The sequence below is a fragment of the Pseudophryne corroboree genome, chromosome 1, assembly GCF_028390025.1.
Source record: "Pseudophryne corroboree isolate aPseCor3 chromosome 1, aPseCor3.hap2, whole genome shotgun sequence".
NCBI lineage: Eukaryota > Metazoa > Chordata > Amphibia > Anura > Myobatrachidae > Pseudophryne > Pseudophryne corroboree.
The window spans coordinates 653,539,167-653,683,345 of NC_086444.1; the positions used below are offsets into that span (position 1 = coordinate 653,539,167).

At 47.3% G+C, this 144,179-nt stretch overlaps 1 protein-coding gene across 4 annotated transcripts; it reads right to left on the reverse strand.

The window, feature by feature from the left end:
* Positions 1–7,458: 7,458 nt before the first annotated feature.
* On the reverse strand, positions 7,459–95,891 carry ZBTB5 (zinc finger and BTB domain containing 5). 4 transcript variants are annotated; one of them, XM_063914660.1, is made up of 4 exons: positions 95,672–95,891; positions 88,732–88,890; positions 12,227–12,352; positions 7,459–9,921 (listed from the first exon to the last, which is right to left on the reverse strand). In XM_063914660.1, exons 3-4 carry the CDS (start codon positions 12,268–12,270, stop codon positions 7,812–7,814), a joined length of 2,154 nt encoding a protein of 717 aa, XP_063770730.1. In that variant the 5' UTR covers positions 12,271–12,352; positions 88,732–88,890; positions 95,672–95,891; the 3' UTR covers positions 7,459–7,811. The 4 variants fall into 4 exon arrangements, with proteins under 4 accessions (XP_063770730.1, XP_063770729.1, XP_063770727.1 ...); XM_063914659.1 differs by having other exon boundaries at positions 95,665–95,891; XM_063914657.1 differs by lacking the exons at positions 88,732–88,890; positions 95,672–95,891 and adding an exon at positions 17,401–17,640.
* Between the last annotated feature and the right edge of the window lie 48,288 nt (positions 95,892–144,179).

A 144,179-nucleotide genomic window follows, 5' to 3' on the forward strand; every position in this document is an offset into this window, starting at 1 on the left:
AATTCCTACTTTTACCTTTGTGCTCTATGTACAGAAGTACTGTTAAAAAAAATAAGATTTTACTCACTGGTAAATCTATTTCTCGTAGTCCGTAGTGGATGCTGGGACTCCGTAAGGACCATGGGGATTAGCGGCTCCGCAGGAGACTGGGCACAACTAAAGAAAGCGTTAGGACTACCTGGTGTGCACTGGCTCCTCCCACTGAGACCCTCCTCCAGACCTCAGTTAGGATACTGTGCCCGGAAGAGCTGACACAATAAGGAAGGATTTTGAATCCCGGGTAAGACTCATACCAGCCACACCGTATAACTCGTGATACTATACCCAGTTAACAGTATGAAATATAACTGAGCCTCTCAACAGATGGCTCAACAATAACCCTTTAGTTAGGCAATAACTATATACAAGTATTGCAGACAATCCGCACTTGGGATGGGCGCCCAGCATCCACTACGGACTACGAGAAATAGATTTACCGGTGAGTAAAATTTAATTTTCTCTGACGTCCTAAGTGGATGCTGGGACTCCGTAAGGACCATGGGGATTATACCAAAGCTCCCAAACGGGCGGGAGAGTGCGGATGACTCTGCAGCACCGAATGAGCAAACTCTAGGTCCTCCTCAGCCAGGGTATCAAACTTGTAGACTCTTGCAAAAGTGTTTGAACCCGACCAAGTAACAGCTCTGCAAAATTGTAAAGCCGAGACCCCTCGGGCAGCCGCCCAAGAAGAGCCCCTTTCCTCGTGGAATGGGCTTTTACAGATTTAGGGTGCGGCAGTCCAGCCGCAGAATGTGCAAGTTGAATCGTGCTACAGATCCAGCGAGCAACCGTCTGCTTAGAAGCAGGAGCACCCAGCTTGTTGGGTGCATACAGGAGAAATAGCGAGTCAGTTTTCCTGACTCCAGCTGTCCTGGAAACATATACTTTTCAGGGCCCTGACTACATCCAGTAACTTGGAATCCTCCAAGTCCCAAGTAGCCGCAGGCACCACAATAGGTTGGTTCACATTAAAATTTTTTACCACCTTAGGAAGGAATTGGGAACGAGTCCTCAATTCCGCCTTATCCATATAAAAAAACAGATAAGGGCTTTTGTATGACAAAGCTGCCAATTCTGATACACGCCTGGCCGACGCCAAGGCCCACAGAATGACCATTTTCCACATGAGGTATTATAGCTCCACGGATTTAAGTGGCTCAACCCAATGCGACTTCAGGAAATCCAACACCACGTTGAGATCCCATGGTGCCACTGGAGGCACAAACGGGGGCTGACTATGCAGCACTCCCTTAACAAAAGTCTGAACTTCAGGCAGTGAAGCCAGTTCAATTTTGGAAGAAAATCGATAAGAGACGAAATCTGGACCTTAATGGAACCCAATTTTAGGCCCATAGTCACCTCTGACTGTAGGAAGTGCAGAAATCGACCTAGCTGAAATTTCTCCTTTGGGGCCTTCCTGGCCTCACAGTACGCAACATATTTTCGCCATATGCGGTGATAATGGTTTGCGTTCACTTCTTTCCTAGCTTTAAATAGCGTAGGGATAACTTCCTCCGGAATTCCCTTTTCCTTCAGGATCCGGCGTTCAACCGCCATGCCGTCAACGCAGCCGCGGTACGTCTTGGAACAGACAGGCCCCCTGCTGCAGCAGGTCCTGTCTGAGCGGCAGAGGCCATGGGTCCTCTGAGATCATTTCTTGGAGTTCTGGTTACCAAGCTCTTCTTGGCCAACCCGGAACGAGTATAGTTCTTACTCCTCTCCTTCTTATTATTCTCATTACCCTGGGTAAGAGAGGCAGAGAAGGGAACACATACACCGACTGGTACACCCACGGTGTTACCAGAGCGTCCACAGCTATCGCCTGAGGGTCCTTGACCTGGCGCAATATCTTTGTAACTTTTAGTTGAGGCGGGACGCCATCATGTCCACCTGTGGCCTTTCCCAACGGTGTACAATCATTTGGAAGACTCCTGGATGAAGTCCCCACTCTCCCGGGTGGAGGTCGTGTCTTCTGAGAAAGTCTGCTTCTCAGTTGTCCACTCCGGGAATGAACACTGCTGACAGTGCTAACACATGATTTTCCGCCCATCGGAGAATCCTTGTGGCTTCTGCCATCACCATCCTGCTTCTTGTGCCGCCCTGTCGGTTTACATGAGCGACCACCGTGATGTTGTCTGACTGGATCAGCACCGGCCGGTGTTGAAGCAGGGGTCTAGCCTGACTTAGGGCATTGTAAATGGCCCTTAGTTCCAGAATATTTATGTGTAGGGAAGTCTCCTGACTTTTCCATAGCCTTGGAAGTTTCTTCCCTGTGTGACTGCCCCCCAGCCTCGAAGGCTGGCATCCGTGGTCACCAGGACCCAGTCCTGTATGCCGAATCTGCGGCCCCCTAGAAGATGAGCACTCTGCAGCCACCACAACAGCGACACCCAGACCCTTGGAGACAGGGTTATCCGCCGATGCATCTGAAGATGCGACCTGGACCACTTGTCCAACAGATCCCACTGGAAAATCCTTGCATGGGACTTGGCGAATGGAATTTCTTCGTAAGAAGCTACCATCTTTCCCAGGGCTCGCGTGCATTGATGCACCAACACCTGTATACGTATTAGGAGGTCTCTGTCTAGAAACAACAACTCCTTGGACTTCTCCTCCGGGAGAAACCCTTTTTATCCTGTTCTGTGTCCAGAACCATACCCAGGAACAGTAGACGCGTCGTAGGAACCAGCTGCGACTTTGGAATATTCAGAAACCAGCCGTGCTGTTATAGCACTTCCCGAGATAGTGCTACTCCGACGAACAACTGCTCCCTGGACCTCGCCTTTATAAGGAGATCGTCCAAATACGGGATAATTATTTCGGCCATTACCTTGGCAAATACCTCGGTGCCGGGGACAGACCAACAGCAACGTCTGGATTGATAATGACAATCCCGTACCACAATATTGAGGTACTCCTGGTGAAGAGGGTAAATAGGGACATGCAGGTAATCATCCTTGATGTCCAGTGATACCATGAAATTCTCCAGGCTTGCAATAATCGCCCTGAGCGATTCCATTTTGAACTTGAACCTTCGTATATAAGTGTTCAAGGCTTTCCATTTTAGAATGGGTCTCACCGAACCGTCTGGTTTCGGTACCACAACATTTTGGAATAGTAACCCCGGCCTTGTTGAAGGAGGGGTACCTTGATTTCACCTGCTGGAAGTACAGCTTGTGAATTGCCGCCAGTACTATCTATCACCGAGGGCAGCAGGTAAGGCTGATGTGAGGTAACGGCGAGGGGGAGTCGCCTCGAACTCCAGCCTGTATCCCTGTGATACTATTTGCAGAACCTAGAGAGGCAAGCCCACTGGGTCCCTGAAGTTCCCGAGACGCGCCCCTACCGCACCTGTCTCCACCTGTGGAGCCCCAGCGTCATGCGGTGGACTCAGAGGAAGCGGGGGAAGATTTTTGATCCTGGGAACTGGCTGCTGGTGCAGCTTTTTTCCTTCTTCCCTTGTCTCTGTGCAGAAAAGAAGCGCCTTTGACCCGCTTGCTTTTCTGAAGCCGAAAGGACTGTACCTGAAAAAACGGTGCTTTCTTAGGCTGTGAGGAAACCTGAGGTAAAAAATTTTTATTCCCAGCTGTTGCTGTGGATACGAGGTCCCAGAGACCATCCCCAAACAATTCCTCACCCTTATAAAGGCAGAAACTCCATGTGCCTTTTATAGGCAGCATCACCTGTCCACTGCCGGGTTTCTAATACCCTCCTGGCAGAATGGACATTGCATTAATTCTGGATGCCAGCCGGCAAATATCCCTCTGTGCATCCTTTATATATAAGACAACGTATTAAATATGCTCAATGTTAGCAAAATATTATCCCTGTCTTAGCGTATTAATATTATCGGACAGGGTATCAGACCACGCTGCAGCAGCACTATTTATGCTGAGGCAATTGCAGGTTTCAGTATATAACCTGAGTGTGTAAATACAGACTTCAGGATCGCCTCCTGCTATTTATCAGCAGGTTCCTTCAAGGTGGCCGTATCCTAAGACGGCAGTGCCACCTTTTGACAAACGTGTGAGCGCCTTATCCACCCTAAGGGATATCTCCCAACGTGACCTATCCTCTGGCGGGAAAGGGTACGCCATCAGTAACTTTTTAGAAATTACCAGTTTCTTATCGGGGGAAACCACGCTTCTTTACACACTTCATTCATTCATCTGATGGGGGAACAAAATACTGGCTGCTTTTTCTCCCCAAAAATAAAACCCCTTTTATGTGGTACTTGGGTTCATGTCAGAAAATGCGTAACACATTTTTCATTGCCGAGATCATGTAACGGATGTTCCTAGTGGATTGTGTATATGTCTCAACCTCGTCGACACTGGAGTCAGACTCCGTGTCGACATCTGTGTCTGCCATCTGAGGTAACGGGCATTTTTTGAGCCCCTGATGGCCTTTGAGACGCTTGGGCAGGCGCGGGCTGAGAAGCCGGCTGTCCCACAGCTGTTACGTCATCCAGCCTTTTATGTAAGGAGTTGACACTGTCGGTTAATACCTTCCACCTATCCATCCACTCTGGTGTCGGCCCCACAGGGGGCGACATCCCATTTATCGGCCTCTGCTCCGCCTCCACGTAACCTTCCTCATCCAACATGTCGACACAGCCGTACCGACACACCGCACACACAGGGAATGCTCCGACTGAGGACAGGACCCCACAAAGTCCTTTGGGGAGACCGAGAGAGAGAGTATGCCAGCACACACCAGAGCGCTATATAATGCAGGGATTAACACTATAACTGAGTGATTTTTCCCCAAATAGCTGCTTGTATACATATATTGCGCCTAAATTTAGTGCCCCCCCTCTCTTTTTAACCCTTTGAGCCTGAAAACTACAGGGGAGAGCCTGGGGAGCTGTCTTCCAGCTGCACTGAAGAGAAAATGGCGCCAGTGTGCTGAGGGAGAAGCCCCGCCCCTTTTTCGACAGACTTTCTCCCGCTTTTTCTGGAATACTGGCAGGGGTAATTTTACATCTATATAGCCTCTAGGACTATATATGATGTAGAGTTGCCAGCCAAGGTGTCATATATTGCCCTCAGGGCGCCCCCCCCAGCGCCCTGCACCCATCAGTGACCGGAGTGTGAGGTGTACATGAGGAGCAATGGCGCACAGCTGCAGTGCTGTGCGCTACCTTGGTGAAGACCGAAATCTTCTGCCGCCGATTTTCCGGACTCTTCATGCTTCTGGCTCTGTAAGGGGGACGGCGGCGCGGCTCCGGGAACGAACACCAAGGTCGGGTCCTGCGGTCGATCCCTCTGGAGCTAATGGTGTCCAGTAGCCTAAGAAGCCCAAACTACCACCTGTTAAGTAGGTTCGCTTCTTCTCCCCTTAGTCCCTCGCTGCAGTGAGCCTGTTGCCAGCAGATCTCACTGTAAAATAAAAAACCTAAATATACTTTCTTTCTAGGAGCTCAGGACAGCCCCTAGTGTGCATCCAGCTCAGCCGGGCACAAGAATCTAACTGAGGTCTGGAGGAGGGTCTTAGTGGGAGGAGCCAGTGCACACCAGGTAGTCCTAAAGCTTTCTTTAGTTGTGCCCAGTCTCCTGCGGAGCCGCTAATCCCCATGGTCCTTACGGAGTCCCAGCATCCACTTAGTGCAATTTATTAACACATTTTCTCGTCCTAAGTAATGCTTGTTGTGTTGGTGAACAGTCCTCTGCACATGTTCAGTCTTTAGAAACAAACACCTGATCATAGCTGAGGGCAAAGCAAATGCTCACTGTGAAGCTGGGTACACACGGGACAATCTAGCCAACTATTTTGGCTAGATAGGTTGTTGAACGATATCGTTCCGTGTGTACAGGCTAGACCGTTCACTAGGCGCGCTCCCGCAGGTAAACGACAAAATCATTGATAGACTGTGCAGCAAGGTCAATTTTGGCCAGGTCGTTCACTGTCTACACAGTGTGTATGAGCGATGAACGATTTTGGCTAGATGATGTCATGTACCCACTAAGAAAATATTTAAATTTGGGACAAAAGCCATCTAGGCAAGATCTTTGAAAGGCTGAAAGATTTGGCAAGATCTTTCCATGTGTACACTGTAGATCGTCGAGTCAGGAGCAGGGAGCTGAAAGTGAAGGATTTTATCTTTCGGTCTTTCCACGTGTACCCAGCTTAAGGCTTATAGGGGGTCATTCAGAGTTGATCGCTAGCTGCTTTCGGTCGCTGCGCAGCGCTCAGCCAAAAAATCGGCACTCCTGCGTATGCGGCGCAATGCACACGCGCGTCGTACAATTACAACGAACGATGTAGTTTCACACAAGGTCTAGCGAAGCATTTCAGTCGCACTGCTGGCCGCAGTGATTGACATGAAGTGGGCATTTTTGGGTGTCAACGGAGCGTTTTCAGGGAGTGTTTGAAAAAACACAGGCGTGGCTGGGTGAACGTAGGGCGTGTTCGTGACGTCAAAACAGGAACTGAATAGTCTGAAGCTACTCTGAAACTGCACAAAAACAAATTGTAGCTGCTCTGCGATCCTTTCGTTCGCACTTTACTAAGCTAAAATACACTCCCAGTGGGAGGTGGCATTGCGTTTGCACGGCTGCTAAAAACTGCTAGCGAGCGAACAACTCAGAATGACCACCATAGTGCCCACACACAGTGCTATCTGTGCTGTTTGCGATTTGAGCTATACTATGTGCGCTATGCAATTTGTACTTTAGTGGTATGCTATTTGAACTACGGGGGTCATTCCGACCCGATCGATCGCTGCAGTTTGTCGCAGCGATCGGGTCAGAACTGCGCGGCGCCGCATGGCAGTCGTCGTTACCTAGCGATCGCCTCTGAGACAGAGGCGGTCGCTGGGCGGGAGGGGGCTGAACGGCGTGGCCGGACCGCTGAGGGGGGGGGGGGGCGTGCCGCGGTGGCTGCGTGACATCTCACGCAGCCGCTGCGGCCCAGCGGCAGCGACACACAACTCCTGGCCAACCGCAGGAGCTGCACTGGCCGGGAGTTACTCCACAAATACAAGAGCATCGACGCTGTGCGATGCTTTTGTATTTGTGCAGGGGGCGTCACTGACATGCGGGGCGGACTAGCCCTGTGCTGGGCACCCCCCCGCATGTCTACCTTAATGATCGTAACGATGCTAAATTTAGCACAGCTACGATCAACTCGGAGTGACCCCCTGCATGCGATTTGAACTACACCCGAATTTGACTACACTACAATATGTAATGTATGCGATGTAGTTCAGAAATACCTGCCCGCACATACTATTTTGCCTTGCGATGTTGTCTATACGGGAGCGCGCATCGCAAGGACAATACACACCATGCGATTGAACTAAAAAGGATCAAATAGCATGCGAGAATCACACTGTGTTTGGGCACCATTAGTGATAAAAATTGTTGTTGAACAAAAGTAAAAATACAAAACAAAACAAAAAACACAGCAACACTCATAGGCTGTACAACAGTAACCAAGAGCACTGGCAATGGAGATCCTTTATTGGCAAGATTTAAATATTGGTTAATTGAAAAACTTTGTTTTCAATAATTTACTTTAAGGAAGGGAACAATACTTACCAAAAATGGATAGAAACGCATTCAATGTTTACACAATTGTACAGAAATGCCTGGCTAAATTCAGCATGTTAGTATTCAGTTTTCATTTGACATTAACATACATAAACAAATTAAGTACTTGCACCTCAAAACAGAGAGGTTAAATATTTACTTAAAAGTAGTTTTTATTTCCAAGACAGTATTTTATCCACAAGTCATTTGCATGTTCATTCACATACAGTCCGAGTCTTCCTACTTTAATAAAGTACAAGGAGATGCTGCTACATCACACGACATATTATTTGGTCTTGGAGAGGTCTTTTTGTGAGGTGGTGTTAAAGTTAAAGAAACGTAGTTAGGAAGATTGCCAGTTTGCCACCTAAGGCAAGTAGTTTTGGAATGTTTATATAAGTGGCTGGATTGGCTAAATCGCTTTCCACAATTCAAGCAGGCATATGGTTTTTCACCTGTATGTACCCGGATGTGCTTCTTACAGTCTGTTAAAGTGAGAAAAGTTTTACAGCATATTTTACAGGCATATTTGCGGGCACCTTCCACCACCAACACATTATGTTCAGATAAAGCTTTCTTGCACTTTGAAAGTACATCTGCAGATGCCCTTGTCAACTGTGGTGGACCCTGCTGAGAATTGTTCCCATTTTCATAAGATGAATTTGCACCATTCATTATAAATTGGGAACTGGAGTTATCCTGTAGCTTAGTGCTGCAGACAGATGTTACAATGGGCATTTTGGGGGCAATACGACGATAATTTGGAAAGTTAAAAGCTCGGCCCCTTGTGTTCCCCATGATGGATCTCGACATAGAGTAAAACCCTGACCCAGATCTGGAGAAATCCATTCCAAATGGATCATTTCCACGATAATTTGGAGATTGACCACAGGGTATACCCATGTCCTGCATAGGACGAGCAAATTGAGAATCTGGACCATCACCAAAAGAATTGTCCATGTGAGACATAACATTAGACAAATGACTGCTGGAGCCCGACTCAGGGCTCACTAGGTAGGACAGTTCCCCATCCATTCTACAATCACTGGTTGTATTTGGAATGTTATCGTCACTGTTTTGACTTAGGTTGAGGTTACCATTTCTGTTCTTGTTAAGAAAATTAGAAATGCTAAAAGAGGATTTGTGCTCTAAGTTGGCAGACACGTCTAAAATGTGAATATCCCCTACCCTGTCTGTACTAGACTGGGGGTCTGAAAAACTACGATCACTACTTTCTGGGCTCAGTTCAATCTTTTCTGCATTCGCAACACCTTCTACTTCAACCGGCTCACTTCCTTCTGCTTGGGATGTGACGTCGCTTACCTCATCCTGAGGTTCAGGAGAGCTCAGAGGCTCAGCTTTAACCACAACTCTCATGTGGTCCTTATCATCAATTGTAATATCATGGGTCTCTGAGGGATACATTGTCTTACCACAACCAGACTCTTGACCATAACTCGATTCAACGGTGTTTGCCTGAGACGTCATTGAAATGATATTTTCCCCACTGTTGTCTGACTGGCTGGGTACTTGTGTGTCTTCTTGGGTGTTGTATGCCTGGTCAAACATGAGTGTGTTCTCCTCTTGGTTATCCGTAGCAGAATCAGATTTAATGTTGTCTGACATTTTGAGTGAATCAGGAGAAAAATATTCTTCACGAGAATTAACGATGGACTGCACACTTTCATTAGTAACATCTGTTATGAGACACTGTTCAATGGATGTTCTCATGCGCTGCCTAGCCCTTTCTTCACATGACTGCTTTCTTTTGTGGAGACGTCTTATTGGAAAGGTGGCCCTTTGCTCCACCATGTTATTTCTCACTGAGAAGTTTGAATTCTGCTGCTGTTCTTCATTACTCTGATTTGAATTCAAGGCAGAGCTCACTATGCTTAATCCAAGCTGCTGAAGCATGAACGACCTCTGCATTCGTGCATTCTGCTCCTGAGCTCTGTCGTTGGGTGACGACATGGGCAATGTCCTTGTAGTCAGGTAGTGCTTACATGCTTTCACTACAGAATTCAGGTGGAGGTGGGATGCTGCCAACAGCACATCCATCACATTGCTCTCTCCAAGCATAAGAGTGGAAGTATACATCATATCGATAAGAGCAGCAAAGGCTTCTGATGTTACCACCTCACTGTCCAGCTGGATCATGTTCATGCTCTGGTCGCTGTCTGCCCCAGTAAACAGAGCACGGAAGTGGGTACTGCACGCAGCTAGCACAGAGCGATGGGCTTTAAAATGCCGACTGCCGACTACTATTACACAATCACAGAGCTGGCCTTGGAGGCGCTGGTAATTTAACTGCTGAAAGGTCTGCTCAAAGTGTCCTGGAAAATCCATGGTCCTGAAAAGAAATAAATATGCAGTGAGTACAAAATGATAACAGTGTAAAAATTAAATTCCACTAATTTGTAATTCTAAAATACAGAGCGACAGTAACTGAAATCTATACAGTTCTTGCACACAGAGGCTCTTCATTTGTGGATGGCTAGAGACAACAAATCATGCCTCCCATAACCACATCATACATATGCAGCACCAAGGACTGACATTTCTTACAACATCTAAATGATTTGTTCTGTGCGGTCAGCCAAAACAGGATGGATAGAGGGGATCTTTATGAAACATGCATTTCTATGAATCGCAATGAGCAAGTTGTAAAAATATAACAAGCTCTAATCTTTGCACATAATAAGGTGACCACACATGCAATAACTAGGAATTAAAACAAGTCTTTTCATTGAATGATCATGTACAAACGCAGAACAAATCTCATTCTGACAAATCTGCAGTGAACATGCACAAAAAGAAATTGCTTAAATATAAACCTGCGGATTTTGTAAAGAAGAACCTTATTGGATTTTTACACTAAATGATTTTAATGCATTATTAGACAGCAGGTACTTCTGATGCTTTTACAGGTGAAACTCAGAAAATTAGAATATCGTGCAAAAGTTCATTTATTTCAGTAATTCAACTTAAAAGGTGAAACTAATATTATATAGACTCATTACATGCAAAGTGAGATATTTCACTCCTTTGTTATAATTTTGATGATTGTGGTTTACATCTTAAGAAAATCCAAAATCTCAGAAAATTACATAAAATCAATAAAAAAAGGATTTTAAATACAGAGATGTCGGCCCTCTGAAAAGTATAATCATGCAAATGTACTCAGTACTTGGTTTGGGCCCCTTTTGGATGAATTACTGCCTCAATGCGGCATGGCATGGATTCTATCAGCCTTGGCACTGACGAGGTGTTATGGAAGACCAGGATGCTTCAATAGTGACCTTCAGCTCTTCTGCATTGTTTGGTATCAAATGTCTCATCTTTCTCTTGGCAATGCCCCATAGATTCTCTATGGGGTTCAGGTCAAGTGAGATTGCTGGCCAATCCCACGGTCACTGAACCAGGTTTTGGTACTTTTGTCAGGTGCCAAGTCCTGCTGGAAAATGAAGTCAGCATCTCCATCTCTTGTCAAGCCGCTCCTGAACAACAAAACAATGTCAGAAGCATCTTACCTGGGCTAAAGAAAAAAATAACTGGTCGTTGCTCAGTAGTCCAAAGTCCTCTTTTCTGATGAGAGCAAATTTTGCATCTCATTTGGAAACCATGGTCCCAGAGTATGGAGGAAGAATGGAGAGGCACACAATCCACGATGCTTGAAGTCCAGTGTGAAGTTTCCACAGTCTGTGTTGATTTAGGGAGCCATGTCATCTGCTGGTGTTGGTCGACTGTGCTTTATTAAATCCAGAGTCAATGCAGCCATCTACCAGGACATTTTAGAGCACTTCATGCTTCCTTCAGCAGACAAGCTTTATGAAGATGCTGACTTCATTTTCCAGCAGGACTTGGCACCTGCCCACACTGCCAAAAGTATCAAAACCTGGTTCAATGACAGTGGGATTACTATGCTGGTTTGGCCATCAAACTCGCCTGACCTGAACCTCATAGAGAATCTATGGGGCACTGCCAAGAGAAAGATGAGACATGAGACCGAACAATACAGAAGAGCTAAAGGCCGCTACTGAAGTATCCTGGTCTTCCATAACACCTCAGCAGTGCCACAGGCTGATAGAAACCATGCCACACCGCATTGAGGCAGTAATTCATGCAAAAGGGACCGAAACCAAGTACTGAGTACATATGCATGATTATACTTTTCAGAGGGCCGACAATTCTGTATTTAAAATCATTTGTTGATTTTATGTAATGCTTTAATTTTCTGAGATTTGGGATTTTCTTAAGCTGTAAACCACAATCATCAAAATAACAAATAAAGTCTTGAAATATCTCACTTTGCATGTAATGAGTCTATATAATATATTAGTTTCACCTTTTAAGTTGAATTACTGAAATAAATGAACTTTTGCATGATATTCTAATTTTCTGAGTTTCACCTGTAAACTATAGCCCTGATTCAGAGTTGCATATACCATGACCTGAACAATAAGAGGCATATTTCCATCTTTATTCAGAGTCGTCCACATATATGCGGCCACACTGCCAAATATACATCTATGTGTAAGACAGATGTCATCACTATCAGCAAACAACAGAGCTATAATGTATATATACACTGCAGAAGGACCCAGTCTTCTGTAATATAGGAACTATTTTAGTACAGTATGTGTATGTTGATTTACCAATTCACAGATGGTCTGGCCAGGAAGCTTCTTCTGTAGCTCATGAATCCTGATACTCCTGTGTCTCTCTGCCTGCACTGTATGTTGTCCTGCTCACATTCTGGCTGCCTGGTTCTGCTGCTGCTGCTGCACAAGAGGGAGAGCTAGTGATGTCAGTGTGCTCTGGTTTGGGAGCCCCGAGTACTGTATCCCTTCCCTTTAATTTGGCTATGCCTACGACTGTCCATATGAAAATCAGATTTTTCAAGCTGATCTCACCCACTTTGAAAAAGACTTCTTTGTTCATGAGAGAGAGAAAAAATCCTGATCGGCGCAGGCAAAGTTATGGTAGCTGGGCTTGAGTAGTGTTCTTACACACAACCCTTGGCTAAATTTGTTAGTATGCTGGCACAATGGCCTAGGGCACAAGCTGTGGTTTTTGCACCTGGGTTCATCTAGTTCTGTGGGGGAATTGAGGTTCCACAGCAATATAACAGGAGCTCCAATCTTCAACAATAGTTTGTGAAGGAGAATCAGAGGAATACTCCTTTTAAACCAAGCCGAAAACCCGGATTATTGCTGGGTCAACCGTAGATGTAAACAGCTCCGCAAAAAATAACCTGGGTCAATTTACCCAGCAATCCTACCCAGGTTTTGACCAGGGTGGAATGTGGGTAGAACCGGTGTTCAGGGGCAGTGTAAACAGGTAACCCGGGTCATGCGACCTTGGACCCATTTACCTCAATGGGAGAGCCCATACCTCCCAACCGCAGCGTCCTGCGGGTGGTCAAGAGGTTGGGGTACAGGGAGCACGCAGTCTCTGCTGCTGTCTGTACTGCTAGGCAGACAGCAGCAGTGACGGGGTGAGGGTGAATGGATGCCACAGAAGGAGGCTGGGAGCAGACCAGCAGTAGCTTCCAGAGTGCTGGGCGTGCCCCCAGGTAGGTTTCCCAATGATCCCGATCTACTGATTTCCCGGCACTTGGAGATTATACCATTTGATGTGCAGCACACTAAACCAAGCGTCCGGAGCACACAATCCCCCATACACACTGAGCGATGTAGGAGTTACGGCGTTACAAAACAGCATATTGTGCCGACATCACTCCAGTATGTACCCACCTTTAGACTAAATATTGCTACAGCTACTGTAGCGATACATCACGTATAAACTTTTAACCTTCAGAAGTTAATATATGCCCTCCTCACTGATTAGGTGCAGGGTGCCAAACAGTAGTTGACCTGTCGTCATCATTCATTCACTGGCTCTCGTGTAGTCTCCTTGACCGAGAAACAGCAGAGCATGTACTTGTAAATGGCCACAGTGGGGTCATTATTTGGTATTACCTGCACAGTAGTTTATGGAGCTGTTCATATTTTATGATTAGGGAGTTTTACACCTTTAAAAGGTGGAGGTGTTATACTATAGTTTTATACATATCTCAATTGTGTAACTGATTTTGTTTTTCCTCTATCCCAGTTGGGAGATATCTGTATACTTGAATTGTTTATTTAGATTCATTATTTATATCATACAAACTCCATGCAGACTGAATCCACATTCCACAGCTTTTATCTAGTTAGACTAACCAAACAAACTTGGACGGTGAAATTATCTCTGTGTATGTTATGTTGTGTTGACACAGATTCCCATGTAACTTGTCTGCAAATCTGAGACTGCTTAATATGCAGTATCCATCTTCGGGAGATCATCCAGTGGCTGGCCACAACTACTGAGCATGTGCCAGCAGTAGTATTCCCCCATTGGTCCGAGAAGTCTTTACTTTGGCTTTTCCTGTAATACATTTCTCATGCCAGCTGCTCCTGCACTCTGGTAGTCACTCTGCTGGTCTGTACCTAGGCCTCATTCCTACACGCACCAGCCCTCTGCTGCACTTTGTTGTCACTTGCTGCTGCCCAGTTAATCCATTTTTGAAGCCCTCTGGAAAATTCTCTACGGTTACTGGTTGCAATATAAATACTGTATATAATTGAAGTTCCTTCATGACTTATGAGTTTGTTTCCATACATATTGTCAGTCTTCTAGATGCCAAATATTAATTTCTCTAGAAGATGTTGTCTTGCAAGTGTGTGGAAAGACTCCCCTCCTAATGAAGAATTATGCACTTGGAGATAAGTGAATAGCATCATCTGGCCAATAAGACATGTCAGTATTCAAGTGAATATCTCTACAAAACTAAATTATGTGGGACAGGTACCTGGAGGTGTATTGATGGGAGGCGGGTTCATGAACTTACTGGTGTAAACGTGTTTATTCCAACTTCTTACAAAATTGTATAAAAAACACTGACAAATTACTATACAGGCCTTTTTCTGTACCCCAAGATGCTGGAAAGGCTTTCAGTTGATGAAAACACTTGCTTACTGACATTTTTCCACCATTAAAATATTGTTGATTTGACACCTTTTATTAACCTCCAGTACTTTCCTTATGGCCACTAACAGCCTTCTATATGGTCCTGCTATCTCAGTGGTCACATTTTGGGGTCCAGGACGGGCCCCCCACTTTTTGTGCACTTCTTCCAGGTTGCAGTGACTCCTGGCATTTCTTATTGGGTCTTGCATTACTTGTCTGTGTGCATTTGTGCAATGTAGGGGAGTTTCATGAAATAAACTTGCCTTCACAAAGTCACATCTTATTAGACTGACACCTTTACGTCTGACTCATCTGCAGCAAAACGTCCTCGGATACAAATGTTACAAATGTAATTATCTACTCCAGTGGTTCCAAAACTGGGTGCCGGAGCTTGATGGTCCAGACCAAATCTAAATATTTATGGTCAATGTGATTAGGAAAAGCCAGTGCTTGGTGGCTGCCAATCATAAAATGGGTGGCCCCCACCACATAACAGACCCTAAGAATGACAGGTAAGCACTATTTACTTAATTTAATCATTTTCGCTGAATTTCTCAATAAGAAACTTTTGGCCTAGGGATCCTGTGAAAACAATGGCGAGTGCTGTGATTCTAGAAAGTTTGGAAACCACTGATCTACTGTACTATGTAGATACATTTTTTTTTGTGACAATACAGGAGTCAGAGCTCAGTTTCATGTAAGGCAATTATAAAGGTACAAGTGCAAAGTCACATCTATTTAGTACCTATTACACTTCCACTACACACTATATGATAGATTACTACGTGCTAATGAGATTACCAAGTGTATAGCAGTTTATATAATCTTTTTGTGATTCTGTTCTATATTTATATTGTGAAGATTATAACTTATATTTGACCCACAATCATATATTTCATTGCTTTGAGCAATGCAACAAAGCAATGAGAAAGGCAAGTCAGATGCTTGGTTGCATAGGGAGAGGAATCAGTAGCAGGAAAAAAGAAGTGATAATGCCACTGTATAGGTCATTGGTACGGCCCCATCTGGAATACTGTGTCCAGTTCTGGAGACCCTATCTCCAGAAGGATATAAATACATTAGAGAGTGTACAAAGAAGGGCAACTAAAATGGTGCATGGCCTACATCACAAAACTTACCCGGAAAGGCTAAAAGATCTTAACATGTATAGTTTGGAGGAGAGAAGGGAGAAGGAGGACATGATAGAAACTTTCAAATATATCAAGGGTCTTAAAGTTCAGGAGAGAAACATTCTTCAAAGGAAAAGAAGTATTAGAACTCGAGGGCATACATTGAGACTGGAGAGGGGGAGGTTCAGGGGAAATTTAAGGAAAAATTACTTCACAGAAAGGGTAGTGGATAAGTGGAATAGCCTCCCATCAGAGGTGGTAGAGGCTAAGACTGTAGGGCAATTTAAACATGCTTGGGACAGGCATATGAATATCCTTACAAAGAATTAAGGTTAAAAAAGGGTTGAGATTGCCTAAAGGATAAAATAAAAAAGGGGCAGACTAGATGGGCCAAGTGGTTCTTATCTGCCGTCAAATTCTATGTTTCTATATATGACAACACTTTCATTCCTTTCCATGGGATCAGTATGATTTACCGGCAGACGGGAAGCCAGCTGTCTGTATACCAACAGCGGCATCCCGGCAGAGAGTCTGCTAGCCCGTTATTCTATTCCCACTCGGTTGGTGGTGTGGACCCACAAACCGAGTGGGTGTACTGGGCAGCTGTTGGTATTTCACCGGCTGTCAGGATTCTGATGTCAATCTCCTGAACGCCAGGGATTTTGACTGACGGCATTTTAACTACATCCCCTTTCAACTAGTAGGTTTCGCAGTTCTGTTTCTGCTTTTGTCATAAATAATTAAGGGGTCTATTTACTAAGCCTCAGACAGAGATAAAGTATCAACCACTCAGCTCCTGTCATTTTTCAAACACAGCCTGTAACATGGCAGTTAGGAGCCGATTGGCTGGTACTTTATCTCCATCCACTTTATCTCTTTCTGAGGATTAGTAAATAGACCCTTATGTTTGTAACCAATTATTTTAAGCAGTCCAATGTTATTTTAACTATGTATGCTACAAGCGTGAAAAACAAATCTGTCCCTTCCCTTGTATACAAAGCCATGCATATAATTTTCTAAGAAAACCAAAATCATCACGTCCATCAATGCAAAATGTGGAACATAGAGGTGGATCTGGCAACACAGAAAGAAGAAGTGACCTTGTTTACTCTACCAAGGCCCAATACTGGCAAGTGCTCACATGTAACAGTAATATGTACATGGCTCTAGCACAGCTACGCATCAGGTGATTATATACAGAAGTCAATAATGACTATGCCTATAGGGTGCCCACCAAGTGCCCCATCTGCCCAGCCGCCCGGAAAGGGATGGGGGGGTCCCATATATACATGTCAGTGATCCGCAGCCAGCCCTGCACGCATGCCCTACTCCTTACTACGTGCAGCCATGCAGGAAAGACATAGGGAAAGATGTTGCCGCTATAAGGAGGATTTACGCTGTTTTAGCCTAAACACATGATGACATGTGATGTATATCACACACCAGCCGCCCCTGCCTGGAGTAACAGATCCTGTGTGTACACACGGCTTTGTGCTACGCTGTTACTCAGCTCATGGCCTGGGGGCTGCACAGTCAGGTGATTCGGGGGGCATGCGCTACATACATGTACATATGCGAGGAGGGATGTAAACACACCGGGGGGAGGGCGCCCGGGTGGGGGTGGCACCGGCTCCCCGGTGTGGGGGACCAGAGGGAGCTGTCACTCCCGCAGCCACGTCTCCCCTCACCTGTGACGCCGCCGGCCCAGGGCCTCGGTCACACAGCGGTCTCTTTGTGTCTGGCAGCTCCCCCGGGTGCTGGTGCTCCTGGCCTCAGTTTGGCCTCCTTCTCCGGCTGCCGGACGTGACGAGCAGATCTGGGACGTGCGGATCGAAGCAGACAGGGGGCGGCGCAGACGGAAGGAGGAGGAGGCGGCCGCTAGGCTCCGACCCCTGCAGCTTCTCAGCACTGGACAGGAGTACGGGGCAATGCTGCGCCCTGATTGGTCACTTTCCACCCAGTTCTGTTGTGATTGGGCGCTAGCTGCGGCTGTCGCGCGAGACATGATTAGATGGTTGATCCTATATCGGAGTGGGAGAAGGGACCTTCTGACGGAAAAGGTCCCTTAGGCCACTTGGATCTAGCATCAACCATGAGTAGATGCCCGACGAGTCAGAATAAAACAAGCAGCAGGCGCGGGAGATACATACGGCCGGTAGCAGCCAGCGGTGTCTGTCATATGTCACATAATGAATTGTCTGATTAGATACTGGGGGGCAGTTTTATAAAGCCTGGTGAAGTGATAAAGTGGAAGGTGATAAAGTACCAGCTAATCAGCTTCTAACTGCCATGTCACAGGCTGGGTTTGAAAAATGACAGTAGCTGACTGGCTGGTACTTTATCACCTTCCACTTTATCACTTCACAAGGCTTAATAAATCTGCCCCTGGGTGTGGGGGAGGGCAAACTGACAGACCACGCCTCCTCATAGCCACGCCCACGCTGTCACTGAGGTGCGGAGACTCCTTCCCTGTGCCGCAGCGGCTGCACAACGCAACGCTCACTGCCTGCAGCAGCTGCAGAACCAGGTTCCCTGACAAGGTTGAACAGTTACCTGCTGCTGCTGCTGCCCCCTTCCTTCTAAACCTTCCCTTGCAGCTCTAAATAGACTCAGAATGTTAAAATGACAGCTACAAAGAATAATTCTAGTTTGTTTTTTGTGGCATTATCAATTACCTATCCTAGGTGCCTGCTATCCCATGATGCATAATAAAAACGAGATTTATGGTAAGAACTTACCGTTGTTAAATCTCTTTCTGCGAGGTACACTGGGCTCCACAGGGAATAACATCGGGGTGTAGAGTAGGATCTTGATCCGAGGCACCAACAGGTTCAAAGCTTTGACTGTTCCCAAGATGCATAGCACCGCCTCCTCTATAACCCCGCCTCCGTGCACAGGAGCTCAATTTTTGTTAACCAGTCCAATGCAGTAGCAGGTAAAAGAGACGACATTCGTTAGTAGCCACATACACCACACACTCACGACAGGAGAAAGTGTCAGTGGCTAATGCCATACCAACCCAAAGAAGCTAAGTGCGTCAGGGTGGGCGCCCTGTGGAGCCCAGTGTACCTCGCAGAAAAAGATTTAACAACGGTAAGTTCTTACCATAAATATTGTTTTCTGCTGCGGGGTACACTGGGCTCCACAGGGAATAACATCGGGGATGTCCTAAAGCAGTTCCTTATGGGAGGGGACGCACTGTAGCGGGCACAAGAACCCGGCGTCCAAAGGAAGCATCCTGGGAGGCGAAAGTATCAAAGGCATAGAACCTAATGAACGTGTTCACTGAGGACCACATAGCCGCCTTTTATTATTATTATTATTTTCTCTAACGTCCTAGTGGATGCTGGGGACTCCGAAAGGACCATGGGGAATAGCGGCTCCGCAGGAGACTGGGCACAAAAGTAAAAGCTTTAGGACTACCTGGTGTGCACTGGCTCCTCCCCCTATGACCCTCCCCCAAGCCTCAGTTAGATTTTTGTGCCCGAACGAGAAGGGTGCATACTAAGGGGCTCTCCTGAGCTGCTTAGAGTAAAAGTTTAAAGTAGGTTTTTTATTTTCAGTGAGACCTGCTGGCAACAGGCTCACTGCACCGAGGGACTAAGGGGAGAAGAAGCGAACTCACCTGCGTGCAGAGTGGATTGGGCTTCTTAGGCTACTGGACATTAGCTCCAGAGGGACGATCACAGGCCCAGCCATGGATGGGTCCCAGAGCCGCGCCGCCGGCCCCCTTACAGAGCCAGAAGACTGAAGAGGTCCGGAAAATCGGCGGCAGAAGACGTCCTGTCTTCAATAAGGTAGCGCACAGCACCGCAGCTGTGCGCCATTGCTCTCAGCACACTTCACACTCCGGTCACTGAGGGTGCAGGGCGCTGGGGGGGGCGCCCTGAGACGCAATAAAAATACCTTTTTTGGCAAAAAATACATCACATATAGCTCCTGGGCTATATGGATGCATTTAACCCCTGCCAATTTTTCCATAAAAAAGCGGGAGAAAGGCCGCCGAGAAGGGGGCGGAGCCTATCTCCTCAGCACACTGGCACCATTTTTTCCTCACAGCTCCGTTGGAGGAAGGCTCCCTGACTCTCCCCTGCAGTCCTGCACTACAGAAACAGGGTAAAACAAGAGAGGGGGGGGCACTAATTTGGCAGATAAATATATACAGCAGCTATATCAGGGAAAAAATAAGAATTTACTCACCGGTAATTCTGTTTCTCGTAGTCCGTAGTGGATGCTGGGGACTCCGTCAGGACCATGGGGAATAGCGGCTCCGCAGGAGACAGGGCACAAAATTTAAAAGTTTGACCACTAGGTGGTGTGTACTGACTCCTCCCCCTATGACCCTCCGCCAAGCCTCAGTTAGGATACTGTGCCCGGACGAGCGTACACAATAAGGAAGGATTTTGAATCCCGGGTAAGACTCATACCAGCCACACCAATCACACCGTACAACTTGTGATCTGAACCCAGTTAACAGTATGATAACGTAGGAGCCTCTGAAAAGATGGCTCACAACAATAAACAACCCGATTTTTTTGTAACAATAACTATGTACAAGTATTGCAGACAATCCGCACTTGGGATGGGCGCCCAGCATCCACTACGGACTACGAGAAACAGAATTACCGGTGAGTAAATTCTTATTTTCTCTGACGTCCTAGTGGATGCTGGGGACTCCGTCAGGACCATGGGGATTATACCAAAGCTCCCAAACGGGCGGGAGAGTGCGGATTACTCTGCAGCACCGAATGAGAGAACTCCAGGTCCTCCTTAGCCAGGGTATCAAATTTGTAGAATTTTACAAACGTGTTCTCCCCTGACCACGTAGCTGCTCGGCAGAGTTGTAATGCCGAGACCCCTCGGGCAGCCGCCCAAGATGAGCCCACCTTCCTTGTGGAGTGGGCATTGACAGATTTAGGCTGTGGCAGGCCTGCCACAGAATGTGCCAGTTGAATTGTGCTACAAATCCAACGAGCAATCGTCTGCTTAGAAGCAGGAGCACCCAGCTTGTTGGGTGCATACAGTATAAACAGCGAGTCAGATTTTCTGACTCCAGCCGTCCTTGAAATATATATTTTCAATGCTCTGACAACGTCCAGCAACTTGGAATCCTCCAAATCGCTAGTAGCCGCAGGCACCACAATAGGCTGGTTCAGGTGAAACGCTGATACCACCTTAGGCAGAAAATGAGGACGCGTCCTCAATTCTGCCCTGTCCGAATGGAAAATCAGATATGGGCTTTTATACGATAAAGCCGCCAATTCCGACACTCTCCTGGCTGAAGCCAGGGCCAGTAGCATGGTTACTTTCCATGTAAGATATTTCAAATCTACCGATTTGAGTACTCCTTTTACAAAGTCTGGACTTCAGGAACTGAAGCCAATTCTTTCTGGAAGAAAATCGACAGGGCCGAAATTTGAACCTTAATGGACCCTAATTTGAGGCCCATAGATAATCCTGTTTGCAGGAAATGTAGGAATCGACCCAGTTGAAATTCCTCTGTCGAGGCCTTCCTGGCCTCACACCATGCAACATATTTTCTCCAAATGCGGTGATAATGTTGTGCAGTCACCTCCTTCCTGGCTTTGACCAGGGTAGGGATGACCTCTTCCGGAATGCCTTTTTCCCTTAGGATCCGGCGTTCAACCGCCATGCCGTCAAACGCAGCCGCGGTAAGTCTTGGAATAGACACGGTCTCTGCTGAAGCAGATCCCTTCTTAGAGGTAGAGGCCACGGATCTTCCGTGAGCATCTCCTGAAGTTCCGGGTACCAAGTCCTTCTTGGCCAGTCCGGAGCCACTAGTATCGTTCTTACTCCCCTTTGCCGTATAATTCTCAGTACCTTGGGTATGAGAGGCAGAGGAGGGAACACATACACTGACTGGTACACCCATGGTGTTACCAGAGCGTCCACAGCTATTGCCTGAGGGTCTCTTGACCTGGCGCAATACCTGTCCAGTTTTTTGTTGAGGCGGGACGCCATCATGTCTCCCATTGGTCTTTCCCAATGGACTACAATCATGTGGTGAACACTGCTGACAGTGCTATCACATGATTTTCCGCCCAGCGAAGAATCCTTGTAGCTTCTGCCATTGCCCTCCTGCTTCTTGTGCCGCCCTGTCTGTTTACGTGGGCGACTGCCGTGATGTTGTCCGACTGGATCAACACCGGCTGACCCTGAAGCAGAGGTTTTGCCAGGCTTAGAGCATTGTAGATTGCTCTTAGTTCCAGTATATTTATGTGAAGAGACGTTTCCAGGCTTGACCACAAGCCCTGGAAGTTTCTTCCTTGTGTGACCGCTCCCCAGCCTTTCAGGCTGGCATCCGTGGTCACTAGGACCCAGTTCTGTATGCCGAATCTGCGGCCCTCTAACAGATGAGCACTCTGCAACCACCATAGCAGAGAGACCCTTGTCCTTGTCGACAATTTTATCCGCTGATGCATCTGCAGATGCGATCCGGACCATTTGTCTAGCAGATCCCACTGAAAAATTTGTGCATGTAATCTGCCGAATGGAATCGCTTCGTAAGAAGCCACCATTTTTCCCAGGACTCTTGTGCATTGATGCACAGACACTGTCCCTGGTTTTAGGAGGTTCCTGACGAGTTCGGATAACTCCCTGGCTTTCTCCTCCGGAAGAAATACCTTTTTCTGAACAGTGTCCAGAATCATCCCTAGGAACAGCAGACGTGTCGTCGGGATCAGTTGGGATTTTGGAAAATTCAGAATCCACCCGTGCTGTTGGAGCACTACTTGAGTTAGTGCTACTCCGACCTCCAGCTGTTCTCTGGATCTTGCCCTTATCAGGAGATCGTCCAAGTAAGGGATAATTAATACGCCTTCTCTTCGAAGAAGGATCATCATTTCGGCCATTACCTTGGTAAAGACCCTGGGTGCCGTGGACAATCCAAACGGCAGCGTCTGAAACTGATAATGACAGTTTTGTACCACGAACCTGAGGTACCCTTGGTGTGAAGGGCAAATTGGGACATGAAGGTAAGCATCCTTGATGTCCAAGGACACCATAAAATCCCCTTCTTCCAGATTCGCTATCACTGCTCTGAGTGACTCCATCTTGAACTTGAATTTTTGTATGTACAGGTTCAGAGATTTCAGATTTAGAATAGGTCTTACCGAGCCGTCCGGCTTCGGTACCACAAATAGTGTGGAGTAATACCCCTTTCCCTGTTGTAGAAGGGGTACCTTGATTATCACCTGCTGAGAATACAGCTTGTGAATGGCTTCCAATACCGTCGCCCTGTCTGAGGGAGACGTTGGCAAAGCAGATTTTAGGAACCGGCGAGGGGGAGACTTCTCGAATTCCAACCTGTAACCCTGAGATACTACCTGCAGGATCCAGGGGTCCACCTGCGAGTGAGCCCACTGTGCGCTGAAATTCTTGAGGCGACCCCCCACCGCCCCTGAGTCCGCTTGTAAGGTCCCAGCGTCATGCTGAGGCCTTTGCAGAAGCCGGGGAGGACTTCTGCTCCTGGGAAGGGGCTGCTTGCTGCAGTCTCTTACCCTTTCCTTAGCCTCGGGGCAAATATGAATGTCCTTTTGCCCGCTTGTTCTTATAGGAACGAAAGGACTGCGGCTGAAAAGACAGCGTCTTTTTCTGCTGGGAGGGGACTTGAGGTAAAAAGGTGGACTTCCCGGCTGTTGCCGTGGCTACCAAATCCGATAGACCGACCCCAAATAATTCCTCCCCTTTATACGGCAATACTTCCATATGCCGTTTGGAATCCGCATCGCCTGACCACTGTCGTGTCCATAGACTTCTTCTGGCAGATATGGACATCGCACTTACTCTTGATGCCAGAGTGCAGATATCCCTCTGTGCATCTCGCATATAAAGGAATGCATCCTTTAATTGCTCTATAGTCAATAAAATACTGTCCCTATCCAGGGTATCAATATTTTCAGTCAGGGAATCCGACCAAGCCACCCCAGCACTGCACATCCAGGCTGAGGCGATTGCTGGTCGCAGTATAACACCAGTATGTGTGTATATACTTTTTAGAGTATTTTCCAGCCTCCTATCAGCTGGATCCTTGACGGCGGCCGTATCAGGAGACGGTAACGCCACTTGTTTGGATAAACGTGTGAGCGCCTTGTCCACCCTAGGGGGTGTTTCCCAGCGCGCCCTAACCTCTGGCGGGAAAGGGTATAACGCCAATAACTTCTTTGAAATTAGCAGTTTTTTATCAGGGGTAACCCACGCTTCATCACACACGTCATTCAATTCCTCTGATTCAGGAAAAACTACAGGTAGTTTTTTCAGACCCCACATAATACCCCTTTTTGTGGTACTTGCAGTATCAGAGATATGCAAAGCCTCCTTCATTGCCGTGATCATATAACGTGTGGCCCTACTGGAAAATACGTTCGTTTCTTCACCGTCGACACTAGATTCGGTGTCCGTGTCTGGGTCTGTGTCGACCGACTGAGGCAAAGGGCGTTTTACAGCCCCTGACGGTGTTTGAGACGCCTGTACAGGTACTAACTGGTTTTTCCGGTCGTCTCATGTCGTCAACCGACTTTTGCAGCGTGCTGACATTATCACGTAATTCCATAAACAAAGCCATCCATTCCGGTGTCGACTCCCTAGGGGGTGACATCACCATTACCGGCAATTGCTCCGCCTCCACACCAACATCGTCCTCATACATGTCGACACACACGTACCGACACACAGCAGACACACAGGGAATGCTCTGATAGAAGACAGGACCCCACTAGCCCTTTGGGGAGACAGAGGGAGAGTTTGCCAGCACACACCAAAGCGCTATAATTATATAGGAACAACCTTATATAAGTGTTGTTTCCTTATAGCTGCTTAAATATATATAATATCGCCAAAAAATGCCCCCCCTCTCTGTTTTTTACCCTGTTTCTGTAGTGCAGTGCAGGGGAGAGCCTGGGAGCCTTCCTAGCAGCGGAGCTGTGTAGGAAAATGGCGCTGTGTGCTGAGGAGATAGGCCCCGCCCCCTATTCCGGCGGGCTCTTCTCCCGGTTTTTCTGAGACCTGGCAGGGGTGAAATACATCCATATAGCCTCATGGACTATATGTGATGTATTCTTTTTAGCCAGAAAGGTATTAACATTGCTGCCCAGGGCGCCCCCCCCAGCGCCCTGCACCCTCAGTGACCGCCGGTGTGAAGTGTGCCTGAGCGCAATGGCGCACAGCTGCAGTGCTGTGCGCTACCTCATGAAGACTGAAAAGCCTTCAGCCGCCGGTTTCTGGACCTCTTCTTACTTCGGCATCTGCAAGGGGGTCGGCGGCGCGGCTCCGGTGACCCATCCAGGCTGTACCTGTGATCGTCCCTCTGGAGCTAGTGTCCAGTAGCCTAAGAAGCAAATCCATCCTGCACGCAGGTGAGTTCACTTCTTCTCCCCTAGGTCCCTCGTTGCAGTGAGCCTGTTGCCAGCAGGACTCACTGAAAATAATAAAACTATCAAAACTTTTACTCTAAGCAGCTCTTTATGAGAGCCACCTAGATTGCACCCTGCTCGGACGGGCACAAAAACCTAACTGATGCTTGGAGGAGGGTCATAGGGGGAGGAGCCAGTACACACCACCTAGTGGTCAAACTTTTAAATTTTGTGCCCTGTCTCCTGCGGAGCCGCTATTCCCCATGGTCCTGACGGAGTCCCCAGCATCCACTAGGACGTCAGAGAAACACTTATATAAGGTTATCCCTATATATATATATATATAGCGCTCTGGTGTGTGCTGGCAAACTCTCCCTCTGTCTCCCCAAAGGGCTAGTGGGGTCCTGTCCTCTATCAGAGCATTCCCTGTGTGTGTGCTGTGTGTCGGTACGTTGTGTCGACATGTATGAGGAGGAAAATGGTGTGGAGGCGGAGCAGTTGCCTGTGTTAGTGATGTCACCCCCTAGGGAGTCGACACCTGACTGGATGGTCTTATGGAAAGAATTACGTGATAGTGTCAGCACTTTACAAAAGACTGTTGACGACATGAGACAGCCGGCAAATCAGTTAATACCTGTACAGGCGTCTCAAACACCGTCAGGGGCTATAAAACGCCCGTTACCTCAGGTCGATACAGACACTGACACGGACACTGACTCCAGTGTCGACGGTGAGGAAACAAACGTATTTTCCAGTAGGGCCACACGTTACATGATCACGGCAATGAAGGAGGTTTTGAACATTTCTGATACTACAAGTACCACAAAAAAGGGTATTATGTGGGGTGTGAAAAAACTACCCGTAGTTTTTCCTGAATCAGATGAATTAAATGAGGTGTGTGATGAAGCGTGGGTTTCCCCCGATAAAAAAATGCTAATTTCTAAAAAATTATTGGCATTATAGTACCCTTTCCCGCCAGAGGTTAGGGCACGTTGGGAAACACCCCCTAGGGTAGATAAGGCGCTCACACGCTTATCAAAACAAGTGGCGTTACCGTCTCCTGATACGGCCGCCCTCAAGGAACCAGCTGATAGGAAGCTGGAAAATATCCTAAAAAGTATATACACACATACTGGTATTATACTGCGACCAGCAATCGCCTCAGCCTGGATGTGCAGTGCTGGGGTGGCTTGGTCGGATTCCCTGACTGAAAATATTGATACCCTGGACAGGGACAATATATTATTGACTATAGAGCATTTAAAGGATGCATTTCTATATATGCGTGATGCACAGAGGGATATTTGCCCTCTGGCATCAAGAGTAAGTGCGATGTCCATTTCTGCCAGAAGAGGGTTATGGACGCGACAGTGGTCAGGTGATGCGGATTCCAAACGGCATATGGAAGTATTGCCGTATAAAGGGGAGGAGTTATTTGGGGTCGGTCTATCGGACCTGGTGGCCACGGCAACGGCTGGGAAATCCACCTTTTTACCCCAGGTCACCTCTCAGCAGAAAAAGATACCGTCTTTTCAGGCTCAGTCCTTTCGTCCCCATAAGGGCAAGCGGGCAAAAGGCCACTCATATCTGCCCCGGGGCAGAGGAAGGGGAAAAAGACTGCAGCAGACAGCCTCTTCCCACGAACAGAAGCCCTCCCCCGCTTCTGCCAAGTCCTCAGCATGACGCTGGGGCCTTACAAGCGGACTCAGGCACGGTGGGGGCCCGTCTCAAGAATTTCAGCGCGCAGTGGGCTCACTCGCAAGTGGACCCCTGGATCCTGCAGGTAGTATCTCAGGGGTACAAATTGGAATTCGAGACGTCTCCCCCTCGCCGGTTCCTGAAGTCTGCTTTACCAACGTCTCCCCCCGACAGGGAGGCGGTATTGGAAGCCATTCACAAGCTGTATTCCCAGCAGGTGATAATCAAGGTACCACTCCTACAACAGGGAAAGGGGTATTATTCCACGCTGTTTGTGGTACCGAAGCCGGACGGCTCGGTGAGACCCATTTTAAATCTGAAATCCTTGAACACTTACATAAAAAGGTTCAAGTTCAAGATGGAGTCACTCAGAGCAGTGATAGCGAACCTGGAAGAAGGGGACTATATGGTGTCTCTGGACATCAAGGATGCTTACCTCCATGTCCCAATTTGCCCTTCTCACCAGGGGTACCTCAGGTTTGTGGTACAGAACTGTCACTATCAGTTTCAGACGCTGCCGTTTGGATTGTCCACGGCACCCCGGGTCTTTACCAAGGTAATGGCCGAAATGATGATTCTTCTTCGAAGAAAAGGCATCTTAATTATCCCTTACTTGGACGATCTCCTGATAAGGGCAAGGTCCAGAGAACAGTTAGAGGTCGGAGTAGCACTATCTCAAGTAGTACTACGACAGCACGGATGGATTCTAAATATTCCAAAATCGCAGCTGATTCCGACGACACGTCTGCTGTTCCTAGGGATGATTCTGGACACAGTACAGAAAAAGGTGTTTCTCCCGGAGGAGAAAGCCAGGGAGTTATCCGACCTAGTCAGGAACCTCCTAAGACCAGGCCAAGTGTCAGTGCATCAATGCACAAGGGTCCTGGGAAAGATGGTGGCTTCTTACGAAGCGATTCCATTCGGCAGATTCCACGCAAGAACTTTTCAGTGGGATCTGCTGGACAAATGGTCCGGATCGCATCTTCAAATGCATCAGCGGATAACCCTGTCTCCAAGGACAAGGGTGTCTCTCCTGTGGTGGTTACAGAGTGCTCATCTCCTAGAGGGCCGCAGATTCGGCGTTCAGGATTGGGTCCTGGTGACCACGGATGCCAGCCTGAGAGGCTGGGGAGCAGTCACACAGGGAAAAAATTTCCAGGGCTTGTGGTCAAGCATGGAAACGTCACTTCACATAAATATCCTGGAACTAAGGGCCATTTACAATGCCCTAAGTCAGGCAAGGCCTCTGCTTTAGGGTCAGCCGGTGTTGATCCAGTCGGACAACATCACGGCAGTCGCCCACGTAAACAGACAGGGCGGCACAAGAAGCAGGAGGGCAATGACGGAAGTTGCAAGGATTCTTCGCTGGGCGGAAAATCATGTGATAGCACTGTCAGCAGTGTTCATTCCGGGAGTGGACAACTGGGAAGCAGACTTCCTCAGCAGACACGATCTTCACCCGGGGGAGTGGGGACTCCACCCAGAAGTCTTCCACATGATTGTGAACCGTTGGGAAAAACCAAAGGTGGACATGATGGCGTCCCGCCTCAACAAAAAACTGGACAGATATTGCGCCAGGTCAAGGGACCCTCAGGCAATAGCTGTGGACGCTCTGGTAACACCGTGGGTGTACCAGTCAGTATATGTGTTCCCTCCTCTGCCTCTCATACCCAAGGTACTGAGAATCATAAGAAGGAGAGGTGTAAAGACTATACTCGTGGCTCCGGATTGGCCAAGAAGGACTTGGTACCCGGAAATTCAAGAGATGCTCACGGAAGACCCGTGGCCTCTACCTCTAAGAAAGGACCTGCTCCAGCAGGGACCATGTCTGTTCCAAGACTTACCGCGGCTGCGTTTGACGGCATGGCGGTTGAACGCCGGATTCTGAAGGAAAAAGGCATTCCAGATGAAGTCATCCCTACCCTGATCAAAGCCAGGAAGGATGTAACTGTGCAACATTATCACCGTATTTGGCGTAAATATGTTGCGTGGTGTGAGGCCAGGAAGGCCCCTACAGAGGAATTTCAACTGGGTCGATTCCTGCATTTCCTGCAAACAGGACTGTCTATGGGCCTCAAATTAGGGTCCATTGAGGTTCAAATTTCGGCCCTGTCAATATTCTTCCAAAAAGAACTAGCTTCAGTTCCTGAAGTTCAGACGTTTGTCAAGGGGGTACTGCATATACAGCCTCCTTTTGTGCCTCCAGTGGCACCTTGGGATCTCAATGTAGTTTTGGGATTCCTAAAATCACATTGGTTTGAACCACTCACCACTGTGGACTTAAAATATCTCACATGGAAAGTGGTAATGCTGTTAGCCCTGGCTTCAGCCAGGCGTGTATCAGAATTGGCGGCTTTATCCTATAAAAGCCCTTACTTAATTTTTCATACGGACAGGGCAGAATTGAGGACTCGTCCTCAATTTCTCCCGAAGGTGGTTTCAGCATTTCACTTAAACCAGCCTATTGTGGTGCCTGCGGCTACTAGGGACTTGGAGGATTCCAAGTTGCTGGACGTAGTCAGGGCCCTGAAAATATATGTTTCCAGGACGGCTGGAGTCAGAAAATCTGACTCGCTGTTTATCCTGTATGCACCCAACAAGCTGGGTGCTCCTGCTTCTAAGCAGACGATTGCTCGTTGGATTTGTAGTACAATTCAGCTTGCACATTCTGTGGCAGGCCTGCCACAGCCAAAATCTGTAAAAGCCCATTCCACAAGGAAGGTGGGCTCATCTTGGGCGGCTGCCCGAGGGGTCTCGGCTTTACAACTTTGCCGAGCAGCTACTTGGTCAGGGGCAAATACGTTTGCAAAATTCTACAAATTTGATACCCTGGCTGAGGAGGACCTGGAGTTCTCTCATTCGGTGCTGCAGAGTCATCCGCACTCTCCCGCCCGTTTGGGAGCTTTGGTATAATCCCCATGGTCCTTTCGGAGTCCCCAGCATCCACTAGGACGTTAGAGAAAATAAGAATTTACTTACCGATAATTCTATTTCTCATAGTCCGTAGTGGATGCTGGGCGCCCATCCCAAGTGCGGATTGTCTGCAATACTTGTACATAGTTATTGTTACAAAAATCGGGTTATTATTGTTGTGAGCCATCTTTTCAGAGGCTCCTCTGTTATCATGCTGTTAACTGGGTTCAAATCACAAGTTGTACGGTGTGATTGGTGTGGCTGGTATGAGTCTTACCCGGGATTCAAAATCCTTCCTTATTATGTACGCTCGTCCGGGCACAGTATCCTAACTGAGGCTTGGAGGAGGGTCATAGGGGGAGGAGCCAGTGCACACCAGGTAGTCCTAAAGCTTTTACTTTTGTGCCCAGTCTCCTGCGGAGCCACTATTCCCCATGGTCCTTTCGGAGTCCCCAGCATCCACTACGGACTATGGGAAATAGAATTATCGGTAAGTAAATTCTTATTATCCTTTATTTATATGGCGCCACAAGGGTTCCGCAGCGCCCAATTACAGAGTACATGTGCACATAATCAAAACAGGAAAACAGTGACTTACAATAAAGGACAAGTACAGGGTAACTAAGCATAACTACACCAGTAAACGACATAGAGATAAGTTCCAAGGTGGCCAAAAAACTGCGGGACCTGGGCAGTTGAGGATTATTAAAGTAAGAAAAGGATAAGCACATGAGGGAAGAGGGCCCTACTCGTGAGAGCTTACATTCTAAGGAGAGGGGTAGACAGACAGCGGTGACACAGATGGGGTACATAGAGAGCGTGGAAGAGAGGGTTAGGATGAGATTTGGCTGGGTTTGGTAAAGAAGTGGGTCTTAAGAGCCCGTTTGAAGTTTTGTAGAGAGGTGGAGAGTCTGAGGGGGAGAGGTAAAGAATTACAAAGAAAGGGAGCAGCACGTGAAAAATCTTGGAGATAGGAGTGGGAGGAAGTAATCAGAAGACAGGAGAGTCGGCGTGCATTAGCAGAGCGAAGAGGATGGATGGGAGAGTAAAGGGAGATAAGGGGGGTCATTCCGAGATGATCGTAGCTGTGCTAAATTTAGCACAGCTACGGTCATTCACACGTACATGCGGGGGGATGCCCAGCACAGGGCTATCCCACCCCGCATGTCAGATGTCAGTGCCGCCCCAACCCCCCCCCCCCCCCCGGCAGAAGTGCAAAGGCATTGCACAGCAGCGATGCCTTTGCACTTCAAGAGTAGCTCCCGACCAGCGCAGCTTTAGCGTGCTGGCCGGGAGCTACTCATCGCTCCCGGGTCTGCAGTGGCTGCGTGTGACGTCACGCAGCTGCTGCGGCACTCCCCCCCGTTCGGTCTGGCCATGCCTGTGTTGGCCGGACCACGCCCATGAAACGGCAGAGGCGATCGTAGCGACTCGACAGCCTGCTGGCATGCACCGGCATATGCGCAGTTCTGACCCGATCGCACCTTTGCGAATAACTGCAGCGTGCGATCAGATCAGAATGACCCGCCAGGGTCAGAGATGTAACGGGAGAGGAGTGGGTGAGTGCTTTGAGTGCTTTGTAAGTGAGTGTGAGAAGTTTGAATTGGATTCTGAAAGGGAAGGGAAGCCAGTGAAGAGCTTGTAGGAGAGGGGAGGTGGACGTAGTGTGTTTGGTGAGGAAGATGAGCCGGGCAGCAGCATTGAGGATAGATTGGAGTGGAGAGAGGTAATTGTCAGGGAGGCCAGTTAGGAGGAGATTACAGTAGTCCAGTCTGGAAATAATCAGTGAGTGAATCTTAGTGGCATCCTGGGTGAGAAAAGGTCTGATCCTGGAAATGTTTTTGAGATGAAAATGACAGGTTTGTGAGAGGTGCTGAATGTGTGGTTTGAAGGAGAGGAAGGAGTCAAGGATTACGCCAAGACAGCGTACTTGGAGGCTAGAGGAGATAGTCATGCCATCAATGGATAATGAGATTGTGGGAGGTGAGGTTGTGTGGGAGGGTGGGAAGATGATCAGCTCAGTCTTAGACATGTTGAGTTTAAGAAATCTCTGGGAAATCCAAGAGATAGCAGAAAGACAGTTGGAGGTACGAGTGAGGAGAGCGGGGGAGGAGAGGTAGATTTGAGTGTCATCAGCATAGGGGTGGTATTGGAAGTTAAAAGAACTAATAAGTTCACCTAAAGAGGACATATAGAGAGAAAAAAGGAGAGGACCAAGAACAGAGCCTTGGGGGACACCAACAGTTAGTGGAAGTGGGGGGGAGGTAGCATCATGAGAGGAGACAGAGAAGGAACGAGAGAGGTAGGAGGACAGCCAGGAGAGGGCAGTATCATGCAGACCAAGAGAGTGAAGGATTTGCAGAAGGAGAGGGTGGTCCACAGTGTCAAAAGCAGCAGAGAGGTCTAGAAGAATAAGCAGAGAGTAGTGGCGCTTAGATTTGGCTGCATGGAGGTCATTGCAGACTTTTACGAGGGCAGTTTCAGTGGAGTGGAGAGAACGAAAACCAGACTGGAATGGGTCAAGCAGTGAGTGAGAGGAAAGAAAGGCAGTGAGGCGATTATAGACAATACGCTCAAGAAGTTTGGAGACAAAAGGGAGGAGAAAGATGGGTTGATAGTTGGGGAGAGTGTTTGGATCAAGGGTTTTTTAAGAATAGGGGAGACAAGAGCATGCTTGAAGGAAGAGGGGACAGTGCCTGATGAGAGGGAGAGATTGAGAAGGTGGGCAAGATGGGAACAGGCAGAAGGAGAGAGGTAGCTGAGGAGGTGGGAGGGGACACGGTCAAGTGGGGAGGTTGTGGGGGGGGGGGAGGAACAGATGAGGGCCATGACTTCCTCGCCAGATACATGGGAGAAAGATGTCAGAGTTGGTAAGAGGGAAGGGGAGGGGTGGCAAGGAATGGGTGGTGGCTGGTTGCTGGTCTGGTGGGATGTGATGTCCTGACGTATGGAGTCAATCTTGGATGTGAAATAAGTGGCAAAGTCAAGCGCAGACAATGAGGAAGGGAAAGGAGGTGGTGGTGGACAGAGGAGGGAGTTAACAGTGGCAAACAGGCGCCGGGGGTTTGAAGACTGGGTAGAGATGAGGATTTTAAAGTATGATTTTTTAGCGAGGGAAAGGGCAGTACTGGAGGATGAGAGCATCAATTTGAAATGGAGGAAGTCTGCTTTAGAGCGTGATTTACTCCACTGTCGCTCAGCAGTACATGAGCATTTTTGAAGATATCTTTTGCATTTGGTGTGCCAGGGTTGAGGTGTTGATCTGCGAGGGTGCATAGTGGTTGGCAGAGCAACAGAGTCAAGGGCAGAAGTAAGAGATGCATTGTATAGGGATGTGGCTTGTTCAGGGAATGTGAGAGAGAGAAGAGTAGAGAGAAGTGAGTCAAACGGAGGATAGGGATGAGGTGTCAATAGCCTCAATGTTACACTTAGTGATGGTAGCCTTAGGAAGGAGAGATGGGGAAGCAGAGATAGATAAGTTGAAAGAGTACAGGTGGTGGTCAGGGAGGGGAAAAGGGGAATTGGAGAAATCAGAAATATCACAGCGGTGAGTGAAAACCAGATCCAGTGAGCTCCCGTTCACATGGAAGGGTGAGGTGGTCCACTGGGAGAGACCAAGTGAAGAGGTGAGGTTAAGGAGTTTAGAGGCAGGTGATTTTGTGGGGTTATCGATAGGGATGTTGAAATCACCTAGAATAATGGAGGGAATGTCAGAAGAGAGGAAGTGAGGTAGCCAGGAAGCAAAGTTGTCGAGAAATTTGGAGGAAATGCCAGGTGGACGGTAAAAAATTACAGCAACTTGAAGATTAGTAGGTTGGTAGAGGCGTATTGCATGGACCTCAAATGTAGAGAATGTCCTGGATGGTTCTGGAGGTATAAGTTGGTATGTGTAGCTTGAGGGTAAAAGGATCCCAACACCACCCCCATAGCGACCCCCGGGTTGGGGTGTGTGCGAGAATGTGAGGCCCCCAGCAGAGAGAGCAGCAGGAGAAGTGGTGTCATAGGGAGTAATCCAGGTTTCTGTAATGGCCAGGAGGTGCAGGGAGTTGGAAATGAAAAGGTCATGAGTGGGAGCCAGTTTGCTGCAAACAGATCTGGCATTCCAGAGCGCACAGGATAGGTGGTAGGAGTTTGTATGAGAGATGTGAATGAGATTATCAGGATTGCTGTAGCATTGAGGTAAGATTAATGTGGAAGGAAGGGATAAAGAGGGTGTAATAATGGTGCTGGAGCCTTGGCTAGGAAGGGAGACTGCAAGAGTGAGACAGGGAGGGAGTGCAGTATGATACTGGTGTAGGAGAGGTGATGTGACAGGCAGAGGAGGGAGAGAGCAGGGTTGAGTGGTGGGATAGAAAGGATGTGAAGGGGCAGAAGTAAATTGCAATGGGGAAACAGAAGAAGAGGGGAAGGGAGGCAGAGGGGAGAATGGTAGACAGAGGAGAGGAGAGAGGATGAGATGTAGGAGACTGGGAGAGAGGGGTAGAGGTGGTAGCAGGGGACAGAATAAAGGATTCGGAAGACAAGGATAAATAGTGGTAGTAAAATGAGAATAGGAGGAGGAGTGGTGGCTGAATGAGAGAGCAGTGAAATTTGCAGAAATAAGTACGATTTGCAAGTATTCAAAAAATGTGGTTATTGTATACAGGTTAACAGTAAGTCAAATATTTTGCTGCTGTTAGATGGAAAATTACAGTGTTAGCAAACCGCTAGTCAGTGCTATTTCATTAACTATGCTTCTCAATGAAACATTTGTTTGCCAGGAATTTGCAGGGTCCGAGTCAAAGTTGCATTGCAGGTGTTTTTGCAGAAAGTGAATGTATAGTTTCCTGATTAAGTGAGGATTGGAGAATATTAGGAGTGGTCAAACATTTGTAGTTGCAGTCCAAGTATTGTTGGTTTGTGTAGGTTGTTTTTATTTTTTTTGCATTTATTTGGTGTTTGCTTTCCGTTTCCATCTAGTTAAAGTCACAAACGGCACCCATAGAAATTTTCTCCCTTTGAAATCTTTTAACCCACTAATTCAGCCACACTGATTCAGCTAGACTACACACTAATATCAAGACCAAAAAACATGTGAATGTAAGCACATTGATTGATTGGATCCTCCCCTAGCCCATCACCAATTTGAAGCAATAAAACTTACACAAACAAATGGTGTGTGGGGATGAAACATCACACATTCCCCAAATAACTAATAATAAAACTTGCTTCACTCTGCTAATAATAATTAATACACTAGTCATACCTATAGCTAAGCATTCATGGAACAGAAAAAATAAGATTTTACTTACCGATAAATCTATTTCTCGTAGTCCGTAGTGGATGCTGGGGACTCCGTCAGGACCATGGGGATATAGCGGCTCCGCAGGAGACAGGGCACAATAATAAAAGCTTTAGGATCAGGTGGTGTGCACTGGCTCCTCCCCCTATGACCCTCCTCCAAGCCTCAGTTAGGATACTGTGCCCGGACGAGCGTGCATAATAAGGAAGGATATTGAATCCCGGGTAAGACTCATACCAGCCACACCAATCACACCGTACAACCTGTGATCTGAACCCAGTTAACAGTATGATAACAACGAAGGAGCCTCTGAAAAGATGGCTCACAACAAGAATAACCCGATTTTTGTAACAATAACTATGTACAAGTATTGCAGACAATCCGCACTTGGGATGGGCGCCCAGCATCCACTACGGACTACGAGAAATAGATTTATCGGTAAGTAAAATCTTATTTTCTCTGACGTCCTAGTGGATGCTGGGGACTCCGTCAGGACCATGGGGATTATACCAAAGCTCCCAAACGGGCGGGAGAGTGCGGATGACCCTGCAGCACCGAATGAGAGAACTCCATGTCCTCCTCAGCCAGGGTATCAAATTTGTAGAATTTAGCAAACGTGTTTTCCCCTGACCAAGTAACTGCTCGGCAAAGTTGTAAAGCCGAGACCCCTCGGGCAGTCGCCCAAGATGAGCCCCCTTCCTTTTGGAATGGGCTTTTACCGATTTTGGCTGTGGCAGGCCTGCCACAGAATGTGTAAACTGAATTGTATTACAAATCCAACGAGCAATCGTCTGCTTAGAAGCAGGAGCACCCATCTTGTTGGGTGCATACAGGCTAAACAGCGAGTCAGATTTTCTGACTCCAGCCTTCCTGGAAACATATTTTTCAGGGCCCTGACAACGTCAAGTAACTTGGAGTCCTCCAAGTCCCTAGTACCCGCAGGTACCACAATAGGTTGGTTCATGTGAAAAACAGAAAACACCTTAAGGAGAAATTGAGGACGAGTCCTCAATTCTGCCCTGTCAGAATGAAAAATTAAGTAAGGGCTTTATATATGATAAAGCCGCCAATTCTGACACACGCCTGGCTGAAGCCAGGGCTAATAGCATCGTCACCTTCCATGTGAGATATTTTAAGTCCACAGTGGTGAGTGGTTCAAACCAATGTGACTTTAGGAAACTCAAAACAACATTGAGATCCCAAGGTGCCACTGGGGCACAAAAGGAGGCTGTATATGCAGTACCCCTTTTACAAACATCTGAACGTCAGGCACTAAAGCCAGTTCTTTCTGGAAGAAATTCGACAGGGCCGAAATTTGAACCTTAATGGACCCTAATTTTAGGCCCATAGACAGTCCTGTTTTCAGGAAATGTAGGAAACGACCCAGTTGGAATTCCTCTGTAGGGGCCTTCTTGGCCTCACACCACGCAACATATCTTCGCCAAATGCGGTGAAAATGTTTTGCGGTTACATCCTTCCTGTCTTCGACCAGGGTAGGGATGACTTCATCTGGAATGCCCTTTCAGGATCCGGCGTTCAACCGCCATGCCGTCAAACGCGGTCGCGGTAAGTCTTGGAACAGACAAGGCCCCTGCTGGAGCAGGTCCTTTCTTAAAGGTAGAGGCCACGGGTCTTCCGTGAACATCTCTTGAAGTTTCGGGTACCAAGTCCTTCTTGGCCAATCCGGAACCACGAGTATCATTCTTACTCATCGCCCTCTTATGATTCTCAGTACTTTTTGTATGAGAGGCATAGGAGGGAACACATACTCTGACTGGTACATCCACAGTGTTACCAGAGCGTCCACCGCTATTGCCTGAGGGTCCCTTGACCTGGCGCAATATCTAGTTTTCTGTTCAGGCGGGACGCCATCATGTCCACCTTTGGTTTTTCACAACGGTTTACAATCATGTGGAAGACTTCCCGATGAAGTCCCCACTCTCCCGGGTGGAGGTCATGCCTGCTGAGGAAGTCTGCTTCCCAGTTTTCCACTCCCGGAATGAACACTGCTGAGAGTGTTATCACATGATTTTTCGCCCAGCGAAGAATCCTTGCAGTTTCTGCCATTTCCCTCCTGCTTCTTGTGCCGCCCTGTCTGTTTACGTGGGCGACTGCCGTGATGTTGTCCCACTGGATCAATACCGGCTGACCTTGAAGCAGAGGTCTTGCTAAGCTTAGAGCATTGTAAATTGCCCTTAGCTCCAGTATATTTATGTGGAGAGAAGTCTCCAGACTCGATCACACTCTCTGGAAATTTTTTCCTTGTGTGACTGCTCCCCAGCCACTCAGGCTGGCATCCGTGGTCACCAGGACCCAGTCCTGAATGCCGAATCTGCGGCCCTTTCATAGATGAGCACTCTGCAGCCACCGCAGAAGAAACACCCTTGTCCTTGGAGACAGGGTTATCCGCTGATGCATCTGAAGATGCGATCCGGACCATTTTTCCAGCAGATCCCACGTAAAGGTTCTTGCGTGAAATCTACCGAATGGGATCGCTTTGTAAGAAACCACCATTTTTCACAGGATCCTTGTGCAATGATGCACTGATACTTTTCCTGGTTTTAGGAGGTTCCTGACTAGCTCGGATAACTCCCTGGCTTTCTTCTCCGGGAGAAAACATCCTTTTCTGGACTGTGTCCAGAATCATCCCTAGGAACAGTAGACGTGTCGTCGGAAAAAACTGCGATTTTGGAATATTTAGAATCCACTCGTGCTGTCGTAGAACTACTTAAGATAGTGCTACTCCGACCTCCAACTGTTCTCTGGACCTTGCCCTTATCAGGAAAGCGTCCATATTTCTTTTAAGAAGAATCATCATTTCGGCCATTACCTTGGTAAAGACCCGGGGTGCCGTGGACAATCCAAACGGCAGCGTCTGAACTGATAGTGACAGTTCTGTACCACGAACCTGAGGTACCCTTGGTGAGAAGGGCAAATTTGGACATGTAGGTAAGCGTCCCTGATATCCAGTGACACCATATCGTCCCCTTCTTCCTGGTTCGCTATCACTGCTCTGAGTGACTCCATCTTGATTTGAACGCTTGTATGTAAGTGTTCAAATATTTCAGATCTCACCTAGCCGTCTGGCTTCAGTACCACAATATAGTGTGGAATAATACCCCTTCCCTTGTTGTAGAAGGGGTACTTTGATTATCACCTGCTGGGAATACAGCCTGTGAATTGTTCCCAATACTGCCTCCCTGTCGGAGGGAGACGTTGGTAAAGCAGACTTCAGGAACTTGTGAGGGGGAGACGTCTCGAATTTCCAATGTACACCTGGGATACTACCTGTAGGATCCAGGAGTCCACTTGTGAGTGAGCCCACTGCGTGCTGAAACTCTTGAGATGACCCCCTACCGCACCTGAGTCCGCTTGTACGGCCCCAGCGTCATGCTGCGGACTTGGCAGAAGCTGTGGAGGGCTTCTGTTCCTGGGAATGGGCTGCCTGCTGCAGTCTTCTTCCCTTTCCTCTACCCCTGGGCAGATATGACTGGCCCTTTTGCCCGCCTGCCCTTATGGGGACGAAAGGACTGAGACTGAAAAGACTGTGTCCTTTTCTGCTGAGATGTGACTTGGGGTAACAAAAGGTGGATTTTTCAGCTGTTGCCATGGCCACCAGGTCCGATGGACCGCCCCTTTATACGGCAATACTTCCATGTGCCGTCTGGAATCTGCATCACCTGACCACTGTCGTCTGGCAGATATGGACATCACATTTACTCTTGATGCCAGAATGCAAATATCCCTCTGCGCATCTCGCATATATAGAAATGCATCCTTAAAATGCTCTATAGTCAATAAAATCTTGTCCCTGTCAAGGGTATCAATATTTTCAGTCAGGAAATCCGACCAAGCCCCCTCAGCGCTGCACATCCAGGCTGAGGCGATTGCTGGTCGTAGTATAACACCAGTATATGTGTATATACTTTTAGGATATTTTTCAGCTTCCTATCAGCTGGCTCCTTGAGGGCTGCCGTATCTGGAGACGGTAACGCCACTTGTTTTTATAAGCGTGTGAGCGCCTTATTCACCCTAAGGTGTGTTTCCCAACTCGCCCTAACTTCTGGCGGGAAAGGGTATAGCGCCAATAATTTTCTATCGGAGGAAACCCACGTATCATCACACACTTCATTTAATTTATCTGATTCAGGAAAAACTACAAGTAGTTTATTCACACCCTACATAATACCCTTATTTGTGGTACTTGTAGTATCAGAAATATGTAACACCTCCTTCATTGCCCTTAACATGAAACGTGTGGCCCTAAAGGAAAATACGTTTGTTTCTTCACCGTCGACACTGGAGTCAGTGTCCGTGTCTGTGTCTGTGTCGACCAACTGAGGTAAATGGGCGTTTTTACAAGCCCCTGACGGTGTCTGAGACGCCTGGACAGGTACTAATTTGTTTGCCGGCCGTCTCATGTCGTCAACCGACCTTGCAGCGTGTTGACATTATCACGTAATTCCTAAATAAGCCATCCATTCCAGTGTCGACTCCCTAGAGAGTGACATCACCAATACAGGCAATTTGCTCCGCCTCCTCACCAACATCGTCCTCCTACATGTCGACACACACGTACCGACACACAGCACACACACAGGGAATGCTCTGACAGAGGACAGGACCCCACTAGCCCTTTGGGGAGACAGAGGGAGAGTTTGCCAGCACACACCAAAAACGCTATAATTATACAGGGACAACCCCTTATACAAGTGTTTTCCCTTATAGCATTTTTATATATGTAATCATATCGCCAAATAAGTGCCCCCCCTCTCTGTTTTAACCCTGTTTCTGTAGTGCAGTGCAGGGGAGAGCCTGGGAGCCTTCCTCACAGCCGAGCTGAGCAGGAAAATGGCGCCGTGTGCTGAGGAGAATAGGCCCCGCCCCCTTTTTGGCGGGCTCTTCTCCCGGAGTTTGTGAGATCTGGCAGGGGTTAAATACATCCATATAGCCTCAAGGGCTATATGTGATGTATTTTAGCCATAAAAAGGTATTATACATTGCTGCCCAGGGCGCCCCCCCCAGCGCCCTGCACCCTCAGTGACAGTTGGTGACTGTTGGTGAAGTGTGCTGACAACAATGGCGCACAGCTGCAGTGCTGTGCGCTACCTTATGAAGACTGAAAGTCTTCTGCCGCCTGTTTCTGGACCTCTGGACCTCTTCAACTTCGGCATCTGCAAGGGGGGTCGGCGGCACGGCTCCGGGACGAACCCCAGGGTGAGACCTGTGTTCCGACTCCCTCTGGAGCTAATGGTGTCCAGTAGCCTAAGAAGCAAATCCATCCTGCACGCAGGTGAGTTTTCTTCTCTCCCCTAAGTCCCTCGTAGCAGTGAGCCTGTTGCCAGCAGGACTCACTGAAAATAAAAAACCTAACTTAAACTTTTATTCTAAGCAGCTCAGGAGAGCCACCTAGATTGCACCCTTCTCGTCGGGCACAAAAATCTAACTGAGGCTTGGAGGAGGGTCATAGGGGGAGGAGCCAGTGCACACCACCTGATCCTAAAGCTTTTATTATTGTGCCCTGTCTCCTGCGGAGCCGCTATATCCCCATGGTCCTGACGGAGTCCCCAGCATCCACTAGGACGTCAGAGAAAGCACAAACAAAACTCTAAAAGCTGTGTGTGTAAATGCTAGGAGCTTAGGAAATAAAATCCCAGAACTAATTGCAATAATGACAAGGGATGATCTAGACATTGTGGCAATTTCAGAGTCATGGTACAATGAAAATCATGACTGGGACATAGCTGTACCGGGATATACTTTATTTAGAAAGGACAGAATTGGAAAAATCGGAGGAGGGGTAGCAATGTATGTAAAAAAAAAAGCATAAATGCTACATTAATTCAAAGTATTGAAGAAAAAACTGAGGCCCTTTGGGTGACCATAGAAACAGGGGAAAAGTCGATTATTCGTATTGGCGTGATATACAGGCCACCAGGTCAGGAAGAGGAACTTGACAAGAACCTATTGCAGGACATAACTAAAATGGCATTAAAAGGAGAGGTAATAATCATGGGAGACTTTAATCTTCCTGATGTAAACTGGGAGGTGTCTGTTGCTTGTTTCACTAGAAGTGGGGACATTTTAAATTCCCTTCAGGGAGCATCCCTCCACCAATTGGTGAAGGAACCCACTTGGAAAGACGCAATATTAGACTTAATACTTACAAATGGAGACAGAATATCGAACGTAAAAGTGGGTGAAAACCTGGGATCCAGTGATCATCAAGCAGTATGGTTCAGCATAAAGACAGAGACTGACTCATCCCATGCAAAAACAAAGGTGTTGGATTTTAGGAAGGCTGATTTTGTAGGGATGGGAAAATGTGTAAGCGATTCTTTGGCAGAGTGGAAGAACTTGGAAGCCGTGCAGGAGAGGTGGGAAATATTAAAATGTGCAATATTAAAGACAACAGACCTATGTATCAAAAGTGTTAGGAAAAACACAAGGAAAAGGAAGCCAGTGTGGTTTGCAAAAGAAGTAGCAAATATTGTGAAAGCAAAAGAGATGGCTTTTAGGAAATATATGCAGACACACAATAATGAAGACAAAGAGATATATCTTATTAGACAGAAGGAGACTAAGAAGGTAATCAGATGTGCAAAGGCACAAGCTGAGGAGAAAATGGCCCAGTCAGTGGGTAAAGGAGGCAAAACCTTTTTTAGGTATATAAGCGAAAGGAGAAAAACAAAAGGCAGAATAATAAAAGTAAAGACAGACACTGGGAGTCTTGTTGAGGGAGACAATTTATGACACAAGTACATTTACAGAGGAGAAGGTCCTAACAGAACTCTCAAAGCTGAAAGTGGACAAATCTATGGGGCCAGATGGGATACATCCAAGGATACTAAAATAACTTAAAGAGGTGCTGGTAGCACCATTGACAGAATTATTAAACCAGTCATTAGCTACAGGAGTAATTCCAGAGGACTGGAAAAGAGCAAACGTAGTCCCACTGCACAAAAGTAGAAGCAAGGAAGAGGCAAACAACTACAGACCAGTGAGTCTTACATCAGTAGTAGGGAAATTGATGGAAACACTCTTAAAAGAAAGAGTTGTAGATGATCTAAAATCCGGCAATTTACAGGATCCCAAACAGCATGGATTTACTGGGGAGAGATCATGTCAAACAAATCTTATTGACTTTTTTGACTGTGTGACTAAAGTGATGGATAAAGGTGGAGCCATGGATATAGCTTATCTAGACTTTAGTAAGGCCTTTGACACTGTTCCACATCGCAGACTGCTAAATAAACTTGAAAGTTTGGGATTGGATATTAGGATTATTGAATGGATAGATCTTGGTTGAAGGATAGAAAACAGAGAGTTGTGGTAAATGGAGTGCATTCACAGGAGGGAAATGTTACCAGTGGAGTACCCCAGGGATCTGTACTTGGACCAGTGCTTTTTAATATCTTTATTGGTGACATTGCAAATGGCATTAAAGGGAAAGTATGCCTTCTTGCAGATGACACAAAGGTATGCAACAGGGTAGACACACCAGGTGGGGTAAAACAAATGACTGAGGATCTAGGTAGACTAGAGGAATGGTCAAGAGTGTGGCAATTACAGGTTAATGCCAAAAAATGCAAAATCATGCACTTAGGTCTCAAAAATCCAAAGGCTAAATGTAGTATTAATGGCACTATACTGGAAACTACTGAGGAGGAAAGGGATCTAGGAGTCACTATTTCAGATTACTTAAAGGCAGGTAAGCAATGTAACAAAGCAATGAGGAAGGCTAGTCGGATGCTTGGCTGCATTGGGAGAGGAATCAGCAGCAGAAAGAAAGAAGTAATAATAATGCCACTGTATAGGTCATTGGTACGGTCTCATCTAGAATACTGTGTTCAATTCTGGAGGAAATATCTTCAAAAGGATATTAATACATTAGAAACTGTACAAAGAAAGGCAACTAAAATGGTGCATGGCTTACATCACAAAACATACCCAGAAAGACTAAGAAATCTCAATATGTATAGTTTGGAGCAGAGAAGGGAAAGGGGTGACATGATAGAACTTTCAAATATATCAAGGGTTTTAACAAAGTCCAGGAGGGAAACATTCTCCAAATGAAGATAAGCAATAGGACATGAGGACATGCACTGAGACTGGAGGGGGGGAGGTTCAGGGGAAATTTGCGGAAAAATTACTTCACAGAAAGGGTAGTGGACAAGTGGAATGGCCTCCCATCAGAGGTGGTAGAGGCTAAGACAGTAGAGCAATTTAAACATGCATGGGATAGACATAAGGATATCCTTACAAAGAAATAAGGATCAAATAAGGTTAGAGATAAAAATAATGTTAAAAAAAAAGGGGGGCAGACTAGATGGGCCAAGTGGTTCTTATCTGCCGACAAATTCTATGTTTCTATGTTTCTATGGTATTCATATATGATAATTAGCAGATGCAGTACAGCTTGCTGGTAATTGTTGTCCCACTAGTCAGTCATACCTATAGCTAAGCATTCATGGTATTTATATATTATAATTAGCAGATGCAGTACAGCTTGCTGGTAATTGTTCAAGGGTCGCATCACGGCAGGCCGCCCAAGAAGGTCCAACAGACCGAGTAGAATGGGCCTTAATGGTAGCAGGAGCTGCAAGACCAGCCTGTACATAAGTATGTGCAATCACCATTCTAATCCATCTGGCCAAGGTCTGCTTGTTAGCAGGCCAGCCACGTTTGTAAAAACCAAACAGTACGAAGAGAGATTCAGACTTCCGAATGGAAGCAGTTCTCTTCACATAGGTACGGAGAGCCCGTACCACATCCAAAGACCGCTCTCCAGAAGACAACTCCAGAGAATTAAAGGCAGGAACCACAATCTCCTGGTTAAGGTGGAAGGAAGACACCACCTTAGGTAGATAACCAGGGCGTGTTCTAAGAACTGCCCGATCACGGTGAAAAATCAGATAGGGGGACTTACAGTACAAGGCACCCAGGTCTGAAATGCATCTAGCAGAGGCAATGGCTAGCAGAAACAAGACGTTAAGGGAAAGCCACTTAAGATCTCCGGTAGCAAGGGGTTCAAATGGAAATTCTTGCAAGGCCTCCAAGACCACCTACAAATCCCAAGGGGCCACAGGTGGGACATAAGGAGGCTGAATGCGCAACACACTCTAAGTGAAGGTATGAACATCAGGCAGAGATGCAATTTTTCTCTGAAACCATACCGACAAGGCAGAAATATGATCCTTGAGGGAGGCTAGATGAAGACCTAAGTCCAGGCCTTGCTGTAGAGAATCCAAAAGCTTGGTTGTACTAAACTTGTAAGCATCATGATTGTTATTTGCACACCAAGCAAAGTAAGAATTCCAGACCCTATGGTAAATCCTAGCAGAAGCCGGCTTACGGGCCTTCAGCATAGTTTGAATGACCGCCTCCGAAAAACCTTTTTCAAGAGCCACTCCGTCAAAGCCAGTCGTGCCAGATCCTGGTAGACACAAGGGCCCTGAACGAGGAGGTCTGGTCGTTGTGAAAGTAGAAGGGGACGCCCTAGCAAAAGGCCCTGGAGGTCTGTGAATCAATGCCGTCTGGGCCACGCGGGAGCAATCAGAAGTAGTATGCTGCCTTCTTGTTTGAACTTCCTTATCACTCTGGGCAGTAGAGACACTGGAGGGAACACATATGGCAACCGAAAGTTCCACGGGATTGCCAGTGCATCCACGAACGCTGCTTGAGGATCCCTTGTTCTTGCTCCAAAGACCGGAACCTTGTGGTTGTGTCGAGACGCCATCAGATCTACATCCGGAGTGCCCCACTTGTCCACGAGGAGTTGAAATACTTCTGGATGGAGGCTCCACTCCCTGGCGTGCACGTCCTGATGACTGAGAAAGTCCGCTTCCCAATTGAGGACCCCCGGAATGAACACCGCCGATATGGCTGGTAGATGGCGTTCCGCCCATTGAAAAATCCTTGATACTTCCCTCATTGCCATTCGGCTTCGAGTGCCGCCTTGATGATTTATGTACGCCACTGTGGTGGCGTTGTCCGACTGTACCTGAACAGGTCTGTTTTGAATTAGATGCTGGGCCAGGTTCAGCGCGTTGAACACCGCCCGCAGTTCCAGAATGTTTATTGGGAGGTGAGATTCCTCCTTGATCCCCCGACCCTGAAGGGATTGTTGCTCCAACACCGCACCCCAGCCTCTCAGACTGGCATCCGTCGTCAGAAGGACCCAGTTGGAGATTCAGAAGGGACGACCCCCGATCAAATGTCGGTCCTGCAGCCACCAGCTCAGTGACAGACAGACCTCCGGAGACAAGGAGATCATGTGAGACCTGATCTGGTGAGGCAGGCCATCCCATTTGGCAAGAGTCAGTTTCTGCAGAGGGCGTGAATGGAATTGAGCGTACTCTACCATGTCGAAAGCCGACACCACGAGACCTAGCACTTGCATCGCCGAATGTATTGACACTTGCGGACGAAATAGGAAGTATCGAATCTTGTCCTGAAGCTTCAGGACCTTCTCCTGAGACAAGAACAACCGCTGGTTGTGGGTGTTCAACAACGCTCCCAGGTGCACCATGCTCTGCGCAGGGACCAGGGAAGATTTCTTCCAGTTGATGAGCCACCCGTGGGCTTTTAGAAACTGGATAGTCAGATCCGGATGGCGTAGGAGAACCTCTGTGGAATTTGCCAGGATCAACAAGTCGTCCAGATACGGTAGGATCCTGACCCCTTGACGGCGGAGTACAGCCGTCATTACCGCCATGACCTTGGTGAAGACTCGCGGAGCCGTGGTCAAGCCAAAAGATAACGCCTGAAACTGGTAATGGAGGTTGCCCACAGCAAACCTCAGGTACTGCTGATGCGACGTTGCAATAGGAATATGCAGGTAAGCATCCTGTATGTCCAGGGAGACCTATATCCCCAGGTTCCAAGGCCAGAACAATAGAGCGAAGGGTTTCCATACGAAACCTGGAAACCCTGACAAATTTGTTTAAGGACTTGAGGTTGAGAATGGGCCGGGAAGACCCATTCGGTTTTGGGACTAGGAACAGCGGTGAATAGTACCCCTTGCCTCCCTGAGCCAGCGACACCTGTACTACAACTCCTGTGTCCAGGAGGGACTGTACCACCGAATGAATGGTTTTTGCCCTCACCTGATCCGAAGGGACGTCTGTCAGGCAAAATCGATGAGGGGGACGTTTCTTGAAGGATACGGTGTAACCTTGAGTGACGACTTCCCATACCCAGGCATTGGAAGTTGACTTCAACCATTTCTGGGTAAACTCTAGAAGTCGGCCCCCCACCTTGGGATCCCCCAAGGGGAGGCCCGCCTCGTCATGCGGCAGGCTTGTCAGTTTTGGAAGCAGGCTGACGGGCATCCCAGGCCCGTTTGGGTTTGGGCTTAGTAGGTTTGGAAGTGCGTCCGTATTTCGGGTACGCCTGACTTTTTGCTTTTCCCAGAGGACAAAAGGAACGAGAGGAAGTACTCTTAGCCTTCGGCGCTGAAGGAGCAGTACTAGGCAGACATGCTGTTTTAGCGAAGCTAAATCAGCCACTATCTTGTTGAAGTCTTCTCCAAAAAGAATGTCTCCCTTAAAAGAGAGCACCTCCAGGGTTTTATTGGAGTCCAGATCAACGGACCAGGACCGCAACCAAAGAATCCGGCGAGCCAGGATAAATGTAGTAGAAGCCTTGGCCGCCAAAATACCGGCATAAGAAGCCGCCTCTTTCACATAATGTGAAGCTGTGACAATATACGACAGGCATTTTCTAGCGTGATCAGAAGCATTGGATGGCAACTCTGCCTCCAACTCCTGGGCCCACGCCTCTCTGGCCTCTGCAGCCCAAGTTGCTGCAATAGTGGGCCTATGCGCAGCACCAGATAGTGTGTAAATTGCCTTTAAACAACCCTCCACACGCTTATCCGTCGGTTCCTTCAGAGATGTGACAGTAGTCACAGGCAGAGCTGAGGATACTACCAGCCGCGCCACTTGCGAATCCACTGGCGGGGGTGTTTCCCAATTTTTACTTAGTTCCGCAGCAAGAGGATAGCGAGCCAGCATCTTCTTGTGAGGTGTGAATTTCTTACCTGGAGTTTCCCAGAATTCCTGACGTATGTCCACTAAGTGGTCAGAGTGAGGTAAAACTTGCTTAACCACTTTCTTACATTTGAACCTGTACGGTTTCTTCGGAACGGCATCAGGCTCTGTATCATCAGTGATCTGAAGAATCATCCTGATCGCCTCCAACAAGTCAGAAACATCTACCTGCGAACTAGCCTCCCCATCAGAACTATTAGGATCAGAATCTGAGGGGTCAGTATAAACACCATCCTCATCAGATGAGGTGTCTGGGACAGTGGTAGACTGTGAGGAACTAATGGCCCATTTGGATGACCCCTTGGTCTTAGGCGGGTGAGAGTCAGATTTCTTTTTAGACAGTGGTTGGTTTAAATGCTGTTACTGACTGGAGATTTGATCTGCCCAGGGCGGATTAACTGCAGGGACCATAATCTGTTGTACCGGCACAGGTGGTCCCATAGGGGGCGTAAGTTTAGTTAAATGCGTAGTTAATATAGAGGAAAATGTAGCCCAAGGTGGGTCATTTTGAACCCCCGTTGCCACTATTCCACTGGGGGGTAGGGAACCCCCAGAACATGAACTCTCTGCTGCCAAGTTTTCCTCAAACATGCCTGTAGCGTCACCTCCACACACTGTGGGATCAGCTCCAGCTCTGTTGCCCCCTGTAGCTGACATAGCTAAAAGCACAATCTCAGGCAACACAGTAAAATATCAGCAGCAATATACCTGACAAGCACCCCCTGTGCAGCTTACATATTCCGCAAACAGGGAATTCAAGAGGTATATGGTGACTAAAGATCACAAAGAAACATACACAATGAGTATACAGTATCTTGTGAGACGCCTATAACAGATAATAAACCTGACGCACTGAGCCCCCTCAGGTCATAGAATCTAGGGATAGCAATCTGAGTGAGAGACACGAAATGGAGGTCACACAGCAGTTACATGCACACACATATAGTCACAATGAACAATGCAGAAATTATGACATGCAATAAAGCTGCAGTGGACTAGCAATACAAAGTAATACTCAGTATAGCTATATAATTAGTAGATATATCAATGCACAGTAAAGACTGGATGTATATCACAGGGTACTTGTACTATATAACCCTGACCAAATACACTGTTTCTTAACTAACACTGTCAACAGACATGTAGAATACTTAAGTGTCTTGTAAAATGCACAGCGCTGACATGCAGGCTACAATACAAAGGATGATTTGCCCAAACAGTCCGAGGAACAGTGCTGCTCTGTGTAATGGAGCCCAAACACTGACTGGGAGTGTGGGAGAGCGATATATGCAGCTCCAGGGCGGGAACATTACTGTAAAGAGCGCCCTGGGGCTGGGGGAGGGGCTACAGGTCCAAGCCTTATCCCCCTGCTGGACCTCACCACTGGTACTTTGGGCTGTAATAAAAACTTTTATGAGGAAAAAACCGACCTGTGCCCTTGCCCTGGTGGTTTAGTGGAGTCTCTGCCCAACCACAGTGTCCACGCCAGCTCACGCGGCCCGCCTCTCACCGGCTGCACCGGACCACGATTTCAGTGGGACCCGTCTAGGGGACCCACTTACCTCCTCCGTGAGTGTGGCCACGCGATCCAGGAGAACTTCGGCGAGTGTGTGACTAACGGGGAGCAAACCGGAGCCTCCACTGTAAGTACCCGGCAACTAGGGCGCAGGAGTATACAGCGCCGCTGGGGGAGGTGATGGAGCTGCAGCAGGAGATGTCTGACTGACATCTATCACTGCTGCAGCCCTTGAAGTCTTCTATCTTCGCTTAGAAAAGCTCTCTCAGGGCTGCTGGAACAGCCCACCTGTTGTATGCCTGCTTACTGCATGGCACCAACTACAAAACTGAGCTCCTGAGCACGGAGGCGGGGTTATAGAGGAGGCGGCGCTATGCATCTTGGGAACAGTCAAAGCTTTGAGCCTGTTGGTGCCTCGGATCAAGATCCTACTCTACACCCCGATGTTATTCCCTGTGGAGCAGAAATGCAAGGTTGGTTTGATCAATTAGAATCATTTTTATTTTGTATTTGCAAAGAGATAGTGTGTCATGCCAAGGGCCATAGATTGTGTTGGGACCACTGGGCCCAAGTTCATAACATGGGACCCCCTGGCCTGGCATAACTGAAGTGCCTAAATGAGGCTGAAGTTAGCTTCTTAATCGGCCAGCTTCTTATTCACTTCTTATTCGAGCTACAGCTTCTTATACAGATCATTCAGTTTTGCAAGGGTTAATGAGTCTTGGGCAACAAATTTGACACCTGAAATCAACAGAGGAGGGTCCCTTTCATATGACCCACATGTATTTTGCCTTGTCCAACACTGGTTTGGGCATGAAATACGCTGGCAAAGTTGGAACATACACTATAATTTCTCATACGTCCTAGAGGATGCTGGGGTCCACTTCAGTACCATGGGGTATAGACGGTTCCGCAGGAGCCATGGGCACTTTAAGACTTTTTCAGAGTGTGAATTGGCTCCTCCCTCTATGCCCCTCCTCCAGACCTCAGTTTAGAAACTGTTCCCAGGCAGACTGGTCGCACTCTAGTGGAGCTCTACTGAGTTTCACTAAAAAAGACTTTATGTTAGGTTTTTTTATTTTCAGGGAGGCTGCTGGCAACTGGGACTTAGGGGGAAGAAGTAGGAACCAACTTCCTGAATAGGTTCATGGCTCTGCTTCTTGCTGACGGGACACCATTAGCTCCTGATTGGTACTGAACACTAGCTGCGGCTATGCGCTCACTCCCACAGCACGCCGTCACCCCCCTTACAGAGCCAGAAGTCAGAAGACAGGTGAGTGTACAGAAGAGAGGATCTTCAGTCATCGTGATGGCTAAAAGGTACCGTGCAGCGGGCAGGAAAGCTGCGTGATCATGCTACCCATTACACAGGCACAGCAGGGTGCGGGGGGGGGGGGGGGGGGCACCCTGGGCAGCATGAAACCTACTCAAAACTGGCTAAAAGGGGACATAAGATGCTGAGATGCTGAGGCACGGTCCTAGCCCCCGCCACTATAAATAATAGTGTGGAAAATTCTGAGGAGAAACGCACCATTACGGGGACGGGGCTTCCTCCTCAGTCAGCCAGCACACTGCTCAGCACCATTTTCTCCAAGGCAGGCTGCAGGGGAAGAAACGCTGGTCCTCCTCCACTTCTGAAACAAGTATCAGGGTGACAAAAGGGGGGGGGGGGGCAGAGTGTATTGGTGCTCAATTAATAACAATTTGGCAGTGTAATAAGCGCTAGAAGTCTCTGTGGACATTTTACATGCACAGGGATTTTAGTCACTGGCGCTGGGATGTGAACTGGCAAGTCTTTCTGTGTCCTTCTGACAGATTTTACTGTGGGTCTGTCCCCTATAAGTCCCGGAGTGTCTGTGGTGTGTTTGTGCACGTGTGTGACATGTCTGGGGCAGGGAACTCTTCCCCTGAGGGAGCCATTTTAGGGACACAGAGTTGTAATGTGGTGGTGCTGCCGTCACACCATGAGGCTGAATGGATGAAAGAATTACGTGATAGTGTGAATCATATCAGTAAGAGATTGGATAAGTCTCGTGCAGAAACCTGGAGAAAATCCGTGGAAGATGTGATTTTTAGTGGTTCTGTTTTTTCATCCACAGGGGATCCCTCTGGGTCACATAAAAGGTCATTTGCACAAATAGTACATACTGATACCGACACGGACTCTGATTCCTACGTCGACACTAGTGATTCCAGGGAAATAGATCCAAAATTGGCAAAAAAAATGTCAAAACATGATTGTGGCTATTAAGGAGGTATTAGAAGTTACAGAGCCCCCTCCTTTACCTCAGGAGAAGGCTTACTTTTGTAAAGAAAAGAAACTGAAGGTAACTTTTCCTACGTCTCATGAACTGAACAGTTTATTTGAGGGACTCTGGGCAAACCCTGAAAAACGAGTTTTATGGTAAGAACTTACCTTTGTTAAAACTCTTTCTGCGAGGTACACTGGGCTCCACAAGTCTGGACAATGGGGTGTAGAGTAGGATCTTGATCCGAGGCACCAACAGACTCAAAGCTTTGACTGTTCCCAGAATGCAGAGCGCCGCCTCCTATATCACCCCGCCTCCCAGCACAGGAGCTCAGTTTTAGTTAACCAGCCCAATGCAGTAGCAGGAAAAGAGACGACAACGGTTAGTAGCCACATATACCACACTCTCATGACAAGAGAAGTGTCAGCGGCTAATGCCATATCAACCCAAAGAAGCTAAGTGCGTCAGGGTGGGCGCCTTGTGGAGCCCAGTGTACCTCTCAGAAAGAGTTTTAACAAAGGTAAGTTCTTACCATAAAACTTGTTTTCTGCTGCGGGGTACACTGGGCTCCACAAGTCTGGACAATGGGGATGTCCTAAAGCAGTTCCTTATGGGAGGGGATGCACTGTAGCGGGCACAAGAACCCGGCGTCCAAAGGAAGCATACTGGGAAGCGGCAGTATCGAAGGCATAGAACCTTATGAACATGTTCCCGGAGGACCACGTAGCCGCCTTGCACAATTGATCAAGGGTTGCACCACGGTGGGCCGCCCAAGAAGGTCCAACAGACCGAGTAGAATGGGCCTTAATGTGAGCAGGCGCTGACAGACCAGTCTTCACATAAGCATGTGCAATCACCATCCTAATCCATCTGGCCAGGGTCTGCTTGTGAGCAGGCCAGACACGTTTGTGAAATCCAAACAAAACAAAGAGAGAATCAGATTTCCGAATAGAAGCAGTTCTCTTCACATAGATACGGAGAGCCCGTACCACATCCAAAGACAGCTCTTTGGGAGACAAATCAGGAGAGACAAAGGCTGGAACCACAATCTCCTGATTAATGTGGAACGAAGAAACCACCTTAGGTAAATATCCGGGACGAGTCCTAAGAACCGCCCGGTCACGGTGAAAAATCAGATGTGGGGAACTACAAGACAGGGCACCCAGATCCGACACTCTTCTAGCAGAGGCAATAGCCAGCAAGAACACCACCTCAAGGGAAAGCCACTTAAGGTCAGCTGAACCAAGAGGTTCAAATGGAGGCTCCTGCAATGCCTCCAAAACCACCGACAAGTCCCAAGGAGCCACAGGCGGGACATAGGGAGGTTGGATACGCAACACACCCTGAGTGAAAGTATGAACATCAGGTAAAGTCGCAGTTTTTCTCTGAAACCACACCGACAAGGCAAAAATATGAACCTTGGGGGAGGCCAGACACAGGCTTAAATCTAGGCCCTGCTGCAGAAAAGCCAAAAGTTTGGCTGTACTAAACTTGGAAGCGTCATAATTGTTAGATGCGCACCAAAGTATGAATGCCAGACCCTATGGTAAATCCGAGCAGAAGCCGGTTTCCGGGCCCGCTACATAGTTTTAATTAGTGATGAGCGGATTCGGTTTCTCGGAAACCGAACCCCCCCGAACTTCACCTTGTTTACACGGGTCCGAGGCAGGTTCGAACCTTCCCGTCTTGCTCGGCTAACCCGAGCGCGCCCGAACGTCATCATCCCGCTGTCGGATTCTCGCGAGATTCGGATTCTATATAAGCAGCCGCGCGTCGCCGCCATTTTCTCACTCTTGCATTGGAGATGATAGGGAGAGGACGTGGCTGGCGTCCTCTCCGTTTATTGTAGAAGACAGTTGATTGGTTGTTTATTGCTTAATTGTGGGGAGGATTGGGGAGCAGCTGTTAGGAGTACAGTGCAGAGTTTTGCTGATAAGTGACCACCAGTTTTTATCCGTTCTCTGCCTGAAAAAAACGCTCCATACCATATCTGTGCTCAGTGTGCTGCATAATATATCTGTGCTGAGTGCTCACACTGCTTAATTGTGGAGACTGGGGAGCAGCTATAGCATGAGTACAGTGCAGAGTTTTGCTGACAGTGACCACCAGTATACGTTGTCTGCCTGAAAAACACTCCATATCTGTGCTCAGTGTGCTGCTTTATTGTGGGGACTGGGGACCACCAGTATAATTAATATTATATAGGAGGAGTACAGTGCAGAGTGCACTGCTGTACCTACCTCTGTGTCGTCATCCATTAAGTATACTATCCATCTACATTCTATACCTGTGGTGCATTTTAGTTTTGCAGTTTGCTGACAGTGTCCACCAGTATACTATATATAGCAGTACGGTAGGCCACTGCTGTACCTACCTCTGTGTCGTCACTCGTCATCCATTTAGTATACTATCCATCTACATTCTATACCTGTGGTGCATTTTAGTTTTGCAGTTTGCTGACAGTGTCCACCAGTATACTATATATAGCAGTACGGTAGGCCACTGCTGTGTACCTACCTCTGTGTCGTCACTCGTCATCCATTAAGTATACTATCCATCTACATTCTATACCTGTGGTGCATTTTAGTTTTGCAGTTTGCTGACAGTGTCCACCAATATACTATATATAGTAGTACGGTAGGCCACTGCTGTACCTACCTCTGTGTCGTCACTCGTCATCCATTAAGTATACTATCCATCTACATTCTATACCTGTGGTGCATTTTAGTTTTGCAGTTTGCTGACAGTGTCCACCAGTATACTATATATAGCAGTACGGTAGGCCACTGCTGTGTACCTACCTCTGTGTCGTCACTCGTCATCCATTAAGTATACTATCCATCTACATTCTATACCTGTGGTGCATTTTAGTTTTGCAGTTTGCTGACAGTGTCCACCAGTATACTATATATAACAGTACGGTAGGCCACTGCTGTACCTACCTCTGTGTCGTCACTCGTCATCCATTAAGTATACTATTCATCTACATTCTATACCTGTGGTGCATTTTAGTTTTGCAGTTTGCTGACAGTGTCCACCAGTATACTATATATAGCAGTACGGTAGGCCACTGCTGTACCTACCTCTGTGTCGTCACTCGTCATCCATTAAGTATACTATCCATCTACATTCTATACCTGTGGTGCATTTTAGTTTTGCAGTTTGCTGACAGTGTCCACCAGTATACTATATATAGCAGTACGGTAGGCCACTGCTGTGTACCTACCTCTGTGTCGTCACTCGCCATCCATTATGTATACTATCCATCTACATTCTATACCTGTGGTGCATTTTAGTTTTGCAGTTTGCTGACAGTGTCCACCAGTATACTATATATAGCAGTACGGTAGGCCACTGCTGTACCTACCTCTGTGTCGTCACTCGTCATCCATTAAGTATACTATCCATCTACATTCTATACCTGTGGTGCATTATAGTTTTGCAGTTTGCTGACAGTGTCCACCAGTATACTATATATAGCAGTACGGTAGGCCACTGCTGTACCTACCTCTGTGTCGTCACTCGTCATCCATTAAGTATACTATCCATCTACATTCTATACCTGTGGTGCATTTTAGTTTTGCAGTTTGCTGACAGTGTCCACCAGTATACTATATATAGCAGTACGGTAGGCCACTGCTGTACCTACCTCTGTGCCGTCACTCGTCATCCATTAAGTATACTATCCATCTACATTCTATACCTGTGGTGCATTTTAGTTTTGCAGTTTGCTGACAGTGTCCACCAGTATACTATATATAGCAGTACGGTAGGCCACTGCTGTACCTACCTCTGTGTCGTCACTCATCATCCATTAAGTATACTATCCATCTACATTCTATACCTGTGGTGAATTTTAGTTTTGCAGTTTGCTGACAGTGTCCACCAGTATACTATATATAGCAGTACGGTAGGCCACTGCTGTGTACCTACCTCTGGGTCGTCACTCGTCATCCATTAAGTATACTATCCATCTACATTCTATACCTGTGGTGCATTTTAGTTTTGCAGTTTGCTGACAGTGTCCACCAGTATACTATATATAGCAGTATGGTAGGCCACTGCTGTGTACCTACCTCTGTGTCGTCACTCATCATCCATTAAGTATACTATCCATCTACATTCTATACCTGTGGTGCATTTTAGTTTTGCAGTTTGCTGACAGTGTCCACCAGTATACTATATATAGCAGTACGGTAGGCCACTGCTGTACCTACCTCTGTGTCGTCACTCATCATCCATTAAGTATACTATCCATCTACATTCTATACCTGTGGTGCATTTTAGTTTTGCAGTTTGCTGACAGTGTCCACCAGTATACTATATATAGCAGTACGGTAGGCCACTGCTGTACCTACCTCTGTGTCATCACTTGTCATCCATTAAGTATACTATCCATCTACATTCTATACCTGTGGTGCATTTTAGTTTTGCAGTTTGCTGACAGTGTCCACCAGTATACTATATATAGCAGTACGGTAGGCCACTGCTGTGTACCTCCCTCTGTGTCGTCACTCGTCATCCATTAAGTATACTATCCATCTACATTCTATACCTGTGGTGCATTTTAGTTTTGCAGTTTGCTGACAGTGTCCACCAGTATACTATATATAGCAGTACGGTAGGCCACTGCTGTACCTACCTCTGTGTCGTCACTCGTCATCCATTAAGTATACTATCCATCTACATTCTATACCTGTGGTGCATTTTAGATCTGCGCAGTAAATATAGTAGTAGGCCATTGCTATTGATACTGGCATATAATTCCACACATTAAAAAATGGAGAACAAAAATGTGGAGATTAAAATAGGGAAAGATCAAGATCCACTTCCACCTCGTGCTGAAGCTGCTGCCACTAGTCATGGCCGAGACGATGAAATGCCATCAACGTCGTCTGCCAAGGCAGATGCCCAATGTCATAGTAGAGAGCATGTAAAGTCCAAAACACAAAAGTTCAGTAAAATGACCCAAAAATCAAAATTAAAAGCGTCTGAGGAGAAGCGTAAACTTGCCAATATGCCATTTACGACACGGAGTGGCAAGGAACGGCTGAGGCCCTGGCCTATGTTCATGGCTAGTGGTTCAGCTTCACATGAGGATGGAAGCGCTCATCCTCTCGCTAGAAAAAAGAAAAGACTTAAGCTGGCAAAAGCACAGCAAAGAACTGTGCGTTCTTCTAAATCACAAATCCCCAAGGAGAGTCCAATTGTGTCGGTTGCGATGCCTGACCTTCCCAACACTGGACGGGAAGAGCTTGCGCCTTCCACCATTTGCACGCCCCCCTGCAAGTGCTGGAAGGAGCACCCGCAGTCCAGTTCCTGATAGTCAAATTGAAGATGTCACTGTTGAAGTACACCAGGATGAGGATATGGGTGTTGCTGGCGCTGGGGAGGAAATTGACAAGGAGGATTCTGATGGTGAGGTGGTTTGTTTAAGTCAGGCACCCGGGGAGACACCTGTTGTCCGTGGGAGGAATATGGCCATTGACATGCCTGGTCAAAATACAAAAAAAATCAGCTCTTCGGTGTGGAATTATTTCAACACAAATGCGGACAACAGGTGTCAAGCCGTGTGTTGCCTTTGTCAAGCTGTAATAAGTAGGGGTAAGGACGTTAACCACCTCGGAACATCCTACCTTATACGTCACCTGCAGCGCATTCATCATAAGTCAGTGACAAGTTCAAAAACTTTGGGTGACAGCGGAAGCAGTCCACTGACCACTAAATCCCTTCCTCTTGTAACCAAGCTCCTGCAAACCACACCACCAACTCCCTCAGTGTCAATTTCCTCCTTACCCAGGAAAGCCAATAGTCCTGCAGGCCATGTCACTGGCAAGTCTGACGAGTCCTCTCCTGCCTGGGATTCCTCCGATGCATCCTTGAGTGTAACGCCTACTGCTGCTGGCGCTGCTGTTGTTGCTGCTGGGAGTCGATCGTCATCCCAGAGGGGAAGTCGGAAGCCCACTTGTACTACTTCCAGTAAGCAATTGACTGTCCAACAGTCCTTTGCGAGGAAGATGAAATATCACAGCAGTCATCCTGCTGCAAAGCAGATAACTCAGGCCTTGGCAGCCTGGGCGGTGAGAAACGTGGTTCCGGTATCCATCGTTAATTCAGAGGCAACTATAGACTTGATTGAGGTACTGTGTCCCCGGTACCAAATACCATCTAGGTTCCATTTCTCTAGGCAGGCGATACCGAAAATGTACACAGACCTCAGAAAAAGACTCACCAGTGTCCTAAAAAATGCAGTTGTACCCAATGTCCACTTAACCACGGACATGTGGACAAGTGGAGCAGGGCAGACTCAGGACTATATGACTGTGACAGCCCACTGGGTAGATGTATTGCCTCCCGAAGCAAGAACAGCAGCGGCGACACCAGTAGCAGCATCTCGCAAACGCCAACTCGTTCCTAGGCAGGCTACGCTTTGTATCACTGCTTTCCAGAATAGGCACACAGCTGACAACCTCTTACGGCAACTGAGGAAGATCATCGCAAAATGGCTTACCCCAATTGGACTCTCCTGGGGATTTGTGACATCGGACAACGCCAGCAATATTGTGCGTGCATTACATCTGGGCAAATTCCATCACGTCCCATGTTTTGCACATACCTTGAATTTGGTGGTGCAGAATTATTTAAAAAACGACAGGGGCGTGCAAGAGATGCTGTCGGTGGCCCGAAGAATTGCGGGCCACTTTCGACATTCAGGCACCGTGTACAGAAGACTGGAACACCACCAAACATTCCTGAACCTGCCCTGCCATCATCTGAAGCAAGAGGTGGTAACGAGGTGGAATTCAACCCTCTATATGCTTCAGAGGATGGAGGAGCAGCAAAAGGCCATTCAAGCCTATACATCTGGACACGATATAGGCAAAAGAGGTGGAATGCACCTGACTCAAGCGCAGTGGAGAATGATTTCAACGTTGTGCAAGGTTCTGCAACCCTTTGAACTTGCCACACGTGAAGTCAGTTCAGACACTGCCAGCCTGAGTCAGGTCATTCCCCTCATCAGGCTTTTGCAGAAGAAGCTGGAGACATTGAAGGAGGAGCTAAAACAGAGCGATTCCGCTAGGCATGTGGGACTTGTGGATGGAGCCCTTAATTCGCTTAACCAGGATTCACGGGCGGTCAATCTGTTGAAATCAGAGCACTACATTTTGGCCACCGTGCTCGATCCTAGATTTAAAACCTACGTTGTATCTCTCTTTCCGGCAGACACAAGTCTGCGGAGGTTCAAAGATCTGCTGGTGAGAAAATTGTCAAGTCAAGCGGAACGTGACCCGTCACCATCTCCTCCTTCACATTCTCCCGCAACTGGGGGTGCGAGGAAAAGGCTAAGAATTCCGAGCCCACCCACTGGCGGTGATGCAGGGCAATCTGGAGCGAGTGCTGACATCTGGTCCAGACTGAAGGACCTGCCAACGATTACTGACATGTCGTCTACTGTCACTGCATATGATTCTGTCACCATTGAAAGAATGGTGGAGGATTATATTAGTGACCGCATCCAAGTAGGCACGTCAGACAGTCCGTACGTATACTGGCAGGAAAAAGAGACAATTTGGAGGCCCTTGCACAAACTGGCTTTATTCTACCTAAGTTGCCCTCCCTCCAGTGTGTACTCCGAAAGAGTGTTTAGTGCAGCCGCTCACCTTGTCAGCAATCGGCGTACGAGGTTACTTCCAGAAAATGTGGAGAAGATGATGTTCATTAAAATTAATTATAATCAATTCCTCCGTGGAGACATTCACCAGCAGCAATTGCCTCCAAAAAGTACACGGGGACCTGAGATGGTGGATTCCAGTGGGGACGAATTAATAATCTGTGAGGAGGGGGATGTACACAGTGAAAGGGGTGAGGAATCGGAGGATGATGATGAGGTGGACATCTTGCCTCTGTAGAGTCAGTTTGTGCAAGGAGAGATTGATTGCTTCTTTTTTGGTGGGGGCCCAAACCAACCAGTCATTTCAGTCACAGTCGTGTGGCAGACCCTGTCACTGAAATGATGGGTTCGTTAAAGTGTGCATGTCCTGTTTATACAACATAAGGGTGGGTGGGAGGGCCCAAGGACAATTCCATCTTGCACCTCTTTTTTCTTTCATTTTTCTTTGCATCATGTGCTGTTTGGGGACTATTTTTTTGAAGGGCCACCCTGCCTGAAACTGCAGTGCCACTCCTAGATGGGCCAGGTGTTTGTGTCGGCCACTTGTGTCGCTTAGCTTAGTCACACAGCGACCTTGGTGCGCCTCTTTTTTTCTTTGCATCATGTGCTGTTTGGGGACTATTTTTTTGAAGGGCCATCCTGCCTGACACTGCAGTGCCACTCCTAGATGGGCCAGGTGTTTGTGTCGGCCACTTGTGTCGCTTAGCTTAGTCACACAGCGACCTTGGTGCGCCTCTTTTTTTCTTTGCATCATGTGCTGTTTGGGGACAATTTTTTTGAAGGGCCATCTTGCCTGACACTGCAGTGCCACTCCTAGATGGGCCAGGTGTTTGTGTCGGCCACTTGTGTCGCTTAGCTTAGTCACACAGCGACCTTGGTGCGCCTCTTTTTTTCTTTGCATCATGTGCTGTTTGGGGACAATTTTTTTGAAGGGCCATCCTGCCTGACACTGCAGTGCCACTCCTAGATGGGCCAGGTGTTTGTGTCGGCCACTTGTGTCGCTTAGCTTAGTCGCACAGCGACCTTGGTGCGCCTCTTTTTTTCTTTGCATCATGTGCTATTTGGGGACAATTTTTTTGAAGGGCCATCCTGCCTGACACTGCAGTGCCACTCCTAGATGGGCCAGGTGTTTGTGTCGGCCACTTGTGTCGCTTAGCTTAGTCACACAGCGACCTTGGTGCGCCTCTTTTTTTCTTTGCATCATGTGCTGTTTGGGGACAATTTTATTGAAATGCCATCCTGCCTGAAACTGCAGTGCCACTCCTAGATGGGCCAGGTGTTTGTGTCGGCCACTTGTGTCGCTTAGCTTAGTCACACAGCGACCTTGGTGCGCCTCTTTTTTTCTTTGCATCATGTGCTGTTTGGGGACAATTTTTTTGAAGGGCCATCCTGCCTGACACTGCAGTGCCACTCCTAGATGGGCCAGGTTGTGTCGGCCACTTGTGTCGCTTAGCTTAGTCACACAGCGACCTTGGTGCGCCTCTTTTTTTCTTTGCATCATGTGCTGTTTGGGGACAATTTTTTTGAAGGGCCATCCTGCCTGACACTGCAGTGCCACTCCTAGATGGGCCAGGTGTTTGTGTCGGCCACTTGTGTCGCTTAGCTTAGTCACACAGCAACCTTGGTGCGCCTCTTTTTTTCTTTGCATCATGTGCTGTTTGGGGACAATTTTTTTGAAGGGCCATCCTGCCTGACACTGCAGTGCCACTCCTAGATGGGCCAGGTGTTTGTGTCGGCCACTTGTGTCGCTTAGCTTAGTCACACAGCGACCTTGGTGCGCCTCTTTTTTTCTTTGCATCATGTGCTGTTTGGGGACAATTTTTTTGAAGGTCCATCCTGCCTGACACTGCAGTGCCACTCCTAGATGGGCCAGGTGTTTGTGTCGGCCACTTGTGTCGCTTAGCTTAGTCACACAGCGACCTTGGTGCGCCTCTTTTTTTCTTTGCATCATGTGCTGTTTGGGGACAATTTTTTTGAAGGGCCATCCTGCCTGACACTGCAGTGCCACTCCTAGATGGGCCAAGTGTTTGTGTCGGCCACTTGTGTCGCTTAGCTTAGTCACACAGCGACCTTGGTGCGCCTCTTTTTTTCTTTGCATCATGTGCTGTTTGGGGACAATTTTTTTGAAGGGCCATCCTGCCTGACACTGCAGTGCCACTCCTAGATGGGCCAGGTGTTTGTGTCGGCCACTTGTGTCGCTTAGCTTAGTCACACAGCGACCTTGGTGCGCCTCTTTTTTTCTTTGCATCATGTGCTGTTTGGGGACAATTTTTTTGCCATCCTACCTGACACTGCAGTGCCACTCCTAGATGGGCCAGGTGTTTGTGTCGGCCACTTGTGTCGCTTAGCTTAGTCACACAGCGACCTTGGTGCGCCTCTTTTTTTCTTTGCATCATGTGCTATTTGGGGACAATTTTTTTGAAGGGCCATCCTGCCTGACACTGCAGTGCCACTCCTAGATGGGCCAGGTGTTTGTGTCGGCCACTTGTGTCGCTTAGCTTAGTCGCATAGCGACCTTGGTGCGCCTCTTTTTTTCTTTGCATCATGTGCTGTTTGGGGACAATTTTTTTGAAGGGCCATCCTGCCTGACACTGCAGTGCCACTCCTAGATGGGCCATGTGTTTGTGTCGGCCACTTGTGTCGCTTAGCTTAGTCACACAGCGACCTTGGTGCGCCTCTTTTTTTCTTTGCATCATGTGCTGTTTGGGGACAATTTTTTTGAAGGTCCATCCTGCCTGACACTGCAGTGCCACTCCTAGATGGGCCAGGTGTTTGTGTCGGCCACTTGTGTCGCTTAGCTTAGTCACACAGCGACCTTGGTGCGCCTCTTTTTTTCTTTGCATCATGTGCTGTTTGGGGACAATTTTTTTGAAGGGCCATCCTGCCTGACACTGCAGTGCCACTCCTAGATTGGCCAGGTGTTTGTGTCGGCCACTTGTGTCGCTCAGCTTAGCCATCCAGCGACCTCGGTGCAAATTTTATGACTAAAAATAATATTGTAAGGTGTGAGGTGTTCAGAATAGACTGGAAATGAGTGGAAATTATGGTTATTGAGGTTAATAATACTATGGGATCAAAATGACCCCCAAATTCTATGATTTAAGCAGTTTTTTAGGGTTTTTTGAAAAAAACACCCGAATCCAAAACACACCCGAATCCGACAAAAAATTTTCGGTGAGGTTTTGCCAAAACGCGTCCGAATCCAAAACAAGACCGCGGAACCGAACCCAAAACCAAAACACAAAACCCGAAAAATTTCCGGTGCACATCACTAGTTTTAATGACCTCTTCAGAAAAACCCTTAGCCCTCAAGACGGAAGCTTCAAGAGCCACGCCGTCAAAGATAGCCGGGCTAGGTCCTGGTAGACACAAGGGCCCTGAACGAGGAGGTCTGGGCATTGTGGAAGTAGAAGTGGACGCTCTGACGATAGGCCTTGCAGGTCTGAGAACCAGTGCCGTCTGGGCCACGCCGGAGCTATGAGAAGCAGATTTCCATTTTCTTGCTTGAACTTCTGAATTACCCTGGGCAGGAGTGACAGCGGAGGGAACACGTACGGCAGCCGAAACCTCCACGGCACCGCCAGCGCATCCACGAATGCTGCTTGAGGATCCCTTGTCCTTGCTCCGAAGACCGGAACCTTGTGATTGTGTCGAGACGCCATCAGATCCACATCTGGAAGACCCCACCTTTCCACGATGAGTTGAAACACTTCTGGATGGAGGCCCCACTCGCCGGCATGCACGTCCTAATGACTGAGAAAGTCCGCTACCCAATTCAGGACTCCCAGAATGAATATTGCCGATATTGCCGGTAGATGGCGTTCTGCCCACTGTAGAATCCGTGAGGCTTCCTTCATTGCCAAACGGCTTCGAGTGCCGCCTTGATGATTTATGTAAGCCACTGTGGTGGCGTTGTCCGACTGTACTTGAACAGGACGGTTCTGAATTAAATGCTGGGCCAGGTTCAACGCATTGAAGACCGCCCGCAACTCCAGAATGTTGATCGAGAGGAGAGATTCCTCCTTGGTCCACCGACCCTGTAAGGAGTGCTGCTCCAGCACCGCGCCCCAACCTCTTAGACTGGCATCTGTCGTCAACAGGACCCAGTTGGTTATCCAGAAGGGACGGCCCCTGCACAATTGTTGGTCCTGGAGCAACCAGAGCAGCGACAAACGGACCTCCGGAGTCAATGAGATCATGTGAGACCTGATCCGGTGAGGCAGGCCGTCCCACTTGGCTAGAATCAGCTTCTGGAGGGGGCGAGAATGGAATTGAGCATACTCCACCATGTCGAATGCTGACACCATGAGGCCCAGCACCTGCATAGCCGAAAGTATCGACACTTGCGGACGAGAAAGGAAGCAACGAATCCTGTCCTGAAGCTTCAGGGCTTTCTCCTGAGACAAGAACAACCTCTGGTTGTGAGTGTCTAACAGCACTCCCAGGTGCACCATGCTCTGAGCAGGGACCAGGAAGGATTTCTTCCAGTTGATGAGCCACCCGTGGGCTTTTAGAAACCGGACCGTCATATTCAGATGACACAGGAGAAGATCTGGGGAATTTTCAAGGATTAACAAGTCGTTCAGATACGGCAGTATCCTGACCCCTTGATTGCGGAGTACCACCGTCATCACCACCATAACATTGGTGAAGACTCACGGAGCCGTTGTTAAACCAAAAAGGTAACGCCTGAAACTGGTAATGGATGTTGCCAATAGCAAACCTCAGGTATTGTTGATGTGACACTGCTATAGGAATATGCAGGTCAGCATCCTGTATGTCCAAGGAGACCATGTAGTCCCCAGGTTCCAAGGCCAGAACTATAGAGCGAAGGGTTTCCATACGGAACTTGGAAATCTTCACAAACCTGTTCAATGCCTTGAGGTTGAGAATGGGCTGGGAGGACCCATTCGGTTTCGGGACTAGAAACAGCGGAGAATAGTACCCCTGGCCCCTCTAAACAAGAGGCACCTGTACTACGACTCCTGTATCCAGGAGGGTCTGTACCACCGAGTGTAGAGTTTTTGCCTTTGTCTGGTCCAAAGGGACGTCTGTCTGGCAAAATCGATGAGGGGGTCAGTTTTTGAAGGCTATGGCGTAACCTCGAGTGACGACTTCCCGTACCCAGGCATCTGAAGTGGTCTTCAACCATTCCTGGGTATACCCTAGAAGCCGGCCTCCCACCCTGGGATCCCCCAGGGGGAGGCCCGCCCCATCATGTGGCAGGCTTATCGTCTTGGCAGCTGGCTGACGGGCAGCCCAGGCTCTTTTGGGCTTTGGCTTACCAGGTTTGGAAGTGCGGGCCTGCTTATGGTACACCTGACCTTTTGCTTTACCTGAAGGACGAAAGGGTCGAAAGGACGTACCTTTAGCCTTTGACACAAAAGGAGCAGTATTAGGTAGACAGGCAGTTTTGGCAGTAGCCAAGTCAGCCACTATCTTATTTAAGTCCTCCTTAAACAGAATATCTCCCTTGAAAGGGAGATCCACAGACCAGGATCTCAGCCACAATATCCGGCGAGCCAGGACTGACGTAGTAGAGGCCTTGGCTGCCAGGATACCGGCATCAGAAGCCGTCTCTTTAATATATCGAGAAGCTGTGACAATATATGACAAGCATTGTCTAGCATGGTCAGAGGAGATTTCAGCTTCTAACTCCAAGGCCCATGCTTTAATTGCCTCAGCAGCCCATGAAGCTGCAATAGTAGGCCTTTGTGCAGCACCCGTGAGGGTGTAAATTGCTTTTAGACAACCCTTCACACGTTTATCCGTAGGCTCTTTCAAAGACGTGACGGTATTGACAGGTAGAGCTGAGGAAACCACCATCCTAGCCACATGTGAGTCCACTGGAGGAGGTGTTTCCCAATTCTTAGACAGCTCTGGCGTGAGGGGATAGCGAGCCAGCATCCTCTTTTGAGGCACAAACTTCGTACCCGGGTTTTCCCAGGGTTCCTGACGTATATCCACTAGGTGATCAGAGTGAGGTAAAACCTGTTTAACACCTTCTGACGCTTGAACCTATCTAGTTTCTTAGGAAGCACGGATGGCTCGGGATCATCCGTAATCTGCAGAATTAACTTAATAGCCTCCAAAAGGTCAGGAACATCCACATGTGAACTACCCACCCCATAAGCAGTATCTGAGTCAGAACCTGTGGGGTCAGTGTAAGTGCCGTCTTCATCCGACGAGGTGTCAGTGACAGCAGTGGATTCTGAGGAGACGAGCGCTCGCTTAGAAGACCTCTTGGACTTAGGCGAGCGTTGGTCAGACTTTTTAGTAGTCAAGGACTGGTTCAACTTCTTTAATTGAGCAGATAAATCGTCCGCCCACGGCTGGTTAGCTGCAGGGCCCACATACGGTTGTACCGGCATTGGGGGTCCCATAGGGAGTGTTAGTTTATGAACTAGTGTATGCAGAAGCGTGGAAAAAGTGGCCCACGGTGGGTCAGTATGTGCCTCCATTGCCACAGTCCCACTGGGGGGCAAGGAGCCCCCAGAACCAGAGCCCACAGCTGCTATATTCTCCTCATATGTGCCTGTGGCTTCAGCAACACCAGCAGTGTGTTCCGCCCCTGAACCTTTAGCTTCAGAAGCAGACATGATATAACTTGCAGTATGAATTAACACAGTACAATTATCAGCAGCACAATATCCCAAACCCAAACCCCTGTGCAGTGTAGTCAGCACTAGCAGAAATAAAGGAGAGATATGGTGACCAAATCACAGAGAAAAATACGTAATACAGTATATCTTTGTGAAAATCCTATATTAGATAACACCAGACGCACCAAGCCCCCTCAGGTTATAGAATATAGGGATAGCAAGTTGAGTGAAAGACACGAGATGGACAACACTCAGCTATCAAATGCGCACACAGAAGGTCACAGTTTGTACAATGCAGAGGTTAGATAAGCTGAAGGCTGCATAAGCCTGAGGCCATATAAGCGATCAACTTTTTGTGATTGGTTGTTAAATGACTAAGCAGTTGCTAGGCAGATCAGTTTTCCCGGTTGGTTTTTTCCTATTGGTTTAAGGGGTTGTGCATCAGGATGAAGAGGAGGGTCTTAGGTTAGTATATAGGGGGTGGCCATCTTGCTAGACTCCCTCTTGCCTTTCAGTTTATGCCCCAGGAAGGATAAGTACTATTGCTTATTTTCACTGCCTGTAAATTGTTTTTTTTTTTTTTTTTTTTTTTTTGAATTTCATTTGCCTTCTCTAGGGCATTATACAGTGCTGTGCCCCCTCTCTGCGTGTCATTGTCTACTTTTGCAGATTCTCCCCCCTCTGCCATGCCTCGTCCAAAACGTGCAGCTCCCCCCCCCCGGCGCCTCGTGGATGCGGGGAGCGCCTTCCGCTCCCGCTCCCCGAGCGTTGCGCCACAGAGAGGACTTCCCCCTGTTTCAGACAGGCGGCGGGGACGGGCAGTTACAGCCCGCTCCCCTGCCGCACGGAGACGGGCGGCCAGCGGCCGCTCGTCACGTGGTGCCGATGCGCGCGGCTCGGCCGGGCCGCGCGTCCCGGCGCTCGCAGCGGGACGGGCCTCTCCTCTCCCTCCTGCCTCGGGCGTCTGCAGCACTTCCCCTCCGGCGGCCGGCGGCCGCTCTGCACGTGGCGCGGGTGCGCGCGGTCCGGCTGGGCCGCGCTCCCCGGCGCCTCCCGCGGGCGAAACGACTTCCCTCCCTCCTTCCATAAGTGCCTCCGGCCCTCCTCCTCCATCCCCGCGGTCGGCTCTCGGCGGCGTCCTGGGGGCACAAGCTGTGTTGGACGGCCGCGGCAGAGCTGCGGGGGGCGAGGGGGGGTCAATATGCAGCTGGGGGATATGAGCCCAGGGCAGCGGGTAGCGGCTCCCGCTGTCCCCGGGACAATACAGGGCCCCATACTACCCCCCTCCAGCGGGGGGTTTAGCACACCGCACCTCAATTTAAATAATATTGGGCCGTTTGGGCCTAGTGTCGCCGGGGCGGGGGACGTGGCAGCGGCGGCCGCCACACCCGCCCCGGCGGCAGTCACATGGCAGGGTTTTCCCCTGGCCTCGGTGGCCTGCTCGGGCTCCTCCTGGGTGTCAGACGCCCCGACGCCATTAACGGCGCCCCCGCTCGTCGGTTTTCAAACCCCTCTCCACGCCCTTCCCGGTCCTTTTCAGTTTGGGTCCACACAGACATCCGTCTCGGCGGCTTATATGACGCCCGGCGGGGCGCTTTCGGTAGCAGCGCAACAAGGCTTCGCGGGGAGCCAGTCCTTCCCCGGGGGTTTTGCGTGGCCTCCGGCTCCAGCATTCCCCTTAGCCGCCAGCATGCCTTCCATGGGCTTCATGACGGTGTCCGGCACACAGTTTTCCCCGCACGGGGCCAGCGCGGGCGCCGGCGTGCAGTCCACGTGGTCGGTCGGTGGCCCCCGAGTCGCGGTGCCCTTGCCGGCCTTTGCGGGCCTGCAGTCAGGGCAGGCACCGGGCGGTGGGTATCAGGTGGCACAGAGTTGGCCCCCTCTCGCGGCGCCCCCTCAGTTCCTTCCGGCGTCATACGGATGGGCGGGGGCGGGCGGCTGCCCGCCGCATACGGCGTGGCGGCCGTCTTACCCCGCGAGTTTCGGTGCAGTGAGCGGGTCAGCCTTTAGGCAGTCGATCGGGTACACCTCGGCGGGGGCCCCCTCCCTGCAGCTGCCGGGCGGCCATCCGCCACGGAACGGGGGGACGGGCTCTCCGCCTCCGCATTTGCGGACAAGTGTTAATGATGTAAACACAGAAACAAGAGAAGAAAGGAGACTCTTTTTGGGAAGCACTCTTATACAGATAATAATGTATGGCTGATTGCCACAATAACTAACTAAAATTCAATACTTTAATGATTTTCGTTAAAAAAATTAATTACTGAGGAGTTCAATAAGCGCCAATATCTGTTTAAATAGTGACATTGCGAAAATATGAAGAAAATATTTGTAATTAATAAGGTACAAATACCTAATGTAAGCCGAGATGGGTAGCTTTGTGATTTTGTGAAATAAAAAACACCAGCTATGGGACAACCTGTGGTCAAAAATATGTTTATTCAATATATATATATATGACCATCATTTGAAGACTGCTGTATATCCCAACTGGGAATTGAATCCTAGCAGGTAGTTAAATCATAGGTCATGACCGATAAGTGAATCAATGCTCTATTCCAGTGACAGAAAGTCTATTCCAGTGACCACCAAGGAACACCCTGGTACTGCAAGTATTTGCTACCCTTTCTGTCACTGGAATAGAGCATTGATTCACTTATCGGTCATGACCTATGATTTAACTACCTGCTAGGATTCAATTCCCAGTTGGGATATACAGCAGTCTTCAAATGATGGTCATATATATATATATTGAATAAACATATTTTTGACCACAGGTTGTCCCATAGCTGGTGTTTTTTATTTCACAAAATCACAAAGCTACCCATCTCGGCTTACATTAGGTATTTGTACCTTATTAATTACAAATATTTTCTTCATATTTTCGCAATGTCACTATTTAAACAGATATTGGCGCTTATTGAACTCCTCAGTAATTAATTTTTTTAACGAAAATCATTAAAGTATTGAATTTTAGTTAGTTATTGTGGCAATCAGCCATACATTATTATCTGTATAAGAGTGCTTCCCAAAAAGAGTCTCCTTTCTTCTCTTGTTTCTGTGTTTACAATATATTTTTGACTCGTGGGAGCACCGCTGATGGGCAGTCTTTTTGACACATAAAAATAAGGAGTGTATTACCTTAAGTGTCTGCTTCCCTGAATGAGGATTTATACCTTGAATTCTATTATCAGCTAATTACAGATAGTTTATCATTTCACACATACACTTACTACACCAGTGCGGTTTCCAATCCTTTTGTTTTTCAAATAAGTGTTAATGATGTTCTGGTTCCCCCGGTGCCGGTTGTCCCCTCTTTTTCTCCCTTGCAGGTTCCGTCTAATTCAGGGGCTACGCCCGTCACGAGGCGAAGGTCACGGACAAGCGCGACTGCGAACGTGGAGGTACGGCCATCAGCGGAGGCGGGTGCAGCGGACGACGCGGTTCCGGGTCCTTCAAACTCCGGTGAGCTAAATATTCCTTTACACGTTTCAACTTGTAGTTCCTCGTCTTCTAGCAGCGTATCATCCGGCTCTCCGCGGCGCCCGCGTAAATTAGCTAGGCTCATCGCGCGGCGAATGGCCAAGGAGGCGCACAAGGTGGCCGCTCCTGCGCAGGTGGTCCCCTCCGACCCTCCCCGTTACGGCGAGATGGTACATTGCGCCAACACGGCAGTGACAAGAGGGGTTCGTAAGCGCATGCGGGAAAAAATACGTAAGGGGAAGTATGTAGACATATTCACCCTTACAGAGGAAATGCGGCAGGGTTTTGACGCGGCCAAGAAACCGGGTGGTATTGGGGAAAATGCGTTTCGCAATTTTCACCAGTGGCTGCGTGGGTTTTTGGTGTTCATGGCTTGCTACACGGAATCGCGTCCCGCGGAGTATGCCAACTAGGTGAAATATTTGTTTTTAGTACACGATATGTACTTAAAATCCAAGGGTTCCGCGTGGCGGGATTACGACGAGAAGTTTCGTCGCAATCAGGATGGCAACCCCATCCTGCCCGCGGGTTTTAAGGATGTTGAGGTGTGGTTGGAGGTCACGCAGCAGGTCAAACCCACCCCGGACGTCACGGCCAAGAAGCCCGGGGCGGTGGCTTCTCGATTGACGGGAAAAGGCAAGTGCTTTGCCTACAACGACGGCAAATGCGGCAAAGGAACGGGCTGTCGTTTTCGCCACTCATGCAGGTTGTGCGGAGCCAGTCACCCGGCCAAGGAATGCACCGCGGCAACAGGCGGTAAGCCTGCCGCTTCCACCGAGGCCGGTGGAATTGGCAAGTAAGGCCTTCTCCCCGATTATAGTTCCCGAGTTGCAGCGCTGGCTTACCTTGTACCCCGATGAGTCGGCGGCATCGTTTCTCTTGCAGGGCTTTCAGCACGGTTTTCGTTTGCCAATCCCGGATTCGGTGTATGTGGTTGCACGCCAGAATTTGAGATCGGCTCGGGAATTCCCGCAGGAAGTCCGGCGGAAGGTTGACGGGGAGATTGGGCTGGGGCGCATGGCTGGGCCCTACGCCCTTTCCCCGTTGCCCTCCTTGTGCATTTCCCCAGTAGGGGTAGTGCCCAAGAAGGCCATAGGTAAGTTTCGTTTGATACAGCACTTGTCGCACCCGCCGGGGCTGTCGGTCAACGACGCTATCCCGGAAGCCCAATGCAGAGTTCGATATCAGTCGTTTGACGACGCGCTGCGATTAGTGCGGGATTGTGGTCCGGGGAGTCTGTTGGCAAAATTGGACGTGGAGTCGGCCTTTCGGCTACTCCCGCTACACCCAGATTCCCTGCGGTTTCTGGGTTTCAAAATAGGGGGCGAATTCTACGTCGATCGGTGTCTCCCCATGGGTTGCTCTGTCTCCTGCGCCTACTTTGAGTGCTTTAGCACGTTTTTGCACTGGTGCGTCCAGACCGCCTCCGGGCAGATGGGGGTGGCTCACTACCTGGATGACTTTCTTTTTGTAGGCCCCGGAGACAGTTCGGTCTGTGGGGACATTCTCTCGGTGGCCAGGTCGTTATTCTGCGCTTTAGGGGTACCGGTTGCGCAGGATAAGTGCGAGGGTCCTTGCACTTGTCTTAGCTATTTAGGTATCGAGATTGACACGGTAGGGGGGTGCTGTCGCTTGCCCGAGGGTAAGGTGCGGAAACTATTGGGTTTGATTACAGACTGTTTAGGAAAACGCAGGGTTCGGCTTAAACAGGTGCAGTCCTTGCTTGGTTCTCTCAATTTTGCGTGTCGGATTATCCCCATGGGTAGGATTTTCTGTCGCAAACTTGAGCGGGCCACCGCGGGGACGGTTCGACAGAATCACTCCGTGTACCTTTCCCGCGAGATCAAGGATGATTTGCGGATTTGGGTCTCGTTCCTGGTGTCCTTCAACAGGGAAGTGTTGTGGCCCGCTCCTTGTTGTTCCAGTAAGCAGCTGCAGTTGTTCACGGATGCTTCAGGCAGTCGAGGTTTCGGCGCGTTCTTCGCTGGCTCATGGTGCGCTGCGGCCTGGCCGGCATCTTGGGTAACGCGTGGGTTTACCAAGAACCTGCTTCTGCTGGAATTGTTCCCGATCTTAGTGGCGCTTGAGTTATGGGCCGGACGGTTCGCAAATAGGGACATTTTGTTTCTTTGCGACAACTTAGGGGTAGTGCATGCGATTAATAACCAGCGTTCCTCCTCTCCGCAGGCGCTGCGATTGCTAAGGCATTTAGTGTTGGTTTGTTTGCAGCGCAATATTAATTTTAGGGCTCGCCACGTACCTGGAGTTGACAATGGAATTGCGGATGCATTGTCCCGGTTCCAGTTTGACAAATTCAGGACGTTGGTTCCGGGAGCGGAGGCAGAGGGGTTACAGTGCCCACCTTCTGTCTGGCAGATGGTCGAAGCGGTTTAACGGCGTTGGCCAGGTGTGCACTGGCTCCCTCTACGCTACGAGCGTATGATGCTGCATGGCGGGATTGGTCAGCCTTTCAGAGTAGGTACGGGGTAGCAGGTGAGTCCTCGGCCGACGCCCTGTTGACCTTTGTTTGGGAGCATTACCAAAACGGTAGGTCAAAAGCGGCCATGGCTACTGCCCTTGCGGGCATCGCCTTTCACTCGCGACTCCACGGGACAACGGACCCCACGGGGTCGTTTGTCCTTTCCAGAGCGCTGAAAGGTTGGGCTAGGTTGCACCCGGCGCCTGCGGATTCACGTAGGCCTATAACGTTGCAGCTGCTAGCGGAATTGCTGCGTGTGCTACCTCGGATTGCGTCCTCGGAATTTGAGGTGGCATTGTTTAGTAGCGCGTATGCCCTGGCCTTTTTCGGGGCTTTTCGGGTGAGCGAGCTAGTGGCGAGCAGCAAGGCGTCCCGGGAATCGGGTCTGCTCTACGAGAATGTGCGCTTGCAGGAGGGCCTGTTGCTCTGTAGGATTGTGCGGTCCAAGACAGATCAAACAGGTCGGGGTCGCTGGTTGTCCTTGGAGGCTCAGGGAGGTATGGGCGTTTGCCCGCTGCGGTTGACGCAAGAGTATGTGCGGTTAAGACCTCCGGGGGGCAACCAGTTGCTGGTGCACGCGCAGTTGGACCCTCTGACAAAGTTTCAGTTCTCATCGGTGTTCAAGAAATGTTTGACGGCGTTGGGCTTGCAGGAGGCGGACTTCGGTACTCATTCCTTTCGGATTGGGGCGGCTACCCATGCGGCGGCCGCTGGTTCATCACCAGCGGCTATTCGGGAGTTGGGTCGCTGGAAGTCGGCCTCCTATAAGTCCTATGTCCGTATAGATAAGTTATAAGTGCGCCTGTTGCGCTAACCCAAAAACGTGTTTACTCGTCGGTTTTTGAACGCTTACCTTTCAGGAATCGAGGGTGTGAAGCGAATTTTTAAAATTTTTCCTCCGAGGGGGCCTAATTTCAATTGGCTGTTCTACCAAGGTCCACGGGAGGTTTTTTGAGTTTTCTCCTTCACTTGGGTTTTATTGGTTACGTTGTGTTTAAGTTACAGATTATGTGCATAATCTGACATTAGGATATTTTCTTTTACAGCTGTCAGCAATTTTGGAGACCACATATGGATGGTTGGTCATTCATATGTTTTTTGGGCGGAGAAACATCCCATGGCATCTAGGGCGACTGAGATTTTTGGGTCCCGGCAATTTAGATGGTTAGGTGTTAGGGGCATGTTATGGGGTGATTTGTTGCGCGTCCTTTTTTCTAGGGAGCGCCGCTGGGGTCACCCCAGTTGTATTATCATTCATCTGGGTGGTAATGATCTGGGCCGAGTTAAAGGCATAGACTTGATTTTGTCTATAAAGGCGGATGTGGTGGCGATACGTTGTCACTGGCCTGGGGTATGCATTGTCTGGTCGGAAATGGTGCCCCGTTTCCATTGGCGTGGTGCGGTGCGTTTCTCGGCGCTGGAGAAAGCACGCAAAAAGGTGAACTCGACGGTGTCTCTGTTTGTCAAGGCCATAGGCGGAGTGGCAATTAAGCATCCTCTGCTGGTGCTGCGGAACAGGCAGTTCTATAGAGACGATGGGGTTCACCTTTCTCCGGAAGGAGTGCAGTTTTTTCTGGAAGATATTTTCGGTCTTTTTCGTTAGAGCTAGTTAGTTTCTGGTTGGTTAAGGTTCTGTTTGCGGATGGCGGTGGCGGTTTGGAAAACCTTGGTGGCGGGAAATCGCTGCCAACCAGCTGTCACACAGGCATAAGTGGTCATTGTGGGGCTCCCTCTTTAAATGGACGGCAGATGTGTCCTTTTCTTGCGGTTGGACATTTAGACGTTCCCCTGCGGGAACCGAACGTTTGCCAGAGAAAGAGGGGTAAGGCCAGCACAATGCGGGTTATGCGGGAAGGAGGCGGGGTATGTGTACTCCCCTCCTTGGTTTGGTGGTTTGTCATCTAGGTGACGGGTGCTGGTGTTTGGCAGCGGTTTTCTGTTTGCCATCCTCCAAACTAAAGTTAATATATATTCAATTCAATTCTAATTCGGCCTCAATTATTAGTTTAAAGAGTTGGTCAGCGATTAATAAACATCGTCTGACCTTTAACTCCAGCTACTGTGTCCGTGTCTTTATTTCAGTGTGTGGTGTGGTTTTATTTAGTGATAAGCTAGCTTAAGTAAAAGGTTTATGTAATCACAATAAAGTTATGAGCGGCTTAGATAAGCTGAAGGCTGCATAAGCCTGAGGCCATATAAGCGATCAACTTTTTGTGATTGGTTGTTAAATGACTAAGCAGTTGCTAGGCAGATCAGTTTTCCCGGTTGGTTTTTTCCTATTGGTTTAAGGGGTTGTGCATCAGGATGAAGAGGAGGGTCTTAGGTTAGTATATAGGGGGTGGCCATCTTGCTAGACTCCCTCTTGCCTTTCAGTTTATGCCCGCCCGCCCTCCCAGAATGCGTCTACGTTTTTTGTTCTTGCTGTGGGCTATTGAAAGCCAGATTGGCGGGAAATCGCTGCCAACCAGCTGTCACACAGGCATAAGTGGTCATTGTGGGGCTCCCTCTTTAAATGGATGGCAGGTGTGTCCTTTTCTTGCGGTTGGACATTTAGACGTTCCCCTGCGGGAACCGAACGTTTGCCAGAGAAAGAGGGGTAAGGCCAGCACAATGCGGGTTATGCGGGAAGGAGGCGGGGTATGTGTACTCCCCTCCTTGGTTTGGTGGTTTGTCATCTAGGTGACGGGTGCTGGTGTTTGGCAGCGGTTTTCTGTTTGCCATCCTCCAAACTAAAGTTAATATATATTCAATTCAATTCTAATTCGGCCTCAATTATTAGTTTAAAGAGTTGGTCAGCGATTAATAAACATCGTCTGACCTTTAACTCCAGCTACTGTGTCCGTGTCTTTATTTCAGTGTGTGGTGTGGTTTTATTTAGTGATAAGCTAGCTTAAGTAAAAGGTTTATGTAATCACAATAAAGTTATGAGCGGCTTATTACAGACAATAATACTGCACTGGACTAGCTTACACAGCTATATAACAGTAGATATAACAGTACACAGTAAGAACTGGATGTATATCACAGGGTAATTGTAGTATAAAACCCTGACTAAATGCACTCTTTCTTAACTATCACTGTCTAAAAAGGCAGGTAGAATACTTAAGTGTCATGTAAAGTCACAGCGCTGACAACCAGGCGGCTTTACATAGGAGGATTTGCCCAAGCAGTCCCAGGAACAGTGAGCTGAGGGATAATGGCGCCGCAGACACTGACAGGGAGTGAGGAAAAGACAGATATGCAGCTCCAGGGCGGGAACATTTGCGGGAAATGGCGCCCTGGGGCTGGGGGAGGGGCTTCAGGTCTATCCCCCTTGCTGGCAAAACCACCGGGTACTGTGGGCGATATAAGAAGAGGTTTAGAGAGAAAACACGACCTGCGCCCATGCCCTGGTGATCTAGTGGGATCGCCTGTACTGCCACAGTGTCCACCGCCAGCGCGCGCGGCCCGCCTCCCACTGACCTCGCCGGATCGCGATAAAGACCGGGTCCCGCGAGTGGGACCCACTTACCACCTCCCAAAGCACGGCCACGCGATCCTGGAGAGCCCCAGCCGTGTGTATCTAACATGAAGAAAACCGGAGCCTCCGCTGTAGGTACCCGGCAACCAGGGCTCGGGAGTGTACAGCGCCGCTGGGGAGAGCTGGAGCTGCAGCAGTGAATGTCACAAAACATTTACCACCGCTGCTGCCCTTGAAGTCTTCACTTTTTACCCCATAAAAAGCTTTTCTCAGGGCTGCTTGGAGCAGCCCCTCTGTTAAGTGCCTGCTTACTGCAGCACCAACTGACAAACTGAGCTCCTGTGCTGGGAGGCGGGGTGATATAGGAAGCGGCGCTGTGCATTCTGGGAACAGTCAAAGCTTTGAGTCTGTTGGTGCCTCGGATCAAGATCCTACTCTACACCCCATTGTCCAGACTTGTGGAGCCGAAATAAATTTCAGATTCCTAAAAGAATTCAGGTAGCGTACCCTTTCCCTGCAGAGGACAGGAAAAGGTGGGAGTCATCCCCTGTTTTAGACAGTGCCCTGTCACGGTTAACAAAGAAGGTGATTCTCCCTGCGCCTGGGATGGCTTCACTAAAGGAGCCGGCAGACCGCAAGTTAGAGACTACGTTGAAATCTATTTATGTGGCCAATGGGACATTACTAAGACCTACCATTGCCTATGCGTGGGTGAGTAATGCTATTGAAAAGTGGTCAGAAAACTTGTCATCGGAAATTGACACATTAGATAGAGACGAGATACTCCTAACTTTAGGTCATATCAAAGATGCTGCTGTGTATATGCTAGAAGCCATGAAGGATATTGGTCTTTTGGGATCAAAAGCCGCTACAATGGCAATCTCAGCACGGAGGGCGTTGTGGATTCGCCAATGGAATGCTGACACAGATTCCAAAAGGAATATGGAGGCTCTCCCGTACAAAGGTGAGGCTTTGTTTGGGGATGTGCTGGATGCTTTAGTTTCTGCGGCTACCGCAGGTAAGTCGACATTCTTGCTTCATGCTCCTGCACCGGCGAAAAAGACACATCACTCTTAGATGCAGTCCTTTTGGCCCAATAGATACAAAAAGGGTAAATGTTCCCCTTTCTTTGTGGGTAGAGGAAGGGGAATAGGAAAAAAGCCCACAGTGTCTCCGGGATCACAGGAGCAGAATTCAACCTCTGCTTCTGCCAAACCTGCAGCATGATGCTGAGGCTCCCTTGCGGGAGTCCGCTCAAGTGGGGGCACATCTCAAACTTTTCAGTCACTTCTGGGTTCAATCCGGCCTAGACCAGTGGGTCATACAAATAGTGTCCCAAGGGTACAAACTGGAGTTTCAAGACGTTCCCCCATGCCGTTTTTTCAAACCGGCCTTACCAGCTTCTGTCCCGGACAGGGAAGTAGTAGTAGCAGCAATACAAAAATTGTGTCAGGATCAAGTCATTGTCCTGGTTCCCTTGTTATAACAAGGAGAAGGGTTTTCTTCAAGCCTATTTGTAGTTCCGAAGCCGGATGGCTCGGTCAGACCAATCCTAAACCTGAAAAATCTGAATCTCTACCTACAAAGGTTCAAGTTTAAGATGGAATCTCTGAGGGCAGTGATTTCCAGTCTGGAGGAGGGGGGGTTTAATGTTTCCAGTAGACATAAAAGATGCATACTTACATGTTCCCATTTATCCTCCACATCAAGCTTATCTGAGATTCACAGTACAGGATTGCCATTACCAGTTTCAGATGTTACCGTTCGGACTCTCCACAGCACCGAGGGTATTCACCAAGGTGATGGCGGAGATGATGGTCCTCCTTCGACAGCAAGGAGTCAATATAATTCCTTACCTGGACGATCTCCTGATAAAAGCGAGGTCCAGGGAAAAGTTGGTGCAGAACGTTGCACTTTCCCTGACAATACTCCAACATCACGGTTGGATCATACATTTTCCAAAGTCACAATTGGAACCGACGACGAGATTACCCTTCCTCGGGATGATACTGAACACAGAACTACAGAGGGTAGAGAAGAGAGAAGGCTCTGGAAATCCAGTAGAGAAGGCTCTGGAAATCCAGAGAATGGTCAAACAAATTCTGAAACCAAAAAGAGTGTCGATTCATCAATGTATTCGGTTGTTTGGAAAGATGATAGCGGCCTACGAGGCCATACAGTTTGTCCGATTCCATGCCAGAGTATTCCAGTGGGACCTATTGGACAAGTGGTCCGGATCCCATCTTCACATGCATCAGAGGATAATCCTGTCATCCAAAGCCAGAATTTCGCTCCTGGGGTGGCTACACAGTTCTCACCTCCTAGAGGGATGCAGGTTTGGGATTCATGACTGGATCCTGGTGACCACGGATGCAAGTCTCCGAGGCTGGGGAGCAGTCACAGAGGGGGAGAGCTTACAAGGAAGATGGTCAAGTCAAGAAACTTGTCTTCACATAAATGTTCTGGAGTTGAGAGCCATTTACAATGGCCTTCTACAAGCGGTACATCTTCTTCAAGATCAAGCCGTACAGATCCAGTCGGACAATGTAACAGCAGTCGCGTACATAAACCGTCAGGGCGGAACGAAAAGCAGAGCAGCAATGGCAGAGGTGACAAAGATCCTCCGCTGGGCAGAAAGACATGCAAGAGCTCTGTCGGCAATTTTCATTCCGGGAGTGGACAACTGGGAAGCAGACTTACTCAGCAGACACGATCTCCATCCAGGAGAATGGGGCCTCCATCAAGAAGTCTTCGTAGAGGTGACAGGTCTTTGGGGAGTTCCTCAAGTAGACATGATGGCTTCTCGTCTCAACAAGCAGCTTCAGAGATATTGTTCCAGGTACAGAGACCCTCAAGCAATAGCAGTGGATGCACTAGTGACCCAGTGGGTGTTCCGGTCGGTATATGTCTTCCCTCCACTTCCACTGTTACCAAAAGTTCTCAAAATCATAAGGAGAACAGGAGTTTGAGCGATCCTCATTGCCCCAGACTGGCCAAGGAGGTCTTGGTATCCAGATCTTCAAGAGTTGATAATAGAGGATCCTCGGCCTCTTCCTCTTTGCGAGGACCTGCTACAACAGGGGCCGTGCGTATATCAAGACTTACTGCAGCTACGTTTGACGGCATGGCTGTTGAGCGACGGATCCTAGCCCGAAAGGGTATTCCCAAAGAAATCATCCCCACTATTATTCAGGCCAGGAAAGGAGTAATGTCTAAACATTACCACCGTATTTGGAGAAAATATGTGTCTTGGTGTGAAACCAAGAAGGCTCCAATGGAAGAATTTCAGTTAGGATGTTTTCTCCATTTTCTCCAGGCGGGTTTGGATGCGGGCCTATGATTGGGTTCAATCAAGGTCCAGATTTCGGCTTTGTCCGTTTTCTTTCAGAAACAATTGGCCTCCCTTCCAGAAGTTCAGACATTCGTGAAAGGGGTGCTACACATCCAACCTCCGTTTGTGCCTCCTGTGGCACCATGGGATCTTAACGTGGTGTTGCGATTCCTTCTCTCCAGGAGATAGAGTTGAAATTTCTCACTTCTCACATGCTGTTGGCCTTGGCATCTGCAAGAAGGGTGTCTGAGTTAGGGGCCTTGTCTCACAAGAGCCCTTACTTGGTTTTCCATGAAGATAGGGCTGAGTTACGAACTCGTCAACAATTTCTTCCAAAGGTGGTTTCTTCTTTCCATATAAACCAACCTATTGTGGTGCCAGTGGCTACTGACACTTTCGCTGCTTCAAAGTCTTTCGATGTGCTCAGGGCTTTGAGAATCTATGTCGCAAGAACGGCTCGGATAAGGAAAACTTCTGCCAACAAGATTGGGTGTCCTGCTTCTAAGCAGACTATTGCGCGCTGGATCAGAGGTACGATTCAGCACGCTCATTCTATAGCAGGTTTGCCGATACCGAATTCGGTGACTGCCCATTCTACTAGAAAGGTGGGCTCGTCCTGGGCGGCTGCCTGGGGAGTCTCGGCATTACAACTTTGCCGAGCATCTACTTGATCAGGGGCAAACACGTTTGCTAAGTTTTACAAGTTTGACACCTTGGCCGACGAGGACCTACAGTTTGGTCAATCGGTGCTGAAGGGTCATCCGCACTCTCCCGCCCGTACTGGAACTTTGGTATAACCCCATGGTACTGAAGTGGACCCCAGCATCCTCTAGGATGTATGAGAAAATAGGATTTTAATACCTACCAGTAAATCCTTTTCTCCTAGTCTGTAGAGGATGCTGGGCACCCAGCCCAGTGCGTACTTTACCTGCAGTTGTTATTTTGTAAATGTTTTCAGCACGTTTGCTGTTATGTTTCATGCCTGTTGGCAGAGCCGGCCCTACCCAATATGATGCCCTAGGCAAGATTTTGGCTGGTGCCCCCTAGCACCAACGCTAATTCCGCCTCTGACCCTGCACCCTTTTCCCAGCACCAGCACCCCTCACCTATACCAGTCCTTATTTTGGTTTCCCTACCCCCTGTAATTTAAATAAGAACAGTGTGCACATTCGACGCACAGCGCAAAAAGGTATGTGTTCTTGCTGGGAAGGGGCATGGCCACACAATAGTACCCCCAATTCAAATTATGGCACACAGTACTGCAACTTTGTTCACAATTTATCATGCGATAGTGTCCCTTATTCACATTACATCACACAGTAGTACCACTTTACCTTATATACACTACTAATCACAGTAGTTCCCCTCATTCACATAACATCACACTGAATTGCTCCTTATTCACATTACACCACACCATATTGCTCCTTATTCACATTACACCACACCATATTGCTCTTTATTCACATTAGACCACACAGTAGTGCCCTTTCTATACACATTTGCTGCACATTATTAATGCATTATACATATGAAACGCATAATGACCCTTACACATATGCTGAACACTATTGCACAACCAACCCACTCACACACACAGCACTCACACAGCCGCTAACACTGCGACCTCTGCCTCTGCTTGGATACCTAAATCTTACACCATGCAGCAGGAAATGCCTGGCGCGAGTCAACTGGTAGCTCTGCTAACGTCGGGTGCCTGTGTTTGATGAAAATGCATCTTATTTGCATTGCTATGTGGCTAGGATGCACAAGCAGATTCTCCTGATTAAAATGATATGCGGCATGCCTATATTCTGTGTGTGACTGCGGCTGTATCTGCATACGAAATGCTACACACACAATATAGGCATGCCGCATATCATTTTAATCAGCAGAAGCTGCTTGTGCCCCTAGGCATACCAGATGCCCTAGGCAATTGCCTAGTTTGCCTATACCTAAGGCCGGCTCTGCCTGTTGGCATGTGGTTTGTTGAATGCCATGTTGTGCGGCATGGTTGAGGTGTGAGCTGGTATGAATGTCACCATTAACTTAAAAGTAAATCCTTTCCTCGAAATGTCCGTTTCCCTGGGCACAGTTCCTATACTGAGATCTGGAGGAGGGGCATAGAGGGAGGAGCCAGTTCACACTCTGAAAAAGTCTTAAAGTGCCCATGGCTCCTGCGGAACCGTCTATACCCCATGGTACTGAAGTGGACCCCAGCATCCTCTACGGACTAGGAGAAAAGGATTTACCGCTAGGTATTAAAATCCTATTTTACCATTTTGAATAAGTAGCTGTAGTTTTGCAAGGGTTAACGAGTCTCGGGCAACAAATTTTACGCCTGAAATCAACAGAGTGGGGTCACTTGCATATGAACCATGTGGATTTTGCCTTGCCTAACACTGGTTTGGGCATGACATACGCTGGCAAAGTGGGCACATACACCGTATTCTGATTTACTATTTTGAATAAGTAGCTGTAGTTGTGCAAGGGTTAACGAGTCTCGGGCAAAAAATATGACACCTGAAATCAACAGAGGGGGGTCATTTACATATGATCCACATGAATTTTGCCTTGTCCAACACTGGTTTGGGCATGAAATACAAAGGCAAAGTGGGCACCTTAACACCATAATTTTCTATAATGAATAAGTAGCTGTAGTTTTGCGAGGGTTAATGAGTCTTAGGCAACAAATTTGACTCCTGAAGTCAACAGATTGGGGTCACTTGCATATGACCCACATGGATTTTGCCTAGGCCAACACTGGTTTGGGAATGAAATACACTGGGAAAGTGGTCTCCGTCACCTCCCTGGGCTCTCCCTCTCCTCCCTGGCTGGGAAGCAGCAGCAGGCTGTTCCGGGTGCCTCCTCCTCCCCCCTGCAGCTGGAAAGACCTTCGGCTGTGTTGCTAGGGGGAGGAGGAGTATTACTACCGACAGGGCCGGTGCTAGAGTGTTTGGCAGCCCCCTGCAAATGATAAATTGGCGCCCTCCCAACCTTAAAAAAGTAATAGTGCGCACCGCAAAAAGGGGTGTGGTAACACTAGGGACGGGCATAGCCACAATGGTACCCACAATTCATATTACACCACATAGTATTCACGTTACGCCACACAGTACTATCCCTTATACACAATGGGGGTCATTCCGAGTTGATTGTAGCTGTGCTAAATTTAGCACAGCTACGATCATCTTCCCTGACATGCGCGGGTACGCCCAGCACAGGGCTAGTCCGCCCCGCATGTCAGTATCGCCCCCCCCCCCCGCACAAATACAAAAGCATCGCACAGCGGCAATACTTTTGTATTTCAGGAGTAACTCCCAGCCAGCGAGCTCCTGCGGCTGGCTGGGAGTTTTTTGTCGTTGCCGCTGGCCGCAGCGGCTGCGTGAGTGGTCACGCAGCCGCCGTGGCACGCCCCCCCCAACGGTCCGGCCATGCCTGCATTGGCCGGACAGCGCCTCCTAAACGACGGCTTAACGCCGCCATTCAGCCCCCTCCCGCCCAGCGACCGCCTCTGTCTCAGAGGCGATCGCTAGGCAGCGACAACTGCCATGCGCCGGCACACTGCATTGCCGGCGCATGCGCAGTTCCGACCCAATCGCTGCGCTGCGACAAACTGCAGCGAGCGATCGGGTGAGAATGACCCCCAATGTCCACAGTAGTGCCTCTTATTAGAGGTGTAGCTAGGTGCCATGGTGCCCGGAGCAAGGGTATGTTTCAGTGCCACCTCCTCTGTACTGAACTGGAGGCATGTTACATTTGAAAAGAAAAAGATATTTTAAAACTGGTGACAGGGGCAGTTCTAGACCTTGAGGAACTCAGGGCAAAAATTTCATTTGCTGCCCGCCACTCTCAATATAGAGACAGTGCGCGCCATGGGCGCGGGCAAAAATATAGGGGCCACAGAATAGTACCAATTAACATTACACCGCACAATTGTGTCCATTAGTCACATGACACCGCACAGTAGTGTCCGTTATTCACATTACACCGCACAGTACCGTCTGTTATTCACATTACACTGCACAGTACCGTCCGTTATTCACATTACACTGCACAGTACCATCCGTTATTCACATTACACCACCCAGTAGCGTCCATTAGTCACATGACACCGCACAGTAGTGTCCGTTATTCACATTACACCGCACAGTACCGTCCGTTATTCACATTACACCTCACAGTACCGTCTGTTATTCACATTACACTGCACAGTACCGTCCGTTATTCACATAACACTGCACAGTACCATCCGTTATTCACATTACACCACCCAGTAGCGTCCGTTAGTCACATTACACTGCACAGTAGCATCTGATAGTCACATTACATCGCACAGTAGTGTCCGTTATTCACATTACACTGCACAGTACCATCCGTTATTCACATTACACTGCACAGTACCATCCGTTATTCACATTACACCACCCAGTAGCGTCCGTTAGTCACATGACACCGCACAGTAGTGTCCGTTATTCACATTACACCGCACAGTACCGTCCGTTATTCACATTACACCTCACAGTACCGTCTGTTATTCACATTACACTGCACAGTACCGTCCGTTATTCACATTACACTGCACAGTACCATCCGTTATTCACATTACACCACCCAGTAGCATCCGTTAGTCACATTACACTGCACACTAGCATCTGATAGTCACATTACCTCGCACAGTAGTGTCCGTTATTCACATTACACTGCAAAGTACCATCCGTTATTCACATTACACTGCACAGTACCATCCGTTATTCACATTACACCACCCAGTAGCGTCCGTTAGTCACATTACACTGCACAGTAGCATCTGTTAGTCACATTACATCGCACAGCAGTGTCCGTTAGTCACATTACACCGCACAGTAGCATCCGTTAGTCACATTACACTGCACAGTACCTTCCTTTATTCACTTTACACCACATAGTAGCATCCGTCAGTCACATTACACCGCACAGTAGTGTCCGTTAGTCACATTACACTGCACAGTAGTGTCCGTTAGTCACATTACATCGCACAGTAGTGTCCGTTAGTCACATTACACCGCACAGTAGCATCCGTTAGTCACATTACACTGCACAGTACCTTCCTTTATTCACTTTACACCACATAGTAGCGTCCGTTAGTCACATTACACCACCCAGTAGCGTCCGTTAGTCACATTACACTGCACAGTAGCATCTGTTAGTCACATTACATCGCACAGTAGTGTCCGTTAGTCACATTACACCGCACAGTAGCATCCGTTAGTCACATTACACTGCACAGTACCTTCCTTTATTCACTTTACACCACATAGTAGCGTCCGTTAGTCACATTACACCACCCAGTAGCGCCCGTTAGTCACATTACACTGCACAGTAGCATCTGTTAGTCACATTACATCGCACAGTAGTGTCCGTTAGTCACATTACACCACACAGTAGCGTCCGTTAGTCACAGTACACTGCACAGTAGCATCCGTTAGTCACATTACACTGCACAGTAGTGTCCGTTAGTCATATTACACTGCACAGTAGCGTCCATTAGTCACATTACACTGCACAGTAGCGTCCGTTAGTCACATTACACTGCACAGTAGTACCCACACAGGAGAGCACCTTATACACATTATGCGGCCAGGTAGAGCCCATGATACATAATATGCCAGGTACATCCGTCATTCCCTCCACAGCACTGCCCCAGTACCCGCAGGAGGTCCCGACTCCGGCGCTGCTCTTCCTATGCCTTCTCCTCCTCATGTTTCTCTGAGGTGCCGTTACCCCCGCAGCAGCGGCTCTGTAGAATGTCGGCAGTTATGCCGAGAGGGAGGGAACGGGTACTAATTACTCGGGCCACGGACTGATGGAGGGCCCGGTGGGGCCCTGGTCCACCACACTCCCTACTGGGCAGCAGCATAAGCACTCATCTTGGCAGCACAGCACATGCTGCAGTGTGCTGTGCTGCAGTGAGACTGCTGATACTGCTGAGCCTCTGCCTGTTCGGGTAGTGGGGGGAAGTGATCAAACTCCCCCCTCAAATTGACTCTGGCTGAGGGGCTCAGGGCCCCCCCTGGACCCCTACACCCGGCTCGGCACTACAAATATAAAAAAAAAAATTCACAAGGGGGCATGGCCACGCCTTCCACGATTAGGCCATGCCCCCAAAATTATGCCCGGCTCAGCGTTGTGTGTGGGCTGAGGCCGCGTACTCAGCCCAGCTCTCTGGGAAAGGATGGGGGAGAGAGCCGTGCTACACGCTGTCAGTGCCGCTACCAACGTGACAGGTGCAGCACAGCTGGCATCAGCGGGGATGCAGAGCAGAACGGCGCCTCCCTTCAGCACGGCGCCTCCCTGCACTGCATCTCCTTGCTGAGCGGGTAGTGCTGGCTCTGACCACCGGGACCAGGCCTGCCTTATCAGAGGTATGACGGGGAGAGGGGGTCAGCGGAGGCAGCAGGTTGCAGGGGCCAGCGTTAAGAAGCCCATACCCTCAGGGGCTATAATGCGGCTGCCGGGGCTTAGTATATATGAAAATGCAGTGGGGTTTAACCGCATTTTTCCCCTTAGTACATCACGGCCTAAGTATCTTATTCAGGTTCGGTTGTAATTTTTCTAAATCGCAGATTGATCAATTATCGACTGTATGCACATGTGTTGTGAACCTATTGCTCGTGTGCAACCTGTGATTTGCATTTCATTCTGAAGAGATGCGATCGCAGATTGATTGACTGGTGATGGGCGTTTATGTGCGTTTGCAGGGAGTGGTTAAAAAAATGCGGAGTGTTATGGTGGTTTTCAGCGCATGCATCTGACATCCGCTGCAATTGCTGTGACTTAAAACATGGTGTCCAATGCGACTGCATACTCAATATTCTGAGTAGCCCAGGATCAACCAAAATTGTCAAAGGTACTTATTATTTGTGATGCAACTGCAAACGCTTTGGTGGGTGGATTGTCCTGTGCTAGACATCATTTTTACATGCCGTGTGCTGACTGGGGTGAGAGGGAGTGTTCTCTCCCTGCCTGATATGCGCCCCTTGTAGCGGTCATGGGCGCACCCCTTCCCCCTCCCCCATTCCCCTCCCTATGCAGAGTGTTCGGCCACTATGGTTGCTGTCAGAGGAGGCTGCTGCCCCTGGGCTGCAGCGCCGACCAAGTATTGCAGGGGGTTATCACAGAACATATATATACATGCATGTTATCATGCATATAATATATGTGCTTTATCTAGGTCCGGATTGGCTATCACAGCCGCTGTAGAGATCCCCGGTGGGCCACCTGGGGTGCGCGGCCACTTGTCATCTGTGCCCCCCCCCTTAGCGTGACATCTGGTCACGGCTTTTGTACATGGCTGCCTGCCCAGAGCTAGTACTAGCGCGGCCGATATCACGAGAAGAGGTTCACGCTGCCCAGCTAAAAAGAGGTACGCACGCCACACCAGTGACGTCACGCACCTCGAAGGAAGAGGGGTGGCATGTCCAGCAGCCTGCTCTCCGCTCCCAGGGCCGCCATCAGCTGCAGCCTGCAAGCCTGTGGTGAGTGTGGATAGAGTGGGGAAAGTGCTGCAGTCATTCTGTAAAAAAAAAAAAATGCCCTGTAGCTTGTAGGACATTGTTTTTTTAAAGACTGACAGGCTGCATTCAGAACTGCACTGGCTGATAGGGAGCCATGGAGATCTGCTTGGGAAAGAAGGGGGATATTTTGTAGTAGGGAGAGGAAGGTTATGTTGTGTTAAGCAGAGATGATCTAAAGGTCGGTACACACAGCCAGATGTGTCACTGAATGACACATTGTGCCTGGTGGTGGTGGTGGGGGGCAATATCAGCAAGTGCATACACACTTACCGGTGCTGGCAGTGATAAACGGCGGTGAGGGGGGATTCGGCAGCATGGCATCGTTAACGACAGCCCCAGATCTTCTTGCATGATCAAAATATATGGGGCTGTCGTTAGCGACCTGCGAGTGCACACATCGCCATCAGTATCGTTCATACACACGGAACGATGTAAAAGATGTGTCGTTCCGATTGATTGGTAATGCCCACATCATTTGGAAAATCTATCCGTGTGTATGCACCTTAACTGGGGGGTGCCTCTCCCTGCCACCTCTCCCTGGCGCCACCCTGCCTCTCTCTGTCACCTCTCCCCGGCGTCAGCCTGCCTCTCCCTGTCACCTCTCCCTGGCGTCACCCTGCTTCTTCCTGTCACCTCTCCCTGGTGTAAGAGGTTGGCGGTGCGGTGTAGTGCCTGCTGCCGTGCAGGTGTAGACTCACTACTCACCAGGCGCCGCACTCTCTCACCTTCAGGTCACGGAACCTTCAACGTACCTGGAAATCTTTACTTGTACCCGGACACGGCGATCCCCTCTCAGAGCTGATGATGGATGAACTTAAGGGGGTATCAACTCTTAAGGGGGTATCAACTCTTCTTCCACCGGAAAAGAGGATACCCCAGGGGTGGCGGCGACCTTCACCGGTTGTGTGTAAGGTCAAAGGGACAGACGTACACAGATGTTACTCACCGTTGTCAGTCTTGCACTGCAATCTTCCTCTCCACTTACAGGTCCCTGTAAGGAGGCAACCAAACAACAGCCGTGCAGGGCCTAACTCTATCCTGATGTAACACCACTACACTAACTACAACGGCAGTGCCCTCAAACTAGCTCTGTGTGTGTGGTGCAACAAAACTAAACAAACTATAAGCAACCTTGGCCCTGCATGGAAACAACACACATATCAAATCACAGTAACAGTGCAAGCAACTACCACGGTGCTGTCCCTTTGATTACCTAACTGCTTCAGATCACCAGGGAGTGGGCGCCATACAGCCTGCCCACTTCCCGCACACTTACTTGTGCATACTGCCCCTTATCTACACATAGGCCAGAGGTCTGACTTTTTCCCACGGGCCTAGCGCCCGCCTATCATGGGGCCGGCTGGAGTGACCTGGGCCTAGTGCCCAGATCACTTTTATAGAGTGGGGCTAATGCTTACAAGCCTGCCTACTTTGGGCACGTTGGGGTGGCCTGGGCCTAGCGCCCAGTACCACCTTATTCATCTGGGGGGGGGGCCTTATTAACTGGGCCTATTGCCCTCCTACTGTCCCCACAGGCCTATTGCCTGTACTTGCCCACGGGCCTAATGCCCGCCTACCTTGGGCCACAGGCCTGTGGCCTGACTGTCCTCATGGGCCTAATGCCCGATCCCTGGTGGTCTATGGAGGAGAGAAGGGTGACAGGGGGCACCTTACAAAGGCTTACCTGACGGTGGAGAAGGCTGCAGTGGGGAACTTCCCAGCTCCATTGCTTCCCACCACTGCAGCGCTTCTCAGGCCTGGATGGGCCTCTCCTCCGCGTCCAGCCGCCGCTGGACATCTTCTCCACCGACGCCCGCGTCTTCAGGCCTCTTTAGCGGCCACCAGATCTCTTCTTCAAACGGCCGCTGTCTTCTCCATCGCTGCCTCTTCTCTCAGTCCCGCTCTTCACCACTCTTCGGCGCGGCCTCTTCTCTTCCTCTGCTCCCGGCGGCGCCTGACGTCACTCGCTGGGGGCGGGGCCTATGAAGCGACGAGCGCCGATTGGCTCGCTGCGTCCGCTCGTGATTGGCCGGTGCCCACGAGCTGTGATTGGCTCGCGGACGGCGCCGGATTTGAAATCCCGCCGCCGGCGCTTCAGATTGGCTGCCAAAACGGTGCCATGTTTGAAGTGCCATTGCTGCGGCGCCGTCCGTCGCCAACTCAGGTCCGGTGCAGGGAAACAATACGTGGACCCTGCACCGGACACCCGCCGCTGCTGCTCCACCAACGCTGGGGACAGACAAGCTGCCCCAGCACTGTCCACAGCCAGGAACTGCAGGGGACACAGATCCCCTGCCCTCTGCTGGGAGTCTGGCGCTGGGAGCGGACACACCGCCCCAGCGCCTGCACACATTCTCACACTGGCATCACTCTGCCTCTCCCTGTCACTTCTCCCTGGTGTCACCCTGCCTCTCCCTGTCACCTCTCCCTGGTGTCACCCTGCCTCTCCCTGTCACCTCTCCCCGGCGTCACCCAGCTTCTCCCTGTCACCTCTCCCTGGCATCACTATGCCTCTCCCTGTCACCTCTCCCCGGCGCCACCCTGCCTCTCTCTGTCACCTCTCCCCGGCGTCACCCTGGCTCTCTCCCCAGCGTCTCCCTGCCTCTCCCTGTCACCTCTCCCTGGCGTCACCCTGCATCTCCCTGTCACCTCTCCCTGGCATCACCCTGCCTCTCCCTGTCACCCAGTGGCGTAAGTTCGTCCCAGTCGCCCGGAGGCATGATAAATGTTGGTGCCCCCCTACATATATACACACACATACCATATGTAACTATCCGGCACTCAGGGTGAAAAGTAGTAGCGTGCTCAGGTACCTTTCCCAATAGTAATATACATACACATACAAAGTGGACGCACTCTAAGTCAGTCATTACAATAAAACAGACACCAGCATACCTTTATAGTACACCTACAGTGCTCCCTCACCCGCCAGCAGGTCTCCATGGAGATGCTTTGGCGCAGCGGTGTGCCGATATATATATAAAAAAACACACAAACACCTCATTCACTTAAACACACACACGCCGCTTTCACTTAAACACACACATGCCTTTCACTTAAAAACACACACATGCCTCTCACTTACACATGGCTCTTTCACTAACACATACATACCTCCTTCACTTAAAAACACACACACACCACTTTCACTTAAACACACACATGCCTCTCACTTACACACACACACACCTCTCACTTACACACACACATGCCTCTTTTACTTGAACACACAACTTTCTTTAAACACACACACACACACACACACACACACACACCTCACTTAAAAACATGCAAACACAAAACACAGTGCTTCCAACATTTATTAAAGCTTGAGGCAAGTGCTGTCAGTGCCTACCTTTGGCTATCATCAGCCTGACGGAGGAGCAGAGAACTTCCCTCGGCTGGCTTGCTTAACTGGAAGGGCCCGGGAGGAGCCGCGCTCTGGAGCTCCCCTAGCTGCAGCCAGCTCTCTGTATATACAGGAGGCAGCTTCCCACTGACACAGCTCCTCCGTCTGTAAGAATCATTAAAAAAAAAATTAGCAACGGCAGTGGCGGAACTAGAGAATGGTGGGCCCAGGTGCAACAATATGCATTGGGCCCCCCTCCCATATTATAAATAGGTGACGCACATCACCCAGAAAATGTAGTTTTGTCTCACTGAGAAGGGTGTCACCATACAATAGTACTCTAAAGTCACATTGTGCCACACAGTAGAGATCCTTATACATGGTACATAACACAGCAGAGATCCTTATACACGTTACGTCACACAGTAGAGATTCTTATACACGTTACGTCACACAGTAGAGATCCTTATACACGTTACGTCACACAGTAGAGAGCATTATACACGTTACGCCACACATGAGAGAGCCTTATACACGTTACGTCACACAGTAGAGATCCTTATACACGTTACGTCACACAGTAGAGATCCTTATACACGTTACGTCACACAGTAGAGATTCTTATACACGTTACGTCACACTGTAGAGAGCATTATACACGTTACGCCACACATGAGAGAGCCTTATACACGTTACGTCACACAGTAGAGATCCTTATACATGTTACGTCACACAGTTGGGAGCCTTATACACGTTACGCCAGTGTCTAACTGATGTGCACACCAAGATTAACTACGAGGAATGTGAGCTAGATAGAAACAGATGTAGCCAGCCTAATTTTTGCCGTGATGCGTTGGTATGGGAATACGTATTGCGACAAGCTGCAGTGAACGCTGTGCTGCGCTAAGTTGCAGCCAACGTTCTCTCTATAGTGTATACACATTTCATAGACATGGGAACACTAGTCATGAGTGTGGCTACATCTGTAGATATGGATATACAGTATACTGTATATACACACACATAGTAAACACACACACAGCAAAATACATATACACACACACACATCCATAGCAAAAACATACATACAAACACACACACACACACACACACACACACACACACACACACACACACACTACTAAACACACATATACATACACACCCATAGCAAAAAAAATAAGAATTTACTTACCGATAATTCTATTTCTCGGAGTCCGTAGTGGATGCTGGGGTTCCTGAAAGGACCATGGGGAATAGCGGCTCCGCAGGAGACAGGGCACAAAAGTAAAGCTTTTACAGGTCAGGTGGTGTGTACTGGCTCCTCCCCCTATGACCCTCCTCCAGACTCCAGTTAGGTACTGTGCCCGGACGAGCGTACACAATAAGGGAGGATTTTGAATCCCGGGTAAGACTCATACCAGCCACACCAATCACACCGTACAACTTGTGATCTAAACCCAGTTAACAGTATGATAACAGAGGAGCCTCTGAAAGATGGCTTCCTAAACAATAACCCGAATTAGTTAACAATAACTATGTACAAGTATTGCAGATAATCCGCACTTGGGATGGGCGCCCAGCATCCACTACGGACTCCGAGAAATAGAATTATCGGTAAGTAAATTCTTATTTTCTCTATCGTCCTAAGTGGATGCTGGGGTTCCTGAAAGGACCATGGGGATTATACCAAAGCTCCCAAACGGGCGGGAGAGTGCGGATGACTCTGCAGCACCGAATGAGAGAACTCCAGGTCCTCCTTTGCCAGGGTATCAAATTTGTAAAAATTTACAAACGTGTTCTCCCCTGACCACGTAGCTGCTCGGCAGAGTAGTAATGCCGAGACCCCTCGGGCAGCCGCCCAAGATGAGCCCACCTTCCTTGCGGAATGGGCCTTAACAGATTTAGGCTGTGGCAGGCCTGCCACAGAATGTACAAGTTGAATTTTGTTACAAATCCAACGAGCAATCGACTGCTTAGAAGCAGGTGCACCCAACTTGTTGGGTGCATACAGTATAAACAGCGAGTCAGATTTTCTGACTCCAGCCGTCCTTTAAATGTATATTTTTAAGGCTCTGACAACGTCCAACAACTTGGAGTCCTTCAAGTCGTCTGTAGCCGCAGGCACTACAATAGGCTGGTTCAGGTGAAACGCTGATACCACCTTAGGGAGAAAATGCGGACGCGTCCGCAGCTCTGCCCTATGTCGAATGGAAAATTAAATAAGGGCTTTTATAAAACAAAGCCGCCAGTTCAGATACTCTCCCGGCCGAAGCCAGGGCCAGTAACATAGTCACTTTCCATGTGAGATATTTCAAATCCACCTTCTTTAGTGGTTCAAACCAATTTGATTTGAGGAAATCTAAAACTACATTTAGATCCCACGGTGCCACCTTAGGCACCACAGGAGGCTGTATATGCAGTACTCCTTTGATAAAAATCTGGACCTCAGGGACTGAGGCCAATTCTTTTTGGAAGAATATTGATAGGGCCGAAATTTGAACCTTAATAGATCCCAATTTGAGACCCATAGACAATCCTGATTGCAGGAAATGTAGGAAAACGACCCAGTTGAAATTCCTCCATCGGAGCACTCCGCTGCTCGCACCACGCAACATTTTCGCCAAATACGGCGATAATGCTTCGCGGTGACTTCCTTCCTTGCCTTTATCAAGGTAGGAATGACTTCTTCTGGAATGCCTTTTCCTTTTAGGATCTGGCATTCAAACGCCATGCCGTCAAACGCAGCCGCGGTAAGTCTTGAAAAAGACAAGTACCCTGCTGAAGCAGGTCCCTTCTCAGAAGTAGAGGCCACGGATCGTCCGTGACCATCTCTTGAAGTTCCGGGTACCAAGTCCTTCTTGGCCAATCCGGAGCCACTAGTCTTACTCCACTTTGCCGTATAATCCTCAATACCTTTGGTATGAGAGGCAGAGGAGGAAACACATATACCGACTGGTACACCCAAGGTGTTACCAGCGCGTCCACAGCTATTGCCTGCGGATCTCTTGACCTGGCGCAATACCTGTCCAGTGTTTTGTTGAGGCGAGACGCCATCATGTCCACCATTGGTTTTACCCAACGGTTTAATAGCATGTGGAAAACTTCTGGATGAAGTCTCCACTCTCCCGGGTGAAGGTCGTGTCTGCTGAGGAAGTCTGCTTCCCAGTTGTCCACGCCCGGGATGAATACTGCTGACAGTGCTATCACGTGATTCTCCGCCCAGCGAAGGATCCTGGCAGCTTCTGCCATTGCCCTCCTGCTTCTTGTGCCGCCCTGTCTGTTTACATGGGCGACTGCCGTGATGTTGTCCGACTGGATCAACACCGGTCTTCCTTGAAGCAGAGGTTCCGCCTGGCTTAGAGCATTGTAGATTGCTCTTAGTTCCAGAATGCTTATGTGAAGAGACTTTTTCAGGCTCGACCACACTCCCTGGAAATTTCTTCCCTGTGTGACTGCTCCCCAGCCTCTCTGGCTGGCACCCGTGGTCACCAGGATCCAATCCTGCATGCCGAATCTGCGGCCCTCCAATAGATGAGCCTCCTGCAACCACCACAGAAGGGATACCCTTGTCCTCGGCGACAGGGTTATCCGCAGGTGCATCTGAAGATGCGACCCTGACCATTTGTCCAACAGATCCCTTTGCATGGAATCTGCCGAAAGGGATTGCTTCGTAAGAAGCTACCATTTTTTCCCAGGACTCTTGTGCATTGATGTACAGACACCTTTCCTGGTTTTAGGAGGTTCCTGACCAGGTCAGATAACTCCTTGGCTTTTTCTTCGGGAAGAAAAACCTTTTCTGAACTGTGTCCAGAATCATCCCCAGGAACAGCAGACGAGTTGTCGGCATTAATTGGGATTTTGGAATATTCAGAATCCATCCGTGCTGCTTTAGCACCTCTCGAGATAGTGCTAAACCCATCTCTAGCTGTTCTCTGGACCTTGCCCTTATTAGGAGATCGTCCAAGTATGGGATAATTAATACGCCTTTTCTTCGAAGAAGAAATATTATCTCGGCCATTACCTTTGTAAAGACCCGAGGTGCCGTGGACAAACCAAACGGCAGCGTCTGAAACTGATAGTGACAGTTTTGTACAACGAACCTGAGGTACCCCTGGTGTGAGGGGTAATTGGAACGTGGAGATACGCATCCTTGATGTCCAAGGATACCATAAAGTCCCCTTCTTCCAGGTTCGCTATCACTGCTCTGAGTGACTCCATCTTGAACTTGAACTTCTTTATGTACAGGTTCAAGGACTTCAGATTTAGAATAGGCCTTACCGAGCCATCCGGCTTCGGTACCACAAAAAGAGTGGAATAATACCCCTTCCCTTGTTGTAGAAGAGGTACCTTGACTATCACCTGCTGAGAATACAGCTTGTGAATGGCTTCCAAAACCGTCTCCCTTTCTGAGGGGGACGTTGGTAAAGCAGACTTCAGGAAACGGCGAGGTGGCTCTGTCTCTAATTTCAACCTGTACCCCTGAGATATTATCTGCAGGATCCAGGGATTTACCTGCGAGTGAGCCCACTGCGCGCTGTAATTCTTGAGACGACCGCCTACCGCCCCCGAGTCCGCTTGCGAAGCCCCAGCGTCATGCTGAGGCTTTTGTAGAAGCCGGGGAGGGCTTCTGTTCCTGGGAAGGAGCTGCCTGTTGCTGTCTCTTCCCTCGTCCTCTGCCTCGTGGCAGATATGAATAGCCCTTTGCTCTCTTATTTTTAAAGGAACGAAAAGGCTGCGGTTGAAAGGTCGGTGCCTTTTTCTGTTGGGGAGTGACTTGAGGTAGAAAGGTGGATTTCCCGGCCGTAGCCGTGGCCACCAAATCCGATAGACCGACCCCAAATAACTCCTCTACGCATCGCCTGTCCACTGTCGTGTCCATAAAGCTCTTCTGGCCGAAATGGACATAGCACTTACCCGTGATGCCAGTGTGCAGATATCTCTCTGTGCATCACGCATATAAAGAAATGCATCCTTTATTTGTTCTAACGACAGTAAAATATTGTCCCTGTCCAGGGTATCAATATTTTCGATCAGGGACTCTGACCAAACTACCCCAGCACTGCACATCCAGGCAGTCGCAATAGCTGGTCGTAGTATAACACCTGCATGTGTGTATATACCTTTTTGGATATTTTCCATCCTCCTATCTGATGGATCTTTAAGTGCGGCCGTCTCAGGAGAGGGTAACGCCACTTGTTTTGATAAGCGTGTTAGCGCTTTGTCCACCCTAGGAGGTGTTTCCCAGCGCTCCCTAACCTCTGGCGGGAAAGGGTATAAAGCCAATAACTTCTTTGAAATTAGCAGTTTTTTATCGGGGCACCCCACGCTTCATCACACACGTCATTTAATTCTTCTGATTCGGTAAAAACTACTGGTAGTTTTTTCACACCCCACATAATACCCTGTTTAGTGGTACCTGTAGTATCAGCTAAATGTAACATCTCCTTTATTGCCAAAATCATATAACGTGTGGCCCTTTTGGAAAATACGGTTGATTCGTCACCTTCACTACCGGAATCAGTGCCTGTGTCTGGGTCTGTGTCGACCGACTGAGGCAAGGGGCGTTTTACAGCCCCTGACGGTGTTTGAGGCGCCTGGACAGGCACTAAGTGAGTGTCCGGCCGCCTCATGTCGGCAAACGACTGCTTAAGCGAGTTGACGCTATCCCGTAATTCCACAAATAAAGGCATCCATTCTGGTGTCGACCCCCTAGAAGGTGACATCCTCATATTTGGCAATTGCTCCGCCTCCACACCAATAACGTCCTCATACATGTCGACACACACGTACCGACACACAGCAGACACACAGGGAATGCTCTATACGAAGACAGGACCCACTAGCCCTTTGGGGAGACAGAGGGAGAGTCTGCCAGCACACACCAAAAAGCGCTATATATGACAGGGATAGCCTTATGATTAAGTGCTCCCTTATAGCTGCTTTTATATTAATATATTGCCATTTATTTTGCCCCCCCTCTCTGTTATACCCTGTTTCTGTAGTGCAGTGCAGGGGAGAGACCTGGGAGCCTTCCTGACCAGCGGAGCTGTGACAGAAAATGGCGCCGTGTGCTGAGGAGATAGGCCCCGCCCCTTTTCCGGCGGGCTCGTCTCCCGCTATTTAGTACATTTAGGCAGGGGTAAATATCTCCATATAGCCTCTGGGGCTATATGTGAGGTATTTTTAGCCTTTTTAAAGGTTTACATTTGCCTCCCAGGGCGCCCCCCCCCAGCGCCCTGCACCCTCAGTGACTGCCGTGTGAAGTGTGCTGAGAGGAAAATGGCGCACAGCTGCAGTGCTGTGCGCTACCTTAAGAAGACTGCAGGAGTCTTCAGCCGCCGATTCTGGACCTCTTCTTGCTTCAGCATCTGTGAGGGGGCCGGCGGCGTGGCTCCGGTGACCATCCAGGCTGTACCTGTGATCGTCCCTCTGGAGCTTCATGTCCAGTAGCCAAGAAGCCAATCCATCCTGCACGCAGGTGAGTTCACTTCTTCTCCCCTCTGTCCCTCGTTGCAGTGATCCTGTTGCCAGCAGGAATCACTGTAAAATAAAAAACCTAAGCTAAACTCTCTAAGCAGCTCTTTATGAGAGCCACCTAGAATTGCACCCTTCTCGGCCGGGCACAAAAATCTAACTGGAGTCTGGAGGAGGGTCATAGGGGGAGGAGCCAGTACACACCACCTGACCTGTAAAAGCTTTACTTTTGTGCCCTGTCTCCTGCGGAGCCGCTATTCCCCATGGTCCTTTCAGGAACCCCAGCATCCACTTAGGACGATAGAGAAATACAGTATACATACACCAATAGCAAAATACATACACACCCCCATAGCAAAACCACACACATACATCCCTAGCAAAACACATACACCCATAGCAAAACACACACAGCTAAATACATACACACACAGCCAGCATTTGCATGTGTGTACAACATACTTTTCACCTCCTGGCTCCTGTAAGGCTCCTCACTGCGGCTGAGCTGATGTCTCCCAGTCCTCACTCTCCACACACACTGCTGCCGTGACTGTCTCTCCTTCCTCCCCCTTCTCCCAGCATGCAGCGGTGGCAGAGACCAGGAGTCTGGAGGAAGCTGCAGCAGCGCGGTGCCGAGATGAAGGGTGATGATGAGCTCACCCTTCTCACTTGATGGCGCTGTGCGCTCACGTCCGGCGGCTTCCTCCTGTGTTAAGGCCTGCAGCGCAGCGTGTAATGAGTCAGTGTGACTCATTACACTGCTGCCGGCTGTGGGCCCCGCAAGTTCCGCCGCTGAGCAGCGGCGATCAGGCAGCGGGAGACAGTGGAGGAAATGTGCCCCCTGCCGGTCAGGAGCCCGGCGGCAGCCGACTCCACTGCCTCCCACAGTTCCGCCCCTGCTGTCACCTCTCCCTGGCATCATCCTGCTTCTCCCTGTCATCTCTCCCTGGCATCACGCTGTCTCTCCCTGTCACCTCCCTGGAGTCACCCTGCCTCTCCCTGTCACCTCTCCCTGGTGTCACCCTGCCTCTCCCTGTCACCTCTCCCTGGCATCACTATGCTTCTCCCTGTCACCTCTCCCTGGTGTCACTCTGCCTCTCCCTGTCACATCTCCCTGGCGTCACCCTGCTTCTCCCTGTCACCTCTCCCTGGCATCACCCTGCTTCTTCCTGTCACCTCTCCCTGGCATCACTCTGCCTCTCCCTTCGAATATATTATATTTTGAAGCAGTAATCCCACCTACTTTGGTATTGGTTCCACCTACAGTTGATTTGGTGCCGCCCACATGAGGTCACTTCTAGAAATTTTTCCAGGGCCACTTTTATTTTCCAATCCGCCCCTGGCTGTATCGATCCCCAGCGATCCACAGCGCTGCCCGAGGATCAGCATAACCTATTAAGTGTTAAGTCCGCCCCCTTCCAATATAAGTCCAGGGGGCGGGCTTAACACTACACAGGCTTATGCTGATTCCTGTGCGATGCAAGGCGCCTAATGCATTCAAGTGCTGGCGATCTCCAGCACATCGATCCAGCACATATATACATGCATGATAATATGCATCTATATATGTGCTCTGTGATTCCCCCCCCCCGCTGCAACCCCAAAACCCCCCACTATTATCGCTCTTATACCAAAATCCCATGTTGAGGTGTGGATTATTAGATAGACAGTGTCTAGATAGACAGTCAAAAGGTCTACGCCCAAAAGGTCAACATGCAATAGGTCGACAGGGTCAAAAGGTCATCAGGGTAAAAACGTTGACATGCAAAGGGTCAACATGCAAAAGGTTAACAGGGTCAAAAGGTCACCATGAAAAAGTTTGTTTTTTGGTGTCTATGTTGACAACTGTCAACATGGACCCCAATTAGTGTAAAGCCTACCCCCACATGGCTTGCTAAACTCGCAATGCTTCGGGAACACTGTTGGAATCTCACTCTATACCCACGTGGATCATAAAGTAAGAACAAGTTGGTAAAAAAACCATGAAAAACACATGTTGACCCTTTCCCGTGTCGACCTTTTTGTTGTCAACCTTTTGCTTGTGTCGAACTTTTGTCAATGTTGACATAAACTATGTTGACCTTTTGATATGTGGACCTATGGCCTGTCGACCAATAGTGGTTGACCTATTGACTGTGGACCTAGACACTGTCGACCATTGACCGGATACCGATAGGATATGTGCCTACTTTGCCAGCGTATTTCATGCCCAAACCAGTGTTGGGCAAAGCAAAAATAGGATTTTGATAACCTACCGGTAAATCCTTTTCTCCTAATCCGTAGAGGATGCTGGGGATGACATCAAGACCATAGGGTATAGACGGGATCCGCAGGAGACATGGGCACTCTAAAGACTTTTCATTGGGTGTGAACTGGCTCCTCCCCCTATGCCCCTCCTCCAGACCTCAGTTGTAGGAACTGTGCCCAGGGAGACTGACATTTCGAGGAAAGGAATTACTTAACTAGTGGTGAGATATCTACCAACTCACACCCTCAACCATGCCGCACACATGGCATTCAACATAACACACGCCAACAGGCATGAACTAATTGCAGCAACATGCTGAAACCAAGATAACACAACTTGTGTAACTTTAATAACTAAACTGCAGGTAAAGTACGCACTGGGACGGGCGCCCAGCATCCTCTGCAGACTAGGAAAAAAGGATTTACCAGTAGGTTATCAAAATCCTATTTTCTCATACGTCCTAGAGGATGCTGGGGACGACATCAAGACCATGGGGTCTATTCCAGTACGGGCGGGAGAGTGCGGTTGACCCTGCAGCACAGATTGACCAAACTTTAGGTCCTCATCGGCCAAGGTGTCAATCTTGTAGAACTTAGCAAATGTGTTTGACCCTGACCAAGTAGCTGCTCGGCAAAGTTGTAATGCCGAAACCCCCGGACAGCCGCCCAGGATGAGCCCACATTCCTAGTGGAGTGGGCCTTTATCGACGTCGGTAACGGCAATCCAGCCATAGTATGAGCTTGCTGAATCGTATTTCTAATCCAACGTGCAATAGTCTGCTTGGAAGCAGGACAGCCAATCTTGTTGTGATCATACAGGACAAACAGAGCCTCTGTTTTCCGTATACGAGCTGTTCTAGCAACATAGATTTTCAAAGCTCTAACCACATCTAGAGACTTTGAATCAGTGAATGTGTCAGTAACTACTGGCACCACAATAGGTTGGTTTATGTGAAAAGCAGAAACCACCTTAGGAAGAAAATGTTGTCGAGTTCACAACTCTGCCCTATCTTCATGGAAAATCAGGTAAGGGCTCTTGTGAGACAAGGCCCCCAATTCAGACACCCGCCTTGCGGATGCCAATGCCAAAAGCATCACCACTTTCCAAGTGAGAAACTTCAACTCTATCTTTTGTAGAGGCTCAAACCAATCTGATTGAAGGAACTGCAATACCACGTTAAGGTCCCATGGTGCCACTGGAGGCACGAATGGAGGCTGGATGTGCAGAACCCCTTTCACGAAGGTCTGAACCTCTGGAAGAGAGGCCAATTGTTTTTGAAAGATCACTGACAAGGCCGAAATCTGGACCTTAATTGATCCCAATCGTAGGCCCGCCTCTACACCATCCTGCAAAAAATGGAGAAAACGTCCTAAGTGAAACTCTTCCGAAGGAGCCTTCTTGGATTCACACCAAGACACATATTTTCTCCAAATACGGTGGTAATGTTTTGACGTTACTCCCTTTCTGGCCTGAATAAGGGTAGGGATGACCTCCTTAGGAATACCCTTCCTGGCTAGGATATGGTGCTCAACAGCCATGCCGTCAAACGTAGCCGCGATAAGTCTTGGTACACACACGGCCCCTGCTGCAGCAGGTCCTCCCAAGGAGGAAGAGGCCGAGGATCTCCTATGAGTAACTGCTGAAGATCTGGGTACCAAGCCCTTCTTGGCCAGTCTGGGGCAATGAAGATTGCTCGAACCCTTGTCTTTCTTATGATCCTGAGTACTTTTGGGATCAGCGGAAGTGGAGGGAAAACATACACTGACGGAAACACCCACTGGGTCACCAGTGCATCCACTGCTACTGCTTGAGGGTCTCTCGACCTGGAACAGTATCTCTGAAGCTTCTTGTTGAGACGAGATGCCATCATGTCTTTTTGAGGAAATCTCCAAAGACTTGTCACCTCTGCGAAGACTTCTTGGATGGAGATCGTGTCTGTTGAGGAAGTCTGCTTCCCAGTTGTCTACTACCGGAATGAATATTGCCGACAGAGCTTGTAGATGTTTTTCTGCCCAGCGGAGGATTTTTGTCGCCTCTGCCATTGCTGCTATGCTTTTCGTTCCGCCCTGCCTGTTTATGTATGCGACTGTTGTTACATTGTCCGCCTGGATCTGCACGGGATGGTCTTGAAGAAGATGTACCACTTGTTGAAGGCCGTTGTAAATGGCTGTTAGCTCCAGAACGTTTATGTGAAGGCAGGCTTCCTGTTGTGACCAACGTCCCTGGAAGTTTTCTCCCTGAGAGACTGCTCCCCAGCCTCGGAGACTTGCATCCGTGGTTACTAAGACCCAGTCCTGAATCCCGAACCTGCATCCCTCTAGCAGGTGAGAGCTATGCAACCACCACAGGAGCGAAATCCTGGTTTTTGACGACAGGATTATCTTTCTGTGCATGTGTAGGTGTGACCCCGACCATTTGTCCAACAGGTCCCACTGGAATACTCTGGCATGGAACCTGCCAAACTGTACGGCCTCGTAGGCCGCCACCATCTTCCCCAACAACCGAATGCACTGATGGATCGACACACTTGATTGTTTCAATATCTGTTTTACCATTTTCTGGATTTCCAGAGCCTTTTCCAGCGGAAGAAATTCCATCTTGAACTTGAACCTTTTCAGGAAGAAATTCATATCTTTTAGATTTAAGATCGGTCTGACCGAGCCGTCCGGCTTCAGAACAACAAAGAGGCTTGAATAAAAACCCCGCCCTTGTTGTGACAACTGTACCAGGACTATGACCTGGTCTTGACATAATTTTTGGATTGCCACTGTTACTGCTTCTCTCTCTGGCGGAGAAGCTGGCAAGGTCGATTTGAAAAATCGGCATGGGGGAACGTCTGGAAACTCTAGTTTGTATCCCTGGGATACTATTTGCAACACCCAGGGGTCCAGGCCAGATAGAATCCAGTCCTGGCTGAAGAGTTTGAGACGTGCCCCCACCCGAGCGGCCACCCGGAAGGGAGTTCCAGCGTCATGCTGGGGGATTTGGCAGAATTAGGGGTAGACTTTTGCTCATGGGAACTTGGAGCCGGTGTGGGCTTCTTTCCCCTTCCCCTTCCCCTACCTGCAAAGAAGGGGAAACCTCTCATCTTTTTGTATTTATTGGGCCGAAAGGACTGCATTTGTGGGTGATAGGTCTTTTTTGCCGGTGCAGGTGCAGAGGGCAAAAATTTTGACTTACCTGCGGTAGCCGCCGAGACTAACGCATCCAGGCCATCGCCAAATAAGGCCTCACCTTTATATGGGAGAACCTCTATGTTTCTTTTGGAATCTGCATCCGCGTTCCACTGGCTAATCCATAAGGCCTGCCTAGCCGATACTGCCATGGTAGCGGCTTGTGAACTCAAGAGTCCAATATCCTTCATTGCTTCCAGCATGTAGGCGGCAGCGTCCTTGATATTCCGTAACTTAAGGAGAATCTCATCTTTATCAATCGTGTCAATTTCTGATGACACGCTTTCTGACCATTTTTCAATAGCGCGACTCACCCATGCGCAGGCAATAGTGGGCCTGAGCAGTGTACCATTGGTAACATAAATGGATTTTGCGGTCTGCCGGCTCTTTAAGAGAAGCCGTGCCAGGAGCAGGGAGAATTACCTTCTTTGTCAGCCTGGAAAGTGCACTGTCTAACACAGGGGGTGACTACCATTTTTTTCTGTCCTCAGCCGGGAAAGGGTAAGCTATGTGAATCCTTTTGGGAATACGACATTTTTTATCAGAATTCACCCACATCCCTTCAAACAGAGCATTTAGTTCGTGTGAAGGAGGGAACGTGACTTTGGATTTCTTTTCCTTATATAAATAAGCTTTCTCCTGAGGTACAGGAGTCCATTCTGTAACCTTCAACACGTCCCTTATAGCCACAATCATATATTGTATACTTTTTGCCAATTTATGATCTATCTCTCTGGATTCACTATCGTCGACACAAGAATCAGAATTCGTGTCGGTATCAGTGTTTACAACATTTGCAAATGGTCTCTTATGTGACCCAGAGGGGCCGCCCGCATAAGGAATAACAGCATCCTGAAAAATCACATTTTCCACAGATTTTCTCCAGCATGCAGCCTTAGATTCACACTTATCCAATCTACGGTTAATCAGATGCATACTGTCACGTAGCTCTTTCACCCATGCAGGCTCTTGGTGTGCCTGTAGCGCCACCACATTACAACTCTGTGTCCCTAAAATGGCTTTCTCCGGGGAGGAACTCCCTGCCTCAGACATGCCTCACACTTGTACAGCACTCACAGACACACTGGGACTTATTTGGGGACAGACCCACAGTAAAATCTGTCAGAGGGACACAGTATAGGAGCAGCCAGCTCACAACCCCAGCGCCTGTATTTAATGTCTGTGAACACAGAATGCCCACTGACATGCAGCGCTCTTTACACAGTAAAACATATTTGTATAGCACCCAAATCGCTTTGTGCCCCCTTATTTACACCCTGAATACTTGTAGTCAGAAGTGGAGGAGGACCAGCTATATCTCTGCAGCCTGAGGAGAGAGAAAATGGGGCTGAGCAGTGTGCTGGCTGCCTGAGGAAGAAGCTCCGCCCTAATTACCTCAGAGACTGTTTGTAATACTTATACTGGCGGGGGTAGAGCTGTGCCTGGGCATCTTATGCCCCCTATTAGCCAGTTTATAGAGGTATTTTGCTGCCCAGGGTGCCACCTCCCGTGCCCTGCACCCTGCAGTGCCTGTGTGTGTGGGCAGCAATGGCGCGCTGCGCTCCCGCCAGCCACGTCGTACCTCAGCCGTCACTTACTTGATTGAAGTTCAATCTTCTCATACTCACCTGTCTTCTGACTTCTGGCTCTGTGAGGGGGGTGACGGCGTGCTGTGGGAGTGAGCATCTAGACACGGCTAGCGTTCAGTTCCCTTCAGGAGCTAATGGTGTCCTGTCAGCCAGAAGCAGAGCCATGAAACTCTGAGGTAGTTGGTTCTGCTTCTGCCCCCTAACATAAGTATTTTCAGAGAAACTCAGTAGAGCTCCTCAGAGTGCATCCAGTTGACCTGAGCACATTTCTAAAACTGAGGTCTGGAGGAGGGGCATAAAGGGAGGAGCCAGTTCACACCCAATGAAAAGTCTTTAGAGTGCCCATGTCTCCTGCGGATCCCGTCTATACCCCATGGTCTTTATGTCATCCCCAGCATCCTCTAGGATGTATGAGAAATACATGTGGGTCATATGCAAGTGGTCCCACTCTGTTGACTTCAGGAGTCAAATTTGTTGCCCGAGACTCATTAACCCTCGCAAAACTACAGCTACTTATTCATAATAGAAAATTATGGTGTTAAGGTGCCCACTTTGCCCAAATTTCATGCCCAAATCAGTGTTGGGCAACGCAAAATACATGTGGGTCAAATGCAAGTGACAACACTCTGTTGAGTTCAGGTGTCATATTTGTTGCCCAAAACTCGTTAACACTTGCAAAACTACAGCTACTTATTCAAAATGGTAAATTATAGTTTATGTGCCCACTTCGCCAGCGTATTTCATGTCCAAACCAGCGTTGGGCAAGGCAAAGTACATGTACGTCATATGAAAGGAACCCTCCTCTGTTGATTTCAGGTGTCAAATTTGTTGCCTGAGACTCATTAACCCTTGCAAAACTATAGCTTATTCAAAATGGTAAATTATAGTGTATGTGCCCACTTTGCCGGTGTATTTCATGCCCAAACCAGTGTTGGGCAAGGCAAAATCCATGTGGTTCATATGCAAGTAACCCCACTCTGTTGACTTCAGGTGTCAAATTTGTTGCCTGAGACTCGTTAACCCTTGCAAAACTACAGCACTTATTCAAAATGGTAATTTATAGTGTATGTGCCCACTTTGTCAGCGTATGTCATGCCCAAACCAGCGTTGGGCAAGGCAAAGTACATGTAGGTCATATGAAAGGGTCCCTCCTCTGTTGATTTTAGGTGTCAAATTTGTTGCCCAAGACTCATTAACCCTTGCAAAACTGAATGATCTGTATAAGAAGCTGGAGCTCAAATAAGAAGTGAATAAGAAGTGAATAAGAAGCTGGCCGAATAAGAAGATGGCTTCAGCCTCGTAGTGCCTAAAGAATACTATGCAGATGGACATCTATTGGGAATAGTAACCTGTGCCACTGTGCCCGAAACGTGACGAGCAAATCGAGCCCGCCAGGCAGGGACAGACTGGGGCCGCTGTTCGGCCCTGGCATTTGTGTGCAAGTGAAAAGTGCACGCGAACACTGTTCACGGGGGCGTGCCGTGAGTTGGGGGGGGGGGGATGGGCGTGGACTCGAATTAGGCATGATCGGTTGGCAGGGTGGGAGGTATTTAAAGAGGGAGGGAGTGAGTGTGGGGGGGAGGCCAAGTTAGCAGGATGTAGCGAGTGTAGATGTAAAGTATAAGTGATGGATAGAGGGAGGGAAAGTGGTCAGGAGGGATTTATGGATGGGGTGAGGGAAAGTTGGTGGAACTAAGGGAGTGTTGGAGGAAGGGAGGGTAGGATAGAGGGTGTCTGGCTTATGAATTGGACAGAGTGATGGAGGGAGGGTTTTCGGGATGGAGAGAGTTAGGGGGGGTATTCAATTACCTGTGAAGAAACATCGGCCGCAAAAATTTTTCCTGATGTATCACCAATATTTTTTTCAGGCTATCCCATTTGTTTGCCTGTAAAAGAAAAATAAATTTTCTTACGAAAACACACGGGTTCAGTGAAACCTGTGTTTTCGGTAGAAACAGTGCTTTCTTTATGGCCACTAACAGCCTTCTATACTAGGTCTTGCTATCTCAGTTGCCACTTTTTTAGACTGATTGATCTCCATTTTTTCACGGTCTTCTCCCTTTTTGTAGAAATTGAGCAACCTCACCATGAGTACTGCATATTGTCATTTTTCACTGGATCTTGCATTTCTTGGGTGCACGCACTCACACGATGCATGTGTGGGCCCGATTCAGACCTGGGCCAGTAGTTACTAAAAGTCTGAGTTTGGTCGATTTGTGTTTTTTTTTCTAAGTCCCAATCCGGGAATTCACTAAGCACCAATCTTGGCAGTGTCTGGTCTATTCGTAATGGTTTGAATGACAACGTTCCGAAATACGAATGAATAGACCATCGGTCAAACGCGGCTGTTATTTCATAGAATACGGGAATTCACTATTCATTCGTATTTGGGTGTTAGTCTCTGAGGGCTCAAATGCGGTCGTATTTTTTTGCGAATCGTTAAAAAAAGTGGCAAAAAAATAGACCTGCTTTTTTCAGTCGTGTTTACATGTGTTGCAAATAAAAAATCACTCACACCTGAATTAGGATGCCTATAAAAGGATGTTAGGCCCATTTCAATACACCTACACTCAGAAATGGCAGCAGGACTGTGGGCCAGTGATCTTTTGTGTGCTGTGGGATTCCTCAGACTCAGACATCAGCCTGTAAGTACCCAGGGCCAAGAAACTGAACATGGTCAGCAGGTTGTACAGGTTCCGCGGAGGCTGCACAGGCCTTGTTTTTTTAGGGGGCGTTTAAACTTGAACGCATTGTCCGATGATAATGTCATACAGATGTTCCGTCTAAATCGTACCAACATTTTCCGTCTGTATGACCTTGTCAAACTGGGCCTAGACCCTGAGACAGCACGCTCTCGCCCTGTCTCAGGCCTGCACAAACTCCTGGCTGTGTTGCACTTTCTGGCTACTGGCAGCTTTCAGGCTGTGTCTGGGGATGTGATAGGAATCTCACAGCCCACATTTTCCAGAATCTTAACACAGGTGATGTATACCTAACAACCTCTTTTGTTTTGTGTTTGTTTTAATTTCTCGGTGGCCAGTTCTGTCCTAAAATCTCAAGTTTATTGTTCTTTAAAATGTTCACACAGGTTTTGGCTGTTTTGCAGCCACACATCTGCTTCCCTACCCAGGAGTTTCAGTGGCATGCCGTCAGGGTAGATTTCTATGAGCTGGCTGGCATGCCCAATGTGCTTGGAGCCATAGATTGCACACACATTCAGCTGAGACCACCTAGGGGCAGGCAGCACATATATACAAACTGCCATTTTGAACACTCCACAAATGTGCAGGTGGTTTGTGATGCAAATCTCAAAATAATGAGTGTTGTTGCTGGTTACCCTGGGGGCTGCCATGACTCCTTCATCCTAAGTCAGTCATCCCTCTTTGATAAGTTTGAGGACGGACAAATGCCAGATGGCTGGCTGCTGGGTATGTAATTTGATATGTGTAGGCCTGCGTATACTTTGCCCAATTACAGGTGCAGATGTATTAACCTGTAGAAGGCATAAGGAAGTGAGAAACCAGTGATCTGTGCAAGGTGTTAAAGGCACCAGCCAATCTGCTCCAATATGTAAATGAACATTTAGGATCAGATTGTCTGCTGCCTTTATTACCTTGCACATATCACTGGTTTTTCACTTCCTTATGCCTTCTACAGGTTAATACATCTGCCCCACAGTGTGTTACTTATGCGTTGCTGTATCTTCACATGAATCACGTTACTATATCTGTCTTTTAGGTGATGGAGGATATGGCTGTTTCTCTTGGCTTCTAACTCCATTGTACCGACCTGATACCCCTGCTGAACACAATTACAATAATGCACATAAGTCCACGCGGAATGTGATAGAAAGATGTTTTGGTGTGCTGAAATCTAGGTTTCGGTGTCTGGATAAGTCTGGTGGACTTTTGTTGTATAGTCCCTCCAAGGTGACTCAAATTGTGTTCTGCTGCTGCTTTCTTCATAACATGTGTTTGCAACAACATCTGCCACATGTTGAGGAGGAGGAGGAGGAGGAGGAGGAGGAAGAAAGCAGCCAGCAAGCAGAGGAATTAGAGACATCTGGTGATACTTGGAGTACTGATGTAGGGAGGCAGGTTAGGCAACACATCATCAATAGCTATTTCTAAGGTAAGCTTGGTTTGCTTATTTCATTTGTTGTGTCTTCATAAATAGATGTTTTGTTTTTTTGGTCAAAATCCAGTACTCAGAATGTGTCTGTCTCCTTGACACATACAAACATACCCTCGCTATATGGTCAACAAATGTTGCATGTGTATTGTGTATCTTTTTAATATCAAAACAACAGATTATGAGTGGCATGCATTAAGTCTGGATAAGTGTTCGAAATCTTACAGTGCTAATTTCTTACAAGCCCACATCATCCATTTAGTATTTCACTTTATCATTGTGTGTAATGTCCTAATGCACAGGTTCACAAACTCGGCCCCCAGGACCACACACAGTGCATGTTTTTCTCGTAACCCAGTAGAAGCACAGGTGTAAGAATTACTCACAGACATATGTGAAAAGGTTCACAGGTGGAGCTAATTATGTCACTTGTGATTCTGTGAGTAGACCTGCAAAACATGCACTGTGTGGGTTCCTGATGGCCGAGTTTGAGAACCTGTGTTCCCAAAAAACTCTCCTCAACATATAATATGTTTGCCTTGAGGAATACATGTGTCCCTATGTGTGACGCAACATCATATTTAAGACTCACAAACTTACTGTAATCAGGAATAATTTATTTCCTAATGTTTGATGCTGTAAACTTGATGATGTGTAAGTAAATACACAGTTTGCCACACATATACATTATTATAAACAGATTTTTTTGAAAAAAGTACATATTTGTTTGTTTCAGCATCATGTGTAAAATCATGCTTAATAATTTTAGCACACACAAACCTGTCCCAACAATACTGACATTCATTTGGACAATGTTTTTCAAACAAAACAAAGGCAACATATTACAAGCTTTTTACGCCACTCAATTGTGTTAATCTTGTAATGTTGTATAGATAAGATAGCTAAGATATGTATCACTAACATTGTAATTGGGATTGTCTGCAGGCAAAGAGAATGATTGGAATCTAGAAAGAGTAATGATTAGAAAAAAATCAAGTGGTCAGTTTACTTCCTGCTAAAGACATTCTGCCTGGCTGGCAATTATTGTATCTGCAGGCAAAGAGAATGATTGTAATCTAGAAAGAGTAATGATTAGAAAAAAATCAAGTGGTCAGTTTACTTCCTGCTAAAGACATTCTGCCTGGATGGCAATTATTGTATCTGCAGGCAAAGAGAATGATTGGAATCTAGAAAGAGTAATGATTAGAAAAAAATCAAGTGGTCAGTTTACTTCCTGCTAACATGTATGTGTGGCTCCATCAACATTTTCCTCCTCCAATACCCCAAAAAAATGAAAAGGAATAAATGTGCGTACTATTTTTAACAATTAATTTGGTGCACTTATAATTAATAATGTTTAAAAAAGGGGCAAGGAGCTAAGTGTGATATTTTGTAAAGCATCAAAAACACTTGCTAACTTTACTTATCACAAATGTCTAACTTTTTTTTAATGTTTTTTTTGGTGGTTGCTTGTCCTGCCCTTTGCCTTTTGCACTGTCATGTTGGCGTGCTCTGGTGGACCGTCTTGGTGGTGATGAGACTGGCGTGATATTTGGAGTAGTCGTACCACAACTGCTGGTTGTTTGCTGTTGGTGCATGCATCTGAGTGTTTCATTCAGGTTAGTGAGGGTGGCATTGAGTTCACGTGTAGCAGCATTTTGATTGTCTACTATTCTGAATATGCTTTCATTAATCTTTTGACTGTTTTGAAAAATGCTCATATAACTTTGCTGTTGTCTGTGCTGTTCTTCCATTAGTCTGTGCTGTTCTTCCATTATGCGCTGTAAGTTGCCCATGACCTGTGTAATGTCTGTACACATGAGTTTCATGGTATTGCCTATTCTGGTTGTTTGCTCATTTTGTCGACTCAGATTTCTTGAGATTCGTCTGAGGTGAGATGGTAGGCTTGCAAACATTTGTGTCTGCTTACGCAGGCAATCTTCATTAGTGGCCTGCTGTCTAGCCCAAATATTCCAAAACACCTGATCAGGGCCTTGTGTTCCTGGTGTTGTTGGGCTGTGTTGTGGTGGGGGTGGTGTGCTTTGCTGTGGTTGTGTACTCACAGGTGCTGGGGGCTCATTCCTTGCATTAATGGCTGCATTTCTAAGATGTTTGTCTCCTCCATGTCACTGTGTTGGTGTTGTTGCGGAGGGATGCTGTTTTCCCAGGACTCGAAGCTGAAATGTTAAACATATCTCCGTTAGCTATCCATATGGTTGTGAAATGAAATAAAAACACTACACATGGAACACATGTCATTCACTGTTGCTTTAAACTATTCTGCCTAGCAACATCATCACTCATAGCTTAAATACATACATATGCCTGCTTGTGTCAAATGTGTCTGGTTACTTAATTGTGAAAGCAAACACTTTAGATTTATTGTAGCTCACACATACTCCAGCATAAAAAAACCATTGTAATACATAATGTGTTACCTTATAGCTTTGTTCAAACAAACATAGTAATGTTTTGGTTGGTATTTTGCAATGTTACCTTAAGCACACATGAGATTTTTTGAAAAACAAACTTACTTTTAACAAACAAACCAACATGCTTTTTTGTTGCAGCATCTTACACCCAATGTCATACTGTATGACTCAAGTGGACATACATATCTTTACTGGATGTGGACAAGGCCATTTAGTTTGGATACCATTTCAGCTTTTACTTACTGCGGTAAGTATTTTTGTTTTGGATGTGTTTGGACTTAATGCGGTTATGACTGATTATGATTATGTTCTGACATTTTACACTTTTTTTCCAGTTTGATACTCACAATCAGGATGAGGGGAGTGTGGATGACGTCTTGGAGGTGTGTCCAAAATTTGGAGTGGGGGGACAGAACATACGGACGATAATCTTTGTGGCGGGGTAGCCTGCTGTGTTTGTGGCGGGACAGACGACCTTGCTTTCTTTTCGGCCACAGGTTTCTTGTGGTGATGTCTAACAGAAGAGCCACTTCTGCTGCTCCATACTTCTTTTGATGGACCTTTTAATGAAAGTGCAATTTTGTTATGGCCATTCCTTTACAAGCATACCCTATACTACAATGGACACTTTACCTGCTTCCGCAGCGTCATCATCATCAGATGTGTTAGGATTTACTGGCCGATGAGTAGTACTGTTTTTTTCAGACACTGTATAAAAAGAGATATATTCATAAATCATGCCACCCATTATGCTTATAAACATTTATACCTTTAGAAATGCTTGTTTTAAAAAAAAAAAAACATAAGGACCAGATATACCAAAAAAATTAATTAAAAATTAAAAAATATGCACTATGGCAACATCAAGACAGGCAAACATGTACAGGACACTGACATAGGCCACAATTTAAAGGAATGGGTTTAAAAAAAAAAAAAACACACAAATGAATTTTGTATTGTTTTTAAAAATAATACAGATGCAATATCTAATTGGCTCTGTGATGTGGCACTCCAAATACACATTACCACTATATGACCACACAAAGAAAACAGCAAATGTTAAGTTTTAAAAAAATGCAGTATGGTGTCACGGAACAAATAAAAGCAAAAAAAAAAAATATTTTTAAAACTTATTAAAAAAAAAAACCTTCAGTAAAGATGACATTACACATGTAAGTGGTTTACAAACCACTTTCCAGTACTCCAGCCTCTAACATGACAACGACTTATTTTAATTCCAAAAAACATGGATCACTTATATATAAAACATAGTCATAATTTTTAACGGAAAAAACGCCCAAAAGGAAAACATTATTGCAGGACAAATCAGAGACACAACAAGTCCAAACTACACATGCTAAATATCTGTGTAAAAAAAAAAAATGACATACAATAAAGTAAGATGTTACATTGGCTTTTAGCTAACACATGACCCAAAACAATGTATTTGCAAACACACACTTGAAGATGGGAGTAATATGCTACGTCACATGACACAGATTACAAAATACAACTTATAAAAAAAAAAAAAAAAAAAAAAAACACATGCTCACCATTCTTCCTTGGCCTATCTGAATCCCAGACATGGGTTGCAGAGACAACTTCAGGAGGTATGACACTCCGCATGGGCTCCTCATACTCCAGATATCTTGCAATATAGGGCTGCCCACCACCGGTTTGCCGAGCCGACTTGGCCTCCTTAGCCATTTTGGACTTGACACGCCGCTTTATGTCATAGTACCGTTTGCGGCATGTGTCCTCCGTCCGCTTGACCACCCCCTCACTATTGACAGCAGCAACTACTTTCGCCCACAACACCGTCTTCCTCCGTGTTGGCACCTTGGCGGACTCAGGCCCAAATAGCTGCCTCTGATACTTCATCAGCTCACGCACCAATGCAACATTTTCAGCAAAACTAAACTTAACATTCCGCCCAATCTTAGTAGTGGTGCGTGGCTGCGGAGCACTCTGACTGTCACTGTCACTTGAGGCTGCTGCAGCAACCTCACCCACCTCCTCCACCTCACTAATCTCACTAACACTCACCTCCTCCACCTGACCGACCTCCTCCCCCTCACTCACACCCTCCACCTCTGAGTCACACATAATTGTGTGTCTAAACAGTTAACACAGGAAAAAAAAAGACAAACAACACACACCTCCACTACCACTACACAACACACACACACACACACACACACACACACACACACACACACACAATGACAAGGGACTATAAAGAAAAATAACTTGGACTAAAAATGATACAAAACCACAAAATACAAGACAACAAGAATGACAAGACGACTTTCAAACACAATACCACACTCAGAAATCGCTACCAACACTCCTCTTCAAACCACAAAATCACCTACCTCCACAGCACAACCTCCCTCCTCCTCACCACTAACTAAACCCACGAGGTGCGGACGGTTTGGGGCGTATTTATTAGTGATGAGCGGGTTCGGTTCCTCGGAATCCGAACCCCCCCGAACTTCAGCCTTTTTACACGGGTCCGAGGCAGACTCGGATCTTCCCGCCTTGCTCGGTTAACCCGAGCGCGCCCGAACGTCATCATCCCGCTGTCGGATTCTCGCGAGGCTCGGATTCTATCGCGAGACTCGGATTCTGTATAAGGAGCCGCGAGTCGCCGCCATTTTCACACGTGCATTGAGATTGATAGGGAGAGGACGTGGCTGGCGTCCTCTCCGTTTAGAATAGAAATAGATAGAGAGTGAGAGTGAGACACTTGATTTACTGGAGCTTAGGAGTACTCAGAGAGTGCAGAGTTTACTAGTGACTGACCAGTGACCACCAGTGCAGTTTTATTATTATTTAATATAATCCGTTCTCTGCCTGAAAAAAAACGATACACAGTGACACAGTATACCATATCTGTGCTCAGCCTCAGTGTGCTGCATCATCTATGTATATCTGACTGTGCTGAGTGCTCACTGCTCACACAGCTTAATTGTGGGGGAGACTGGGGAGCAGTTATAGCAGGAGTACATTAACAGTGCACACTTTTGCTGCCAGAGTGCCACTGCCAGTGTGACTGACCAGTGACCACTGACCACCAGTATATTGTGATTGTCTGCCTGAAAAAGTTAAACACTCTTCGTGTGGTGTTTTTATTCTATAAACGCATTCTGCTGACAGTGTCCAGCAGGTCCGTCATTATATAATATATACCTGTCCTGCAGTAGTGATATATATATATTTTTTATATCATTATCATCCAGTCTATATTAGCAGCAGACGCAGTATGGTAGTCCACGGCTGTAGCTACCTCTGTGTCGGCAGTCGCTCGTCCATCCATAATTGTATACCACCTACCTGTGGTGTTTTTTTTCTCTATCTTCTTGATACTAGTAGCTTACTTTAGGAGTCTGCAGTGCTGACAGTGTCCAGCAGGTCCGTCATTATATAATATATACCTGTCCGGCTGCAGTAGTGATATATATATATATTTTTTATATCATTATCATCCAGTCTATATTAGCAGCAGACGCAGTACGGTAGTCCACGGCTGTAGCTACCTCTGTGTCGGCAGTCGCTCGTCCATCCATAATTGTATACCACCTACCTGTGGTGTTTTTTTTTTCTATCTTCTTGATACTAGTAGCTTACTTTAGGAGTCTGCAGTGCTGACAGTGTCCAGCAGGTCCGTCATTATATAATATATACCTGTCCGGCTGCAGTAGTGATATATATATATTTTTTATATCATTATCATCCAGTCTATTTTAGCAGCAGACGCAGTACGGTAGTCCACGGCTGTAGCTACCTCTGTGTCGGCAGTCGCTCGTCCATCCATAATTGTATACCACCTACCTGTGGTGTTTTTTTTTTCTATCTTCTTGATACTAGTAGCTTACTTTAGGAGTCTGCAGTGCTGACAGTGTCCAGCAGGTCCGTCATTATATAATATATACCTGTCCGGCTGCAGTAGTGATATATATATATTTTTTATATCATTATCATCCAGTCTATTTTAGCAGCAGACGCAGTACGGTAGTCCACGGCTGTACCTACCTCTGTGTCGGCAGTCGCTCGTCCATCCATAAGTATACTAGTATCCATCCATCTCCATTGTTTACCTGAGGTGCCTTTTAGTTGTGCCTATTAAAATATGGAGAACAAAAATGTTGAGGTTCCAAAAATAGGGAAAGATCAAGATCGACTTCCACCTCGTGCTGGAGCTGCTGCCACTAGTCATGGCCGAGACGATGAAATGCCATCAACGTCGTCTGCCAAGGCCAATGCCCAATGTCATAGTACAGAGCATGTAAAATCCAAAACACCAAATATCAGTAAAAAAAAAACCTCAAAAATCTAAAATAAAATTGTCGGAGGAGAAGCGTAAACTTGCCAATATGCCATTTACCACACGGAGTGGCAAGGAACGGCTGAGGCCCTGGCCTATGTTCATGGCTAGTGGTTCAGCTTCACATGAGGATGGAAGCACTCAGCCTCTCGCTAGAAAAATGAAAAGACTCAAGCTGGCAAAAGCACAGCAAAGAACTGTGCGTTCTTCGAAATCACAAATCCACAAGGAGAGCCCAATTGTGTCGTTTGCGATGCCTGACCTTCCCAACACTGGACGTGAAGAGCATGCACCTTCCACCATTTGCACGCCCCCCTGCAAGTGCTGGAAGGAGCACCCGCAGTCCAGTTCCTGATAGTCAGATTGAAGATGTCAGTGTTGAAGTACACCAGGATGAGGAGGATATGGGTGTTGCTGGCGCTGGGGAGGAAATTGACCAGGAGGATTCTGATGGTGAGGTGGTTTGTTTAAGTCAGGCACCCGGGGAGACACCTGTTGTCCGTGGGAGGAATAGAGCCATTGACATGCCTGGTGAAAATACCAAAAAAATCAGCTCTTCGGTGTGGAAGTATTTCAACAGAAATGCGGACAACATTTGTCAAGCCGTGTGTTGCCTTTGTCAAGCTGTAATAAGTAGGGGTAAGGACGTTAACCACCTCGGAACATCCTCCCTTATACGTCACCTGCAGCGCATTCATCATAAGTCAGTGACAAGTTCAAAAACTTTGGGCGGCAGCGGAAGCAGTCCACTGACCAGTAAATCCCTTCCTCTTGTAACCAAGCTCACGCAAACCACCCCACCAACTCCCTCAGTGTCAATTTCCTCCTTCCCCAGGAATGCCAATAGTCCTGCAGGCCATGTCACTGGCAATTCTGACGAGTCCTCTCCTGCCTGGGATTCCTCCGATGCATCCTTGCGTGTAACGCCTACTGCTGCTGGCGCTGCTGTTGTTGCTGCTGGGAGTCGATGGTCATCCCAGAGGGGAAGTCGTAAGACCACTTTTACTACTTCCACCAAGCAATTGACTGTCCAACAGTCCTTTGCGAGGAAGATGAAATATCACAGCAGTCATCCTGCTGCAAAGCGGATAACTGAGGCCTTGGCATCCTGGGCGGTGAGAAACGTGGTTCCGGTATCCATCATTACTGCAGAGCCAACTAGAGACTTGTTGGAGGTACTGTGTCCCCGGTACCAAATACCATCTAGGTTCCATTTCTCTAGGCAGGCGATACCGAAAATGTACACAGACCTCAGAAAAAGACTCACCAGTGTCCTAAAAAATGCAGTTGTACCCAATGTCCACTTAACCACGGACATGTGGACAAGTGGAGCAGGGCAGGCTCAGGACTATATGACTGTGACAGCCCACTGGGTAGATGTATGGACTCCTGCCGCAAGAACAGCAGCGGCGGCACCAGTAGCAGCATCTCGCAAACGCCAACTCTTTCCTAGGCAGGCTACGCTTTGTATCACCACTTTCCAGAATACGCACACAGCTGAAAACCTCTTACGGCAACTGAGGAAGATCATCGCGGAATGGCTTACCCCAATTGGACTCTCCTGTGGATTTGTGGCATCGGACAACGCCAGCAATATTGTGTGTGCATTAAATCTGGGCAAATTCCAGCACGTCCCATGTTTTGCACATACCTTGAATTTGGTGGTGCAGAATTATTTAAAAAACGAGAGGGGCGTGCAAGAGATGCTGTCGGTGTCCAGAAGAATTGCGGGACACTTTCGGCGTACAGGCACCACGTACAGAAGACTGGAGCACCACCAAAAATGCCTGAACCTGCCCTGCCATCATCTGAAGCAAGAAGTGGTAACGAGGTGGAATTCAACCCTCTATATGCTTCAGAGGTTGGAGGAGCAGCAAAAGGCCATTCAAGCCTATACAACTGAGCACGATATAGGAGGTGGAATGCACCTGTCTCAAGCGCAGTGGAGAATGATTTCAACGTTGTGCAAGGTTCTGCAACCTTTTGAACTTGCCACACGTGAAGTCAGTTCAGACACTGCCAGCCTGAGTCAGGTCATTCCCCTCATCAGGCTTTTGCAGAAGAAGCTGGAGACATTGAAGGAGGAGCTAACACAGAGCGATTCCGCTAGGCATGTGGGACTTGTGGATGGAGCCCTTAATTCGCTTAACAAGGATTCACGGGTGGTCAATCTGTTGAAATCAGAGCACTACATTTTGGCCACCGTGCTCGATCCTAGATTTAAAACCTACCTTGGATCTCTCTTTCCGGCAGACACAAGTCTGCTGGGGTTCAAAGAACTGCTGGTGACAAAATTGTCAAGTCAAGTGGAACGCGACCTGTCAACATCTCCTTCACATTCTCCCGCAACTGGGGGTGCGAGGAAAAGGCTCAGAATTCCGAGCCCACCCGCTGGCGGTGATGCAGGGCAGTCTGGAGCGACTGCTGATGCTGACATCTGGTCCGGACTGAAGGACCTGACAACGATTACGGACATGTCGTCTACTGTCACTGCATATGATTCTCTCCCCATTGAAAGAATGGTGGAGGATTATATGAGTGACCGCATCCAAGTAGGCACGTCAGACAGTCCGTACTTATACTGGCAGGAAAAAGAGGCAATTTGGAGGCCCTTGCACAAACTGGCTTTATTCTACCTAAGTTGCCCTCCCACAAGTGTGTACTCCGAAAGAGTGTTTAGTGCCGCCGCTCACCTTGTCAGCAATCGGCGTACGAGGTTACATCCAGAAAATGTGGAGAAGATGATGTTCATTAAAATGAATTATAATCAATTCCTCTGTGGAGACATTCACCAGCAGCAATTGCCTCCACAAAGTACACAGGGAGCTGAGATGGTGGATTCCAGTGGGGACGAATTGATAATCTGTGAGGAGGGGGATGTACACGGTGATATATCGGAGGATGATGATGAGGTGGACATCTTGCCTCTGTAGAGCCAGTTTGTGCAAGGAGAGATTAATTGCTTCTTTTTTGGTGGGGGTCCAAACCAACCCGTCATTTCAGTCACAGTCGTGTGGCAGACCCTGTCACTGAAATGATGGGTTGGTTAAAGTGTGCATGTCCTGTTTATACAACATAAGGGTGGGTGGGAGGGCCCAAGGACAATTCCATCTTGCACCTCTTTTTTCTTTCATTTTTCTTTGCATCATGTGCTGTTTGGGGACTATTTTTTGAAGTGCCATCCTGTCTGACACTGCAGTGCCACTCCTAGATGGGCCAGGTGTTTGTGTCGGCCATTTGGGTCGCTTAGCTTAGCCATCCAGCGACCTTGGTGCACCTCTTTTTTTCTTTGCATCATGTACTGTTTGGGGACTATTTTTTGAAGTGCCATCCTGTCTGACACAGCTGTGCCACTCCTAGATGGGCCAGGTGTTTGTGTCGGCCACTTGGGTCGCTTATCTTAGTCACACAGCTACCTCATTGCGCATCTTTTTTTTCTTCTTTGCGTCATGTGCTGTTTGGGGAGTAGTTTTTTGAAGGGCCATCCTGCGTGACACTGCAGTGCCACTCCTAGATGGGCCAGGTGTTTGTGTCGGCCACTAGGGTCGCTTAGCTTAGTCACACAGCTACCTCATTGCGCCTCTTTTTTTCTTTGCGTCATGTGCTGTTTGGGGGGTGTTTTTTGGAAGGGCCATCCTGCGTGACACTGCAGTGCCACTCCTAGATGGGCCAGGTGTTTGTGTCGGCCACTAGGGTCGCTTATCTTAGTCACACAGCTACCTCATTGCGCATCTTTTTTTTCTTCTTTGCGTCATGTGCTGTTTGGGGAGTAGTTTTTTGAAGGGCCATCCTGCGTGACACTGCAGTGCCACTCCTAGATGGGCCAGGTGTTTGTGTCGGCCACTAGGGTCGCTTAGCTTAGTCACACAGCTACCTCATTGCGCCTCTTTTTTTCTTTGCGTCATGTGCTGTTTGGGGGGTGTTTTTTGGAAGGGCCATCCTGCGTGACACTGCAGTGCCACTCCTAGATGGGCCAGGTGTTTGTGTCGGCCACTAGAGTCGCTTAGCTTACTCACACAGCTACCTCATTGCGCCTCTTATTTTTCTTCTTTGCGTCATGTGCTGTTTGGGGAGTAGTTTTTGGAAGGGCCATCCTGCGTGACACTGCAGTGCCACTCCTAGATGGGCCAGGTGTTTGTGTAGGCCACTTGGGTCGCTTATCTTAGTCACACAGCTACCTCATTGCGCCTCTTTTTTTCTTTGCGTCATGTGCTGTTTGGGGGGTGTTTTTTGGAAGGGCCATCCTGCGTGACACTGTAGTGCCACTCCTAGATGGGCCAGGTGTTTGTGTCGGCCAATTGGGTCGCTTATCTTAGTCACACAGCTACCTCTTTGCGCCTCTTTTTGTCTTTGCGTCATGTGCTGTATGGGGGGTGTTTTTTGGAAGGGCCATCCTGCGTGACACTGCAGTGCCACTCCTAGATGGGCCAGGTGTTTGTGTCGGCCACTAGGGTCGCTTATCTTAGTCACACAGCTACCTCATTGCGCATCTTTTTTTTTCTTCTTTGCGTCATATGCTGTTTGGGGAGTAGTTTTTTGAAGGGCCATCCTGCGTGACACTGCAGTGCCACTCCTAGATGGGCCAGGTGTTTGTGTCGGCCACTAGGGTCGCTTAGCTTAGTCACACAGCTACCTCATTGCGTCTCTTTTTTTCTTTGCGTCATGTGCTGTTTGGGGGGTGTTTTTTGGAAGGGCCATCCTGCGTGACACTGCAGTGCCACTACTAGATGGGCCAGGTGTTTGTGTCGGCCACTAGGGTCGCTTAGCTTACTCACACAGCTACCTCATTGCGCCTCTTTTTTTTCTTCTTTGCATCATGTGCTGTTTGGGGAGTAGTTTTTTGAAGGGCCATCCTGCGTGACACTGCAGTGCCACTCCTAGATGGGCCAGGTGTTTGTGTCGGCCACTTGGGTCGCTGAGCTTAGTCATCCAGCGACCTCGGTGCAAATTTTAGGACTAAAAATAATATTGTGAGGTGTGAGGTGTTCAGAATAGACTGAAAATGAGTGGAAAATAAGATTTTACTTACCGATAAATCTATTTCTCATAGTCCGTAGTGGATGCTGGGGACTCCGTCAGGACCATGCTGGGGACTCCGTCAGGACCATGGGGAATAGCGGCTCCGCAGGAGACAGGGCACAAAAGCAAGCTTTTAGGATCACATGGTGTGTACTGGCTCCTCCCCCTATGACCCTCCTCCAAGCCTCAGTTAGGTACTGTGCCCGGACGAGCGTACACAATAAGGAAGGATCTTGAATCCCGGGTAAGACTCATACCAGCCACACCAATCACACCGTACAACTTGTGATTTTAACCCAGTTAACAGTATGATAACAATGAAGTAGCCTCTAAAAAAGATGGCTCACAACAATAATAACCCGATTTTTTTGTAACAATAACTATGTACAAGTAATGCAGACAATCCGCACTTGGGATGGGCGCCCAGCATCCACTACGGACTATGAGAAATAGATTTATCGGTAAGTAAAATCTTATTTTCTCTAACGTCCTAGTGGATGCTGGGGACTCCGTCAGGACCATGGGGATTATACCAAAGCTCCCAAACGGGCGGGAGAGTGCGGATGACTCTGCAGCACCGAATGAGAGAACTCCAGGTCCTCCTCAGCCAGGGTATCAAATTTGTAGAATTTAGCAAACGTGTTTGCCCCTGACTAAGTAGCTGCTCGGCAAAGTTGTAAAGCCGAGACCCCTCGGGCAGCCGCCCAAGATGAGCCCACCTTCCTTGTGGAATGGGCATTTACAGATTTTGGCTGTGGCAGGCCTGCCACAGAATGTGCAAGCTGAATTGTACTACAAATCCAACGAGCAATAGTCTGCTTAGAAGCAGGAGCACCCAGCTTTTTGGGTGCCTACAATATAAACAGCAAGTCAGACTTTCTGACTCCAGCCGTCCTGGAATTATATATATATATATATTTTCAGGGCCCTGACAACGTCTAGCAACTTGGAGTCCTCCAAGTCCCTAGTAGCCGCAGGCACCACAATAGGTTGTTTCAGGTGAAACGCTGACACCACCTTAGGAAGAAACTGGGGACGAGTCCGCAGTTCTGCCCTGTCCGAATGGAAAATCAAATATGGGCTTTTGTAAGACAAAGCCGCCAATTTTGACAATCGCCTGGCCTAGGCCAGGGCCAACAGCATGGTCACTTTCCATGTGAGATATTTCAAATCCACAGATTTGAGTGGTTCAAACCAATATGATTTGAGGAATCCCAACACTACGTTGAGATCCCACGGTGCCACTGGAGGCACACAAGGGCTGTATATGCAATACTCCCTTGACAAACGTCTGGACTTCAGGAACTGAAGCCAATTCTTTCTGGAAGAAAATCTATAGGGCCGAAACTTGAACCTTAATGGACACCAATTTTAGGCTCATAGACACTCCTGTTTGCAGGAAGTGCAGAAATCGACCTAGTTGAAATTTTTTTCGTGGGGCCTTCCTGGCCTCACCCACGCAACATATTTTTACCACATGTGGTGATAACGTTGTGCGGTCACCTCCTTCCTGGCTTTGACCAGGGTAGGTATGACCTGTTTCGGAATGCCTTTTCCCTTAGGATCCGGCGTTCAAACCGCCATGCCGTCAAACGCAGTCGCGGTAAGTCTTGGAACAGACAAGGTCCCTGCTGGAGCAGGTCCTTTCTTAAAGGCCGATGCCACGGTTCCTCTTGGAACAGACATGGTACTTGCTGAAAGCAAATCCCTTCTTAGCTCCTGAGGCCATTAGTCCTCTGTGAGCATCTCTTGAAGTTCCGGTTACCAAGTCCCTCTTGGCCAATCCGGAGCCACGAGTATAGTTCTTACTCCTCTATGTCTTATAATTCTCAATACCTTGGTTATGAGAAGCAGAGGAGGGAACACATACACCGACTGTTACACCCACGGTGTTACCAGGACGTCCACAGCTATCGCCTGAAGGTCTCGTGACCTGGCGCAATACCTGTCCCATTTTTTGTTCGGGCGGGACGCCATCATGTCCACCTTTGGTCTTTCCCAACGGTTCACAATCATGCGGAAAACTTCCCGATGAAGTTCCCACTCTCCCGGGTGGAGGTCGTGCCTGCTGAGGAAGTCTGCTTCCCAGTCGTCCACTCCCGGAATGAACACTGCTGACAGTGCTATCACATGATTTTCCGCCTAGCGAAAAATCCTTGCAGTTTTGCCACTGCCCTCCTGCTTCTTGTGCCGCCCTTTCTGTTTACGTGGGCGACTGCCGTGATGTTATCCCACTGGATCAATACCGGCTGACCTTGAAGCAGAGGTCTTGCTAAGCTTAGAGCATTATAAATTTGCTCTTAGCTCCAGTATATTTATGTGGAGAGAATTCTCCAGACTTGATCACACTCCTTGTGTGACTGCTCCCCAGCCTCTCAGGCTGGCCTCCGTGGTCACGAGCATCCAATCCTGAATGCCGAATCTGCGGCCATCTAGAAGATGAGCACTCTGTAATCACCACAGGAGAGACACCCTTGTCCTTGGATATAGGGTTATCCGCTGATGCATCTGAAGATGCGATCCGGACCATTTGTCCAGCAGATCCCACTGAAGAGTTCTTGCGTGAAATCTGCCGAATGGAAGCGCTTCGTAATAAGCCACCATTTTTACCAGGACTCTTGTGCAATGATGCACTGACACTTTTCCTGGTTTTAGGAGGATCCCGATTAGCTCGGATAACTCCCTGGCTTTCTCCTCTGGGAGAAACACCTTTTCCTGGACTGTGTCCAGAATCATCCCTAGGACCAGCAGACGTGTCGTCGGAACAACTGCGGTTTTGGAATATTTAGAATCCACCCGTGCTGTCGTAGAACTACTTGAGATAGTGCTACTCCGACCTCCAACTGTTCTCTGGACCTTGTTCTTATCAGGAGGTCGTCCATTTTCTTTGAAGACGAATCCTCCTTTCGGTCATTACCTTGGTAAGGACCCGGGGTGCCTTGGACAATCCAACGGCATCGTCTTGAAACTGATAGTGACAGTTCTGTACCACGAACCTGAGGTACCCTTGGTGAGAAAAGGCAAATTTTAGGACATGGAGGTAAGCATCCCTGATGTCCCGGGACACCATATAGTCCCCTTGTTCTTTGCTATCACTGCTCTGAGTGACTCCATCTGGATTTGAACCCTTGTAAGTGTTCAAATTTTTCAGATTTAGAATAGGTCTCACCTAGCCTTCAGTACCACCATATAGTGTGGAGTAATACCCCTTTCCTTGTTGTCGGAGGGGTAATTTTATTATCACCTGCTGGGAATACAGCTTGTGAATTGTTTTCAATACTGCCTCCCTGTCGGAGGGAGACATTGGTACAGCAGACTACAGGAAACTGCGAGGGGGGAAACCTCTCGACATTCCAATCTGTACCCCTTGGATACTACTTGTAGGATCCAGGGGTCCTGTACGGTCCCAGCGTCATGCTGAGAACTTGGTAGAAGCGGTGGAAGGCTTCTGTTCCTGGGAATGGGCTGCCTGCTGCAGTCTTCTTCCCTTTCCTCTATCCCTGGGCAGATATGACTCTTATAGGGACGAAAGGACTGAGGCTGAAAAGACGGTGTCTTTTTCTGCAGAGATGTGACTTAGGGTAAAAAACGGTGGATTTTCCAGCAGTTGCCCTGGCCACCAGGTCCCATGGACCGACCCCAAATAACTCCTCCCCTTTATACGGCAATACATCTTTGTGCCGTTTGGAATCTGCATCACCTGACCACTGTCGTGTCCATAAACATCTTCTTGCAGATATGGACATCGCATTTACTCTTGATGCCAGAGTGCAAATATCCCTCTGCGCATCTCGCATATATAGAAATGCATCCTTTAAATGCTCTATAGTCAATAAAATACTGTCCCTGTCAAAGGTATCAATATTTTTAGTCAGGGAATCCGACCAAGCCACCTCAGCTCTGCACATCCAGGCTGAGGCGATCGCTGGTCGCAGTATAACACCAGCATGTGTGTGTATACTTTTTAGGATATTTTTCAGCCTCCTATCAGCTGGCTCCTTAAGTACGGCCCTATCCGTAGATGGTACCGCTACTTGTTCTGCTAAGCGTGTGAGCGCCTTATCCACCCTGAGGGGTGTTTCCCACCGCGCCTTAACTTCAGGCGGGAAAGGGTATACCGCCAATAATTTTCTATCGGGGGAAACCCACGCATCATCACACACTTCATTTAATTTATCTGATTCAGGAAAAACTACAGGTAGTCTTTTCACCTCACACATAATACCCTTTTTTGTGGTACTTGTAGTATCAGAAATATGTAACACCTCCTTCATTGCCCTTAACGTGTGGCCCTAAAGGAAAATACGTTTGTTTCTTCACCGTCGACACTGAAATCAGTGTCCGTGTCTGGGTCTGTGTCGACCGACTGAGGTAAATGGGCATTTTACAGCCCCTGACGGTGTTTGAGACGCCTGGACAGATACTAATTTGTTCGCCGGCCCTCTCATGTCGTCAACCGGCTTGCAGCGTGTTGACATTGTCACGTAATTTCCATAAATAAGCCATCCATTCCGGTGTCGACTCCCTAGAGAGTGACATCACCATACAGGCAATTTGCTCCGCCTCCTCACCAATATTTTCCTCATACATGTCGACACACACGTACCGACATACAGCACACACATAGGGAATGCTCTGATAGAGGACAGGACCCACTAGCCCTTTGGGGAGATAGAGGGAGAGTTTGCCAGCACACACCAAAACGCTATAATTATCCAGGGACAACCTTTATATAAGTGTTCCTCCCTTATAGCATTTTAATATATATACATATCGCCAAATCAGTGCCCCCCCCTCTCTGTTTTAACCCTGTTTCTGTAGTGCAGTGCAGGGGAGAGCATGGGAGCCTTCCCACCAGCCTTTCTGTGAGGGAAAATGGCGCTGTGTGCTGAGGAGAATAGGCCCCGCCCCCTTTTCGGCGGGCTTCTTCTCCGGAGTTTTAGATATCTGGCAGGGGTTAAATACATCCATATAGCCTCAAGGGCTATATGTGATGTATTTTTCGCCATACAGGTATTATACATTGCTGCCCAGGGCGCCCCCCTCCAGCGCCCTGCACCCTCCGTGACCGCTGTGTGAAGTGTGCTGACAACAATGGCGCACAGCTGCAGTGCTGTGCGCTACCTGATGAAGACTGAGAGTCTTCTGCCGCCTGGTTCCGGACCTCTTCATCTTCAGCGTCTGCAAGGGGGGTCGGCGGCGCGGCTCCGGGACGAACCCCAGGGCGAGCCCTGTGTTCCGACTCCCTCTGGAGCTATGTCCAGTAGCCTAAGAATCCAATCCATCCTGCACGCAGGTGAGTTGAAAATCTCTCCCCTAAGTCCCTCGATGCAGTGAGCCTGTTGCCAGCAGGACTCACTGAAAATAAAGAACCTAAAAACTTTTTCTAAGTAACTCTTTAAGAGAGCCACCTAGATTGCACCCTTCTCGGCCGGGCACAAAAACCTAACTGAGGCTTGGAGGAGGGTCATAGGGGGAGGAGCCAGTACACACCATGTGATCCTAAAAGCTTGCTTTTGTGCCCTGTCTCCTGCGGAGCCGCTATTCCCCATGGTCCTGACGGAGTCCCCAGCATGGTCCTGACGGAGTCCCCAGCATCCACTAGGACGTTAGAGAAATTATGGTTATTGAGGTTAATAATACTTTGGGATCAAAATGACCCCCAAATTCTATGATTTAAGCTGTTTTTTTAGGGTTTTTTGAAAAAAACACCCGAATCCAAAACACACCCGAATCCGACAAAAAAAATTCGGTGAGGTTTTGCCAAAACGCGTTCGAACCCAAAACACGGCCGCGGAACCGAACCCAAAACCAAAACACAAAACCCGAAAAATTTCCGGTGCTCATCACTAGTATTTATATGGTTGCGCACAGACACTCCTACCATCTGAAACACAACCAATCACGAACGGGGATGAAAATCGAAACTGAAAGTGAAAATGCGGCCGCGGGAAAAAAAAACCCTGCCGCGTTTAACTTAGTGAAAAAAACAGCAAATCCAACAAAAACACGTACGCAAACGACAATGACGGCCGTAAATGTGGCAAAAAAACCCGACTGGCATCGACATCGGAAAACATGAAAACAATAAACTCGAATGCTTAGTAACATTGCGTATATGGATTCAAAAAGTTGCATGAAAATGCACCCGATACAAAACGAGTTTAAACACTACACAAACCGACTCAAACACGAATATTAGTAAATATTGCCCCTGATCTCTTTGCTGCTAATTTTGCTGTTCTGCGCTCAGATAGTCGCTGTCCAAGGGGAGTGTAAATTCGCCTGTGCAAGTGTGCGATCGCATGTTTATGCTGTGCTACAACTGTCCCTCAGTCAGCGGACAGCTGCTAATCCGTTCGCACCTCACTCACCAGTGAATGGTTTTTACCAGTGTGTGCAGTCTGTGCGCAGCCCAGGACTAACTCCTACAGTGCGATGAGAACAGGCTGATCGGATCCGGCTCTGATGTCACATACCCTCCCTGAAAATGCTTGAGAGCGCCTGTGTTTTACCTGACACTACAAGAAAACGGTCAGTTACCACCCCCAAATGGCCTCTTCCTGTCAATCAGCATGCGAATGGCTGTGCGACTAGAATTTTCCCACCAGCCTGTCGCTGTTCGGCGATGCCTGTTGTTGTTTGCCACTGCGTGTGTGCATTGCGGTGCATACGCATGCGCAGTTAATGGCTGATTGCCCGCTCTGTGAAAACGCACAGCAGCGATCAGGTCTGAATCACCCCCAATCTATCTGTCTATCTATCTTGGATTGGGTATGGTATGCCGGCTGCCGGCATCCCGGCGGTCAGCATACCGACACCAGGATCCCGGCAGTGAGAATGCCGACAGGGAACGTGTGCAACAAAGCCCCTTGCGTGCTCGCTGCGCTCGCCACGTAGTGGGCTCGGTGGTTAGCTGTGTTCGCCACAGGTTCTTTTCTCGCTCTATGTGTGTCGTGGACAATAACGAGTGGGAATACAGCCTGTGGGTCAGCATTCCGACTGTCAGTATTTTGAGCATTCAGATTCCGGCGTCAGCCATCTATCTATTACATAGGTTAAAGAAAGCTTACCTTATGCTGATAAGTGAAATCAGCAAATACAGCTGTTTAATAACAGTGCTATGCTAAGCAGCAACATCTCAAAGGCTAATGATTTTAACCAATCACCTGATCACGCTATAAAGTCTAAATTACATTACAAAGACCGTTTATGACATTGGCCCTCATTCCGAGTTGTTCGCTCGCTAGCTGCTTTTAGCAGCATTGCAAATGCTAGGCCGCCGCCCACTGGGAGTGTATCTTAGCTTAGCAGAATAGCGAACGAAAGATTAGCAGAACTGCTACTAAATAATTCCTTGCAGTTTCTGAGTAGCTCCAGACCTACTCCTAGATTGCGATCACCTCAGTCCGTTTAGTTCCTGGTTTGACGTCACAAACACGCCCTGCGTTCGGCCACTCCCCCGTTTCTCCAGCCACTCCTGCGTTTTTACCTGGCACGCCTGCGTTTTTTAGCACACTCCCTGAAAACGCCATGTTGCCGCCAAGAAACACCCACTTCCTGTCAATCACACTACGATCACTCGAGCGTTGAAAAAACGTCGCTCGAGCTTATGTAAATCTCCAAAGTTTTGTGTTAAATAACTAAGTGCATGCGCGCTGCGTACCATGCGCATGCGCATTTTCTACATAATCGCTCCGTTGCGAAAAACGGCAATGAGCGAACAACTCGGAATGACCACCATTAGCCATTCACATGATCAGTCTTGAGGTGATAAATCACATCTTGGCTGCATTACACCACTTATAGTTATTTGTCTATCTAGCCAGGACAGAGGTGCTGTACCCAGTGGATGGTCTTCCATCCTCCATCAGACATGAAACCTGTTCATACCTTGCTGCCATGTCTAGTGAAGGAGTGGTAGGATGCCGCTCTTTATTACCCAGAAGCAACTTATGCTGTCCTAGACCATTTTTGCCCCTTCAAACAAATGTGCAATACTTTTTTTCTCTATCATCCATAAGGGATACTGGGACACTGAATTACGATGGGGAATAGATGGGGTCCAAAGGAGACAGTGCTCTTTAAATTTCTTCCGCTGGGTGTGCTGGCTCCTCCCCTCTATGCCCTCCCTCACAGCTCAGTTTAGGAAAAAGTGCCCTCAGGAGAGGATGCACACTGTGGAGCTCCAGAGAGAGTTTTTCTCCAGTTTAGTTTCTGTTTGTTATTTTCAGGTAAGCTGTTGGGCAACAGCTTACATGCACCGAGGAAGACTGAAGGGGGGGGGGGGGGGGCGACACCGGCCTCCTGGAGGTGCTGAGTCGGATCCCGCTGACAGGACCCCCATCCTAAGGGTCAGTGTACCGCAGGTATTGCGCTCTAGCGCACCCCCCCACACCACGCCGCACCCCCCCATTACAGAGCCTGAAGGTCATCAGAGTGGTGAGTGATTCATTGTGCGTCACGATCGCAGAGCGGGCATACGGACTCCCCATATCCCCCCACACAGACTAGCCAGCGATAGTGGAATGGGGTACATGTACTTGCATTTTTACACTATTTGGGGACTTTTGCCAGTATAAATAACAGTTAGCTCCGACACCATTGCAAGGGGCGGAGCTTCATCAGAGCGGGACCAGCGGCTTCCTGGCGCCATTTCCTGCACTCACAGCGCTGCTGCAGGACTGCCAGCTCCTCCACGGGATACTCCACGGCTAGACACTGGTACAGGCAGGGCCGGCTCCAGGCATGTTCGAATAGAGCGGCCGCGCAGGGCACCACCCTTAATGGGCGCCTCACGCTGGTGCCACCATATTCGAGCCTAGAGCTAGTCTGTAGCCCTAAACTGTTCTGTGCGCGCTGTGCGGCGCAGGCGTCTGACGCCAGATGCCGGCGCCGCGCAGCACGCATAGCGTGCACTGAATAGTTTAGCAAGTCCGCCCGCAGCCCACAGCACTCCCCCTCCCAGCACAGCAGGTACTGTGGGGGCATATCTGGCACTGTGGGGGCATTTATGTATCGGGCACTGTGGGGGCATTTATGTATCGGGCACTGTGTGGGCATTTATGTATCTGGCACTGTGGGGGCATATCTGGCACTGTGGGGGCATTTATGTATCTGGCACTGTGGGGGCATATCTGGCACTGTGGGGGCATTTATGTATCTGGCACTGTGGGGGCATATCTGGCACTGTGGGGGAATTTATGTATCTGGCACTGTGTGGGCATATCTAGCACTGTGTGGGCATTTATGTATCTGGCACTGTGGGGGCATTTATATATCTGGCACTGTGGGGGCATTTATGTATCTGGTACTGTGGGGGCATTTATGTATCTGGCACTTCTGGGGGGCATTACATGTCTATCTGGCACTGCTGGGGGGCATATCATGTCTATCTGGCACTGCTGGGGAGCATATGATGTCTATATGACAGTGCTGGGGGGCATATGATGTGTAGCTGGCACTACTGGGGGCATATGATGGCACTGCTGGGGGGGCATGTCATGTGTATCTGGCACTGCTGGGGGGTCATGTCATGCAGTGCCAGACTAAGGTCCACATGGGCCTGGAGCTGAAAATCAGGAAAGGCTTATTGCATGCCACAATGTGAGTAGATAAAGACCACCTTTCTGTCAAAGTGACAGGTACCACGCCCCCTTTCTCCTGGGGAACGCCCCCTTTAATATTAAATTATAGTGTTTGATATCGCTTTTATATAAAATTTAATATAAAATTTATAGAGCTCGATATTAAACTGTATTAAAAGATAATTGCTTTGAAAAGAATGTCACATATGACAAAAAAAAGATATATTTTAAAGTAACACAAAATGTTCTCACATTCCAGCAGCTGAAACTTCATGCCATGTCACATATGGTACTATTTAAAAATCATACCATGTCACACATGGTACTGATTTAAAAAGCGTATTGATTTTAATGACCATATAACAAAAGCATCTGGTTATTATTAATGTAAACATGCAAAATAACAAACACAGTGACCATATAACAAAAGCATCTGGTTATTATTAATGTAAACATGCAAAATAACAAAACACAGTTTCAAAAGTTTTTCAAGCCCATGTGGACTATTTAATAGCAATACTACATAGCCTTTTTCTTTTTTATTATGAATTAAAGAGCATTTAGAAATGTCTAATTTATATTATACAACAGTGCTGGGACATGTTCAGACATGATTCATATATGCATACATATATATGTGCAAAACAAGCTGTACTTAGACATTCTCACACATTATTTTTTGCAAACGGTTGACCTCAATGAGCCATGAGGCACTACATGCCTCTGTGGCATACTAATTAACAAATTGATGGGCGAGTATTAGAATTCTGCCTTTCCGTTATCTAGGAACTAATGACCTCAATGAGCCATGAGGCACTACATGTCTCTGTGGCATAACTAGTTAACAAATTGTTGGGCGAATATTAGTTTCTGTTGATAACGATTAAAACACAATTATTATACAACAGTGCTGGAACATGTTCAGATAACAGTGCTGGAACATGTTCAGACACGATTCATACATGCATACATATATATGTGCAAAACAAGCTGTACTTAGATATTCTCGCACGTTATTTTTTGCAAACGGTTGACCTCAATGAGCCATGAGGCACCACATGCCTCTGTGGCATAACTAGTTAACAAATTGATGGTCGAATATTAGAATTCTGCCTTTCCATTATCTAGGAATTAATGACCTCAATGAGCCATGAGGCACTATATGCCTCTGTGGCATAACTAGTTAACAAATTGATGGACCGACCTCAATGATCCATGAGGCACTACATGCCTCTGTGGCATAACTAGTTAACAAATTGATGGACCAACCTCAATGAGCCATGAGGCACTACATGCCTCTGTGGCATAACTAGTTAACAAATTGATGGACCGACCTCAATGAGCCATGAGGCACTACATGCCTCAGTGGCATAACTAGTTAACAAACTGATGGTCGAATATAAGAATTCTACCTTTCCATTATCTAGGAACTAATGACCTCAATGAGCCATGAGGCACTATATGCCTCTGTGGCATAACTAGTTAACAAATTGATGGACCGACCCTCAATGAGCCATGAGGCACTACATGCCTCTGTGGCATAACTAGCTAACAAATTGATGGACCGAATATTAGTTTCTGTTTATAACGATTAAAACATAATTATTATACAACAGTGCTGGAACATGTTCAGACACGATTCATATATGCATACATATATATGTGCAAAACAAGCTGTACTTTGACATTTGTCGCATGTTATTTTTTGCAAACAGTTGACCACAATGAGCCATGAGGCACTACATGCCTCTGTGGCATAACTAGTTAACAAATTGATGGGCAAACTGGAAATTATCTAGGAACTAATGATCACAATGAGCCATGAGGCACTACATGCCTCTGTGGCATAACTAGTTAACAATTTGATTGGTGAATATTAGAATTCTGCCTTTCCATTATCTAGGAACTAATGACCTCAATGAGCCATGAGGCGCTACATGCATCTGTGGCGTAACTAGTTAACAATTTGATATAGCAAAATGCTTACATCAACAATGAAACAAAACTGTTGCAGGGCATGCTAGTATGTGTACTTCAACAACAGATCGAGGACTGAAGGTTCACCTCCCCATGTTTTAAAGATGATCTAGAAACTAATGACCACAATGAGCCATGAGGCACTACATGCCTCTGTGGCATAACTAGTTAACAAATTGATGGACCAAATATTAGTTAGTTTATTACAATTAAAACATATCATTTAGAGGGTTTATCTGCTGTAACCTTTTGGTAAATTGGGTTGAACAGGGTTATCCATGCTTAATGAATACATACCAAAATGCATAGACAATGAGGCAAAACTGTTGCAGGGCATACTGGTATGTGTAGTTCAACAGATCGAGGACTGAAGGTTCACCTCCCCATGTTTTAAAGATGATCTAGGAACTAATGACCACAATGAGCCATGAGGCACTACATGCCTCTTTGGCATAACTAGTTAACAAATTGATGGGCTGAATATTAGTTACTGTTTATTATAATTAAAGCATATCTTTTAGAGGGTTTCTCTGCTGTAACCGTTTGGTAAATTGGGTTGAACAGGGTTATCCCTGCTTAGTGAATACATACTAAAATACTTAGACAATGAGGCAAAACTGTTGCAGGACATACTGGTATGTGTAGTTCAACAACAGCCGGAGGTCTGATGGTTCACCACCCCATGTTTTAAAGTTATTTCAAAGTATATAACCAGACACGCTGTGTATACACATACATTGTGTATATATATATATACCTTGAATTGACATACCTTAAGCTTTGATGCTGAAAAATTACAAATTACATATTTAAAATAAGGTAATGTGCAGACATGTTTCCTATATGTATACATATATATGTACAAAACAAGTTGAACTGTAATGTGCAGACATGTTTCATATATGCATACATATATATGTACAAAACAAGTTGAACTTTTTTACATTCTCACGCATAAAATCACAAATGACATGTTTAAAATTAGATCATGTTCAGACGTGTCCTATATGTATACATTATATACATAGATATATATGTACAAAACAAGTTGTAATTTTTTTTTTTTGCATTCTCATGCATAATTTTCTTGTTCAAATGTCAAGCTGCATTTGTTTGATCTTAAAATGCAACAATAACATTCTGCATTCTAGAATAAAGCATTGCTTAATACATTGGTTGTTTCAATTAAATGTTATCTATTTTTACTTTACATTTTTTATTTTCCCCCCACAATAGTTAAACAGAAACGTTGGCTTTTAGTTCCACTGTCAGAGCATGTGGCAAGTGTCGCTGCTCTTCTTTGGCAAAATATTTTGGTTAAATTGCATATTCTCCCCATGACTGGGGATATTTTTTAATGAGTTTTTAAGCCCGCAGTTCAGAGTCTTGGCAAGATATTTCCTTGCAAACTTGGTATTTTTAAAAAAGTTTATTACATTTTCTTTATTATTAAAATTGATAATGTCGATTATCTTACAGGAAAGAAAGCTATACCTTAAACACACCTTAAATACACTTTAAACCTTTAGCCGCTGCGGCCGCTATACTTAATACACACGCAATGTACTTTATACACTGTTTGCGTACGGAGTCCCGTATCACTGTACGGACTTAGCGTACAAACGCCGCGCTGGGGGTACAAAGTACACACAGCGCGCACACACCCAGGGATACACTTTAAACCTTATACAGCAATGCGATGCATTACTAATACACTCTTAAACCTTAGCAGGAAAAGGAAGACACAACACCGATTTGTAGTTAAACCACTGGGTTCCGACACCACAGCGTAATATTTGCTGAAAGGGGGATTACAATACAAATCATACACTACAATACAAGACAATATAACAGAATAATGGCTACAGTCAATGTACATACGGGATTGGAATCGCTTGCGCAACCCGGCCGGTCCCCGGTCATTTGATAGATAACTTTGTGAGTCTTGTGCCAGGCCAGGCTGCAGCAGGCTTTATTTATACAATTCTTCCAAAAGCAATACAATGGATACTGTAATCCCTTTGTCCATTGGACACAGGAATGCACTTTTACAGTACAGGAGAGGTCATAGGTCGATTTGAAAAGGTAGGCGATGTCTTTCCCAACTGCTCTTGTGGGTGGTCTCCTCTGGATTCCCGCCGCATACATAATATACAGTAAATACAGTTTATATCTATATTCTGCTTCTGCACATAACTATCCGCAGGAACATGCGATCTTCCGTAGACCAACACTGGAATGTTACCCTTAAAATACCCTACAGCTGGATACCAAACACCACCTTATTACCTTAGTCTGTCCCCTGTTATCCTGTAAAGGTGAATCCCTTTGTTCTGGAATCATTTAAACTGTTGTTACTTTCTGATGTGGTGCAGGGGGACTATGTGTACAATGTGCACTATTTGGATTAAATATGTAATGTGTTTTGATAGCCCTCCATGCGTTCACAAACTCTACTGTAAATACCCATACCACGCGCTGATGCGCACGACCGCGGAAGCGACCATATGCAAATTGTGAATATGTGCACGCACAGCAGAACAAGTACAAGCGCGGAGGCCATCTGTGTGTTGTTTGTACGTGATGTGTGTACTGCAATATTTTTCGACTTTGACAGTCCACCCTTTGGCAGTCACCAATAACTGCCACTATCTAATCACTAAACAGAAAAATATCAATACAATATCTACAGACGATTGGATGGTCGGAGGAGAGTTGTAGGTAGGAAATGTATGACCTAGTGGGATAGTAAAAAGCATGTATGTATGAATCCATGTCTGAGGGGCATGTATCATCGTGCCGTATATGTTCTAAATAAGCTTTGAGCTATTGCGAAGTATACATTAAATCCTTCTCATCCCGTATTAAGGGTCTGTAAGTGGGCCAACAAACACTACCGAGCTCTTTTCGGCTTCTTGTTCTAACAAATGGGGTGCACATTTAGTTGATGATACATGGAGGGGGAACATATGTGAGTGCTAGTATATGTGGATATCACCTGTCGACTATGTGTGTCATTAACTGAAGGTTGTAGAGATGAAGATAAGACACATATCTAAAATACATTCATATAACATTTTCATAAACATTCTTGGGTAGGGCTGATGTCTTTTCCGGATGGGTGTATCTGGGCAGAGGGGGAGACAAAGGAAAAACGTGTGAAAGAAACAGGCCATGGAATTCATTTGCAATCCTTATCATAACACTGTCTCTATGGATGGGTCGTAAATTAAATCTGCTGCTATAAAAATGCCCTCGCTCCTTAGACTCATCAAATTTGTGCCGTGCTTGCGCCGCGTAAGAATTCGAACACACCTAAATATCAAGCCAATAATTATGACGACTCCCAGGATACAATGGAGAAACTTCCCTACACTCATAATAACATTTTGAGCCCACTCTCCTAATCCTGAGAACCAATTTCGTGGGTTCAACCATGAGACCCAGCTGGTCAGCTCATTACCCACAGCCGTCAGGTTAAGGTTGTGTCTCCTCCGGAACTCTCACTTCAACTGCAAGATATCGTCCATCTTTTGATCGATGATCTCCTTGGGGTCGTCAGTGCTGTTCATGATATATGTACAGCACTTCACACCATATTGAGTTGCCAGAGTAACACAGTACCCACCCGTCACGGCTGTGGTATAATTTAGGACCATCCTGTGCTGAATCAGTTCCTTCTTGTAAGCTTGTAACTCCCTTCCCGTATACCTGAAGGTGTCGTCATACATCTCAGTGATATTATCTATCAAGTTCGCTAGCGCATGGATATACCTATAATTTATAATTCCTCTGGCAGTACGGGTGATGTCTACTGCGAGAAGGAATTGAATCCCGGTGGATTCGTGGATCAAATCAGAGGCTACGTGCTCTGTCCTCTTTCTGAGGTGTCTCTTGACAATGTGTTCATAGTGAGTATGAGTGTAAGGAGCCTGAGCACTGCGGTGAACATCTTTCATCTTATCATGGGTTATGGTCATGACCTCTGACAACACTCTTCCAATATAACACAATCCCTCTGAGCTCGGGGCAAGCCACTTATACGCCTTCCTCCCACATATGAAATAGGCATCATCGGGGAGAACATATGGGACAGAATATGACATTACCATATTACAAACTTTCCAAGTGAAAACCCCAATCCCTAGTTCTCCCATCTGCTCAGTACAAGTATCAGGCTGGATGATATGAGCACAGTACCCTGGTGAGACTTCTCCAACCCACATGGTCTTGCTTCCTCAAGTATATCTATACCAAAAATACCTTCCACTGTTGGCTATTTGGCGTACAAGTTCAGAGTCTATGGGTATCCTATCAGCTCTATGCGAAAAGGCCATGGTCTGGTTATTCCATGTCACCTCCCAATTTCCTGGTTTTCGGCAATTGGAAATGTTGAAGCATAGTAAGGATCTATCTACATGATACTGGTGGAGCTTCAAACTAGGGGGCCTAGAAATATTAAATTTCTTGTCCACCGGTCTCCCACCCCGTAATTCGAGTACCTCATCTATTGCTAAAGGGTACGGTACTAATCCTGACTTGCTCTGACCTTGAGGTACTTGTGAGCACACCCAGCATTCTGTCTGGTTTAAGACCTTACCCACTAGTGAGTGGTAATCACTCAATGGATGACGGTCCATGTTGATATTAAGGCTGGACTGACATCTCTGGATGCACCCATCCTCAACTATGTTCTCACAATTCTTACAAATGCAATTTTCCTCAGCCAATAACCCTTCACAGTGCCTCCGAGCTCCCTAACTACCAGATTGTTTTCTGATATTCGCCTTTGCTCGAGTGATGTGTTGCTCTTGGAATTCTACAAATCCGTCCTCGCTATCAGAACCCATTCCAGATCCTTTCTCGACCTCTCTGGGACTCTCACCAAAACAGACTGTTCTGGTCAACAACAGGGTTAACAGGAAAACCCGGAATGTAGTCTCTTGGGGTAAGACCATCTTGTTAAGGGAAGAGAAAGGAAACAAGAAGTGGTAGGAAAAGGGAAGGAGAGAAGGAGGGTAGTGGGAGATGGAGAAAATAATAAAAAAGAAAAACTGGTGCGACAACCGCCTCTGGTCTTGTTGTTCTCCGCGCTCGGGTGCCGTCTCAACAGTCCTGCCTCTCAACCTTCCCAGAACAGACACTCCAGTGATACGATGTTCTCTACACTCTGCTCTTTGTCACGGGTTCTCTCCGGGTCAGTGACCTTTCTGTAGGGAACATAAATCTTGCATTTCAATGTGTTTAACTGTTGTGTATTATCAGTTGTGTGAAGTAAACCATCTGTGGAAAGTGAAAAGAGAGGGGAAATAATAAAAAGAAAATTTGTCAGATTTGCGTTCACCATCAGGCTGTCACACCATCATGTATATCGGTATCTATGCACAGTCTCCCTTCACCAGTATTCCCATTATCCACCCTTTGTGCATGACCAGGCACACTGATACTGGTGTCACTATGCTGGTGAGATATACTGGGTTTGGGCAGGACTCTGAAAAGACCGAGTAGGCATGTGACGTGTGAACTGTAATCCTGTCGGTGAACGTAAGAGATGAAGAGGAAACTTTGAAGACAAATCACAGAGTTTAGTAACAGATAAGTTTGTAGAGGCAAAGAAGATTTTACAAAGTTTGACATCTGGATTGGGCACTACGGGGAATGATTCCCTAATCGGTCTGTTCCCCTAAAAAAAATTCTATGTGTGTTATATCTCTACTGGGACTATCCCAGCCATCAATCCAGTGTCTTGTCCATTCTAAGTTCATAGGGAATCCGGTATCTTTGAGATAATGTCCTCTACCTGTGATGGACATGCATCTCAAACAGTGAAATGCAACATTAGTCTTCGTCGGTATCTAACATATTTTGTGCTTCCTGGGTGGGAGCACTCTATATGTATACCATCTCTAACAAAACTCCTGTTAAGTTACTTAGAGGTCACTTCTGCTAGAGAGAGAAGCAGAAGTTTAGAGGCCTCCTACTAACCCCAGTAAGTTCTGTCAAAAGGGTAAAGTTGCATTTATTCTGTTCTTCCCATTAACCGAATCTGTGTTTTCTATATGGCTCGTGATTCCTTACTATATGTCCCTTGATCCCGTCTATGTGTTTAATAACGTGGCTTGTTTTCTCTGTCTAGGGGTCTATATTGGCTATGTGTTCTACTACTCCTACAATCTCTGGCAAAATACCCTTCCTTCCTACAAGTGTAGCATATCCTAGGCCTTTCTTACTATCCGTGTTTTGGGGTTTAGGTTGATGAGACTTTGGTGTAAGGGCCTGTATACTTTCAATCCTCAGCCTCTCCTCCTGTTGTTTTCTATGCCTAACAATATTCTGGTGATGTTTAATTGCGCGCTCTCTAAGACAAGCTACTGTGACCCCTTTCCAATTAGGCAAAGATGTTTGTACCCTGTTCCTTACTGTCTTATTGAGTCCGTCCATTAGCACAGAGACAGCCACTTCCCTATAATTCGCATCGTTCCCTGTATCTGATACCCCAATGTATCTATCCATTATTTGCAGGGCCCGATGGAAATATTCAGATGTCATTTCATTTTCCCTCTGTTTTATGGAGAAAATTATTCTCCACTTAACATGAATGGGGAAACACAACTCTAGTTGTCTATTAATTCGTTCTAAGTTCTCCTGATTGTTTTCGTCAGTCATAAGACTATCCGACTCTAACCTACAATCAGTGATACATTTTTGGGTGTCAATATTAGGGGGTAGGCACGCTTTTAAAAATATCTGCCAGTGTTTGTTTGTCGGTTCATACGCATTACCCAGATCTCTGATGAATTTCTGACATCTGGCTAAATGCTTCCGAGGGTCGGGGAATTCTGAAATTATTGATCGCAGCTAATCTCTGGGCCACGGGCAATACATTGCATTATTCCTGGTGAGGACTACTCCCTGACTATCGGTTCCCCCATTGGGAGTTACTATTTCCAAGACAGGGTGTAATCCTACCGTTCCGTTCCTAATCTGTTTACTGTGAGGTGTTGTTGTCTCTGTGCAATGAGCTGTCTCACACTTACCGGTAGCTGTGACCTCACCAGTTCTTTCATTGGGGAATACTGTTTCTGCTCTACCTGGTTGGACAGGCCCCACTTGAGTTTCCTGCAAAGTGACTGTTTGGAGGAGAGCTGGAATTTGGCTGGATCCTTCATCTTCTTGTGACCTATAACCTTGAAAAGACTTCAAAACAGGATACATCTTGCAAAAATTAGGGTTAATACATTGTTTTTGCATACTACTATCATTTACGGATATACCATTGACTGTAGCCATCTCTTCCCCTTTGACCTGTGTCGACAATGGTGTGTTTGTGTTCCCATTCCCGCTAGGTTTTAAACCTGTTTTGCAAATTTGTTCTCTTTGCATATCCCCCTCCTGTTGCCGTAAATTTAAACAATCTGTATGTCTAATCCTTTGTTTTCTGGATTTTATTAAACATAGCCTTATCCTTAAATTCTGCAATACCTCTGGTTCAAAACTGTCCACTTTAGGGAATGGTACCCTATCTTTTTCAGTCATACGTTCCCATTCAGAAAAAAAGTCTTCAATACTTTATCCTTCAAACTTCGCTGACCCCATGGGCCGCAGCTCTTCAACCTGAACCCTGGTTACAAAACGTCCCTTACTTGAGCAACTGGCTCCCATAATTGTGGGCCTTTTCCCACAAACACCAAAATACTCAATATAAGGTAACGGTGAAAGTTCTCCGAGCGCTCTTCACCCGCTCACCGCCCACGTTGGCAAGTACTACCATACACTGTCGATAGCGAAGGCAATGTACCCAACTTAGGGCCCTATGTGACCTATATTTACTGGAAGTTTTTAGGAATAACTTACCCTTTCCAGTAAAGTATCGGCCGTTGGAGATTTTCCTGAGAGAGACCAGCGAAAACTCCCTATGCACTTTATTATACACAAATCACGCTTGCGTATGCTCTATACAGCGCTGATGATACCGCGATTTTATGCAAAAGCCCGTAAAAAGGATATCACGTTGTGCTATATATCGCACCCACAAAGGCGCGGTCCAATCGCACAGCGTATAGGTACTTGTTACTTATCTGCCAGACAACCACTGGAATCTTCAGGCTGCGAAACCTCAGCCGGAGCGTATATTAAAAAAAACTATATGGGTCACAACACAATTCACAATTCCCTACCACGCTCCTGTAAGTCTCCTCACGACTTACGTATTAAACCTTATACTAACGTGAGTCAGCCGCCTCACGTCACCAAGTCTCCACTCACTTGATGTACCACACGACGAGATTCCGAAATCCGGGGTTCAAATTTCCACTCGCTCCTACGTTCGCTCACTCAAATACACTTTGGTTTTTTTTCTGTACAGAAAATTATCATTCATTCAGATAAGCAGTTTTACTCCCAGAGGCAATACAGTAAATAAGAAACAAACCAAAACTGGGACTGCGCAATTTACTCTGATATGGATATTTATTATCACATAAAATTAATCTCTAAAAATACATACAAACACATATAATACTAGATGCCGGCCAGCATCACATAAATTTTTTTTTTTTATAATATAAAAAGAACCAATTATTATATTACTAATGGGTCTAATAATAGAGGATATATTTCTTGATTCCAGTATATATGCCTAATACACTTTATATCCTGAATTTATACGCTTTAAATGAACCATTAATATCTTTCTCTTGCAATATTTGTTATATCACTTCCAATAGATTTAAACCAAAAATAGATTGTCCAGCGCTTGTTTGGTTGGTGACATGCAACTGTGCAGAGTATTTCTCCTTTTAGGTAATGATATTTTATCTCAGCATATATTCCTATAATAGCTCAGTCCAGATCAGAAAGTCTCTCTCCTCAATTAAAAGACATCCACACTCAATTGTGCACTTAGAACCGCATTATCCGCATTTCGGGCTTCTGCCATTTAGCTAGGCAGATCATACATGATTAAAAGCCTCTTATAAAGCAATTATAGCATTCCACTTGTTCAGGGTATAATACTATGCCTGTGCAGTGTTCTTGGATAAACCCCTCCCGGTTGGTTAGAGCCTTATCTGGAGCCTCCGGGTTCTCTCTGCGGCGTGTTTCTCCTCCCAACCTCAGTGGGGTTTGCTTGTGCCTGCGGCCGGCCGGCCCGTCGATGTCTCCGCTACTAACTCCTGTAATGACAGACGCGTTTCCCCGCCTTCTATTGCATCGGCGGCTTCCTCAGTGTCAGATACTCACTCCTTCATTCATCTGGTTTAAATACCCACCCGCGCCAATCGCGCGTGCGTGTTATCGCTGCGGATCACGCCTCGTTATCATTTTGGCTTCCAATGCGTATCTTAATTTCTTTATATTCCAAATCTTAATAATGGTTCATATATGTGTTATATAATATAATATAAGGTCATACCTTAGATCCCATTTATATTATTACTATTTTTGGAGCATACGATTAATTCAAACATAAAATAATTAAATATAAATAATCGATTGTCGATAGTCTATTACTAAACAATAACTTTTCATATCTTAAATTCATCATTGGTATCGCTCAAGAATTAATTTATTTTGGATCTTCCATTTTCACCACCCATTGGTACTGCATAGTAACATTATATTCAACAACCACACTACTTGGTATTGTCTGTATATATATGCGATTGTATATTTCTCTGCTTATACAATAAGGTACATTGGTACCATCGGGTCTTAATGACATGGTGGAACTAAATGGGGTATAGATGGGTCTTTATGTTATAGAAAGTGGTGTGGAGGGTTCTCGTGGTTTTCTTTCTTTCTCTCTCTATATATAATTTAGAACATCTGTTCCATAGTAAGAGGTGGTAGGGAGTATTTGTATCCAAAAAACAGTGATATACTTGTATATTTAATGTGTTAAAATAAGTGAAGTAAGATAGAAATTTATACATAGGATTGACTACATAAACGGGCAAAATGCCTATTATTGTATAAGCAGAGAAATATACAATCGCATATATATACAGACAATACCAAGTAGTGTGGTTGTTGAATATAATGTTACTATGCAGTACCAATGGGTGGTGAAAATGGAAGATCCAAAATAAATTAATTCTTGAGCGATACCAATGATGAATTTAAGATATGAAAAGTTATTGTTTAGTAATAGACTATCGACAATCGATTATTTATATTTAATTATTTTTATGTTTGAATTAATTGTATGCTCCAAAAATAGTAATAATATAAATGGGATCATAGGTATGACCTTATATTATATTATATTATATAACACATATATGAACCATTATTAAAATTTGGAATATAAAGAAATGAAGATACGCATTGGAAGCCAAAATGATAACGAGGCATGATCCGCAGCGATAACACGCACGCGCGATTGGTGCGGGTGGGTATTTAAACCAGATGAATGAAGGAGTGAGTATCTGACACTGAGGAAGCCGCCGATGCAATAGAAGGCGGGGAAACGCGTCTGTCATTACAGAAGTTAGTAGCGGAGACATCGACGGGCCGGCCGGCCGCAGGCACAAGCAAACCCCACTGAGGTTGGGAGGAGAAACACGCTGCAGAGAGAACCCGGAGGCTCCAGATAAGGCTCTAACCAGCCGGGAGGGGTTTATCCAAGAACACTGCACAGGCATAGTATTATACCCTGAACAAGTGGAATGCTATAATTGCTTTATAAGAGGCTTTTAATCATGTATGATCTGCCTAGCTAAACGGCAGAAGCCCGAAATGCGGATAATGCGGTTCTAAGTGCACAATTGAGTGTGGATGTCTTTTAATTGAGGAGAGAGACTTTCTGATCTGGACTGAGCTATTATAGGAATATATGCTGAGATAAAATATCATTACCTAAAAGGAGAAATACTCTGCATAGTTGCATGTCACCAACCAAAAAAGCGCTGGACAATCTATTTTTGGTTTAAATCTATTGGAAGTGATATAACAAATATTGCAAGAGAAAGATATTAATGGTTCATTTAAAGCGTATAAATTCAGGATATAAAGTGTATTAGGCATATATACTGGAATCAAGAAATATATCCTCTATTATTAGACCCATTAGTAATATAATAATTGGTTCTTTTTATATTATAAAAAATTTTTTTAATGTGATGCTGGCCGGCATCTAGTATTATATGTGTTTGTATGTATTTTTAGAGATTAATTTTATGTGATAATAAATATCCATTTCAGAGTGAATTGCGCAGTCCCAGTTTTGTTTTGTTTTTTTGGAGCTCTATATTAAGGGTTAAAACCAAAGACCCTTTGGGATCGCTGCATTCTTCTGTAGTCAATCACAGCGCCAGGTGTTTTTTGGCTTTTTACAGTAAATAAGAGTTTTATACTAAACTTTGGAAACTGGGCAATCTTGTGCTATTGTAGCGTGGCTACTGTCCCACCTTTAAACTAAATGAACTATCGTGTGGTTTTATTATGCGCACACAACGCTACGCAAGCTTGCGTAATTACGCAACCGTGCGTACCTCTAAGCCACGTGTGCGGCCTTGCCCCACATGCACGTTTTGTGTATGCTGTCCTCACGTTCCATACCACGTGTACTTATGTGTGGACGCAATAAAACAACTCACACAATTTCTATAAATGTGAGCAATATTAACTATAATCGCTCACTTAACACGCCACACAGTTTCTATTCTGTATAAACCCTTATAACTAGGCCAGACTGTGTTTGTGTTTTAAACTTCCTTCCTTAATATTTATATTATGAATCTAGCAATCAGTCCTATGGCAACAATGTAAGCGGGTGTACAAAGAGTATGGGTGTACGCTTTTGTTGTGTACGCATTTGGTGCCAAAAAATAAATTCACCCGATTTTAAATAGCTTTTTTCTGTTTATCTTACGAGTTCTACCAGCATCTCTACAAACCATACAGAGCAGATGTCGTCTAATCAGCAAATAAATAGGGTTTCTCAGTGCATCCACCGACCAAGAAAAGGATACGTAGGATACCTGTCCACCCTTTTGCTGATAGGTTAAGTCTGCTGTGACCTGTTAGGCTGTGGATATGTGGAAAACCGGACGATGCCCCCAATTGATAATGTCGATTATCTTACAGGAAAGAAAGCTATACCTTAAACACACCTTAAATACACTTTAAACCTTTAGCCGCTGCAGCCGCTATACTTAATACACACGCTACGTACTTTATACACTGTTTGCGTACGGAGTCCCATATCACTGTACGGACTTAGCGTACAAACGCCGCACTGGGGGTACAAAGTACACACAGCGCGCACACACCCAGAGATACACTTTAAACCATATACAGCAATGCGAAGCGTTACTAATACACTCTTAAACCTTAGCAGGAAAAGGAAGACACAACACCGATTTATAGTTAAACCACTGGGTTCCGACACAACAGCGTAATATTTGCTGAAAGGGGGTTTACAATACAAATCATACACTACATAACAAGCAATATAACAGAATAATGGCTACAGTCAATGTACATACGTGATTGGAATCGCTTGCGCAACCCGGCCGGTCCCCGGTCATCTGATAGATAACTTTGTGAGTCTTGTGCCAGGCCAGGCTGCAGCAGGCTTTATTTATACAATTCTTCCAAAAGCAATACAATGGATACTGTAATCCCTTTGTCCATTGGACACAGGAATGCACTTTTACAGTACAGGGGAGGTTATAGGTCGATTTGAAAAGGTAGGCGATGTCTTTCCCAACTGCTCTTGTGGGTGGTCTCCTCTGGATTCCCGCCGCATACATAATATACAGTAAATACAAGTTATATCTATATTCTGCTTCTGCACATAACTATCCGCAGGAACATGCGATCTTCCGCAGACCAACACTAGAATGTTACCCTTAAAATACCCTACAGCTGGATACCAAACATCACCTTATAACCTTAGTCTGTCCCCTGTTATCCTGTAAAGGTGAATCCCTTTGTTCTGGAATCATTTAAACTGTTGTTACTTTCTGATGTGGTGCAGGGAGACTATGTGTAAAATGTGCACTATTTGTATTAAATATGTAATATGTTTTGATAGCTCTCCATGCGTTCACAAACTCAACCATAAATACCCATACCACGCGCTGATGCGCACCACCGCGGGAGCGACCATACACAAATTGCGAATATGTGCACGCACAGCAGAACAAGTACATGCGCGGAGGCCATCTGTGTGATGTTTGTACGTGATGTGTGTACTGCAATATTTTTCGACTTTGACAAAATTTACATTTTGGCTGCTCACGGCAGCTGCCGTTATCTCTAAGAAATAGATTGCAGTAAGATCTAAGTGTATTACCTGCAGATACATTAAAGAGAGTACCCAATTCTTATCTTGTAGAACCAATAAATCTTTTGATATTGTGGGCAACATAAATTGCCACACTACATTTGTGGTCTATCTAATTTCGTGCAACTGTGGGAGCCAATATGTTGGCAGAACCACACATTCTCTTAACACCAGGTTCTTGGAACACAGAAGATTAATAAATAAAAAATCAACGAATCACAGTGTACCTAGACACGTTAATTCTTTACATGAAGGTGACTGTGGGGTTCTACATATACAGGGAATAGAACATATAAAGCAGACATTTCGAGGTGGGGACAGATATAACCTCCTCTGCAATAGGGAAGCTTATTGGATATGTGTTCTGGATACACTGTTTCCTCTGGGTCTTAATGAAAATATTGAGCTAAATAATGTGTAAATGAAAATTCCATTGTTTTCTCCTTACCTTTTTCTCTCTATATCTAATATGTTGATTGGCTATATCTTCATTTTAATATATATAAGATATAATTGTATCTGAGTTAATTCTGGTTTAATAATCTTTAGATCATTTATAGAGATATCTATACATCAGTTCATATGATGAATAGAGAGGTCCATAATACACACATTGTGTGTATTTTTTGGTATAAGCTATATCCAGGTGATAATCTAGCTGGGCGTGTTCCCTGATAATATCTAAAATGGGAAGTGAGATGGGTGAAATAAACAATATGGTCGTTATTGATTAGCTTTTTTAAAGGTTAAGGCTGTATTATCGTGATTCCCGTTAAATTGGGTTTTCATGTTTGCCTAGGGAACGAGAAGCATCATTTTGGTTCTTATTGATGGCGACTGGTGTTGTCTCCCTCTATGCACATATACATATATAAAAACGTTACAAAAATGAAATTATCAAAATACAAGAATTATATAAGTAATAATTATGTGTAGCTATTATCCCCACGCTGGATTCAAACTGATGACCTCTCTCACTGTAGCTCAGTTGCATATCCACTAGACTGTTGTGTCTGCTTGACTAAGATAGGGTATTTAGAACTATAAATCTTTCTAAGAGATTATAGGACAAAATCGCAGCCATATCCATCTGAGACAATGGCCCTCATTCCGAGTTGATCGGTCGCAAGGCGAATTTAGCAGAGTTACACACGCTAAGCCGCCGCCTACTGGGAGTGAATCTTAGCTTCTTAAAATTGCGAC

What these genes read in the sequence shown, in the direction of transcription:
- ZBTB5 (XM_063914660.1), bottom strand. Translation starts at nt 12,270, where the DNA reads ATGAGCTACAGAAGAAGCTTCCTGGCCAGACCATCTGTGAATTG. An exon ending in GCCAGACCATCTGTGAATTG is followed by an intron (nt 9,922 to 12,226) that starts GTAAATCAACAT and finishes ATTTCTTTTCAG; the next exon opens with GACCATGGATTTTCCAGGAC.